This window comes from Pteropus medius, unplaced genomic scaffold, assembly GCF_902729225.1.
Source record: "Pteropus medius unplaced genomic scaffold, Ma_sr-lr_union100, whole genome shotgun sequence".
Taxonomy (NCBI): Eukaryota; Metazoa; Chordata; class Mammalia; order Chiroptera; family Pteropodidae; genus Pteropus; species Pteropus medius.
In genome coordinates, this window is record NW_024349796.1 from 6,422,281 (window position 1) to 6,560,369 (window position 138,089).

Below are 138,089 nucleotides of genomic sequence, written 5' to 3' on the forward strand. Positions count from 1 at the left end.
TAAAATTAAAAAGGCTGACCATACTAAGTGTTGGCGAGAATGTGGAGCAAATAGACCTTTCATATACTGCTGGTAGATTGTAAAACGATACTACATTTGTTTTGGAAACCAGCTTGGCAGTTTTCTATAAAGTTAAATATATACTAACCATATGATCCAGCCATTCCGAATCTAATTATTTACCTGAGAGAAATGAAAATGTATGTCCACACAAAGACTCGTACATGAATGTTACTATCAGTTATATGCATAATAGCCTAAAAACTGGAAACAACCCAAATGTCTATCAATAAAAAGGAATTATACTGGTACATATGACAACACAGAGGCATCACAAATACATTATGCTGAGTGAAGGAAGTGACACAATAATACATGCTGCATGATCACCTTTACCTGAAATTCTATAATGACATAACGTAGACCAGTAGTTGCCTGGGGCTGAGGGTGAGGGAAGGATTGACTAGGAAGAGTTACCAGGGAACTTCCGGGGATGATGGAGATGCTCTATGCCTCGATTCTGATGGTAGTTACACGGGTATAAAACTCATTGAAATAATGTGCACTTAATGTGGACATATTTTATTACATGTAAATTACACCACAATAAATTTCATTTAAAAATGATAAATTGAACTCCGATGGTAAATTTATAAAATCAACTAAAAACATGGTAGTCGATCTGATTTTATAAGCTTTGTATATCTGATTTAATTATGAGTTAATACCTTAATACAATTCAAGAAGACACAGGTAGAAGCAAATACTTCCTACTCCATCCATCCAGCCAAAGGGAGAGACTTATACAGTAAAAGTCAGTAACCAGTGTAATACGGAGCCTCAGTTCCACTCATTAGTGAAAAGCAACTGGATGTTAATGTGGTATTAATAAACTCCACTAGAACTGGAAATAATTTAAGGATTTATGTGCCACTTTTCACCTATTCGAAAAGTTATTTTTCTATTTTTCTATGTTTTAAATGTATCTCTGCATTTAGATAGGCTTAATAAAATAGGTTATCTTTAATACTGCTGGTTTTAAAGAATTTCTTTATTCCTTTGTATTTTTATTTTTATTCTCATGTCACAACTTTGATTATACATCCAAGGGGAAAGAAAGGAAGAAAAGTAAAATATAGAGGTAGAGTGAAAAAATAAAAAATAATAAAGCCAGAGAGACATTGCCCAGAACTTAATCTAAAACCACTACACCATTATTTAGATTTTGCTCTATTTTTCATCTTACTCCTTAAGGGAACGATCTACTAGGAAGCAGCAGAACTTGGTAAGGAAGCCAGAGAATTTGGAACTGTTTTATCTCTATCTTCAGGGAAAATTTCCTCCCTTCTTTTGAGAAGCCTCTCTCCCTTCTTCCATGGTTCTAGGAGAGCCCGCGGACTGGGCATGGAACTCAAGTTAGATCAACTAAAGTACTTCATCCCCTGGCCAGTGTTTGGGTCAGGTCACATGACCCAAGCTCAATTCCTTTTCCCCATTTACAGTTTATTGGGATAGAGCACACCTCTCTCTGGGGGCCAAGTAAGAGGTGAGCCAGCGGCTGCTGGTAGCTGTGGTTACAGCTTTGTGAAGAAGCCTGAGAGAAAGAAGCTAATACTCAGAGAGAAGTAAAAATGAAAGTCAGAGAGAGTGTTGCCAGTCATCCTTGCCTTTCCTGAGGTTTCGTTACATGAGAATTAATTCCCTTATTTTAGGGAAGTGAGCTTTCTGTTCATTACGATCTTTTAAAAGAGAGCGATTAATAGGTCTCTCGTCCTCTGGCAATGACCACAATACAGTCAATCTTTCCAGGGTAGCAGAGAGTGGTTTGGGACCCTAATGAAAAAGAAAATGGCGTGGTCCTTCAGGGAGGGCATATGTATATTGATTCGCGATCTAGCTGGTTTCCGGACCCCTTCCAGACCACTGACCCCCAGACATTTGTAAAGGGCTCCCCACCCCTCCCATCTGCCCTGATTCTTCCCTCTTCCTGACCCAAAGGTCCACTTCTGTCCAGACCTAAATGTCTTGAGCTCTAAGTTTCCTTCTTCCAGCCTTCCAGTCAGATCTCGCAGTTATTCCATTGGCTGGCTGCCTCGTTGGCCTGGAGGCCAAGATCCAAAATATTGCTCTGAGACCTCCAGGAAAGTCTGCTTCCTGCCCTCTTCCCTCCTCTGAGAGAAACGGCCTTCTTGAACTTTTCTGAGGGATGACCTCAGTGTTTTCTTCGAATTGGAGAGAAATATGGATTTATCTCAACTCACGCCTGGTTCCTTAGCCATGACATATAGTCCTTCGCTGAGAACTTTGCCGAGCGCAGTGGAATAGAAGCTGATTCCTACGAGCATGGTGGGTTAGGAAGAGGATCTTCCTCATAGTCACCTCTGCCACCAACCTGACAGCCTCAGAGAGTGCTCTCTCTCCCTCCCCCCAGAAACTTGAACTTGCACAAGAACAAAGACCTTTCTTTTAATATCTTGTGGTCCCACTGAGAGCACTTTGGAACATTCAAACAAGACTTCCCTAAAGGTTTGTGGATAACAAGAATAAATAAGCAAAGAGAAAAACAAGAAGCTAGATCATCGGGCATACAAGTTGACGGTTATTGCTGATGACCACAAAAGCTCCTGTCCTGTCTGCATGTAATTTGGTACCCTAAGAGGTCCTGCCTTTTTATCATTAGGCTCATCCTTCCCCATCTTGTATTTCTTGACCTATTCTGGAGGAAGGACTCCAAAGTATAGCAACCAACCAATCAGTGAGGAGTTGTGGTACATCAAGGCACACAGACTCCGATAAATCTTCAGAGCATCCCTTGACGTGAGAATCTGGGCAAAGGAGCTTCCACCACAATTTTCTCCTCTGTACAGAAGCCATTGCTCTACTCAGAGACCGTGGCAACCTCTTGAAGACGAGAATTGGCATACCAGTTAATTTTGCCATCTAACGAACTACCCCATATCTTTAGTGGCCTTAAAATGGTCACTAAAATTTCATGATTCTATGGATTGCCTGGGCAGTTATTTTGGTCTGGATCAGCTCAGCTGAAGTTGGATGGTCTAGAGCCTTCATTTGCCATCAGCAGGTTGACAAGCAATTGGTCTAGGACCTCAACCTGGACAATTCTCTTTTATCCATATGGGCTCTCATTCTTCAGCAAGCCAGCACAGGCTTCTTTACATGTCCATCTGATTTTTGGTTTTCAAAGAGCAGTAAGCAAGGACAGGCCACAGGCACAAGCTTTTACAAGTCTCTGCTTGTGTCACAATTGCTATCATCTCATTGGCCAAAACAGGTCACGCAACCAAGCTCAGAGTCAGTGTGAGAGAGTCTAACCCAAAAGCATGGATATTGAGAGAGTATTTATTATGATCATTTTTGTAAAAAATCTGACTATAGGATGGGCCCATGACTTGTTCTCAGCCAATTAGAGAACCTCTTCACCCTGACCTCAGTGATTGGTTCATCAGGATGGTCATGTGGCTTAAGCTGGTCCAATCCTTGCTGATTGGACGGATTGTTCAATCCGTCCAATCCGCTTTGAGATCACAGTGCTGGTAGAATGTGAAATTGGAACTCTGCACAGTAGGAGAGAATAGGTCAAAACACAAAGACAAAGGTAACCAGAGCTGTGAGATGGAGATGGTGACGTTGCTTGAGCCCCCGGATCTAGCTAGCCTGAAGATCGTACTTAAAATATACAAAGACATGCCCCAGCCTTTTTTTTCTTAAGCTTTCAATTGGGTTTCCATTACTTGCAACCAAAATCCTAACAAAAGATCTGACCAGAAGGTCAAAGCTGAGAAGCTCCTTTTCTTTGATCGGCTGATGGTAATGCTGAGAGTAGTTATATTAGATTTAGCATCAGGGCTCCTTGTAACTATACTCCATTTAGTATCCTCTCACTAAAAACCCTGACATTAGGAGAGGGTTAAATGCCTTATATTCTATGGGTTGATGCCAAATGAGCAGAAGTTAGCCAAGAGATCAAATTGCACCGTGTCAATAACTCTTATGTATTTACGCTCACCACCTAGATTGCTTTCATTCTTCCTTCTCTATTTGTATTCCTTCAAACAATCTTAGAACAGAGTTACTCTGGAAAACACCCGTTGAATCAAATTTGACATTAAGTATGAACTTAGCTAGTTACATCCACTCTCAAAATTAAACAGACTGTCCAGTGTTTGGGATACCAAATGAACATGAAAAATCACAGGCCAGTGTTCTCAGGAATTGTTCCTTAATTTGGGCATCATTCAGTAGGAAAAGAATGCCAAACCAGACTTGATAATAAACAGAGGCCTGAAGATATAAATAACTCAAATAAAGAAATTCAGTATCACCATCTTATTAGTAATAGGAGACAAAGTAAAGTGAAAAATAAGAAGGAAAAGACCAGACTGTGAATTTCTGAAGGGAAATATCATTTGCAAGTGAGAAACGCAGAATAAAATCAAGTACAATGAGATGCTTCATAAAGGCGATGTTATAAAAAACACACAAAACAAGAAGTATTTAAGGAAAAATTAATTATGAGATGCTTGACAGATATAAGATGCCACTTGAGTTAGTTAGACAAGAAAGCCCGAATGGGAAGCTAAAATGAGGATTCCATTCAAGGCCTTTTCCTTAAATACTATAACCATGTGCATTGGTGATAGATTTTCAATGAGTACCTAAGTCCTAAAAATGTCTTTCACAAGATAAATGAAGAAATAGATAACACCTTTTCAAAGATTTTGTCAAGTTTCATCCTAGACTACGACTTTTATGTCCAATTCCTTTGCAAACAACCGAAGCCTAAGATAGCAATGGGGTCACCTAAGAGGTATGGTATTCCCATCTAGTCTCTCTGATACTAATTAGAATATTAATAAAGAAAATGTAGACACTTCTCTAAACACCTTTAAAAATACACTTGGGCTTGGCTTAAGTTCTGCTTATTTCCCTGTATTCAACACGAAATGTTAACCAATACACTCCCAGCATTTCTATGAGTTTTTGGTTCACTGAGTTGGTTTAAGAAATTTTACCCCTATAAGCTCTATAAAACTCTGCTGGTTGTATACCAGAGCTATCTAAGGTGAAGGACTAGTGAATGAGTTAATTATCATTGCTAGCTTCTCAGTGGCATTATTATTCTGGGGAAAAAACCATTAACTTGGAGTTGTCTAATTCGGAGATTCATTTAAGTCATTAACTTAGCCTCTACATTACACAAGGTACATTGCACTGGGATACAAGTCTCTGCCTAAAGGAGAGGTTTGTTTATAGCTTGGGTGATCAGAATGTCACGATTTACTGAACGTGGCAGAATCAGGAGTTAAGTGACTTGAGAGTGTTTTGTTCGTTTTGTTTTTAACTCTTCTAGTTCCGTATCCAAAGTGGGCCTCGACTTTTTTTTCTTCTTATTTTCTCTCTTCTTTTAATCAGAGGAAGTAAAGTGACATAGAAGAGGCCACCTGGTGCAGAGGTTAACAGCGTGACATGTGAAACAACTGGCCTTTCTGGCTTTCTCATTTACTAGCCCTGTGGCTTCAGGCAAGTGTCTTAACCTTTTTGTGCCTCCCCTGCATGAGCTACACATATAGCAAGGATGACCGTAACGGTACTCACTTCCTAGGAATCTTGTGAGGATTAATTGAAGTGCCCAGCAGGTTAGCAAATGTCATTACTGGCTAGCCAGTCACTTAGCTACATTAATCTCTTATATCCTTGTGACTCAGAGAATACTACTTTACTCAAATGCAAAGCCTATCTATGTTGGCTTCTATCTATAGCAGGAATGCAAACTGTACAGAGAGGAGATGGGAATAAGACTAAATTCTGCCCTTCATTGTCTTAATTTCTGATTTGTAATTGAATTCATTTATGACTAAATAGAGAATTTCCCCGCTGGCTACTTTGATCAAAGCACTCAACCTTTTCATATACAAAATGAGTACTCTATCATCATTTTACTTCATCGTAAATCAGTATGAATGATGAACGAGTTAAGGGTGTTAAAATGTTTGGAGGCCAAAGGAAACCATTGTGACCAATGACACATAAGGAAATTATTTTTTTCTGATAATTGCTACTCTTTCAACTTTACTAAGACTTGACTAGAGATCGAATTTTGACATTAAATCTAGAAAATAAAGGTTCAAAGATAACTTCTCCAGCTAGAACTTGGCCATGTCACCCTGCGTAGTGAGAGTTTCGAAGAGAAAGAAAACTAGGATTTTTAAATGAGCTTTGAAACTTACCTGAAAGATGGGATAAAAGCTACAAAAGATGTGGTGTTAAGTAACGTGAGTTAATTTTAAACAGTTTGTTCAGAATACATCCTAGTAATAACAACTTTCTTCTCTACTGAGATTACCCAGAAAATAATCTTTATTAACTCTTCGGATCTCCTTTGAGAAACTACTCCGAGGCCAGCTGTCACTTGATCGTAATGTCCATAAAATAATTGACTAGTATTCTCAAGTTTAATTACAGTTAATGGGACAAGTAAATCAATTCAAAGAAAGAAAGAAAGCTACCCCTTGTTTTACTTCCCAGGTTATCAGTTAGATTTTATAAGAGATAGGAGTTCAGAATTAGATTACGGAGGTGCTACTTATCAATCCAATTTCTAAAGCACCATATTTAATTGTTATCTAGAAACAAAGCCCACCTGCCATATTCTTTAAATGGCAGCCATGGCTGAATCGTGTGGAAACAAAGCATTGCATTTTATAGACTATAACCTCTATCAATTCATGTTACTCCAATACCATTCCTGCCCTAAAGCAGATTCCTAAAAATCATCTGCAAGATTTAAACAGTGTAAGCACTAAGAAAGAGACTCTGGGGAAGAGGAAATGAAATTAACTGGGTAAATCTTAATTTAGAAAAGAGAGAAATGACAAATGGAAGAACAATGCAAATGGCAGAGAGTGAAATAGTTTCCTTTAATGCCTATATCTCCCGATAATATTTTAGAACTCAGATTATAGATGGGCATCTAAAGCTAGAAGACGAGTAATAAAAATATCTCGAATCCTACTGGACTATCACATTCTACATTATTTTTTCCCCATTCTCAGGGTAATGAACAAAAATTGCACTAATTGCCAACAAAGAAAACAATACTGTTACATATAGGTGGAAAATGTACAATCACGTTCACTTCAAACTGTCTTCTCTTCCTCACTCATCCTTCAGTAATTCCTAATTTTTCAAGACAGAACCCTTTTTTGGGTGATGAGGGAGACCGTGCCTACAATCCTTAGCAATGATTTTCTGACTGCTGGGTACCATTAGTCATACATCCTCCTCATGCCCATAAATGGAGGCCAAGCCCACACTGATGCCATCAGACAGATTTAAACAAGGCATGTTCTAAGAGAGCCCTCAGAGCCAGACTGACAACACCCCTGCAGCAGAATCCTCTTCAACATAAGCATGTTTTGTTTCATCTTACGCCGGGGTGCACACTGCTAACAGCTTTGTAGGCAACTTGCGATGGCTGTGTACACTTGGGACTTAGAGCGGTCTCCCCACTGGAATATTAAGCTGGGATGTTGTTCTGTGAGGGAAAGTTGAGATCCACATACTTAAGGTTAAGAAGAGAGTCTATTGCTGTTGACATATAGTTTCCTTTTCATCTTAGATTGGAGCAGTCATTCATTCACTCATTCATTTATCCATTTCTTCACCTTTCAAACAGCCAGATGCCTACACGAGGCCCAGGCATTGGGCTTCAGGCTGGGCAACTTCTATGAGAGAAAAATTCAAGTGATATTCACGAAGCTAACACAATCTCATTCAACAAGATTTATGAGAAGAAAATCAACTTTAATTTTTACTGCTTTAATCCACTCTTACTTATGCCATGGGAAAGTAGTATGAAATAATAGAAAGAGCAATGGACCAATAATTGGAAATCCTGGGTTTAGGTTCTAGTTCTACCACAAAGAGACTGCATGACTCCGGGTAATTTACTCAATCTCTCTGGGCCTCGCTTTTTTGAAAAACGAGTGGGTTGGACCTAAGATTCCTCTCATCGCTAAAATTCTTTTATTCTATATGGTACCACATTCCACAAAATTTCCTTTGCGGCCAGAATTAGTCTGTGATTTCCTCGCACAAGTTTCCCCTTCGCCTTCTCTGATTGTTAAACCAAATATGAACAAGAAGCAATAACATTTTGTCACAGCCAACAAATTGCCCTTCCACAGAAAGAACTTTGGAGGTCAGGCCACCCGTCGCAATAACTAAATCCAAAGGCAAGGGCATGACCAACTTGTGAGCTGGAGAGCTGCCATCCCAAAAGATGGAAATGGTCGTAGGCAGCCAAAATTCTTGGCTGGTACATTTTTAATAAACATAGAAAATAAGAACAGCATTTTCCAATTGGATTGCTTAATTTGGTACCCATACCACTGGAACATTTGCTGTTAGGATAAAGATGATGTGATATATCACTTATTTAGCGCAGGATGGATTAACTTTCACAAATGAGAAGTAGGTTATGGAGTCATCTGTAAGGAATTTTTATCCTTGCCTCTTGTCTCTGGCAGGAGATAGTTGGAGTCATTACAGCAAAATCTCCACCCCTTTTGGCCCTTTGTAAGACTTTTCCCTGAAACATAAGCTCTGCTGGATTTACTGTATTGCTATGAATGGACTAAGGCAAATTGGTGCGAATTCTTTGTGGTTGAATATGTCTTATTAATACTTTTCCAAGATGGTTCAATATGTCTTATTATTACTTTTCCAAGGGGGGATAAAAAGTCTCCACAGCAAACGTTCTTTGGTTAATTGGAGAATAATATTTGAGGTGCATGTGTTTTAATTACATCAATTATAGTGAGTATTTATGAGAAGACAATGAACCTCAGAGTTAGTAGCTATGATTTTTAATTGCACCTATTGCATGAACTCATCCAGTTCTTGAGTTCTGTATTTCCTTGTCTCTACTTGTAATATGCCAACAAGGATATTTGACTGGCAAGCGTGTTTTCTCCCCAGTGCTTGGAGATCCTTGAATAAAATACTCTCTGTGATGGTAAGCTGTAATTAGGTATGTGGGTGGAAATTAGTGTTCTTCAAGTACACCATGTTTAAGCAGAGGCACTGTGCTTTTTAGTACTTGAGGCCACTCTGTTCCTGAGCCATAGCTGCAGGTCACTGCTTCTATAGGACTGTTGGTTTGAGGCTGCAGGTTCCAAAAAGACAATAACTTGGTATTGAGTCTAAAACCAGGAAGCTTTTTATAGTTAAAACTGGGCCACGCAGTTCTATTATAGACAAGTCAGGCATTGACCAAGTCTGACTATAACTTGCTCACTTTTCTTTTGGATGTATAAATGATCTCAACTGTCATAACTATAATTTGAATTGTACCTCCATCTTAAAATAAAGCACTCAAACTTTTGCCTAGATTTCTTGGAGTCAGGGTAAGGCCTCCATTTTGGGTTAGATCCTCCAGTAATACGAATCAAGCAGCAAACAGACCTTTCCCGTTCTAGTCATCTTTTTATTGAAAATACTGTTCCTTCTTTCCTCGGGACTACAAGAGGACTGCAATTTGTCCAGTTTAAATTTTTATTTGATTGGCTTTCGGATACCAAAAAACTCCCACAACTATACATTCTGGCTCCCTAGACGACACCCCCCCGCCCCCCCCTCCGCCGTCCCGTCTCCATCAGCTTTAAGAGTTCGCTTTGCGAGCATTTTACAGCTACCTTTTAAAAAAGGTGATTTTAACACATAACGTGAATGACGGAAAATTTAAAACGGTCGTTGGTTCTCATCCCCCATCCCCCACGCCGGGCTGGAATTCCCTTTCTGCTAATGACGAGAGAAAGAGGTTTCACTGGCTGCCTTTCTTCCACTCCCGCCGCTGCGCACGGTGCGGAGCGCGTCTCCCGGCGACTGCGTTTCCCCGAGAGTTGGCTGCGTTCGTTTGGGGATGAAGTCATCCCTATACATAGTGTGCATATCAGCTCGTTAAATCGGTACGGCACGCAGGGATTCCTCGGGAAGAAAAGGAGCGAACAATGATGACCATATTTTACGTTTATGTGCCCCCCCCCACCTCCACCCCGGAGGAATGGCTGGCAGCAGCGGCGCGGCGGGGCTGGTCGGGATCGCCCACCGACTCGCCGGCCGGGGTCCTGAGACTGCAACAGGGCGAGCTGAGGACAAGCCCCGCGCGAGCGCCCCCGGCCGCGAGCAGATCGGAGTCCCCGGCCCGGCCCGGCGCCCAGTCACGCATCTCGGGCGCTGCTTCCCGGCTCCCCACGCGGGTGCCCAGAGGTCCTGCGCCCGGGAGGTCCCGGCGCCTCGGTCTCCGTACCCCGGCCGCAGGGGGGCTCCGGGGCTCCCCCAGCCTCAGGGGATCGCGAGGCGGCCGGGAGGGGGCCGACGGCCAAGGACAACCCGGGACAAGGAACCCTCGGTGGAGGCGGGGGGGTGGTGACAGACGCAATCCCGGGGGGCAGAGGGGGCGGGGTGGGGAAGCAACAAAGAGCCTTTGCGGCCCCGCCGTCGCCGGGCCCGCTCCCGCCCCTCCCGCTCCCCGCAGTCCGGCGGGGGCCCGGGGCGCGCGCGGGGCGGGGGGAGCGCGGGGCCCCCCGCCCCCTCCCCCCTCCCCCCGCACCGCCCCCTCGCCCCGGGAGGGCGGGGAGGAGGGCGGCGCCTGCGTGTTCCTCCGCCGCGCGCCCCGCCTCCCCTCGGGCTCCCGGCGGCGGCGCTCCACACTCTCCTCCCGCGGCTGCCGCAGCTGCCGGTTGCACACGGCCTGGGCGGCGGGCGCGGGCCTGGGGAGCGGCGGCCGGGCGCGCGGGCCCCGGCGGGCACCCCTGGGAGGGCGGCGGACGAAGCTCGCGGAGGCGGAGGCGGCGGCGGCGGCGGAGGAGGAGGAGGAGGAGGAGGAGGAGGAGGGCGGCTGCGGCGGCCGCGGGACCCGCTCGGCCTCTCCGCCCCCTCCCACCCTTTCTTTCGCCCTCTTCCCTCACTCTCCGGGCCGGCGCCGCGGCTTTGTGCGCGGAGATGGTGTAGCCCCCCGGCCGCCCGAAGGAGCCGCCGGCCACTTGTCTCCCGTCGCCCAGCTGCGTCCCCGCCCCTGGAGGACGGACCCCCCTGGGCTCGGCGCCTCCCGCGTCTCCCGGCTGCTGGGGAAGCCTCGGCGCCGCCGGCACCATGAGGTGAGGGGCGCGCGGGGCGCGCGGGGCGGGGGCCGGGCCGGCCATTGTGCCGCGGGAGCCGCGACCCCGCCGTCCGCGGACCCCGCCTTCCCTTCGCTTCCCAGCCCGGCGCGGCTCCCCGGGTCTCCGGTCTCCTTCTCCCCCTCCCCCTTTGTCCCTTCTCATTTCTTTTTCGATCTTGTAACCCCCCGAACACCCTTTATTGGGGGTGAGGGCGTCTCATTCGACGGTCTCCCATTTTTTTTTTTTTCCTCAAATGCTCATCTTTCGCCCAGGATTTCCCTTCCTAAATTTAATTTGCGCCTGGCTCCCTCCCCCCAGCCTTCGCCTGCCAAACCTGGGAGATGGGGAGGGGTTCGGGAGTCGCGGAGTGCGTGTTGCTCGGAAACAGGTATTTACCCGTATATATGTAAAAATCTCGTACACTTTTATTACAGAACTCTAGTGTTTAATTAAAAAAGGAGGAAAAGTTGGAAAGATCGCAAATCTCTGCGGGTAATAAAGTGCTCTCGTAGTGGTAGGTGAAAGAGGAGCTCTGAAAGGTGAAATTTCCCCATGGGGGGGGCAAGAATTGATTAGATTTATATGGGGGGACAGCGAAAGACTGGGATAACTAACTTGTTCGGGGTGTGTAAACGGGGGAGGGGAGGGAATCGTTTGCAAAACCCCTTTCTCTCCTCCGTCTGTAGCAGCCTGTGTTGCATTGCAGCAGCCGCCTTCCCCGTCCTCTGTAATCAATAAAACAGAAGCTAAATTATTTTTTCAGCCCCAAAGAAGAATTGAACGTACTGTTGTAATCTGTTTTTTTTTTTTTAATTGCTACGATGAAACATATGGTGTGACATTTTTCTTTCCTGTTTCTCCAATTGTGTAAGAGAATAAACCATGGTGTGGTGTGTCATTCATTGGAGATTTTTTTTTTTCCAGCCTTTCCTAAGCCTGTTTTGTGTCCATAACCTTCTCTTTCGGATTGGTGCAAGACTTCGTGAGAAAGGGGACTTGGTAGACTGAAGGCAGATCTTTTCTGCGTTATCATCCTTATGGGCCTTCCTTTTGGGTTAAACAATTGTGGATAAAGTAAATTACTTCATTTCTGTGTCCTGGAAGAGATAGTCTTACAGTTCGTTTGGATTTGAATCTCCTTTGTGTTAAAGATTAATGGCCAACCGTTGCCAAGACCTTTATGATGTGATACAATGAGATATGAATGATATAATCTCCAAATTCCTTTGTTTTGGCAAGAAAATGTCATGTCATTGGAATTCTTTCTCAATTTAAGTAGTTTCCACTTTAAACTTTAGTTTTCTTCTTTTTCCCTATCACAGTTGAACACTTGCCCATTTTTTATGCCTTTTTTTGGTGATATAACTTGTACTTCAGTTTACTGTGAATTTGAATGAATGTTTTTCTCTGGTTCCTAGTTACAGACCTTTACTGTGATGGCCTTAAAAATGGTTTAACACTGTATCTGTTTAATGCTGTATCTGTTTAACACTGTCTGTAAGTGACCCCTTTTCCTTTATGATTTCACGCGAGTTACTTTCAAATGTAATGAATCAGTTTAAGATATGATGGCATGCAAACCAAAAGACCTAATCTTCGTAAGAGTGACTTGAAAAAAACTCGAGCCATGGGGTGAGCTTTTTTTTTTTTTTAATCAAGTTCCTAATGTCCTTGTAAACTCAGGAACTATAATCAAATATATGTAATGTTGTATCTTGTAATACTATATATTATTGATTTCTCCTTTAAAGATTTAATACTGTAGGGGTCTTATAGACCAGAAATTATCATTTTTCCCCCAAAACTTTGGGTAAACTTATCTTAACGTAGAGCAATGTAAAACAGTGAAACTGAGAAATTTTTAAATGATCATAGTTTTCTGATTCAGAGGTTGTGAACCAATTAAAAAAAAGTTAACATTTTGGATATTCAGCAAAGTTTGATCCCTCATGTATTGTTGTCAGTCTGTCACAGGTAAATGATGTCTTCACTTAAAAGTTCCTTTTCTGATGAAAAGTATTTTGTACTTTTAAAAGCTCTTTTCCTGCTCTGTTACTTATTAAATGTAGAGAGGGGGGAATCACATGATGCTTTCCAGTAGCATAAATATAGAATGTGGTACACAGATCTGAAAAGTTTGTTCAGGCAGCCTACAAAGTAGTTCTTTGTAGGCTAATTTTGAATAATTTAAGAGCAGAAAGGAGGATCAGCTTTTCACTTTGGAAGGCATTGGATTATTAGGTGGTTTGTGCATCTCGTGTATACACATTTCCTTAGATACCTGTAAAAGTAGGATGTCTGATTTGGGGGGTAAAAGGTTCTTGTGCTAGTTGCAAAAAGCTTTGGAATATTTTGGTGCTTAAGATAGGGCTTTTCGGGTTATATTAATATTTGACTTAGTCTCAATGATGCTTTCAAGTACTGTAGGACAAAAATGTTATACTATTAAGTCAGGTTTTTTTTTTTTTTTAGTTTTATTTTAAGGAGCCGTTCTGATGTTTTAAAGGCCATCCAGAAATAGGAATGCCTGGGTAGAAATTTCCACTTAAATTGGTCAGAATTCTGGAGAGGATATGATAAATATGTTGCTGTTTAAGAATTTGTGGTAAGATATCTCAGATGACTTTAATTTTAGGAATAGCATGCCTACTGTGATATAATGTAATAATCCCTATATAAAAGAGAACTGAGTAATACTTTACATTCCCGAAACAATCTTAAAGGCATTCTACATGCGTTAAAAGCTGTATATAGAATTACTTTATTTAAAGTAATACTTAATACTTTAATACTTTATTTAAAGATGAGAATTTAAAAAATGAGGTGTATTTCTTACACAAAACAGTGAGAGGGTTGAGACCCCCGCAAACTGATACTTTTACTGTAACATCCAACTTTTTGGTTCTAATTTTTCATTTTTGTAATGTTTCAGAAGTATAAGATGGTTTGTAATTGAGGTAGGTCTATATATGTAATATTAATATAGTGTATGCCTTTTAAATGATTACTTTTTTTATTAAGTGGTTAGTTCCTCAAGGTTTTTTTTTTTTTTTAATGGAGGAGGAGCTTGTCTGATCTAAAATAGTTGCATGTAGCCTAGTGGCTAAGAAGAGCTCAGAAGATTTTGAATTGACATTTTTGGATCCATATTAAATAGTTCAGGCTTCCACTCACTACTCTGACTTTCTCATGTAAAAAAGTGTAGTAGAATTGTGAAGATTCATCCAAGACGGTTACTGGTTGGATGACCTTGAGCTAATCACATTATTTCACTGATTCATATTTCAAAATAGATAATGGGGATAATTCTTTACTGGGTAGTGAGGGTCAGATAATAATAATAGAAGAGAAAATTCTTTGTATATTTCTAAGCATTATATAATTATGTCACTTCTCTTGTTTTGATGCCTAATTATATAAAACTTTTGAGTAGTTTACTTCACCTTTCTGAGCCTTATCTAGTTCAGGGATGGCGAGTAGGTTACATTTTGTTTACCTTTTCCAGTTGGTAGTGGCTTCCTGTGTTGATGGACATAATAGATACATTTCTGGGCTTGGTGGGAAAGAGTGCCATGATTAGTAGTGTTTAACTGGCACATGGGTCCCAGAGAGTGACAGTGGAGAGTGTTTCCTGGAATGGTACTTATTTACCCATCCGTGGTCTAGTCCAGCCTTCTCATTTTATAGGTGAGGAAATTGATCATTACTGGTTCCTTCCTTGTGTCTACTTAGAATCTTTGGAATACTTCTTGTGATTTTGTTACCTTTATTTATGGTAGTGATAAATGTAATTTACACTTTAGAGTGTGGTACAATCAAGGTTCAGAAGATCCAGCTTTTATATGCTGACTTTTGTTAATTGAGCAAACTGGTAAAAATGGGGATAATTCTGTTATTTCACAGGATGGTTGTGTTAAGTGAGATATAGTAGTCTTTCTGTTCCCATGTTTTCTTTTATACTTATAGCTGTTGGATGTGTGACTTTCCCACAAGGTTTATTTTAGGGGCAAGAGCCAAGTTTGTATTTTTTAAAGAATATCATTGCCTTGTACGTAGGCATTGTTTTGCATTGTAGGTATTTATTAAATGAGTAAGTATTAAGTGAATGTGGATTAATGGAGACAATTTAGTGAAGTTTATATATTATTCAAGGTTTAGGATACCTCAGTCCAGTTGGAATAAGCAAAATAACTAGGCAGGTCCCATTTGGCTGGTGTAGAAAAATTACATACTGGACTGATAGTTTTGGTTACATATTCTACACACAGCTTAAATTTGGGGTGATTGTATAAGTTGTAGAACACCCAGTCTTTATCATAAGTGTAGGGATTTGGAAAAATGCAATTTCAATTTGTATGTGCTTGCAGGGAGGAAAAGGATATTTAAACTCTTCCGATGCCACCTTTCCTTTCTTTGAAATTGATGGACGGAATTGAGTGGAAGTAAAAGTCAAAAGAATCTGAGCTGAGGCTGTACTCTGTGGGTACTGCCCTAAATGAGGGCTTACGAAGTTTTCTGGAATACAAAGCAAGAAAGGAATTCCTTGTCAGACCTTCTGGGAAGAAGTAGTCTCTGAGTTATCTACCTCCCAGCTATTCCTGTGTGTTCCTGTGCATGCCGCATATTTTTGGCTATAGTATTTTTTACATTTGTTTTTCTAATTACCCGGATCTGTCTGTCCCTCTTTATTTGCAAGCTCCTTGAGGGCAGGGACTGCATTTTTATATTCATTGTACCAGCAGAGTATTTGGCACATAGTGGGTGCTCATATAATTTTTGACTTTGACTGGAGTGTTCTTTTTTAGAATCTACTAACAATAGCACCCACCGTTTTTAGAGCACCTGTAAGGTTCTGGAAGCTGTATTATGTACTGTGGGGTGTAACATAGTATTTGGCCTATAGTAAATGTGAATAAAGTTATCTAATTCAACCATACAGACAAAAACCAGCATCCCGACCACAAGAATAGGTATAGAATTTGTTTCTAACTCAAACACAAAGCTCAGAGGTGACCAAAAAGAGTCACATTCAGGTTTGCGTGACTCCAAATTCCTTTGAAGGATACCACGTTTCCTTGACTTTCTCATTAAACCCTGAATTAATAGAAGGGCCATCCAGTGTTTTAGTCTCTCTGATCATGAGACTTGTGAATACATTTGAGCGGTAAGTATATACGTGTCTATTGCTTTAGCTTATTTCTACTCCATTTAATTCTTGCTTTGTTTTGAGTCTTATCGGTGCTTAAAATGCCAATACTTTCCCCCCTGTGTTTTGCTGCTATAAGTAAAGCTGCTATAAATGTTTAAAAATATTGGATAGTGTGTGATATTTATGAAGGAAAATGTCTTAGTCAGCTCCGGGAGCCATAACAAAATACCATAGATCGGGTGGCTTAAACCACAGAAATATACTTTCTTAAAGTTTGGGAGGCTGGCAGTCCGAGGTTATGGTGCCAGTGTGGTTCAGCTTGGGCTCGCTTTACTGGCTTGCGGACTGCCATCTTCTTGGCTTCCTCCTTGTGTCTGCTAGTGGCAGAGAGGGACAGACAAACAGATTTCTCTTCCTCTTCTGATAAGGTCACCAGTTCTGTCAGATTAGCGTCCCTCTTTATGACTTCCTTTAGCCTTCATTGCCTCCTATAAGCTCTGTCTCCAAATGAAATCACATTGAGAGGGAATAGGCTTCAACTTGAATTTGGGGAGAGGGGTACAATTCTGTCGTTAGCGTAAGATACCCAGATTTTTTTTTTTTTTATCAGTGCATACAACTTTGATAGAAGAAGCTAATCTGTGGAACGCTTAGGTGACATAGGTAGATCTTATTTTAAGTAATTACACGTAGAAATCATTACAGAAGAAAAATGAGGTGGATTTATGCAAGAGACCTCATATTTTCTGGAAATTTCTATACCTTGGGAAGCTTGTGTTTTAGGATGATTCTAATAACTTTAATTAACGTGTAACTTATCCAAAGAATGCTTGTGGCGTGAACCTGTATGTGGCATGAAGTGGTGTGTGGTGTGAAGTGGTGTGTGGTGTGAAGCGGTATGTGGTGTGAAGCGGTGTGCATGTATTTAAGTGCAGAGGTCGCATGGTGGAGGGTGGAGTCCAGGCTTTGACGTCAACTCGACGAATGCTGTTTTGACATTTCCTAACTAACTGATTTTTCTAACTAATTGAATTTCTTCTGGAAAATGGTGGTAATTTTTGCATTACAGAGTCGTTAGGAAGGTTGTATCAGAAACTGTACCAAAGCCTGGCATAACACTCGGCACACGAGATGGGCTTGATGAGAGTAAATCACTTCACTGCTACGAAGTTCGACATCTCCAAAGTTTATGTTAAGAATGTGAACAACCATGGAAAATGGCGTAGCTGCTTTAGAAAATAGTTTGGCAGCTCCTCAGAAAGTTAAATACAGAGTTCCATTATGACCCAGCAGTTCCACTCCCAGATACAGACCCAGGAGAAATGAAAACATAAGTCCACGTCAAAACTTGTTCGCACATGTTTATAGCAGCATTAACCGTAATAGCGAAAAAGTGGAAACAACCCGAGTGTCCATCCACTGATCAGTGGAGATTCTCTCCATACATTGGAATGAGGTTTGACCATGAGGAGTTAAGTGCTGATACGTGCCCCAGCACGATGGAAACACGCTAAGTGGAGGAAGTCGGACACAAAGGGCCACGTGTCGTGTGATTCCATTAATGTGAACTGTCCAGCACAGGCACATCCATGGAGACAGAAGGGGGATGGGCGGTTGCCAGGGCCTGGGGAAGAGGACAGGAGGGATGCGAAGGGGATGTTTTTATGAAGGATGTGTGTGGGGTTTCTTTCTGGGGTGATGACAATGTTCAGAAATTAAACAGTGATGATGGTTGCACAACCTTGGGAATGTACTAAAAACTACTGAACCTCGACACTTGGTGAATGGTGAATTTTATGGAACGTGAATTCTGTTTCAACTCCCACTCCCCTATCCTTGGATTATGATGGTCACTTTTTCACTAGAATGTATAGTATCAGCAGGGGATCTCATTTACTTTATATTGTTTCTGACATTTTTATTACTTTGGACGAGTATGTTAAATGGACGTCTTCATGTTTTCTAAGGAGGAGAGACCGAGGATGGAGCTGCCTGGCTTTTCCCTGTAGGGGGCCAGGCAGGTGGGAGTGCTGGAGTGGGAATGTCATATTGCTGCCTTGGAGAGGCCCAGATGAATTTTGGAGCCCCGTGTGCATGCTGAGGTAGCGGCCATCTCTCTGGTAGCCTGTCACAAGTAAAGATGACAAGGTCACCGATGAAATCAGTGAGGCAGGTCCAGCAGAACCTTCAGAAAACTGTTTAATCTGGGTGCTGATTTTTCTTGAGTCTCTTTACAACAATGTTAGATACCAAAGCAGGTTTTATCTTTGGAGAACGAAGTAGCCTGGATGACAGTTTTAAAAGAACTGAGTGACTTTCCCAGTGGTAACAGCCTTCTAGAACATTTGGTCTTGGCAACCAGTCCATCGTATGAGATGAAGCCACAATGGCGACCTTTCCCAGTGTTTCTCAGGTCGGCAGTCTCCTGTGTTTTTTGGTATCTGCGTTATATGTGTCAGCTCGGTAGGGAAGAAGCTTTATAAAGAGCCTCAGAACATAAGTGAAATAAAAGGAATGGCTCTTTAGGTCAAATCTCAAGGGAGTCCAAATTGCTCGTTTTATAGTTCAGCGAAGGGATCTTTCCGTGAAGGTTTTATAATGATTAAATATTGGTTTTATTTGAGTGTTTACTTTGTTCTGCAGTCTGAGATGTCCCCTTCTCCTCTCCCAGATCCCATCTCATATTAGACTAGTATTACAAGCAAAATTGTGACTTCAGTTTTTAACAATTTAAGATTTATAGGTTTTCATTTAAAACTTAAGAGTTGTTTTTCTTTGTGGTATCTTTAATTGTATTTGCATTATTTTAAGAAAATGAACCAATTGCTATTGTCCAAATGTCTGATCAGTTTTTAAAGTTTTTTAATGACTTTTTTCTTTCATTATAAAGCAGGAAGGATTTTGCATAGGTTTTAGAAAGTATGGAAAGTATAACGATGGTAAAAACTCAGTTCCAAACCATCTAGAATTTTAATATTTTGGTGACATAGATAGGTCTTATAGCTTTTAGACTTTTTGTAATACATACATGCAGCCATAAATGTTGTGTGTTTGAGTATGTTTTAAATAAAAGTGAGATGATACTATGCAAAGATAGAATTGTACTGTTATATGTTTTGTAACTGGCTCTTTTCTACCTAATTCTTGTCGCTAAGTACAGGTCTATATTTTTAAGTCACTGCATAGTATTTTCACTATGGTTTGGATGACTTTAATTTTAATCTCTTAGGGATAGACTTTTAGATATTTTTCCTTCATTTTTGTTACAAAAAACACTGCTGTGAACATCTTCGGATATATGTCTTTGTGCACATATGTGATATTTCATATTTGTACATATACTTATATTTTAGGATCAATTCCTGGAAGAAAAGTCAATTAGTATTTATTTTCCTTCTCTTAACTTGTCTCTGTCAGTAGGCCCTGTCCAGTTGACCTCCATTTGCTTCTTTCCATCTCATGGCCGCCACGCCGGTCCAGGTCACTGTTACTCTCACCTGGACTATTAGCTTCTCCTCATTTCCATTAGTGTCTGCCATTTTTATGCATCAGTTAATGATCTTTAAGTGGAAATCAGATACTGCTAGTCCCTTGCTGAATCCTTCAGTGGCATCTTAGTGCTCTTAGAAGAAAACCCAAATTAATAATAAAACCCAAATTATTAAGGTCCTACCTGGTTTGGCTCTATTCCTAGTTCTTGGTATGCAGTAGTATTTGAGTGAATAATGAAATGAAATTACCAGACCGAAAGGAATTTTATCAGATAGGCAAAAGGTGTTATCTCATTTTAATTTGTAGTTTTTGATTACGAAGAGTGGAACATTTCTTCACGTGTTTATTGGCTATCTCTTTTATGTGAATCACCTGTTCATGTGCTTTGTTTATTTTCCCAATAGGTTGTTTAGTTTTTCTTATAATGATTTATAATATATTTAATCAGTAACTCTGTATGGTGCAGATAAATCGTGTCAGTCATCTAATGTGGTTTAACGAACCACCTCGGAACCTCGTAAAACGTGTATGAGTTGGTTGGGCAGTCCTGCTGGTCTTACCTGGACTCGTGTGTTTTTATTCCTTGGCTGAGTTCATGCGGTTTGTCTGTTTGTCTCTCAGTAATAGCAGCCTACTATGAGATCAGCCCCACTGCACAAGCTGTTATCAGCCCCCTGCTTGAGTTCTGTCCTTTTATGTCGTCTTGGCCAAAGCAAGTCACATGGTTGAGCCCGGATCAGTGTGGGAGGAGACTACACAAGGATATATCAAGAGGTGTGATTCATTGAGGCATGATGTAAAATTACCACATGTATCTTCTAAATTTGCCACTTGGTTTTTGTTTGTTTTGGTGTAGAAGTTTTAAAATTTCCTGTCAAATCTGTCAGTCTACCTTTATAGCTTCTGCCTTTAGTGGCTTTCTCCAACCTAAAATATACATACTTACATTTTTTCTATTATATTTATGGTTTCGTTTATATTTAAATTTAAACCACATGAAATTTATTTTGTTGTAAATAAATAAATAGTATCCCAGTTGATACTAACTAAATATCCAGTAATCAGTTATCAGCATCATTTGTTCAACAGTCCATCCTTTACCATTGATTTGCAGTGTTATTCATTGTATACTGAATTCCCATAAATACTTAGTTCTGTTGTTGTACTCATTAATTATCTGTTTAAATCTGTGCTAGTACCTCACTATTTTAATTACTCGAACTTTATAATTTTTTAACATCTAGTAAGGGAAGTTACTGTTGGTTTTACTTTTCAAAACTTTATTTGCTCTTTCATTTAACAAATTCTTTAAGATTAGTTTTAGAGTCATTGTATCAACTACAGATGATATAAAAAAGAGAAGTGACATCTCCGAACCTTTTGGAGTGTTTTTAGAATTGTGTTAAACTAATGGATGAATATGGGCGGAGAAAAAAATCGACCCTTTAATAAACCGAGTTTTCTATTTTTTTCTGTCCATATATTCAGATTTTTTATTTCATCTTTAGTTAAGTGCAGCAACATATTGGTTTCTAGTTTAATAGATTTGATGTGGTACTTTTAAATACAGACTTAGAAATTAAACTTTTAGCTCATTTTACTATAAGCACATCTGTTCTCACTTCGTATTAATTTTACTTAAAATGTATTGCTGTGTTTTTTAAAAAGTTTTCCTTTGCTAATTCATTCCAGTGTTGTTGGCGTTATAATCCTCAGCGTTCTTAGATTTTGAAATATAACTAATAGCTATTGAGTACTTAACTGCCTGAAATACTTCACATATTAACCATTTGATACTCCTCTAACAACTTGTAAAGTAGGAACTGTTGTCATCCTTATTTTACATAGGAGGAAACTGAGTCACAGAGGGTTGAGTGACGTGCCCGAGGGTCACCAGCTAGTAAGCAGTGGAACGGGGATTCCCTCCCAGGCAGTCTGGTTCTTGAGCCCCTGCTTTTAATCAGTACTCTCTCGGGCCTCTCTAGGATGGATAACTTTGAATCTTCTAAAGGTCGACGTATGAGCAAATAATTTATTTTCCTTTGTAATTTCATCATGTAAAGGTTCTTTATTTTCTGAAAATATTTAGTACAAGAACAAAGCTGTGTAGAATGCATTGACCTAGAAGAGGAGCAACATTTCAGAGATAGCAGGGAGAGGGAGAAAAGGCTTTATTAGGGTTTAATCTTGAAAAACGAAACAAAATTATAAACACATTCATGTTATTGTTGCAACTATGTGTTAAATTCTTAGAATGGGAAAACATGAATCAAGTATTGGGTGGTTTTTTGCATAATTTTTCTTTAAAAATTGCAAGATGACACGAAGCTATGTCTTTCGTGTTATGATGGACTTTCCCGGATGATCCTAAAGAAAGTCTTTTTTGCCGAAATGTTCACGGCTTCCTTAGTACAGCGCAGGGGCTTTACTTAGATGTTCAGATTATTTTCTTTTGAGCCTTCTCCAAGTCTTAGCTGATGGTATTCTGTTTTCAGCTGCAACTAACAGAAATAAAGTGCTTAAACATTAAGAATATTTCCTATCTCGTACAATTGGAAGTCCCGAGGAGACGTGGGCTCCTGCAACTCGTGGCTCACTGACGTCTTCTGCCATCTTTAGTGTCCACTCGTCTTCATGCTGGTAGCAGGTGGGCCGTGGGATTTCCAGGCTTTCCTTGCAGACCCAGTGATTCTTTGAGGAAGAAGGACCATCTCTTCGTGTGCGCCTTTTCTTTCCCCCTTACGTGTAATTTACATACAGCTAAATGCATAATTCATAAGTGTACGTACAGCTTGATGACTTTTTACTATATGTACACACCTGTGTAGCCACCAACCAGGTCAGGGCACACAGCATACTTATTACCCCCCATTACGTTCCCTCCCAGTCAGTGTCCCTTTCAAACCTTCATTTTTGTCAGCGGCTTTGCCAGTGGTTGGAAATAGTTCTCATCATTTTCAGTGACTTCATAAAGGCCTGCAACTTTTGGAATGTTTACACGTTCACTTCGTAGATGGTTTGCGCTGTGTTGCTTTGTAGTCGAAATAGCTGCCAGTCATTGAGAGACTGGCAGGGCAAAGGTGAAATGGACTGACAGACTAATGTACCCTTGGGATGGATGTCTGGTAGGGACTGATTTTATAAATGGTTAATTTGCAAGTGGATATTTTGGTGTTAAGATTACTTTTGCTTTCCAGGGCAATCTGGCAATGTATGGGAGTCTGGCAGTGAATCGTATTAAGACCCTTGGCCCATTTGGTCCTCTTACATTTTTACGGATCTTTTGGATTCTCTGATTTAATGCTTTGGTCTATTACCTCATCCACTCTTTCATCTATGGAACAGTCAGATCTTTCTGAAATTCAGATTTGATCAGCTCAGTTTCATGTCTAAAACATTTCAGTGGCTTCCCATTTCTTTAAAAATTAAGACCACACTTCTTATCATGGACTACTTCTGGCATGATTCTTTTTGTTCTGTGATTCCAAAGTTAATAAAATGGCCCAATAAGGTAAATCCTTAAAACCACTTATTAAAATGTAAAGACATGCATAGACATGACCCATTCCTTTATAGTTTAGTAGGGGAGGGAGCATTAATCAATTTTCACGCGCTGTGAAGAGCTGTACCATGGTATCGTGAAGGTGGAGACTTTCATCTATTTTTATTGGACTCCTTGCTAAATAATGTCTCCTGTAAATAATACTTTAAAAATTTCTCTAGTATGAGTGCTTATTAATTATGGTAGATTGCCTACGTTATTTTGTATTGCTTTAGAAAAGGATTTTGTTCTGTCCATCTATTATTTCGTTCAAATCATCTAAAGGACATCTCTCTTAATGTCATCTTTTTCTGTTACTCTGGATATGGAAGTTTTTCAAGGTGTTTTTGATTTTGGGTGGAGATGGTCAAGTTTAATAGCTGCCTCATTGGTTTAAAAGTTGTTCTGCTATTTATTGGCTGTGAGTCCTTGGCTGTCCCAGATCTCAATTGCTTTCTCTGCAAAATGGGATTAACTAACAATCCATCGGCTTGTTTTCCGGTTTGCCATGAGGCATGTAGAGGATTTATGGACTCGGTGTATTCCATTTATTGTTTTCTTTGGGTTGCACCATAACTTTTAAAAAAAAAATGTAGTTCAAGCTCCTAATGTTCTTTTTTCTTGAACTCATAATATGAAAGACTTTTTTTCTGTTTTTAGGCATTCTAAAAGAATAAAATATATAGGAATAAATTTAACCAGGGAGGTGAGACTCGTACACTGAAAATTATAAAATATTGCTGAAAGAAATTAAAGAAGACCTAAATAAATAAAAAGACGTTCGTAGTCATGGATTGGAAGCCTTGATATTGTTAAGATGATAGAACTACCCAAAGTGATGTGGAGAATCAGTATAATCTCTTGTCAAAATCCCAATCACTTTTTTGTTTCAGAAATAGAAAAAACAATTCTAAAATTCATATGGAATTTCAAGGGACCCCAAATAGCCATAACATTCTTGAAAAGAGCGAAGTTGGAAGATTCATGTTTATTGATTGCAAAACTTATTACGAAGCTACAGTAATCAAGAGTGTGGTTCTAGCATAAGTGTAGCCCTACACACCATTGGAACAGAATAGAGACCCAGAGTAAACTCTCACATATATAGTCACTCGATTTTTGGCAAGGATGCCAAGACCATTCAATGGGGAAAGGATAATCTTTTCAACAAATGGTGTTGGGAAAGCTGGATATTCCTAGTTCTTTTGAAAGAGTTTTCAGTAGTGATCCCCCCGCCCCCCCGTAATATGAATGTCTGCCTCTAAATCAGGGTTTCTCAACCTTGGCACTTGATATTTGGGGCCAGATAATTCTGTGTTGTGGGGACTGTCCTGTTCATTGTAGGATGTTTAGTGCTCTAGCCTCTACTCATTAGATGCTATTAGCTCATTCTGGTGACAACCAGATGTCTTTTGACATTGCCACATGTTGCATGGGGGGAAAATCACCCCAGTTTAGAACTGCTATAAATTGTGTAATGTCAGGAATTACTGTATAATTTTTATAAATTTAAAAATGTTTTAAATAACTTAAATAAGTTTTAAATAATTTAACATGCTTAAAACATTTAAATGTTTTTTAAATGAAAAAAGGTGACACGTGCGGTTTCCTACTTTTATTACAAAAGATTTATATCTGTTTGGTTACTTAGACTTTAATCTGGTAACCCAACCACAATTTCTAAACAGTTTTTCAAAAGAGAAAATCTCCTGAAATCAGTGGATATAAGCCCATTTGTAAATTAGGAACTACCTAAAGATGAAAAATAACAACTTTTGAATTTTAACATAAGTGAAATGAAAAAAAAAAACACTCTCAAAGAAATTGTATTTCATTGTTAGTTCAATGCAAGCATTTAAAATAAATTGAACACATTGTCTTTAAAGATAGTTTCCTGATTAACTTTTGTTTCAAAGACCTGATAAATTTTCCTCACTGATCCAGAGGGTCCAGGACCTGAAGATCCAACACACGCCTGATACAGGGCACAGTCCCTGGCTGTCAGCTCTGAGGCTAACCTTTGGGTAACCTTTGCTCACACTGAGTAAGTACCAAGTGGGCTAGCCTATTACATTCGACAACTTTTAATTTTATTTATGCAAAAGAAGTAGATATTTGGTAAATAATAGCTCTTGTTGGATCACTTAAAGACAGGCCAGGCAACTTGCTTAGTGCTCTGCATGAGTCATTTCATTTAATGGATTAGAATAAGGATGAGATTGGTGTCATTGTTGTCATTTTATAGTGGAGGAAACCAAGGCCTAGAATGCTTAAGATGACTTGGCTAAAGTCACATGCTTGGTCAGTGACAGCTGAAGTTCAAGTCCAGTCCTGGGGGATTCCAAAGACCTTGCTCTTAATACTTTATGTGCATCTAATTGTCTTACTTTTCAGTGCTGCTTCTCAAATTTCATTTTCCATCCTTAAGATCACACCCAGTTGCATCTCACTTCTCATCTTGGAGTTTGTGCAGGAAGTGATGGGAAATGCTGTGGGCTGGGCTGGACTGGGTGAGGCTTGGAATGACAGGCAGAGGAATGGACCTTTGTAAGGTGCTGCATACTTCATACCTTGCTCTTGAATCCTTCCAGCTACTCTGCAGGGTGGGTCTGATCCTTTTTAATGCCCTTGCTGGAGAGTATGTCGCTAGTGAGTGATGGAACCCGGACCTGAATCCAGTATTGTCTCCCTCGCATACCTGTGTGCACTTTATTCTGCATCTTCAAAATGATTTGAACTTTTCCCATAGATTAATGACTTCCAATTTGTAGGCTCCAGGGCCAGCTGTGGGATTATTTTAAAGAGCACTTGAACTTCTGTGTTCACTAAGCTTTGTCTATAATCCACAGATGCTGACCTTAACATGCATTATATTTCAAGTGTATGCAGATGCTGTTATAATGTACAGATTAATTTAAAGCTAGTAAACTCAAAGTACTTTTAAATCACATTTTTTCAGACAACATATATTAAAAGTAGAATGAGGGAATTTAAAGGACCTTCCCATCTTCTATAAAAGGTTGAGAACCACTGTTGTAAATTTATCTTTTTTAGTATATTTCTTAGGTGGGGCTTGGCAACCATTTAACTTTCTCAGGAGAGAGGGAGAATCCCAAAACAATGAAAGTTTTTAAAGCCATGGTAAGAATCACTGCAACTTTTACTTTTTGTTCTTTAGACGAAGTAGATTTCTGTTAAAAAAGTTTTACGAAATGTTATGAGTTGCCTATATAGGCAGTCCACAAAAATAGTTCAAAATAATTTTTAGTAGGAGAAAATTTTGTTAGGAAATTATAACCCTTGCTTATAAATTATGATCTTTAGAAAACAAACCAGAAGGATCAAATTACTTCATTTGAAATTATGAAACAAAAGATGTGTGGGTATGCTATTATGTAGGATTTAAAAAAAAAAACAACTCTTGCAGATGATGCTTTTAGAAGAAATGTGTCCAGAATTGAGTAGCAGGTTTTTTTTGCTAGTACCCAGAGAAACATCAAGCGTGAAGGCCTAATGGATAGATTCAAATTGTAAATAGGCTGGAATTTGGGCTGTGATTTTATAGTTTTAGAATTTATGTCTTTAGACTTCTGATGTTGGGAGTAGTCTGCACAAATTTGTTTTTGCGTACTTTCTCAACCTTGATGGGGTTAATTGTGGCCTGGCAAATCAAGAAAAGGAGTTTTGTGCTGTTTCAGACTGCAGAATCTTGTTGCTATGCAACAAACATTGTCAGTTAGTACAGGGTGTAGTAAATTGGTATTCTGTCCTTTTTCACCGCATGCTCATTTTGTAATCTGAGAAGTGGTTTTGAGCTGTTTTGCAAGGTTTTATTTTAAAACGGGCATTTAAAGATTTTTGTTGCTTTTTAAAATTGGTCCATGAAGACTTTCTTATGTAGAAATTAGAAAGTATAATAAAATGCTTGTGTTCAAAGAAAGGGTTTTATAGATCTGTTTCTAAGTTGTTTCAGGTTGGAGCACTAATTTTGTTTTATTGTAAGAGGTGGTACTGCCAACTTCCAGTGAGTAAATTTTTGCTTGAAAATTCAAGTTAAATAATTTGAACATCAGAGTTTTACCATAGCAAAACATACTATTTTGAAATTTATTTTGAAAAGTACAGACCCAGTATCCCTTAATCGATGAAGATTATTTTTATAGGAATCCTAAACTTTTATAGAATCTCAGGTAAAATCTGATAGTTTATTTTCATCCTGGAAAAATTAAAATGTTTTAATAACGAATGGGTGATGGGTAATAGATTTTTTTCCAGAAAATTGTGTTAAATAATACCTACCATAAAATTTACCTTTTCAGTTGTTTTTAAGTGTCCATTTATGTGGCATTAAGTACGTTCACACTGTTGTGCAACTCTCATCTCTGTCCAGAAATGAATAAACAGCCTTTTGCATTCATTTAGTAACTTAGTCCAGGCTGTCTTCTCAGTGCTTTAGGTAAATTAGCTCATTTAACTTTTATAAGGACCTTATAAGGTAAGAACTTCCGTTATGTTCCCTGAGGCAGGAGAGGAACACACACTACACCTAAGTGGAGCCAGAATTCAGACCCCGGCAGCCTGGCTCTTCTGTGCGCTCAGCCACTGTGTTGCATCGTTACCATAGCATATGGTAATTTCTTTTTTGTTTAGCGGTAAGGGCGATGATTTAAAAAAAAAAAAATTTTTTTTTTTTTTTTGTAGCTTTTTGAAGTGAAGTTAATATACTTCAACAGCGTTTTGAACTTTTAATGCATTTAGTTTGGCCATAAATCCTTGTACTATTTTAGACATGTTTTTCTCTAATTTTTAAAGGATACAGTTTGCATTATTTTATATTATGGTTAATTGCATGTGAAATGATACATATTATGTATGGTTAATCATATAAAAAGGATTTGATTCCCTTTTTCGGTTTGATTCCCTTTTTCGGTTTGTTTCTGGGCCATTTTCCAGTGCTTTCCAGTGGAGTAGACAGAGAATACAAATTATTTTCTGTTAGTTTAATACAGCCATCTAGGAAGGTACATTGTTATTAGAGAATTCTAATGGGGTGCCATCGAAAGGCTAAAGCCAGTTGGCATTGGAACATCTGCTGAATATTTTCTGAAGTTATGCTCTTTTTCATGGATAATCTGGAGTTAATCGTCGTATTGGCAATCTAGAATAAAGAGAAGCACGCAAGAATGAAAGGGGGACAAAAGCAGTGCAGGTGTCATTTGAACTTGCAGTTGATGGCTTTTTGTGAACTCCGCTTTCCTTTCGCTGGGTCCTTTAACTAAAGGACTTAACTTTTCCCTTAACCCTCCTGCCCCTTAATGTACTGGAGCCTCTTCGGCCTTGAGAATCCTGGACCCTGATCCTCCCTGAATTTACCTGTTCCCAGGCTGCTCGGCCAGATTAACGTTCTAGTCAGTTTGCTTTTTCATTTGTCTTCGCAGTTGCACTAACCTCCAAAAAAAAAAAAAAAAAAGTCCTTTTGTTTTTGTGCATTTATATACATGCTTGATTATACTGTGCACATTTTTTGCTTTGTTCACTTAATATGTTTTGCATTTTCTATGCTTTTAAAAACTGCTCAGAATTTTATTAGTTGCAATATTTCACTGTAATTTACCTATTTCCTTTTAAATGGCTATTTACATGGTTTAAAGTGATTTTGTATAATGAGTAATGCTTTCATGAACCCAAAGGGTTTTTTTTCCCTCCTAATTGCAGACTAATTCCTTAAGATAGATTTCCAGAAATAGTATTAGATCTCTGAAGAAATAGAAACAGCTTTAGAAGCTCTTGAATCATATTGCCAAATGCTTTCCAAAAGCGTCGCACCAGTTTTTATGCCAGCTAGCAAATACACGGAGTGTCCATTTCACCACAGCCAGCAGCAGCAAGACTGTTTCGACGTTGATCTTTCAGTCTAAGGAGAATTGACTTATGGCTCTGCTGGACTTTTATACTGAATGATACCTAGAGTTGTAATTGCGGTTGGGGCCAGGTTTGAGAGAAGGAAGGCCTGTCTACTAGTTTCTGCTCCTTGAACTGCTTAAGTTCTGTTTTGATGCAGTCACTGCCCAGGAAAGGTTTCATTTAATGCTATTTAACTAACATCTTTTCGACACACAAAATGACTGACCTTTTTCTGCTCTTCAGTACTCTTAATTATTTTGATAACTTGGGTGGTATGGGACAAAGTAATGTGTGTTTCAAATGACATCTTCGAAAGCTGGAGCAGGATGGGCTTGGCTCTCTCCTTCACCCTGCCAGTGGGCTCTGTGTGCTGGGCGGAGCATCTGAAATCAGCTTTGGTCACCACCTTGTCCAATGGGTGCTCGTCAGATGTACCCTTGGTCACTGTTACTTCTCTAGTTAGAAAACCATGAACAACTCAAGAGATAAAATGGCTTTTCCCTGGACCATGAACAACTCAGGAGATAAAATGGCTTTTCCCTGGAAACGGGTCATAGAATTCAACATAGTAAGTACTGATAGAACGTTTTCTCCCTGAGTAATGACAGGCCCGGGGAGAGCGTTCCTGAAAGTTGATAAAGTGACATCCTACTGGCCGCCTCTGGCATCCAGCACAGTTGACCATCCTGGCCTTGAACCGCTTTGACTTAGGCAGTTTTAAGCTCTCTCGATCCTCTGCTTATCTCATGGTCTGCGTCTCTTGGTCCTCTCCTCCCCACCCCACGTGATTCCCAGTCTCATGCAGTCCCTGGGCTATGCTCACTGTGCTGCTGATTTCCAGATATAAACTTCTGGCTACCTTTCTCTTGTGAGCTCCAGATAATAAATAAGCTGACAGTTTAATTCATTTCGTATAACTAAAGAAGGCACCTTAAATATCGTGTTTCCAAACCAGAGCATGTGATATGTTGATATAAACTTATACTTACTGATAAATAGGTATTTCAGTGACAATTTTCATTCATTTTTTTAACCGTAAACATAACATGAGACTAAATTATAAATAATATCAATGTAAGAATTGTAATATTAAACAAATATTGTACTCTCATTTTGTAAGCTTTAGACCTCATAATTTTTCTTCTAATAGGCTAGAAAAAAGTTCACCTGTTTCCTTCTGTATGACTGAGTATAAAAATTCTTGTTAAAGGATTTTCCTTATATGAGCTTTATACACTACATACTTATACCATTGAATACCATTCCTTTCTCTGTAGTATTTCACGTCTCAGCAGACAGACAATAATTTGAACTATTGCGTGGTGGTACAACTTTCTCTTCAACTGTTCAATTTCGTCAGTATCATTGCCTTCATACAGCATTGTATGCATTTACTTATCATTGTGTTTTTGCTGTTATAAAAATAAGGGGAAAGTAGGAGAAACGAAGTGTGTTAGTAACAATTGAGATAAATGTGAAAGTCACTAGGTTTTCCAAAAGTGGTAATTCTTCAGTCTCAGTGGGACTGGACCCTGTCTGTACTTAGGCAGTTGTCTGTGTATCAGTCGAGATAATTTTGTTGACACTCACATAATCTCAGGGTAGCTAAAGGACGACTCTGGTGTAGCTTATAGAATCAAGTTGAGAGCTGCTGGAACCAGGGCAGCCGCTGGCTGGCTCGTAGGATCTCGGGGACCAGAACGGAGCTAGTGATTTTGGTTGACTAGGAGTTTCTCTCTCATCTCTGCTTGGCTCTTTTCTTAGTCACTGCTGGCTGTCTTCACGTGGTTTCTCAGATCCCCATTCTTCCAGCATTTGTCAGTTAAAGTCAAAGAATGTTTCCTGTAATCTTCAGGTAGAAAAATCCTGGATTAAGATTGGGGACAAAGCCTGCTCTGGTCATTGTTCGTTCTTCTCCAGTGGGGGATGGGATACTGCGATGAGCACCAATGAGAATGAACACCATTTTTTGTTTTTGTTTTTATTTTTAAAGTGAGAGAAGGAATGCTGGCCGCAGATGTTCATTATGATAGTCAGCTCTGAAGGACAGTAGCAAAATTATGTTGTATGTAACAAATACAGGAAACGTCTAAAAAGGTGAAGCTTATGGTGGGAGAAAGTGCAGATGAATATTTTAGTGATCCGTTGGATTTACAGGGTCGTGGAGCTGTACCACTCCTTTCCTTTGCAATAATAGGCTGGAGTTCAGTTTTATCCTAAGAAAATTTTTAAAGAAAATTGGTAAGACAGCATCTCATTTCTTGTAAAGTCCGAGCAATTAAAAAAAAAAAAATCACTTCCACTAAATATTGCTTTAGGTAATCCGAGAAAACTAGAATTTGAGGGTGAGATTAAGAAAATTGATTTCCTCTGTATTTTGCATTTTAGTGCTTGCTTGTACCTTAGTTTTTAACACTCAGGATTCATCCCCTAACTAGGGATTTTGTATCTTTTCGATCCTTGGAATGGAAACTCATTTTTAAATTATGGACACTGCTTTCGCATGCTTTCCAGGAGGGGCCCCCGGCTGAACGTTGGGTGCTGGGACTCCTCGTCTAGGGGTCCCACACTGCTGGCCACGGTGCTGCACCGTCACGTGCACACGAGGGGAGAGCCATTCACACCCCGCCAGGTCAGGGGACACATTCCTTAGCTTTCCCGCGTTTTAAGTGGTGCAGTGATGTACAGACCAGGGAGGACCGTGGCCTGGGAGGAACAGACCCTTTGATCAGTGTCACAGGCATCGGGGTCCTGGGCATTTCCCTCTTGGGGAGCCCTTAATCCTGGCCTCGTCAAGCCCTGCAGTTGCCATGTTGAGGAAATGTCTCGGGAGCTGTTGAGAAAAACAGCGTCCTTTCATGGTTTAGGGCAGATTGTCTAACCTCCACTGAATTGTGACGCTTTTAACATTTAAAGTTTCTGTATTTTCCGAGAGATTTATTAATGGAAGTATCATTGTGCTTTGGATTTCCAGGTGAAATGGGTTTGTGATTGCTGATGAAGAGACTTCTTAATCATTTCCTTTCTTCTCTTCTCAGTCATTAGGTTAACATAGGTGGTTTTTTTTGTTTGTTTGTTTGTTTTTAGAATAGCTAACCAACACAAAAGCGTTAACCCCTACTCTCAGAGCCTTTGGGGAATTATTTTACTCATGTTAAGCAAAACAAAGAAAAATGGGGAAAAATAGTTTAGAAAACAAATGAAAGAGAATAACTTGGCTAATGATAGATAAAATACAAAAAAAAAATAGGGCAACAGAATGTAAAAGCTAAACACAAGAAACATCTCTAAAAGCAAATAGAAAAACAGTCTTTGTTTTATCTTGTTCCTTTCTCTAAGCCTGTTTTTTCAGAGATCTCTTAAATCCATGGTAAGAATTCTAGTGTCTTGAAAGTTCTTAAGTTTGTTCACTTCAAGTAGAGGAGGCTTCTGCAAACTGGGTGTGTGTGGGGTGATGTCTCTCTACCAGCTTATCTTTTTCTTTTTTCTCTTTTGACGGTCTGGTCTCCCTTTGAGCGACATTAAGGAGCAGTCTCCTACTCTGTTAGCTGTCCTTACCGGTTCAAGGTTTGTAGTTATGTCGTTCTGCCATAGTTTCGCAGACATTTAATACCACTTAGACATTTTAACAGTTTCATTGAGGTATAATTGATACGTAGTATATCCCATAGTTAAAGGGTACATTTGGATGTACTCATGAAACCACCACAATCAAGTTAGCGAACATATCCATCCCCCCCATTTAAAATTAAAAAGCATGTCAACAAACATTTGGAATATAGGGATCAAAGGAAGTCAGCCATAAACCCTGATACTTAATTTGCGTAACCTGTGATGTCCTTTTTCATTTAAAGAGGTTTCATGAACTCTTCCATGTTGTTACATGTCTTAATACCCTCTTTACACATCTCACATGATGGCACACAGAGTGTTTGGTGTTGGGGGTAGAAACAGATTTTCAGCTGATTTTGCAGTAAGAGATTTGAAGAGGGAGCCACGGAGAGAAATAAGGAGTGTAAGTGGTTCTGAATGGCCGCCTCTTCCAGAGCAGAGAAACACTCCAGCCTTCAAGGGCTTTGCGAGGCGGGGCAGGTACATGGCGTAGAGAGCTTTCTGCTCTAAGACAAAACAAAGCTGCGGGCTGAGGTACCTGGCCAAGGAGATGGCCTGGTTGGGTGTGTTCAGTAGTTAAAGGCCCACGTAGCCTATGGGAAGAGTTTGAATTTTTGGAAAAACCAATGAAGAATTTGGTGGTAGGTGGAGTGACAAGATCCTCCTGGTGTACATGTAAAATAATCTTAATGGTTAATGAAGAAGTAGGGTCATTTTTGCATTTCTATTTTTATTTTCTGTTTTCTAGCTTTATTGAGATATTGTTGGCATACAACACACGTAAGTTTAAAGTGTGTAACGTGATGATTTGATACATGTATTTATTATGAAATGACCATAATAAGGATAGTTAACACCTCCATCCCTTTTTGTGTATGTGTGGTGAGAATATTTGAGATCTATCCTTTCAAGTATATAATACAGTGCTGTAACTTGCAGTCACCAAGCTATACGTTAGATCTAAATCACCAGAACTTACTCATCTTATGGCTGGAAGTTGGACCCTTTGACCAGCATCTCCCCATTTCCCCCAATCCGCAGCCCCTGGCAACCACCATTAATTCTCTCTGTTTCTATGAGTTTGGCTTTTATAGGTTCTATAGTCTTTGTTCTTGTCTTTATGACCTGCTTCACTTAGCATGATGCCACGAGGTAGGTTCAAAGAGAGGATTCTCGTGGCCGTACCGTGTGGATTGGAAAGGCGAGGATGGGAATGGTTGCTGGGAGGTTGTCGGTAGGAATATGAAGAAACGTTCGGGGAGATTTTCTTATGGATAACGCAGCCCTGATAGAGTAGTGACTACAGAATGGTGAGATGGAAGAACGTCCTGGAATTTGGGACCGGGTAGGAAGACAACCTTGTCACTGTCAGGAGATTTGAGGTGGGTCGGAATGGGGCAGGGATTTTCTGGAGAAGTTTTGTTTTAATTTAGGACACATTTTATTGTTTGAGAGTACAAGACTCTGCAAAGACATGGATTTTCAAAGATTAAAAAGGATTGTCCCCACTGGTAAGGAGCTTAGGTCGGGTGGTTTGAACTGAGCATGCTTTCAGAAAATGAGATAGGGCTGATTGAAGTGGCGGGCACAGGTCCATCCAGGCCTCAGATCTGGTGATTGCGTGAAAACCAGAAGGAACCAGGTATCCCAGGTTGCATGGGAAAGGAAGTCATGGGCTTTGAGTGGAGGACGCCTGGGACTTCTCTGGTGGTTAAGAGAAATGGTCACATAGAGGAAGTGTTCAGAGATACTAGATCACACCACAGCTTCTTTTCAGACAGTCTCAGCTTTTGAAATCAGCCATTTGGTAGGTTAGCACATGGCTTTCTGTGGAAGCTGTATTTTTATAAGGGCTCATTATGTCCCCAAGCCTCAGGCCACAGAATGCATCTGTGTCCTTGAATTCGTATTAGACTATTAGGTTAAACTATATGAAATGTGCTAGTTTTGGAGGTCAAAACCCATCAGATTTGGAAATTTAATATGGCTCAACCCAGTACATTTAATTATCACCAGACATGTTTAATGTCTCTAATTTATGTTTCTTTGACAAACACTGGGACTGCAAAGTCAACCTGACAGACATGTCTTTAAAACATTTCTCAGGACCATCTGCTCAGAGCTGCAAAGTGGGATACCCAGGATTGGCGTTCCCCTTCCCTGATGCTGTCCTCTCATCTGCTTTGGGAACAGCGATTCTCCTTGGTCTCCAGGTTCTGATGGGTCTTGTCTCTAATAGTCATCCCCTCTTGCTCTGTCCCCAAAACCAGACTAGGGAGCGGGGCAAAGAGAAGTGTTTTAGAGTGGTGTTTTTCAAACGGGTTATTTTTTAACAGCGTTTATCAAGATCAAAGGAATGGAATAGAACATATAGCGGAGTACATTGCACATGGTTATGGCAAGTATCATACGTTCCATGAAACTTTTAGTTCTCTGTGTGTGCATGCATGTACGTAGTGGGTCGTAGCATGTCTGTACTGGGTCGTCGTGTGGACATTGTATTTATCACTGACCTCACAAATTTGACTACCGTTTGGAGAAATGAATCGATGCGGGTCGGGTGTCTCGGAGATCCGGGGTACGGCATGCAGGGGTCTGGGGACTTCCTTAACCTCCTGTCTTTGTGCTGTGGGCTGGGATGATAGGCTTTCTCTCCTTTCACTGGTCCACCAGGCTCCTCTAAACTCTGGCTCATGTTTTCTTCTGCCTGCTGTGTCATGAAATAGATTCTAGCACGAGAGCAGAAGCCTTTGGGGTCTACCCCAGGGAGGACTTCCTGATAGTTGCTGGTATAAAGGTAGTTAAAGCAGAAAACCTGAGCATGAGCGCCTTTCTCCTTTTTCATTTTTGTGTTGTAAGTAGATCGTCAAACCTCCTAAGCTGAGTTTTTGTATAGAAATCACTGAGGGATTCATCTGTGATTCAGAGGAAAAGAAGACAGAACAGTGCTTGACATTTAGAACTCACTCAATAAATATTTGTGGACCGAATGAATGAATGGAGAGAATCCCGAGCACTTATCTGTGATCTGTGAACTGCTTATTAGTGCATGATGAAGCAGAAGTGGGAACAGAGGCGATTATTGTTCCCTTGTTTCTGTGCTGTACTCTGTTGGAAGGAGCGAGATAAGGAGAAAGGAATCCCACATCGGCAGCTGGTTGATTAAAAGCAGTCCCTGTGGCTAGTTTTGTATCCGGACGGCCATTCTTTTTTAAGGGAGATGGATAGGCCATTTGTGAAAGAGCTGCTGGTGGTTTTAGTTTTTAGGGCCGTCGGGCCCATGATTCGCTTTTTGTCCCTCATTATTGGACAGGTTGACGGTTAGGGAGGCTGGGTTGCTCTCAGGGAGGCGTCGTTTTCCTCCAGGGGGCTGCGTGGACGAGATGGAAGACTACTTTGGCTAGGGCGACGGCGGCACAACAAACACTCTGTTTGAGGATTAGGTGCAAGTGGATCTGTAGTTGAAATCTGTCTCCTGGTTCCTGAAATTATGTTCCTTTGCCTCAAGGATAAATGTTTTCCTGCTCAGTCCAGTTACGTTCACTTAGTTCTGGCCGGTAATGTTTCTAACTAATCACCTTTCTTTTCAAGGGAGCTTTCTTGAAAGGGTATTTGATAGCTATTACGAGCAAATTAAAAATGTTGCTTCTGCCTTCCCTTAGTTTTTGCTCAGAATTTAATCACAAGTTGGTGGTGGCAAAATGTTTGAGTTAAAAAGTTAGTTGTATATTATCTAACTATTTTGGTAGAGTTTTAAGATGCCTTCCAGTTAGATGCCAGTATCAAATAGGATTTATCGATATTTTGTGTTGGAATTTAAATTCTCATAACCTTTAAAAGCACTAGTAGTAGAATTTACTTAGCTGGTTGGGCCCTAAGCTTGCTAGTTGGTTAGGGTTGCATTCATGGGTCATATATCTGACCATTTCTCATGGTACTGACGTAAACTCTTATATCGGGAGTTTACAGAAGAGCTTAAATTAATCGTTGGCCTACGACATACCTTGCCCACTTACCCTGTGCTGTTAAGATCCTTTTGATTATCTGAATGAATGCTTATTTAATACTACAGAAATAAGAACCTGCAGCGGGTGCTTTTAATGTGGGTGTGAGCTAACCTTTTTTATGTATCAGATAATGTGTTTAAATTCTGAGCCAGGATTTTAATAACCCCATTCTCTGTTTAGGCTTGGTCTACAAGCTGTCAATCAGTAGGTCTTCTGTGTTATCTAGACAGGTCTTTTTTATCTAGAAGGTCTTTTGTGGTATCTCTGAGCTTAGAAGGCTAAGGCACAAGATTTGGAGGTGCATTTGCATATTTGCATGTTTAATGTAGTTGTATCACTTCGAGTAGAACTTAAATTCACATTCAGAATTGATGGCACAGTTGTCAGTAGAGATAAATTTCATGTGACTAGAATGGCAGATGGGAATGTCCTTTTTTTTTCTGATGTCCAAGGTTAATTAGGTGGCCTGAGCTTAGCAGATTTTTAGTACTTAAGCTGGGCACCTTCAAACTTCGATTTGTAGATGGGTTCAGTTTTCTAACCACTAACTTAATGACAGTAAATTTTGAATGCTCGTATTTTCTTGGAGTCTGGACTTAGCTCCTCCAGAGGGTGGTATCACTTTTGATTCTCGAACATCTCAACTAGCTCTTCTCTTTAGGAAGGGATATTTTTCTCTTCAATATAATTATGTTCTTGTGAAATTGCATTTCATTTACAGATCAACAGAAAAGTAAGTGTACTTAGGCTACTTTTCTAGTGTATTTTAATTTGAATTTCACTTATATGAGTAAAATTTAATTTTTTCTCAACATTGTTTAATATTGATGTATTGTCTCCAGTGTGTTCTGAAATAATTATCATGCCTTAGATTTGATTCTTTTAAAATATTGCTCACAGGGTTCGCATGTGTGGAGAAGGGCATTGGGGTGGAATAAAGGTAGGGTTGGTGTTGGGGAAAACCTTACAGAATGAAATTTAAGACAGATCTCTGAGCTTCTGAAAATAGATAACATATGCTATCAAGTACACTAGAACATTATCCTGTATTAGGCAGCATTTATAATTAGTCATTTTTGTTGTCGTAACCGAAATTCAGACCCTAGTCTTGTCCTTAGGGAATATCCAGCAAAGTTATATGTTTTCTTTGGCTTAATAAGTGATATTGGCCTTTGACATAGTTTTATATTTTAAGTACAGATAAAGGTGTAAAAACATTATATGCTTATTTAAAAAATTGACAAAGTATGGAGAAATAGAAGGAACAAGTTAGTCAACTAATATTTAATAATACCTTCACACATATTTATTGTTAATGCCGAGCACAGTTCTCTGGTCTGGGGATAATGTAGCTACATCAGCTAAGAGTCCCTGTTCACAGGGGGCCTGCATGCTAGCAGGGCGTGGAGGAGAAAATGCACCAATTAACTAGTAAGTTGGTTATTCTCAGGTTGCAATAAATGCAAGGAAGAAGATAAAATGTGTGGTGGGAAAGGGCGGGGAGAGGGTGCCCCAAAGCCTGACCTGATTGGAGTGGTTGAAGTATGAGTTGAAGTATGAGTTGACCTAAAAGGTAAGAGTCACGTGGACAGCAGAAGGAAGAGCATTCGCAGTACAAGATGCAATAGATCCCAAGGCCTGAGATCAGGATGGGCTGCTTTGTTCCAGGGACAGGAAGCCGCCAGAAAGTGACCATAGCAAACCCACAGTAAATGTACTTTGAATCTTCTTTGTTGCATAGTTCGGTTTCTGTTTATAGGATTTATATTCTGCTGTGATCACATTTGCTTTATAATATAAACATTCCCCCATTTTATAATGAATGCCTTTAGTAAACATTTGGGTTTGGGTATAATTAATTTTGTAAATGTATCATAATTTACTTACCCATCCTCTGATAGTTTTGAATTTGATTCCTTCCTTCTTCCTTACTCCCTCCCTTCCTTCCTTCCTATTATAAATGTTACAATAAGCACTTTTGGATCCAAGGCTTTTTTGTTTCTTAGGGCTGGTTCTCTGAAGGAGAAATATGAACTGGGGCAAAGCTGTGAATTATTTATTATTTATTGCCAAGATACTTTGCATAATGGATTGTTAGTTTATGTTCCAGTTACCAGCGTATGGAGGGTGCTTCCTGTATCCTGGCCTGCATTTAGGTATCATAGTATATTTGTTTGAAAACATTTTATTATTGTAATAAAATACACATAACATAAAATTTAAAGTGTGCAATTCAGTGGGATGAGGTACACTCATAGTGTTGTATGGCCGTGACCACTGTTCAGTTCCAGAACTTTTCATCACTCAGATGGAAGCCCCCGTACCCATTAAGCAGTAACTTGCCCTCCCCCACCCCCAACTCCTGGCTTCTGTGAGTCTGCATTCTGACTTTGTGGGTTTGCCTATTCTGAACATTTCGTATAAATGGAATCGTAGAGTAGGAGGCTTTTTGTGTCTGGCTTCCTTTCGTTTAGCTAAGGTTTCAGGGTTCATCCACGTTACAGCAAGTGGTAGGACTTCGTTCCTTTTTATAGCTTCATTCTTTTTATTCCATTGTTTGGCATATGTTTGTATAATACATTTTTATTCTTTTTATTCCATTGTTTGGCATATGTTTGTATAATACATTTTTATTATCCATTCATCTATAGATGGGCATTTGAGTTCTTTCCACCTTTTGGCTCCTATGAATAGTAGAGTTGCTGTGAACATTTCTGCACGAGTGTTTGTTTTAGTGCCTGTTTTGATTTTCTTTGGGCGTATCGCTAGGGGTGGAATTGCAGGGTCACGTGGTAATTCTGTTTAACTTACCGAGGACCTTTCAGACTGGTTTCCACAGTGGCTGCGACATTTTACATTCCCATCAGTAACAAATGAAGGTGCGAGTTTCTCCACGTCCTCTGCCAACACTTGTTATTTTTGTTTTTTTTTTTGGGTTTTTATTATGGCCATCCTAGTGAGGGTGAAGTGGTACCTCATTGTGGTTCTTGATTTACAATACCTTAGTGACTAATGATGTCGAGCATTTTTCATGTGCTTGTTGGCCATTTGAGTATTACCTGTTTACCATTTTAATTTTTTACTTGAAAGTATAACATGAATTTAAAGTATAAGATGAATAATAGGTATAGGGAAGCCTGTATATCTTAAGTGTTCAACTCAGTTTTCACTGACTCAATAGACCCAGTAACCAGCATCCAGATGGAGAAGCAGCTCAGCCTCCCTCATGCGCTCTCACAGTCAGTCTCCCGGGAGGGTAACCGCTCTAGATTATAGAATCACACAATGTAATCTGGGTCTGGCTTCCTCGGCTTAACAGGTTTCTGCCATCCGTCCATGTCATTCATTTTATTCCATCATGTGAAAGGCTAGTTTGTTCATTCTACTGTGGATAAACATTTGGATTGTTTGTAGCTTTGGGGCATCATGTCGTGCACATCCCGGTGTTTGTTTTTCTGTGGGCTGCGTCCAGCTTTTGTGGTGATTGTACCAGCTTCAGTGTTAGTATTATTTTTGCAGTGTTACCGTTGGTATAAATATTTCCTCTATTTTTCGGTTGGCTTTTTTCCTTTTAATTTTAGTTCTTTTTTTGGATGTAGATAAGTTATACGTGGTTTTCTTTTCTCATCCCCTTGGTGACTTGTAAGTTTAGCAAGTGATTGCTCTATCTGGAGTTCTGAAATTGGAAGTCAGCTCTCTGAGCCAGGTAATCTTGATGTGAAGTTGAAGACTAATGACATAAGCATACTTGAAAAAAGTGAGAATATTTTCTGACTTGGGGACCTGGCATTTTTTTGTTTTCATACTGGATTTTAGGAGTGTCCCAGTGTTTTTATAGTCAGTATACAAGTTACAGATTTATTTTTAGTCCCACGATGGGGCCTAAGTGACTTATTGGGGCAGGAATCAGTATTACTTTAATTCCTTAGTCTTTGAGCTCCACTAACCTTCTCTTCCTTCTTACATTACTTTCTTTTAAACTTACACAATTATGCATGTGTATTATAGAAAATTCGAAAAATACAGAAGAGCTTATATAAGAAAATAAAAATGCCACTTAAGGAGAAACACTTTTGGTGTGTATACTTCCTATTTTTGTTTATGCAATATTGTTTATTGAACATAATGTTCTATAAATGTGATTTCCCTATTAATAATTTACTGTACTTTCCTCTGTAATTAGATATTATTCTAAAGCATGATTTTAAAAATTAAAGCATGATTTTAAAATATATTTTTTCTCTTTAATGTATATTTGTTTATTTTTAATTCTTTAATGTCACCACATATTTGATCCCTTTACACCCCCGCCCCCCGCAACCTCTGGTAACCACTAGATTTTAAAATATTTTTATTAAAGTAGTATGCGATTTATAAAGTCAAATCTACAAAGCCTAGAATTGAAAAAAAAAGTTATTTAGCCACTCTCTGTTCCTTTTCTCTCTCGAATCCAGCTCTCCAGAAGAACCACTGTCACCTTTAACTTGTTTCTTCTGCATTTTTCCCCCCCAGATATGTTTACACCAACATTTCTTGACTCGCTCCAATTTTAGAATTTATCTCTTGACTCCTCACTGTGGAAGACAGGGCTTTAGTTTTTAACCTTGCCTCCACTGTATTTTCTTTTCATCTTATGGATATGGTTATATAACATTTTGGTTTTTGCATTATTATGATTACATACAGAATATTTACATCTGAGCCATGTGTATTATGATTACATTTTTTTGAAAAGCCTTTTTGTTTTATCTAGATTTAATGACTGTTCCCTGTTGCAGCTTTCCACGCATTCATCACTTACTCAGCTCCAGACTCTCCCACTGACATTTAAACTCTCTTTTCGGTATAGTCACACACATCAGACACTCCTCAGTGTTTTTGAATTGTCTTCTTGGATACCTTCACCTGTTCTAATTCGGACTGGCTGCTTTCTTGGCCGGGTTTTTTGCAGCAGAATTTATTCCACCAATGGGAATTCTCTGCCTTTTTTCTGTATTGCTTACTACTTGTAGCTGCCTACGAAATGAATCGTGGAAGCCAATTCTTTTAGACCCAGAATATTTAAGAATATTTTTATTAGAGCCTCCACTTGATAACTTGTCTATGGTTAGAAGTCAAGATTATTATTTTTCCTCAGAAACGTGAAGGCATCGCTCCAGCGTCTTCTGGTTTTCAGTGTTGCTGTGAAAAGCTTGAGTCATTCTGATTGCCAGTCCTTTGGAAGAAACCCGAGTTATTTCTGGAAGTCTTGAGGATTTTCTCTTTATTCCTGATACTCTGAAATTTTATAGTGATGTGTCTTAGTGTGTCTGTAAAAAAAAAGAGTGTGCTGGGTCCTTGATGGACCCTTTAAATCTAGAAACATACTCTTCAAGGCTAAGAAATTTATTATTTCTTTGGTAATGGGCTCTCTGGAAAGAAAGAACTCTTGTTATGGGGTTTTGGGGCCTTCTGAACCAATTCTTCGATTGCCTTCTCTTTCCTTTCCCATTTTCTATATTTGTTGTTTTTCTTTATATTCCGTCTCTTTGATTGGATTTACAGTTTTTACTGTCTTTTTTTAATTTTGAGAGTTTTTTTTTAGAATATGCGCTTATTTCTCCCATGAATATCTTTATTTCCTTTGAGGATAGGAATTACATATAATTTGAATTTTTTTCTGTTCCCTGCATTTTCTGTTTTGTCTGTTTCAGAATATTTTTTTCCCCTCTGTTTTGCTTCTTTCAAGTTAAAGTGTTTCTCAAATGTTCGATCCTTGGCTGTCTATTCAGATTTAAGTGTGAGGCTTTTTCTTTTAAAGTGAATTGGAATGTGTATTTTAATGGGCAGAGCTTATAGGGTGGTGGTACTTCTATTTTAAGGGTGAACTGGTGGATTTGATTTTCTTTGAGAGACCTTCAGCTGTCAGTGTCTGTATGTAGGTCCTTTTTCTGTTAGGCATTTTGTTTTCCATACAGGGATTTTCCTGCCTAAGAAAATCAGCTTGACGGCCAAGATGCTGTGGCTGAGTTGGAAAAGAGGAGGGTGGTCGGTGGTTGGTAGTTACCGTTCAGTATTTGGACTTGCACTTAATTCTCCTTCTACCTGCCTTTGTTTGTCGTCTCTCTAGTATGAGCTTTCCAGAGGAGGGCTCTGTGGAGTGGCTCGGGTTATCGGACCTGGGCGTTTGACGAATGACTCCTTCTGTCATGTTTTAACCAGTTCTCTTTTGTCTGCTCTGCTCCTGATTCCTGACACTTTCTTGGCCTTCTTTTTGGTACTCCATGAGATAATTTCTGCTTTCTCTAGTCTGATGAGCTAGTTACCACTCATCCTTCTTCTTTCTAGACTTCTCAGATTGTGCTGGTATCTGTGATCTACTATAGCCCTCTTCTGTTTTGTTTGTGGTCTTTGCCTTTAAAAGAATCATTTAGTGTTGGACTTGTAAGAAGTACCCCTACATTGTGCCAGGAGTGGTGAGGTCTTTTCAGATCTTTGCTTGGCACTGCCAGCTGCATGATGCAGGCCCTTAGTGGGCTTAGTTATTTTATTGGATAAGTGGAAGGAGGGCTAATTTTGTGATTGGTTAAGGTTTTTAAAGTTTACTTATTTTGAATTGATGACAGTGCTTTTCAACTAATGTATTAAAATATGGTAATTCTAGTAGGTTAAATTTAGGTATATTTTTTAAATGATTGCATTAAAAGTACTTGTAAAAAGTTCTCTTTTGGTGCTTTATGAATAATCTTTCTAAAAGAACATGTTTTCTTTAAGGAGAATGTGAAGTTTAGGTTTTTAAGATGTTTGATATGTTTAGAGTAGAAGTATTTTATCAGTTAGCCAGGGTTGTCATACCACATAATAGTACCAACTGGCTGGTTAAACAACGGAAGTTTATTTTCTCACAGTTCTGGAGGCCAGGAGTCCAAGGGCCAGGTGCTGGCAGATTTCATTTCTTCTGAAGCCTCTCTCTTTGGCTTGCAGATGTCCAGGCTGTGCTCACCATGTGGTTTTTTGTGTCCTAATCTCTTCTTCTGATAAGGGGACTAGTCATATTGGATTGAAGCCAACTTACCTATACAACCTCATTTTAACTTAATCATCTCTTTAAAGATCCTGTCTTCAAATATAGTCACATTCTGAGATACTAGGATTTAGGACTTCAACACATAAATTGGAGGGGGGACGGGTTGATTCAGCCTTTAATAAGTAATTTCGTTATCTCTTATGCTTTGAAAGCAGTGTTATTTCTAATACACTTGCGAAAGAAATGTATTTGTGTGACCTGGTGTGAAAGGATAGGCTTTGTAGTCAGATATATAGTTTGAATCTTAGCCTTGCCTCTTAGTAGTTTCCAAAATTATTTAACCTAAGACTTGCTCCCATATCTATGAGCTGAGAGTAACAAACAGTACCTCACAGGGTGATTATAAGAAGTTAAAGTCTGTGTATGTTAAAGTGCCTGACATAGAGTTGTCTGTCAAATACTTTTATTGGTTTTTCCTTTTTTCTGAAATAGTCTGTTTTATATCCCCGCAATATAATATAAACATGTCAATTTCAAATATAGATGTGTTATTTTAAGAGTTACTGTATGATTTTCTATTCACAGGTAATTGAATATCGACAGTTTTGTAAGGTTCATCCTAAAAATGTACTTACCCAGTCAGAATCCCTTGGAATTTCCATCATCACAAGTAGTTGTCGGTTTAACATCCTTATATGTACATAATATACTTCCTGATTTCCTTAAGTGAACCTGCGGTAATCTGCTGAATCAGTGGATGTCTGCATTTCAAAGACTTGATGCTTAAGGACAAACAGCCCTTCAAAATGCTTAATCCTTCCGCTTTATCAATAAGGTACGCTGGTGCTGTTTTTATTTACTTATTTATTTATTTATTTATTTACTTGCTTACTCTGATATTATCAAAGTTTAAAAGGATATCTTGTTTTAACTTGCATTTCTTGACCATAGTGAGCTTCAGTATTTTTCTTACCTTTATTAGCCTTCTCTAAATGATTTTGTGAATTGTCCATTTTTATGTTGGGGTGTTTGTGTTTTTGTTATTGATTTTAAAGATCTCTTTTTCATTGCTTCTAGATCTGTCTTGTTTAAAAAGTTGAAAAAACTGTTGCTGTTTTCCCATTAACTAAAGAGAATAGAACCTCATAGATGAATAAATTGAAACTATAAAGACCAAATGCATACATACTTGGTAGTTAAAAGAAGGATTCTGGGCTCAGATTGCTCAGGTCTGAATTCTGGTTTTGCGGCTTAGTACCTCTATAACCTTAGGCAAGCTCTTTAAGTTCTAAGCGTCAGTTTCTTCCTCTGCAAGGTGGGAGTAACAGCAGTACCTATTGCAATGAAATGAAACAGTGGTTGTAAAGCTCCTACCTCGTGCATATCACATAGTATATCACATAGTAGGTTAGCTCTCAGTGATGATGAGATTAGTGAATGACTGGGAGTAGAAGCCTTGACTCAGTGCCCTTTGTTTTTTGGCATTTCTAATCTTTTCACTAGAAACTTGCTCAGCATTTAATAGAAAGTATTTGTTTTCAATAGTATTTATCACTTCATTTCAAGACAGAGTATGTGTTTTCAGCTAATTGTAATTAGTCTTAAAACAATTTTTTGAATACATCTATTCAGTCGCTTCTGCTTCTCTAATTATGCGATAACAGTTTAAAACTATGGGATATGATACTCCATATTTAAGAGGGACTCCTATTGTAAATCACCATTGGTTTTCAGGAGACATCAGTAACTGACTCGTGGTTACAGCAGTGCTGGAGTTTGCCTCGTACCTGGTTGTGTTACAGCACAAGCACACATGCACACTTATCTTGATTTTTGGGAGAGTTAAAGCTTGCACACAGAACTATTTGACCTGAGGGCTAATTTTAACTATTAGATCTTGCTTGGTTAAATACTAAGAAAGATTGGTGACTTTTTTTTTTTTTGCAATAAAATTTAAAAGCTAGATCTTTGTATCCGTTCTATTTCTAGTTAGATTATAATACATCCACTACTTGTTTAGCCATCATTAGAAATTGTGGGTATTGCAGGACTGTTTAAAGGGCTGATGTAGCATTCATGTAGCACTTCGTTTTACATGTTTTAAGCTTTATTTTGTCATGTTCTTATTGTCTTTTCAAAGTAATTATGCTATTTATGAGCTGTATGTGTGGTTTTAGATTTTAATTTGGTATTTCCTATTTGCATTTCAGAGATTAACGAGCAACTCGATAGTTCTAGGTTCATGTTTTTGGAAGTGTTTTTCTGTTGTGCAGATTTTCTTTCATAAGCCCCGTGAGAAATCAACACTGCATGTTGACATCACCCCTGTCGTGTATGGTTTAACCCCTCACAACCCCTACGTAATGTCTAATTAACGTTGACCAGAGTATGCTTGCAGCCATCTCGTAATCTTTCCCTTAGGGTTTATTTAATCTGCATTATGCTTTTTTCAGATGTTGTTTTTTTCCCCTCCATTTACAAATATTTGCTGCTTTTTTGGTGATATTTTAGCTGAATGAAAAAGGAAGATTTTTACTGTTTGATCTTTTAGATACTGTTATTAATATATACTCAGTGTTTCATGTTTAACATATGTAATTTTTAAACATTGATTTTTATTTCCAGTGGATAAATCACCCAGCGTGTAGTCCTTCTTTATTTAATAGCCATTTGGCACGTATTTTACCACCTACTTATTTACCCCTTTTTGTATTAAGCCCTTGTTTTCCCCTTTAGCTCTGTTTGTCCATTCTCTCTCAATTCACTTGACATTATCCAAAGAAAAAAGAAATAGTAGTAACTTCACCGGCCAAAAATTGGTAAAAGAACCTGGAGTGCCCCCTCCCCCCCGGCCCAAGTTGGGTGTTTTCAAAGGAAAGAGACAAGGAATTCCGGTTTTTATGTCTACCACAAAAAATGACCCCTTTAAGTTTCTCCGTTTATTTATCAGAATAACAGTGTTATTATTTTACTCATAATGTGTATTGTTACTGAGGATTTTTTGGCTTACATACAAGTTTTTGCTTATTAGAAGTTTTTAGCAGAAATTAACAGTACTTACAAAATGTGTTACTTACTCACAAAATGTTTTTACTTTTCATAGTAGTTGAATAAATACGATTTAAGATCGACCCATTAAAACCTGATATGTGAAAGGCTATTGGGTGGTATTTTCATCTATTTTATATAACACACTTCTCATTTCACCATAGTCTATTTTTTTTCTTTGCAATCCTAAGTGATGAACAATTTTTATTTTGACCATTTAATCTCATAGCCATATGCTACTTAAATTTGTGAAATTTTATATAAAGAGATTTCAATTTTATCATCTTATGTACTGGCAGATGCTCTGATTTTTAAAACCATCAGTTTGGTAAAGACTAATGTGTTTCTTAATGTACTTTTTCACAGTCCTCCTGATTGATACTCCCTAAGTGTTGTCTTTGAAAATAAACGTGACTCATAGCACTTAGGTAGCCAGAGCATGTATGCAGTGGATGTCTCTGTACATTTTGAGGCTGAGGCAGAATAAACATAGCAATTCCTTTCCTTTTTTGAAACCGAAGCTTCATACTAGTGTTAAATTTAAAGATTAATAGGACATTCTAAAGTGTAATGTTTATATTGAATTCTTGGAGAAAGAGAAGCAAGGTTATATTTGAAAGTATACTTTTCCCAATTTTCTTTAGAGTATTAATATGTAAATAAAAATAATTTAAAAGAGACTGCAAATTACCACATCTTAAATAATATTGGGTTGTTTTAATAATAAACTAGCTTTTAAACATGTACCTTGAACTGTAATGAAGAACTGTGTATTAGTTTTAAAAGTTTTTTAACTACACATATAAAATTTCAGGAAGTCCCACATGTAATTTTAAATGTTGGTTAAAGTATTTAGTGACTTTTACTTAGGGAAAATGATTGTTGTGATGTGGAGTTCTCATTTTGAACGGTCAACAGCCATTGGTATGTGTCCTACATGTAGGAATGGTGTCTAGTACTTGACTGGAGAGATTTTATTGTCTTTCTCAAGAGTATGGGAGAAAGGAGGGAGAGATGAGAGAAGGGACTTTAACTAGGTCTTTTGTCCTCGACCTGTCATCAGAATGACAGAACTGTGTACCTAACAGCTGTGGCCACTTGTTCAGCTTATTTACCATTTTTATCTCACTGGTCAGATGTTTTAATTTTCATTTGAGCATCAAGAGAAAGATTGAAGTCTTCAGGTGGCAGCTGTGTGTGGGGAACGTCCTGTCCAACTGCAAGACGACCAGTAATTTTTTAACCCTTCACTGCCCAAGTTGCATCGTTATCACTTGGTTATGATGTTTTTATTTCGTGGCTTTTGAAATGAAATGGCTAATCCATACAGTTTTCAACTGTATTCCTAGATGAAATAAGGAAAAATTTCTAGAAACAGTTACAACTGATTTAGAGCAATATATATAAGCTAAATCACTCCTTTCAGGCTTAATATTAGAGAATATTCATAGTCTTTTGACTGTTGTATAATTTAAGTACTAGTCGATGAATATAAATAAAGTTTTTGAAAAAGTGCTTTGTAAAGCCAGTTCCCACCCAACTCCTTGGCTTAACATGAAGCTGTATAGCTTCATCAAGGCAATATGTGGCCTTTGTAGTTTTGTCATATGGCTTACGTAGTATTGGGAACCCTTTTATTTTAGAGATCAGGCAATTACAGACCTAAGAGGGCTGAACTCAACTAGAGCCCTCTGGATGCTTGGCTGATCAAGTGCCAGGTCTGACTGGCAGAGGGATCGGTCAGGCGGGTTTGCCTGGTGGGCTTTGCCCAAGTGAAATATAAGTCCTTATTGTGATTGTCACTAGGGGAGAAAAGTATCTGAAAATTGGGTTTCTCAGTGAAGAGTGCTTTGTGTTAGACATAGCTGTCTGTCTCACTAGCCTGTGGGACTTCTGGGGTAGTGTATTAAAAGATAGCATAAGCTTTCTGCAGCTAAGTGGCTTATGAGGTCAGTCATAGAAAGACAAAATAAGCCAGCTTCAGAAAAGTCTTCAATTAAAGTTGTGGGAGGGCATAGAACTATGTCAAGATATTGAGAAAACTAGAGTTTCTAAATTTTTAGCCAAAAAGAATATTCTCTTTAGCAGCAGGGAACTTTAAGTACAGTTGCAGGTATTACATATCTTGAGGGAAAAAAGAGGACACTTCTAAAATTAAAATATAGCCCATAAACATTTTTATTTTTTTTTATGAATTGGATTACTCATCATTTTGAATGTTGCCTTCTGCTAAATTACTCCTTTAACATGAATGGAGTTGACTGTATTTTGTTCAGTCATATTCCTAACTGTTAGACGAAATTCATTTAATGCTTTGAACTTTATATTTTTAGATATACTATAAAAATTACGCAGCTGTTGCTTGGAGATGTATGTGAAGTACTTTGAGAGATAGGATCATGATTTAGATCCTATGCCAACTGATAGTCAGCTGCTACAAAAACAAAAGATTAAGCTAACACATGGGAGTATCGGTATAAACATTGTGCTTTAGAATGTTCTGAGTAGTTCCTGCCTTGTTTCAGAGACCTCTTTTTCATGACAAAGCACATTTCATGATTAAGAGAGACTAGCTTTAGGTTTTCCATCTGAAAGCTGGGAGTATTTTCCCCTCATTTTGTTAGGAGTTAGAATGAATGTGACCAACTACTCATACCAAGATATATTTCAGTAAATCAAAGTCAGTTTCAGATTTCGTCTGATTAAAATCAGTTGGCTAGTGGAAATACTTAGTTCGAATCTTTATGCCATGATTAATTTGGTAGTTTTGAGATTGAGTTCCTCCTAAGCTTCGTTCAAATAGATTGACATTGTATGTGTTGAGGTTGATTTGCGTTTTCTATATGCATATTTTTCCTTAATTGTATCAACTCCGTATGTTTATTTAGCACATGTATAGTTCCTAACCTTCAATGATTATGCTTTTAGCAAAGATGTCTATAAAAGAATGAGAGATTTTCCCACTGACTTCAAATACAAAATTGCATATTCCGTAGGAGGTGATCTCTAATAAAAAAAAAAGTTTAAAAAGATGAAAATAGTGGTTGTCCACATTTCACGCTGGGCATTGTAATCCATTTGCTCATTTGACATTCAGCAAATACTTGAATATGCTTCAAATAGGAACACTGTGGGTAGAGGTGGTACAGTTCTCTACACTAGGACGTGCACTGCCTAAGAAACAAGTTGTCGGAATACAGTGAGAGCCAGTCTGGGGTAGGAGGACACCTGCAGTTCTGTGGCGCTTGCAGACCATCCTGGGGGAGTGGCGTGGGGAGAGGCCAGTTCGAAGGATGGCTTGGATGTGAACTGTGTGAGATACAGATTGAACAGTAACAGTTATGACCTCAGGACAGAGAACGCTTTCTGGATGGACATTCGGGAATAGCATGAATAAAGGAGTGAAGAGAAGAGAGACCGTTGGCCCAGTGGGAACAGCAAGATTTAGTAGATTGTAGTGTTGTGATTTCATTGACGCAGTCCCAGAAATGGAGACTTTGTGCAGTGCTTGAAGATGTCCTCCCTCAAAACAAAACGATCGCATTTGCTTACTTTTACAACCATTTAACTTAAACTTCGAATCTAGCAATGGGCCAGAGAAGCAACGTAATATTTCTGCATTTCTGGCCTCACCTCAACTTCTGTAGCGTGCACGCTCATTTCAGCTTTTTAAAGTAGATTGAGAAGAGAATTTTTGCGGCTGATACCGTGTGAGAATAGTAGGTGTACTCACTCAAGGCCCGTTAATTTGGTTTCTTCTTCAGCACGTTCTAGCAAACAGTTTTTTCTCTGCCAGCAACCATTGATTGCTAATAACCACTCTGTTGACATTATTATAAAAATTATAGCACTAAGGCCTTCTAGTCAAGCAGCTTTTAAAAAATGTCATAATTACCATTATACCTTGTTTGAACATATTGTAGAGCTACAGGACAAGAAATTCCAAAATTTCTTGAATGTCATGCAGTTCGTATTTGGCTGAGGATGAATGATAAAAGTAGGCCGCTGTTTTTCAGATTATGGCCCGTAAGTCCCTTTGATTATGCTGTGCTATAATTACTTCCTGAACACACTGCCTGAGTGTGTGAACAAAACATCGTATGCTCGTGATTCCTAAATCACTCTTCGCTTTCATCACATTTATTCTCTCGTCAGTGACACTCGACTGCTGACTTTCCGTCCGTACATACGCGTTCTTCCACCCGCCAGTGCCTGCGTTAGGTTTGGTGTTCACGGTGAAATTCGGGCCTCCTCTTATAGCACTTACAGCACTCGTTGGTACTTCCCTCTTCTCAAACTGGGGTGCCTGTACCCCTCTGCGGGACATGCTGTGGCACATATCTAATGTGGAGCATCAATTTTACTGAAAGACGTTTGGGAAGAGCATTGTATTAAAACAGCATGTGTCATGGAGTGAATTGCAAAATACTCATTGCATTTTAATATGAAACGTGATGCTGCTAAGAAATTTGTTTTCTGTAGGCTCCGCAGGGCTCCTGGACTTCTTTAGGGTGTGTGTGCCATCTCATACAATCTTTAGATACTTTTCCTGGATTTTTGTTTCATGATAGTCGTCGTAGTCCAGTCCTCGGACCTAAATAAAGTATGCTGACCTCATTTGATTTAGCTAATTTGCGCTAAGGGGAATCTGGTATGTCATATTTAGGGGCTGAATTCCCGGTCTGTGTGGAAGAACTATATATGGAGAAAGAGGAGAGAAATATGCTTTCCCAGCTGTAGTGGACAGACTGTCAGGACAGAATTTCACAACTCATGAAGTAGTTTTGAGCAGGAGTTGGCAACTGGTGAATGTTGACTGTCGTTGCCAAGCTATATAAATATCTGGTCTGGAACCACTAATGTCCAAGAAATACTCTTGGAAAATTAAGGGTTTCATTAGGATAATAGGAAAACCAGGCTTTCCTCAAGTGGCTATTTTTAAGCATGAGAAGCATCAGTTTATAATCAATTTAGTTTGACTGAGTATCCAACATACCTGAATATCTTATTCATATATATTTTACTTTAAGTTGACTTTTAATTCAGTTATTAAAAATGAACAAAAAGCAACTTCTTAGGACTTGAAAGGTCCATGATCCTTTTAAGTCACATGGAGTCATTTGAAACAAGAAGTTAGAATTGTTTTCCAGTCCCGTGGAGATGTGCTAAGCAACAGCCATTTGTAGCAGTGTACCTTCCAAGGCCATTTCAAGGCCATTGTGAATTCCCAGACCCATAAATAACCACCGTGGCCTGTGACAGCCACCAGATTAAATGGGTACCCAGGGGCGAGTGGGAATGCAGAAAGCCCCATCGGCATGCAGGTGATAGGGAGGCGGTCAAGCTCGCTGTCACACACCGGGCAGGCGGAGTAGGCACTTCGGCCCTTGTGCCCGCTCTGCCAGCCTGGTGAGTGAGAGTCAGGTGACACCACCCATGCCGTGGATCTTCAGGTTTGTTGTCAGCTCCTCAGGTGTTATGGATGCACCGTAGTTGTTTGGTAGTGTTGTTCCCATTTGTGATTCTGGAACCCCATTTATCTGCTGTCCTCATTTACCAAAATGTTAGCGAAATCAGTGGAAATCTTAAGTCTGTGTTGTAAAAGGTCCCCATTAATATTTACTGGAGTCTCCTCTATAGAAATAGGAGGTTGTTATATTTTCTAGGTAATAGGATGCCATCTCTGTTCAGGAAGTGCTGGTTATGGGGCTTCTAGCTGGAGAAGGTGGGGGTAGGAAGGCTGCTTCGGAGGCCCCTATAGAAATGCAGGAAACAGTGCGTTAATGCAGTGGCTGGCGGTGGGCAGATGGAGGGGGTAGCTGTGGGGACTTGGGTGATGGAATTGCCACGGCTTGATGACTGACTGGGGATGACTGCAGAGGAGCAGGCTAATGAGCCATGCTCAGGTTTCTAGCTGGGGCCAAACAGTAGGGATTTCAGTATCCTTCACCTGGGATGGGAACTAGGGAGGGAGGAGCAGATGAGGTGACGGAGGGAAATAGGTTGCATTATGAGGTAGATTTGTGATGTTTAGGTAGAAATACATATCGAGGCAGTTGTCTAAGTGGGTTTGGAGCTTAGGGGAGAGGTATGGGCAGTAACTCTAAGCTTGGGTGGTGGCAGTGGTGTGTGTTTTGAGTGGCGGAGGGAGGGGATTAGTCACTACACTGCTTGGCAAACTGATTGTTTTCATGTGCACATTGTTTCTCAGCCTATTCAGTTGAAATTTTTAGAGTTCTTGTTCGAGTGAATGTGGAGCAATAAAACATGTCAGTCTTTTATCTTTCCTTTTTGTTAATGAGGATATAAAAAAAGTATGATATTACATAATTTTTATTATGGATATGAAGTCTGTGCTTAATTAGCTCCTTTATAGAGAAGGCTGCACAGGAATGAACACTTGTTAACGCACCCCGCCCCCCAACCCAGCAGTTCATTATTAAAAATTTCAAACTACAGAAGAGTTGCAAGAATTATTCAGTGAAAACCCATAAACCCACAGTCTCGAGTCCCCATTCACGTTTTACTGTACTCGCTTTGTCACATGTTAACCATATATATTTTTCATTTATTTTGATTGCATTTCAAAAAAATAAGTTATAGTTTTCAGCCTATTTCCTAGGCATTTCAGTATGTATATCATTAACCGGGGCTCAGTATATAATTTTTTTTCTTTTGTGGTAAAATATGTAGAGTGAAAGACACAGATCTTTGGGTGAGCTTCGGAAGACGCACACACCCATGTAAGCCAAACATCTTTCAAGACGGAACAGTCCAGGGCAACGGTAAAGTTTTCAGAAGCCCCTTCCCATGGCATCCTCACTTCCCCATGGACAACCACTGTTCCGATTTATATCCTCCATCAGTTAGTATTTCCTGTTTCAGAACTTTATCAGATAGGAATCCTAAAGTACCTACTCTCAGGTGTGCCTCCCTCACAGAATAGAGTTTTTGCACAGGTCCCTGAGCCAGTGTTCAGGTCCCCCCACCAGAGTGTCTTTTTCTTTCTCATCTTCAGATTGGATCATTTCTATTGATAATGTCGTCAAGTTTATAAATTCATTCCTCTGCTACCTCCATTCTTCTGTTAAGCTCATCCAAAGGATTTTTCATCTTAATAATAAAGAAAAATATGTTTTTCAATAGTAGACTTCACAAAAGGCATTTAAAATTTTTCTCTGCTATTTCCATTACGAGCATATTTTTTTTATATGATTGATCACAGTTACAGTAGCTGCTTTCAAGTCCAACATTGCATCATCTTTATGTTGTGGTCGGGCTCCATTAACTTTCTTTTCTCTTGAGAATGCTGAGTAATTTTCAGTTGTATTCTGGACATTGTAAATATGGTGGTGGAGCCTTTGAATTCTGTTATGGTGCTCTGAAGAGTGTCGATGCTTTCGTTATAGCAGGCAAATAACTCGGGTGTACTTACACTGCAAAATCTGTCTCTTGGGCACAGGTCAAATTTTAGTTCAGTTCTTTTAGCCTTTTAGTTAGGTTGCTTAGAAAGTACCCTACACATGCAGAGTTCAGGGGTCATCAAGAGATTTAGGCAGTTTATACAGAGAATTTAACCTCTATCCCTAAAATGCTTCCCACATATTTTGCTTTCATGTAATTCTTTGAAGAAAGTTGAGATTCTATTTGAAGGAAACTTTTCTCTGAAATACTAATTTTATCCATGTATTTTGTACTGCCACCTTCAGAAAAAGGTGTGATAGTCTAGACAGGGTTTTGTTAATAGTGTATGATATTTTCTCTAGTGAAAGCTTCAGAAGAACCCTTGCTTATTTCTATAAGAACATCAATTTCAGCAAATACACAACTTCCCTTCTCTTAGCTTCAAATTAAATATAACAAAGTATAATGTGGGAATAATAGACAACTTAGGAGGAGGTAGTTTTGTGGAATTAATAGAATTGTTCGGCAGATTCTGACTCTCTTTTTCAAACGGTGGTCACGAGTCCAGGCTCTGAAGCAGATTGGCTGCTTGGGATCCCATTTCTGCCACTTTCCATAGGATGTTCTTGGTCAGATTAATTCACTGTGTCTCAATTTCCTGTCTATAAAATGGGAATATTAACAAGTATCTACCAAATAAGATTGTTGAATAAATGAGTTAATAAAGGCAAAGCATATGGAACAGTGTATTATATTTGTATTAGTACTTATTTTTATTATTAACGTCATTATTGCCATCACAGCACTAGCTCGGTAATTACCTATGCCACTTAATTGTCTCTGGGTTTTAGGTCTTTCATAATATAAAGAGATTTGGATTCTTTATGGCTATGACTAACTGGGTATATATCTGTCTGTACTAGTTACTCTAGATCGTACTCCATTAATACATTTTCCCTCATTGATTTTGTTATGACTTTTGTTAAGCAATACTTGGAAAAGATAGGCTCCAGAGATATTTATGGATAGTTCTAGAGTGGAGTCTTCTGAAACCGTTGATTTTAATTTTCAAAAAAATAACGTCGGCTTTATTTTTGTTAACTAGTCTGTATCATGGGCAGGGCAGGAGAGCCTGAGTTCATCTGTGCTCCTTAGCAGCAAGCCCGGCCTCCTTCCGAGGGTGCCCAGCCCGAGCTGCACCGGCGAGGCCAGTGCCCATCCTCGGTGTTTTCAGTCTCACTAGTTTCTTAATATCTCTTTTTACTTTCTGCCCAATATTTGACTTTCTTTTCTCTCTACAAACTCTTGTAAATTCCACCCGTTCTTTTTTTTTTTTTCCCCCCTCTTTTGTGGCTCTAAGAACACTGAAGTGGTACGTTTTCATTTTCTTTATTATTTCTCTCCGGGTATATCGTTGGCAGAGGCAGGTTCTTTTCGTTGGCCAAGTCACGTTTATAGAATGTGCACATTCTATTCTTATTCAAGTAAGAGGTATTCATAATTGAAGTCAAATAGTACCATAAAGATTTTTTTAAAAAAGATTTCTCTCATTTTTCATATACACACATGACTGTATGTAGTAAGTACCTCCTTTAAGGTACTTTTTCTACTTATTATTTAACCTAATGATTTAAGAGACTTTTTTCAATTTACAGGATAACCCAACAGATTTGCTGAAATGTTTTCTGAAACGTATTATCTTCTTTAGATACACTGATGATTTTCTTTGGTGACTGTGCATCAGTTGCTATACTAGATTGCATTTGTACTTTGCACATGAATACAGACGCTGTGGGATAAAGAGTTTAGTAGTGACATCAATACTTCTACTATTTTTACCTTTTTTTTTTTTTTAAAATACCTTTAAGTATTTCTTAGAGAGATGAATGATACGTAACTGTGTGGTCTTTACAGGAAATTTTGCCTTTTTACATATTTGGAGCTGCTGCCTCCCAGATGGTCTTCTTGCCGTGCTGAAAATAAGTTTGTTCGCTGCCGTTATTTGTGTCTGCTGTTCGTCAGTGGCATTCACAGAGTTTTTTTTTGTATCCCTCAATCAGCAAGCCATGTCAGCGCCTGATTGTTATTAGCAAACAGCTTCCCCCCACCCCGATTCTTAGCAAGTTTTTTTGTTTTTTGTTTCGGTAGAATATAAAAGGAGAAAAGCTATGTCATAGTTCATAAATGTGCCCTATAGGAGAAGCCCTGGGATCTAATGTGATCTGTACCGATGCTAATGGTTGGTTAATTGAACTAGTTAAAGTTTGGTGTCCATGACGTATACCTTTAAATATTTTAGTTTACTCTATAACATATGTGTTCATTCTGTAGCCTTTTTCTGTAAAGTTTTTAGTGTTAGTCTGGTGATGAGGATTCTGCATTATTTTTCTTTCTTAAAGAATGCCTATCTTTTATCTTCAGAGTTTCAGTTTTCATTTCTTTAAAGTGAAGAGAGAACTTAGACACAGGCAAAGCATTCTGAGTGTAGTATAGCATTCTGCTTGACTCGTTTGTGCCCCCCACCCCATTTTTTGTATACGTCTCAGTTTTTTAGTGACTCACCTTGATAAAACTTCCCAGAACGTTCAACTTAGTATCATAGAATTGCTATATAGTCACATTGTATCAGTTTATATAATATTTTAAAAATCCAGTGCAAGTACAATTGAATGAATATTTGCGGTCACAGACACAGCTGACTCTGGGTCAGTGCTGGGTGCAGAGGAGCGGAGGGCGATTGGACTAGGTTACTAGCTCTGGGCATCTGTGTGCTCATGGTACGTTTTATAGACAGAGGAGAGGATTTGATGGATAGTCCATTTGGGCATTAGAAGTCAGAAAAGGGAGCTTTCACTGGCATGTGTTGGGGCTCTTACAGTTTACAGATTTTTACCTTTTACAGTTAATCTCTCACTACCTTTCAAGTCACTAACAAATCTTAATTAGGAGAAACGAAAAGATACAATGCTAACCCTTCAGGGGCTTAACTTCTGATGTTGGTGGAGAGATGATATGCATAGTGTATTGTGAGAACACAGAATGAGTCCCAGTTTGGGGCGGGGAGGGGAAAAGCTTTCAAGAGGATGTGACACTTGTGTCTGTATTTTGAAGGACAGTCAATGTTAGGCAGAAGGTATTTGGGACGGAGATGTGCGGTTGGGTCAGGTAGCGGAGAGGCACGTGCAAAGGTGTGGGTGGATGGATACCTGGGCAGGTATGGCATCACCGTGACTGCTGTCGTGTTGGAGTTCTAAACCATTTGGAACATTGATGTGCCCCCAGCAATAGGATGGTGGAATGGCGTCTGGCACACATTACATGCTGCACATATGTGAAAGGAAGACAGAATGAATGTCAGAGACAGAGGCCAGATCATGGTGACCTTGGATGCCAAGCTTCGAAGCCAGAGTTTGCTCTCTAGAAGCATGGGGAGGAGGAAGCAACGTCAGAATTTCCAGCTGGAAGACTGTTGACACAATCCGGTTGAGGAACTGGGGAGGGTCCACGTGAAGCTTTTGAACGCTGTGAGCAGAGAGTGCTCATGAGTTAGAAAGCTTTAGGAAGTAGAGTTGGCAGGCCTGGTGGCCGAGTCATGGCCGCTTCAAGGCTGGGTGGACTCTGAGAGTGACTCTCTCACCCTCTGAGAGTCACCCTCTGAAAAAGACTGTGACTTTTCTAGTATTTAACACAATGCAGGATATGATATTTATTGTTTGCTTTCCTATTTGAGGAAAATACATGTTGATTATTCCTGATCAAATGCACAATCTTTCATAACTGAAATGGCCTAGTTCAGTTTTTCTAGAAGCTGTGGAGTATAGGTACGAGCAATACTTGTGGAATTGAGTTGAAATTGAACATTGTGTTTACTTGCAGCCTCTTTAATGATTCAAATGTGATAAAATTGTAGGCTTAAGCAAAAAAATTGACATCAGAATAAGATGGAAATCCTCTCTTTAAAGTTCTCAACTTTTTTGTGTAATTTCTTAATATTTTATCCTCTGAATAACTGACATGTTAGTTTGCGGAATGACTCAGTGTCATAACAGACAAGGTACTAATTCTCTGCTTTGGGTAAACTCTGAGGGGTTGGTCGTAGAGTGGAGGTGATTGTATGGACCCTGATAACTAACCACAGACTAGGCTCCATGTTGCATGTTGAGGACTCGAAGATGAAACGACACCTTTCTCTTTATATGTATATAAAAATACGTTTATATGTATATAAAAATAAGTGACTTGAGACCATGACTTTCGGCAGCGCTATATACTTTACAGCACGTCACAGACTGCTTTAGGAGTATCCAGAAAATGTGAGGTGACATCTGTAAATTTTCTCCTGCCTTTGCTGTCCCCCCATTCCGCTCCCCTTCCACCTGGGTACTGGCAGTCCCGTCTGCTGTGCTTCCCGCGTGCACCCCGTATGCGCCCCTCTCCTGTTTCTAGTCAGATTCAAGTCTCACCATATGCACATCTCACACGTCATGCTTCCATCCTCGATTCCCACGCCTCTTTCCCGAGTCCCTTCTCCACGTGGTACCTGGAGTCATGTTCCCTTAGAGCCCTCGAGTGGCGTCCCAGTGCACTCGGAGTTCAATCCCAGCTCCTACCTGTGGCTCAGATGTTAGCTCCTCAGACAGCCATCCCGGCCTAAAGGGTCATGAATGCTGTGGGGACTCGGGGGAGCAATCGGTTCTGGCCTTGGGGAAAGAGAAATTTAACAGAGATCTGGTTCTTTGTAAGTAGGGTTTTGTTAGACAAAATTATGGACTGAACAAGCGTTTAAAGAGTGCCTACTACGTGCTAGGTAGTCATATTTGTGCTTTCTTTGGCAAGTAATGATGACTGTGAGTGGTTATCTTTGAAAGGAAGTTGCTATATTCAGAAATGAATTCCTTGACAAAGTCACAAAGTTATGAAGTGGTGTCATGGTTTCTATACTTAAAAAAATCCCACCTGTCTCTAGCCATCCAATGACATCTTTTATTTTAAAATACCAAAGTGAACATCAGGAAGATTAACTGTGTTGTCTGTGTATACCAACTGCAGTTGATAAAGTGAAATTTTTGTTTGTAACTAATTTAGTGCCTGATCTTCACAAAACTATAATTTAGCGATTTACTAATTTCATCTTTTGTGTAGTTCTTCAGAATGTTGAAGGCTTTGACCAGGTTTTCATTTTGAGTCTTTTTGTAATGCAGGTAGAATGATAGTGTAAAGATTATAACATTTTTGTCTTTTTTTGCCGTGCTTCTTTAGATCCCTTTGTTTTTTGACTCCGTAACTGTGGTTCTTAAGTCTTGCCTTCCTTCCACGTTCTTTTCTCTGAAAAACTGTGCATATGTGTACAATTTCACATAATAAATAGCATTTCAGAAATTTACTCGTCGATTTTTCTCAGCTAAAAATCCTCTTAGAGAAAGCTGGAGATTCCTCTCAGAAGAACCTCCGAGCCGAACCTGCCAATGCTCTCTATTGCTCGTCTGTACTCAGGTGTATAGGCAGTCGTGTTGTGACTCAGGCCGGTCGTGCGTTAAAGCAGACCTTTGTGTTTCACTGGACCAGGGAGAAATGGGGGGGAAAAAGCCAGTGTAGAGAACTGTATAGAAAGCTAGTTATTACATTTACAGTCTATTATGTTGTCCTTACTTTGAGATTTTGAAGTTCCAAAATATCCTTATTTTAATAAGTTATGGCGATCCCTCCTCCAGCCCCAATAGCCTACCTAACAAGTAGGCCAAAATATTGTCAACCAATTCTATATTGATTCATGCAATCTGTGTTTGAAGTTCATGGGTCTGTGAAATCCAAAACCGGGTACCACCGGCTGCTTTTGTGCACGCTCGTGATTGGAGTTGGTGTCTTGAATAGTTTTCTCCTCACATCAACATCCAGTTCTATTTTTCCACACCAACTGGGTGTCCAACAGTTCAATTCGGTTGTGACACTGTCTGGAGTTAGCACAGACCCCACAGGTTAAGGACTCAGTCCCACCAGACTGCCCCCACTTTAGATGCCAGCTGCCGGTGGGGTACCTCACCTACACTGATGCCTGGCTGGCTATAGATTCAGGGGTTCCCACGACACCCCTTCAGGTTTGATAATTTACTGGAACGACTCCTAGAACTTCGGAAAGTACTTTATTTACCATTACTGGTTTATTATAAAGGGAACAGCCAGATGAAGAGGTGCGTAGGGCAAGGTCTGGGACAGGCGCAGAGCTTCCGTGCCCTCTTCGGGTATGCCACCCCACCAGCACCCCCATGTGAGCTTGTTTGAGTGTTCTTATGGAGGTTTCACATTACGCAGACGTGATTGATGAAATCATTGGCCATTGGTGAGTGAATCAATTTCTGGCCCTTCTTCCCTCCCCAGAGCTGGGGGATGGGGTGGGACAGAACATTTCAGCCTTCTGATCCTGGCTTGGTATTTCCAGCAACCAGCCCCCATCCTGAAGCCTGGCGTCATTACCACAGAATGTCTGTTTCTGATAAGGAAGGGTCCTCAGATGTGGGAAGGAATGGAAGGACTTGACTTGAATTTGTCACTCAGAACCCCAGCAGGCAGTGCCATCTCTTCCTGGCATGGCCTTGATGTGGCTTCTCTGAGTGCCTGATGTCATCTAGGACTGCGAGGTCATTCAGGCTTAACCTGTCTGCCCCTTCACAGCTTCCCACATAACCCGCATGGCTGTTGCTGCTTCTCCAGCAGCAGCTCAGCTCTTCCCACATCTTAGTTTTCTTCAACCTTGGCTTTTCCAGATGCTTCTTTGCTTTGTTTAGAGTTGGATTTGTATCCTTAAGATCTCATTTTGAGGATTTCTTTTCATCTTCGTTAGAAAACTAATTAACTTAATTTTTTTTTTTTTCGCATTTTTGATCTTTCTTGGCTACTTTGATTTGTTCATTTGGCGATGTCTGTTTCTGTGGTTATAGCTTTCCCAGGGAAAGTGAAGTGACCAGGCATTTGATTGTTTACTAAGTGATTTGTATATTAATCACTAACTAGTCAAAGCTGTTTGGTTAACTGTGCTTCCTTATTCAGAACGCTTCTAGGAACCCACTGTATAGCAACAGGGAGAAAAAAGGCGGGAGAAGAAGGTGGGACATTCTAACTCCTGGTTTTAGATTTTCTGTATATTTTTTTTAACTTTTTTTTTAAGCGTGGAATGGCCTGATGTACAAAATAGGAGTTCAACTATCGCTTTAGCTTGTATGATCTCACTGGGGCTTTCTTGAAGAGACATTATTTCCTGAACCACGAGAATCATATTGTATGTTCAAAAATATTAATTTTTGAAAATGGAAAATACTGTTCCGTAGTGATTTATAAATTTGTTTATTGAATTACTTACAATTAGTGGTAAATTTGTTTCTTGGATTGTGGGCTGTAAGAGGCACTTTGCTTTAGCTCGTTTCATGTAATCTGCCTATAGGGTTATGTAAATGTTGTCACTCAAGTATTTCTGTTGTGAGTGATGAAGAGATTTCAACTGCTATGCTGACAAATGTTCTGTAATCAAGCTTTTAAAAATAATTCAAGCTTTAATCATTGGCTTGTTTCCCGCGGCGCCCCCCCCCCCGCCCCGAACTATGCTACTAAAAAATTTCTGTGCAGCATCAAAATTTAGGCTATCGCTGGGTTTATTTTACTGTTTATGCTGCTCAAATATGTTACAAGTTAGGGTTTGTACACTTTCTCTCATGGAGAATTATAAATCTTTGTAGCCTCAGTGTTCTGAAGCCATGTTACTGCTCCTCAGCACTGTCACCTCTTAGGTCTCCCATGGATCTTCTGTCATCAAGTCGCATGACGGGTCAAGTAAAACACATACGTACACTGTTGAGAGATGGGGCAGAAGCATTTTAAATGGGAAGCATGAAAGTGACTTTTTGTTTCTGAGGCTATTGGAAAAGAACCTGCATAATTTACTGTTTAAAATCTTCGAGGCTAAAGTTGGTGGGGGAGAGCAGGGCTTTCGGTAACGATGAGGCTGGGTACTGGCTACTGGGCAGCATCTCCATTAACTGCGGCTCCCACGTCAGATGGGTCTTTTCTGTGGGGATTGGGTTCTTTCAGTTGGGTTAATGGTCAGCATCGAGTTGATGTACCTGTTTTCTTCTGTCCACTTTTGGTACTTGATTTTTTAGAAATAAAATATGGTATGAAATAAAGTAAAATTCAAATCAGTCTTTTTTTCCCCCCAGTAGTATTATAGAATTTTTGAAAGATGAAACTAGTACTTAATATGAAATTAATATCATCTTTCCTCATTTTATGTATTTGCGTATCTCAGTCTTGGTAATAAATAATTTGAGATGAAGCTGAAATTTAAAGATATCCTGGAGTTGCTCTTTTCTTTAATATTTGTCTGTGCAGATTAGCGTTAAAATCTAGAAGAATCCCTAGGAAGCATCTCATTTTACTTTTCCATTTTTAAATGAAGAAATCTGAAATATAGGGTGGGACCTTGCCCCAGTGGAATCTGAAGCTGAGTCATATTGCTATCCATCGATGGTTAGTGACCACTCCCTGTCTCAGGGGCAGATAGAGTTAGCAGAGTTTAGCATATAGACCTTGAAGTAAGCCTGATGATAAAAATAATTTTATCGGTAGAGAAGGGAATCACAAACGGGTCACCAGTATTATAAACACATTTATCATTAACCAAGTAGTGATTAATTTATACTTGTAGTTTTATTCAGTTTAATGAATGTATTAGATACTCAAATTTAAAAGAATACATTTTTCGTGTTGCTCATGTCAGTGTTCTTCATGCGTCCTGAGCTCTTTCGGGCCCCTTGTCACACTTCATTTTTTTATCCATCTTTCCCATGCAGCTGTACCCATAAGGGCAGGAAGCTTATGTCTGGTTCACTGTTGTTTCCAGGAAAGCATTAATTGTTGACTGCTGGGTTGGCTAACTGAGTTATGTGGCTCTGTGGGAAACAGCATGTTTTAAATATCTTAAGCTTGCTTGCTTGCTTGCTTGCTTATTTGTTATTTATTTATTTATTTATTTATTTATTTCTTTAAACAGCGAACAGAGTATCTGTCAGGCAAGAGCTGCTGTGATGGTTTATGATGATGCCAATAAGAAGTGGGTGCCAGCTGGTGGCTCAACTGGGTTCAGCCGAGTTCACATATATCACCACACAGGCAACAACACCTTCAGAGTGGTGGGCAGGAAGATTCAGGACCATCAGGTAAGGGTCTGCTCAGTTCTTAAAGTCATCTTGTATTACAGAAAGGCTTGGCATATGCAGTAAAATACAGTAGTGCTTTAAAACTATAGCCAAAATAGTATCCATGGGGGAAAACAGTACTGATGCATAGTCCTAAAAGTATCTAAATATTGGCAAAAAAGAAGACAAATATTTAAAAATAATTAGAAAACTGTACAAGTCAGGAAGTTTCCTTATGAAACACTGAAATTTTTATTCATGAGTAAACTATCCTATGATTTCTAGTTTTTGACAAATGGAGCAGTCTTAAAATGTTTGGAAATTTGAAAACGTTTCTAAATAAATCATGACACTAAGATGAAATTATGAAGATTTAGAAAAAAAGTACTTAGATCTGAATGACAAGGTACTACATATAGAAACTGTCGGACATCTAAGCTGTGGACAAATCTTAATGGCATATAATGAGCTTAACCCAAAGAAAGCAGAAGGAAATAAAAAATAAAAGAAGAAAATAATTAAATAAAAATAAATAGAAGTTTTTAACACGTGTTTGCCCTACTGAATATAAAAATTGGCAGAATCAAGCAAAAAAAATTACAAATAAACACTACTAGCATTGGAAAAGAGATATCACTGTGTTATAAGGAAATAAATTTTGTAAGATAATATGAATAGCTTTATGCCAATAAATGGACCATTTTGTAGAAAAATATAACTTACCAAAACTGGTAGAATAGAAAAACGCAGACCTGCAATCATAAAATATATCAATAGTTAATAATCTACCCCCAAATTTTTAAAAATGGAGAGAATCCAGAGCATTTACAAACGAAATCTAAAAATCTTCAAGATACTACCTGTTTTATGCAAACCGTTGTAAAGAATAATATTTTATGAGACTGGTCTAATTTTGATATCTAAAACATAGAACAGTTTGAGAGAGGAAAATTATAACCAGTCTCAGTTATGAACATGGACACATCCAGAAGTCCTCAGTAAGAGATTAGTGACCGCTGCAGGGACGTATACGAAAAAGAAAACGACCACCTCTTGACCAAATTCGGTTTATCTCCCTCTATCTCAGTCACTAAAGATAGTTTAACATTAGATAACCTGGTAATGTAACTTACCAGAAGAAAACCTACACGAAACGAGATTCGGGAAAAGCATTTAATAAAATTAAAATCCGCACGTAATAATTTTCATCACGTTTGGCATCAAAATAAATCATCTTAAGCTGATAAAGATTAGTAATATAAACAATACAGTAAACATCTTACAGGACAGGGCAATGGTGAGTTTCCATTCAACTCGGGAATAAGTAAGTTGAGATTTCAGCTTTCATCACTTTTAGCATCACAATTTAGCATTGCGAAGGAGGTAACCGGGTGATGTGAAGATGAAGAAAATAGGAGCTTTCAGGATCAAAAAAGAAGAAACAGCAGATTTTATACACCAGTGATGTAATTGTCTGCATAAAAATCCCTAGAGTATCTGCAAATGAAATATTAGAACTAACAAGATTGTTCAGCAAGGTTGCTGGATCAGTATAGAAAAGTTAATAGCAGTTTTGTATATCCCCCAGGCCATGACTTGGGACCCAGACGTCCCAGGAAGAGGTTCGACTCAGAATTAGACTGGCCTTTGTAGGAACTGAAACCTAGCCTTTTCAATCACTTTTGGATTCAGGTTATTTGAGATTCTTAGTTTCCCTAGCTGTTTGCCAGAAGCAAATGTAAATTTTTCCTGGAAAAATACAGCATCACTGTAGGCCTCAAAGTTTTTATACAGTTGTTCATACACAGTGCCTGGCACTCAATCGAAGTACCCGGGCACACAAGGACATGACAGGAACTGCTATTGGAGATAAGTATTTGTAAAATCCTTGTATTGTTGAGGGAAAGGTAGAAATATCAGTTTTTGTCTTGGATCTGTTTAAGATGCCTGTCATAATCTCATGGCAACCGCTAAAACAATAGTAAAAATATTTAACTAGCAAGCTAATAGAAGGGATAATTATAGTAAACTCTAAAAGAAGGTATGGTAGATTTAGATCCGCATTTATATATAATTTACATTAAATGTAAGTGAACACTCCAATAAACCCATTTCCCGTTTGCCCCGAGAATACTCGCCAGCAGAGCTTCGGCTGCAGTGTTTACCCCGAGATAACTCGCGGATTACAGTCCGAACCTCACCGTCAGAGTTTACCGTGCAAGAGTTTCCTTTTATTGTTATTTTTGCATTGCTCTAGTATATCGATAATCTTTGGAAACAAATGACATCATTCTGTTTATAGTGTTCTGTTTTTAGAAGTGGTATTTTCGTTTACAAAATATTGTAATTCTCGATCACTAAAAATGTCAAATCGTAGAAAACGTAGTGTTCTTACATGTGATGTTAACATTGTTCTTGAACAGTTATTAGCCAAAGATTTATTTGATGAATCCAGTTTATGTATACATTTCTGTTACATTAGGATTAGAGACAAGTTCGCTTTAGAAATAACTTCAAGAACAGTTTTTATATTTTATTTTCACATTGAAAACCAGTCAGATTTGCTTCAGCCTCAGATAGTGTGTTTATGTAAAATAAAATTAATGCTGGCAACTTGTATTTTCTAAATGGGAAATGATTTAAGAGCAGTAACTGGCAGTTTGGATCCATGACACAAAATTGATAATCTTAATATAAAATTGTAGCCACACACAAAGGACTTTTGTTGAATAACAAAGTAGGAGGACATATTTTAGGCCATCAAGACTTAGTATAAAGCTACAATAATAAAGAGACACTGTGACGTTGGCTCAAAGACAGGCATATTGACTAGTAGAACAAAACAGAGCCATTTATAGACTCTTGATTTATGGTAAACTGGCAGCACAGTTAATAGGTAGGATTGGATCCGTTGGAGAGCCCTATTGAAACAAAAAGGAAACTTGAACTGGGTTTTACACCACAAGGCATAAGTCAGTTCTTTTTGATTTGGGATAAAAGTATGAAAGTTAAAACTATTAAGTCTCTGTAAAATGATATGGGATAGTATTTTTATGACCTTGAGCTGGAGAAACATTTCTTAATCAGGTTATGAAAAGCATTAACTATAAAGGAAAAGATTGCTAATTTGGACTGAATTTGGAATGAATAAAGGTGAAGAATGTCTGTTGATCAAAAGACACCACTAAGAGGGTGAAAAGACAAGCCACAAAATGGGAGAAGATATTTACAACATAGATAACCACCAGTAAGATTGGATTCGGAATATATAAAAGACTCTTACAAAGTAAAAAGATGGACAATTCAGTAGAAAAATGGGCAAGAGGTTTAACTTAAGCAGTTACTCATAAAAGAAGTTATCCAGATAGCCATAAACATGAGGAAGTACTAAATCTGAGTGTTCAGGGAAGTGCAAACTAGAACCACGATGATGTAGTATTGATATGCACCAGCATTGCTAAATTGAAGACCGACAATACCAATTGTACTGTTGCATCGTATGTGTAGTTGTGCGTGCTGATGGGTCCTGCTGCGACAGTGAAAGTTGACGGACCAGGTTTGGAAAGCTACTCGGAGTTTTCTACTGTAGTTGAACCTGTGTGGCCTGTGACAGTTCCACTCCTGGGCGTATGCCCAACAGAAATGTGTGCTCGTGTGTACAAAAAGACGTTTAGTAGGATGTTCATAACATCACTATTTTTGATATCTCCAAACTTCAGACAATTCACAGACTCTCCTAAACATGTTTAAGAGGAAAGGGCAGATGCATTACAATACTTATGTGTGAAGTTTGGCTTGTACTTTCTGGGAGGTGGGGGCAGGTAAGAAGGATGTCCTATATCCTGATCAGGGTTGGCTGCACGAGAATGTTTACTGAGGTATGTGCTTACGTTTTATATACTTAGTGAATTTATCATGCTTTAATAAGCATGGTAAAATATATTTAACAGGGGATATAGATTTTCTTTTATTTTGCTGATTTACTGTTTTAAGGCCAGACCTTTGTAACCACCAGACAGCTTCGCTTCCATCAGACTATTATTTCTAGAGTGATTTTACCCTAGGTCATTGTTTTAACCATTTTTTGCCAAGGTCTATCTGGAAAAGGTTTGAATGAATGAATATCTATCCGATCAGAATTTGTCGACTTTGCCAGTTATTACCTTGACTTTATAAAGAATTACTGTCTTTTAGGTCGTGATAAATTGTGCCATTCCTAAAGGGCTGAAGTACAATCAAGCCACGCAGACCTTCCACCAGTGGCGGGATGCTAGACAGGTGTATGGTCTCAACTTTGGCAGCAAAGAGGATGCCAATGTCTTTGCAAGTGCCATGATGCATGCCTTAGAAGTGCTGAATTCACAGGAAACGGGTAAGGTGCCCCTCGTTGACGAGCTCTCTTGAACTGAAGTGTCACGTATCTGTTAAAACATCTTTTCTGACCAGCTTTTAAATCGTATGTGTATTTGAAGTAATTCCTGAATTTCTGTTATTCTCTACAGAAATGTGAACTTTTATTTGAGGGCGATAAGCATGTAGTCTAGAGGGATAATCGTATGAGATTAGTTATCATTTTTTAATGCTCTCATTTGAAGTTATTTCGTTCTGTTGATCCTGCTCTCGAACCTCAACTTTTGTTGCAAAGATGTGAGGCCCGGAGAATGTGCAGCGAATAGAATTATGCACATTTATCATTATCTCAGTTTTTATGAAGAAACATGTTTTCTGAAGCATGTTTCTTAAGGCACCACTGAGCCCTTAAACTTCAAGTAGGACTAGTTCTTCATCCTAGTAAATAAAAATTTGGTTCTAAAAGTTGTTTCAAGATTTTCGGAGTGCCCTCATGTGGTGTAAGCTCTGAATTGCAGCTCCCCTGGCGCTGCGTGGTGCTTAGACAGCTAGCTATGTAGAAACAATTCACTTTAAAAAACCCCACTATTTAAGACTGTGTATGTGCCAGAAGTGAGCTCTGTTTTTGTTTTTGTTTAAAAAATAGAAAAATAACTATACCAATGTATTGTTATTTCTTTGGAGAGCTAGATTTTATAATTAAAATAAATGTTATATATATAAAAATTCAAATGTAATTATTCTTGCCTTCGTGGTTTATTTAGCAGTGATCTTAATGATGTAAATGTGCTATGAACAAAGTTTATTTCTATATTTCTATATTTTAAGACTTATAGTCAAATTAAAATTTGGTATTTTGTTGAAGGTATAGAATTTTAAACCTATTGTTGATACATTAAATTTCATTTATTCCTTGCCTCATTCTAAAAAGGATTGAAACATCTAGCTCATGTGTTAGTCTCTTTCAAGTATGAATTTCAGAGCAAGAAGTCATTTTGGAATGTTGCCAGAAACCATGATATTATGCCTATAGATGGTTTAGATTAGATCTCTTTTGAGGAAATTAATATCTCTATATATAATTGTACCCAGCTCTCGTGTCTTATCTATTTTGAGAGAATAAACCACAGGAACTTCTCCTGGTTGTCAGTAAGTCCAGAAAATAGCATAGGAAAGTCTGCATGTATATATAGTCTTGGTTGTAGATTATCTCTCTAAGTCACTGTACCTTTCTTGCAGGCATCAGTATTTTATTGGCATGCTATTGTAGGTGTAGAATTGCTTTTTTTTTTGTCACCATAGATTTACCATGCGAAAGAAACTAGAATTGTGGTTCTTAATATCTTATTACATAGGTCAGCTACATAATAAAATAATTAAAGGACCAAAGTTTAGACAGCATATGTATGACAATAATTTTTGGCTTCCTCATGTTTGGAACAAACTAGCATTTTAGTTTCTAAACCTTCAAAAGATTAACCACTGATATTAGGAACTAAATGTTACTAATATAAAGTAGTTAAAACTATTGTTCATATTGTCATCGGTTTTTTTTTAACCAAATGGAAAGGATTGTTTTTATCAGTGTGTAGTCACACAGTTCGCTTTCAAAATGCAAATGATAATTAATGTTTTTTTCCTTCTGATCTTGATCTTTTGAAATTAATGAGTCTTAATGTGGAGAGACTCAATTACATTCTCTGTTGTAATTTCCACATTTGGCAATGGGAAAATCGCCCATCTCATCTCACTAGCTACACAAGCATTTTGGAATGGGCAAAAAATTTAATAGCTTTTTCTTACATGATTTTGAAACTTTATTCTGTTCTCTGTCACAATCCCAAACCTGTAATCCCATGGGCTGAGGAAAGAAAGAGAAAGGTGGAAGAAGCCGGCCCATCCTAGCCATCTTCTTATATCATGGCCCAAGCCGTAGGCAAAGAGGCTTTTGGTTCTGTAGCTTTTTCATCAGGAAAAAAACAAAGCATATAAAGTGGACGATGTTTTTTATAGTCTGATTTATTTAGAAAATAACATTTCATAAATTACTGCAAACCCTAATTTCTGATTTTTGATGGCATTAATTTGCTTAGATGTGGAGGAGGTAGGCGCTAAGAATCAGAAGTGTCTTTGGGAACGTATATAATCTTTCTGTAAGTCTCCACCAAAGTAGGATAAGTGTGTACCCCACCCCAGTATCATTTTGCGAGTCCCCTCCCTCCCACCTAAACAAACATACCCAATAATGTCTGCCTCTCATCTCAAACACACCTTCCCCCTCTGCAGCTGTTTTGTTTTGGGTTCACAGCCAGGTCCTTGCTGAAACCATCCATTGTCCTTCTGCCAAAACCAAGTTGAAAAAGTTTAACTTACAAGTCTCCTCTCTAAGCAAAAAATATGCTCGAGAAATCTCTAATCAGAAGCAAAAAGAAAGCGGAAAAACCCACAAATATGTGGAAATTAAACAGTCTGGGTCGAAGAAATAAAAGGAGAGATCAAGGGATGCATAGAAACAAACGAGAATGAAAATCAAACATAACAAACTTTTGGAATACAGTAAAAGCGGTAATAAGAGGGAAGTTCATATCATTACAGGCCTATCTCAAGAAACAAGAAAAATTCCAAATTAATAACCTAACATTATATCTTAAAGAACTAGAAGAATAAATGAAGCCTAAAGTCAGTAGAAGGAAGAAAATAATAAAAATTAGAGCAGAATTAAATGAAATGGAGAACAAAAAGACAATAGAAAAAATTAATGCAACAAAGAAGTGGTTCTTTGAAAAGATCAATAAAATTGACAAAACCCCTAGCTACACTAAGAAAGAGAGAAAAGACACAAATTAACAAAATCAGAAACGAAAGAGAAGTTATGATGGACACCACAAAAATACGAAGGGTCATACAGGAATACTATAAAAGACCGTATGCCATCAAATTCAGTAACGTATGAGAAATGGATAAGTTCTAAGAAAGATACAACCTTCCTAGACTGAATCATGAAGAACTGGAAAATCTAAAAAGACTGATCAACAGTAAGGAAATTGAAATAATCATAAAAACCCTCCCAAAAAGTAAAAGTCCAGGACCAGTTGGCTTCACTAGTGAATTCTACCCAACATTCAAAGAACATTTAATACCAGTCCTTCTCAAACTCTCCCCCCAAATTGAAGAAGAGTCACTACTTCCTAACACGTTTTATGAGACTTGCATTACCCTGATACCAAAGCCTGACAAGAATAACACACAAAAAAGAAAACTACAGACTAATATATTTGATGAATGCAGATGCAAAAATCCTAAACAAGATACTAGCAAATCATTACAGGCCTAGCTCAAGAAACGAGAAAAATCCCAAACAAACAACCTAACATTACATCTTAAAGAACTAGAAGAAGAACAAATGAAGCCCAAAGTCAGTAGAAGGAAGAAAATAATAAAAATTAGAGCAGAATTACACGAAATAGAGGACAAAAAGACAATAGAAAAAAATCAATGCAACAGAGCAATACATTAAAAAAATTATATATCATGATCAAGTAGAGGTTTATTTCAGAGGCACAAGAATAGTTCAACATATACAAATTGATCAATATGGTATATCACATAAACAAAATAAAGGATGAAAATCATATGATCATACTAATAAATGCAGAATAAGCATTTGATAAGATTTAGCACCCATTTATGACTAAACTACTTAATAAAATGGGTATAGGAGTACCTCAACATAATAAAGGCCATATGTGAGAAACCCTCTGCTGATATTGTATTTATTGATGGAAAACTGAAAGCTTTTCTTCTAAGATCAGGAAAAAGAAAGATGCCCACTCCTGCCACTCTTAGTCAGTACAGTATTGGAAGTTCTAGCTAGAGCAGTCGGGCAAGAGAAAGAAAGAAATAGCTTCCACACTGGGAATGAGGAAGTCAACTTGTCACTTTTTGCAGACCGCATGAATCTTTATGTAGAAATCCCTAAAGACTCCAAAAAAAACCTATTAGAAACAATAAACAAATACAGTAAAGTTGCAGGATGCAAAATCAATGTGTAGAAATTTATTGCATTCCTATATACTAACAATGAAATTTCAGAAAAATGAAAAATAATCCCTTTTGCCATTGCAACAAAAAGAATAAAATACCGAGGGGAAACTTAACAAGGCATGTGAAGGACGTATACACTGCAAACTACAAGGCATTATTAAAAGATATTGAAGAAGACATAAAGAAATAGAAAGATATTTCATGTTCATGGGTTGGAGGAATTCACATAGTTAAAGTGGGCATATTACCCAAAGCAATATAGAGATTTAATGGAAATCCTATCAAAATCCCAGTGGCATTTTTTAAAGAAACAGAACAAAAAAATTATCAGATTTGTATGGAATCACAAAATACCCCAAATAGCCAAAGCCATCTTGAGAAAAAAGAACGAAGCCAGAGGCATCATACACACTTCCTGACTTCAAATTATACTACAAAGTGACAGTAGTCAAAACAGCATGGTATTGGGCAGAGAAACAGACACAGAGATCCGTGGAACAGAATCGGGCGCCCCAAAATAAGTCTACATATATATGGGCATGTAATTTTCGACAAAGGAGCCAAAAACATACAGTGGAGAAAAGAAAGCCTCTTCAATAAATGGTGCTGGGCAAATGGGAAAGCCACCTGCAAAAGAATGAAACTGGTCTGCTCTTTTTAATATTAACTCAAAATGGATCGAAGACCTAAATATAAGACCTGAAACAATAAATTGCATAGAAGAAAATATAGGTACTAAACTCATGGACCTTGTTCTTAGAGAGGATTTTATGAATTTGACCTCAGAGGCAAGGGAAGTAAAAGCAAAAATAAATGAATGGGACTCTATCAAACTGAAAAGCTTCTGCAACAGCAAAAGAAACTGTCCAGAAAACAAAGAGACAGCCAATCGAATGGGAGAAGATATTTGCAAGCAACCCCTCTGATGAGGGGCTAATATTCAGAATATATAAAGAATTCATGCAACTCAACAACAACAAAACACAATCCAGTTAAAAAATGGGCAGAGGACCTGAACAGACACTTCTTCCAAGAAGACATGCAAATGGCCAACAGACATATGAAAAGATGCTCAGCTTCACTAGCTATTAGGGAAATGCAAATCAAAACCACAGCGAGATATCACCTCACACCTGTTGGAATGGCCGCTGTCAACAAGACAAGTAATAACACGTGTTGGAGGAGTTTTAGGGGAAAGGGAACCCTCACACACTGCTGCTGGGAATGTAAATTAGTACAGTCACTGTGGAAAACAGTGTGGAGGTTCCTCAAAAAATTGAGAATAGAATTGCCATATGACCCAGCAGTCCCTCTTCTGGGTATCTAACTTCAAAATTCGAAAACATATAGCTGTAAAGAAAATGTACACCCTGATATTCATTTCAGCATTATTCACAGTGGCCAAGACATGGAAACAACTGGTGTTCTTCGATAGGTGATTGGATAAAGATGTGGTACATGTATACAATGAAATATTACCCATCCATAAGAAAAGATGAAATATTGCCATTTGTGACAACACGGATGGATCTTGAGATTATCATGCTAAGTGAAATAAGTCAGAAAAAGTTGAGAATCATATGATTTCAGTCATATGTGGAATAGAAAACTGAAAGCAACAAGCGAACAAGACAATCAGAAACTCATAGACAGACAGTTTAGTTGTTACCAGAGGGAAAGTGGGGAGGGGGAGAGGTAGATGAGGGTAAAGGGGTCAAGTACATGGTGAAGGAGATGTGACTGTGGTGAATGCACAATTCAATATACAGATGATATATTATTGAATTGCACACTTGAAACCGATATAGTTTTCTTAACCAATGCCACCCCAATAAATTTAATTTTAAAAATCACAGCTGTTCTCATTTTGTTACCTATTCTGTCATACAAAAAAGCCAGAGTAAAAATATTTTTTGAAGAATGGCTTCCTTTGGGGCTTGTTGTGCTGAACTTCACAGGGTGCTCTGTATGTGTTTAGTTTTCCCATTTCTTGTGAAAAGGGTGAGTGGCAGAAGCGTTTTCCTTTCTTTTTCGCTTGGCGTGCAGTTATCCAGTGTACTGGAAAGTACAGGAGGTGCTCATTACGGAGATTATGTTTGGAATTTGAAAAACAAAATCACAGGTAACATTTTTGAAAAAGAATTGAAATAGCGTTCTCCTTTTTATAACAAATGCTACAGTTTATATGTTTCTATTGTTTAATGGAAATGGACTTTAAACAGTACATTCAAAACTCATTATCCAGACCGATATTGTGGAATTCTGTATTATTTATCAAGTACCTTTATAGAAGTTTTGCAGATAATGGTTATGGCTTGTATGAAATTTAAGTCAGTCCTTGTGATGATTGGTGGAGGTTAATTTGTACAATCTATTTCATTTAGAAAAAGGTTTAAGTCATTTGAAAATAGGAAAAAAGTTTTAAATTCATTTTTTACTAGGAAAATCGTATACATAGCCAAGAAGGTGATTCTGCTGCTTTTATTCACTCAACCAAGATTAACTGATCTCCAAACTTGATCAGTTAAGTGAGAGGAAAACCTTAAACTATTTTGGCACTAACACTGCTTTTGCTAGATTTATATATATATATATATATATATATATATATATATATATATATATATATATATATATAAATATACATATACACACACACACACACACACACGTATATGTATATGTATATATGTGTATATACATGTGTGTGTGTGTATATATGTATATATGTGTATATATACATATATACATATATATGTGTGTGTATACACACACACACACACACACACACGTAATTTGGCCTGGTATACCTTCTAATATGAGCATTTGTATGAATTTTACCTTGTCAAATTTTAATCTTTTTGAGATGTTTTTAAATTAATTGGATTTGAAGAAATCTCAGCAAGTTTCTAGAAGTATTTGTGTGTAGTGACATGACACTTTTATTTTCCAGACTGCCAGTATTAAGGTTATGTCACAAAACCACCAAACATGTTTTGAGCACAGGTACTGCACTAGGTGCCGGAAGTAATACTAACATGATAAAGTCTTCCAGAATTTTAGAGTTGGACTGGAGATGCTAGAAACAAGGTCGGCAGCCTGGGAGTACAGTGTGTGAAACGTTGCCAGTGGAGCGTGCAGGAAGGCCTGGGGAATACCAACGGAAGCTCCGGGTCAAGGGAGCTTCTGAAGGGGCGATGACGCTCGATCTGTGTTTTGAGGACTGAGTCAGCCTTGGCAGTGAGAGGGGCGCCCTGGATAGATGTGGGGACCATGAGCGCCTGGGCACTTGGGGAACAGCAGCTGGGCTGTGCAGTGGCTTGGGCAGGAGACTGTGGAGCGGGAGGGGGGAAGGAAATGCAAAGAGACCAGACTGGGCAGGGGGCCTGCGTGTAGCGGTGCCTGTTGTCCGTGGAACAGGCACTGACGGTGCTGAGTAAGTGTGGATAGCGTCGGGTTTGTGCTTTAGAGCAAAAGTAAAGGATCGGTGAGCAGGTGCAAGCTTGGAGGTCAGTTTAGGGACACTGTGTGATAACGTCAGTGCGAATGATGAGGCCTGAAGTGGTACAGTATAAAGGGGAGAGGGACTGAGTGAGGAGGACGTGGCAGGCTTGTTTAGTGCCACTATTCCTGCCAGGGCCTCGTTCTAGGCCGTCTGCTCATGGCCTCATTTAGTCGCTAAAGCGGTTCTGAGGCAGGAATGATGACCTGTCTGTTGGGTGTCTGTTGGGTGCCAGATCCTAATTGGGTCAGCTATGTTCCTGATCATCTTTACAATAACCTTGCAGTATTGATGGTAGATGTCTTTGTTTAAGAGATGAGATTGGGACTTACAGAAGAAGGCCACTGGACCAGCCCAGAAGCCCACAACTGTCAGACAGAGGCATAACTGGCATTTGTACCCAGATCTAGTTTCAACAATTATCTTCTTTCTACTACGTCAGTGAAATGTAATGGACAGGCCAGCAAGGGGAGAATGAGATGTGTCCTTTCGGGCTGGTGGTGGAGATGGCAGTACTAACCAGAGGTGGGGAGGGAGGGAACGGGGATACCGGACAGCACATAACGAATTTGATTCTAGACATACTGCATTTGGGGTACTTTATTGATGTTTCCATAAAATCATATAAAACTGTATCACGAAGAACCCAAAGGTAGCCTTGGACAGTGTTTTTCACATTTAGCTTTCCTACCTCAGCTGATCTTCCTGGGGAAGTAACATTTAGGTCAGACAGGTTCGGGGTCGGGCGGGTGGGACAGGCTTGTCGTGAGTGCTGTCAGTGCTGCTGCCCTCACGCGTCCCTCTTCCACGGTCTTCCCCATTGATAAATTCACGGTCTTCACAGTAACAGGTTGTTCATCTTCCCCATAAAGATGACTTCACGGAGGGCCAGGCATTTAAAATGGGGACTCTGCCAGTCATAGAAGTAGGTGGTGATTATTATTACTAATTCCTATCATCATCATCTGTCCATGAAAAGGGAAACGCAGGTCCAATGGCTTATTTCATGCGGAATGTATGAAAACTGCCCGGTGAGTAGATGTGCGTCCATCATCTGTCCAGCAGTTAGTAATCATCGTGGCTGTTTCTGGCTCTGGCTCTGAAAATGTCAGGTTCTTCTGGTTTCTAGTTACTTGGTATATTTATGACTTTTCTTTTTGTGATTTCTACAGTTACGTGAATTGTATATTCACATAACATGTGAATTATCATTTATCGTAAACAAATTTAAACATATTTACTTTTATGACTTAACTTCCTGATCCACCAGCGTTTGGGAAAGATGCGTTAGCTTGTCTCTAACTCCAGTCCAACCTTGCGCTTCTCAGGAGCACAGCTTCCATCTGACGTTGTGGGAGTTAGGCTACCGTGTCCTGCTCCAAAGTGGAAATGATCAAATGAGTAAAAGAGACAGATACAATTTTTCTGATAAATCTGTTTCATAATCTTATAGAAAGTTATTTTATCCTGAAGTTTGTTGTCAAACAGTGTATTCTGTCTGCCTCTCATTCTTATTTCTCCCTTCTCTGCCGGTGGGGCATCTTATAATGTGTTGTCAGATTCAGACTTACTCTTTAGGCTCATTTTAGAGTAAGCTTGAAATTTAGTTAATGGTACTGCTGAGGATGTCATTCATAGTTACTTCCATGTTTTCCTGCATGAGAATAGTAATTTGTATATAATTACTTCCCCTTGTATTCCCGAATTTTAATCATATTTGTCGCCCATAAATTAGAGAAGCATTTGCTGGATGTTTGTCTAAATTCTGATGCCTTTCCATAAGACTTTTTCATCTTTAAACAAGAATTCAGAGGGTAAAGAGAGGCTTTAATATGATAGAGTCTATCTTGTTGTCTATCGATGATAAGAAACAAATTTCAGGAACCACTTCCACTCCGGTGAGACCAGTCCCAGCAACGGCGGCCAACAAACCTGCTCCACGGTTTTTACAACTTGGTTTCAGACATGCTTTCGTCAGTCTGTAGGTGGGATGGTGAACCACTGAGGTGTGTCTGTTAGAATTCAGCAAAGAGCGTGTGCACGTTGGTGCGTTCTTGTATAATCTAGGCAAGATAGGACATTTCTAATCAAACTTTCGAAGATGGTATTAAACAGTGGTATCTTTGAAGTCAGTATTTTGTATATAAAGAATATTGTGACATTGTTTAATAAATTCATAAAAAATTCCTAAGAAGAAGATGGTCTCATAATCTAAAAGGAGAAAAGCCACAGTGAACTGAACTATTTGTACTCCTAATAAGATAATATATTACATGCTATGAGAGAAACAAAAATGAATAATTCAAAATTGTTGACCTCAAGGGTCAGTTAATTGTATAGAGAAAATTAAAACATGGTCAAAAATATACGCACGGCAGTGTAAGTACCATAAGTGGCACAGAGCGGAAATTTGGAAGTAAAATAAGCAAGAAAGCATGCTACTCATATGAAGATACCAGAAATAATTCTTACAGGGTAGACTTGCTGTTTCTATGGACTTTTGAAATTTCTGAGATAATTCATGCTGGAAAACAAACGACCTCTGTTTTCTGGAATTTTTCAGGGGCATTTGGCTATGATAGTGCTGTTCATTCAGGAAAAAAATACATTTTTTTATTGAGGCATTTCCTTTACAAATACTTTCCTGATCTTTACTGTGGTCATACTATATCAAACACAAAATTACTTTTCTTATTCAGATTTAGAGTCTCCGGTCCCATGGATTTAAAATTTTCCTAAGCCTTAGAATCATACATTCCCAGTTTGAAGAAGTTGACTAGATGAGTGACATTAATTCCCCAGAAATGAGTCTCTGGTCTCTTCTGCAGATGACACCTGGGATCGACCTCATATTGTAGGAGGCCGGGTGGAATTTTGCGTACCTTCTGTTGTCTGTACCAGATAATCTGGCCCTGGCACTCCCTTGCTTAGAATAAAGTGCCGACTCCTCCACGTGGCCGTCGGCTCCTTCTCGAGCTCGCCCAGGTCCTCGCACCGTTTCTTCCTTCTTTCCCCACTGTGGGACTTAACTGTTCTCACTTCACACTGTTAATTTCTGGACCGTATAATAAAATTGGCAGAACCAAAGTTTAGCGACCATGCTAACACAGTAACGCTTAGTAACATTTTATTTGCACATAAAAATCAAATATTTAAGTATATAAATTTAATGTAGCATACACTCTTACAAACTGGACCGAGATGTGATATATAAACAGCTCTCAAGTCTGTTTAATACAATAATAGTAATTTATAGTATTATTTACATGAACAGATGTTTGAGTCTCTAAAATTTTGTTCTTAAGAAGCCATAGTGTTTTACTTATTGTTTCCCAATAAATTGGGAAGATCTTAGGCTCTACCAGTTGGTTTTGGGATTTTATAACGGGTTCTTGAGGATGCTGAGGTTTTCTTTTTTCTTTTCCCCTTTAGTTTTTATGTTTGGATGATCTGTACCGTTTAGTTTTTAAATAGCAGTGAATTGCTGCTGCTTTTGTATCTTTTATTCTTAGAGGGTGAGTAGTGAAAAAACTGAGATTTAACATGGAAAATGTCTAATGAAGAAAGTAGAATAATATAAGCCTACAGATTGAGCTAAACTACTAAAAATATCATTTAAAATATGGCAGTAAGCCTTTCGTGCAGTTTTCCTGAAAGTAAAAGTGCTTTATTGAGTAATGTTTATTGAGTCTTAAGAGTGGGAACATGACAATGCTAATTTAAAGTTTCCTTAATTTTTATAAGTTTTCCATTTTCTTTGTCTGAATACACTGACATTTCATCTAAACAACATCCCATCGTGTTTGAATTGGCATTCCAAATTTATGGCCTACTTAATTCTGAGACAGTATATTTTTTGAAGAGTAGTAAAATAAAGATACATATATTGTTAGGGATATAATGACATTTCAGAGACTGAAATTAATGACCTTTTTTGGTAGAACAAGTTTATTTTTTTGTCCTTACCGATAGCTCAAACCAATAACTTATATTTAATAAACTCCATGTGAGGTAAACAGGCCCAGTTTACTTAGCTTTTAATCTATTCAACAAAAATATTTTTAAATTATTATACATTTTCGAATCTGAAAAGATAAATTTGGACACCTTTGGTCATGTAGGTGTTCGTTTTAGATAGAAGTTGCTTCTTGGTCTCACCGGTGGAGGATCACGAATTCCTGTGCAGAGAAGGGAGACAGGCGAGGGCAGTGGGCTCCCGGGGAAGCCGACAGCTGAGCTGGGGTAACTGGGACAGCGCTGGTTTCCATGCACCGTCCTGAACAGATGTGCCTTTGGTTTCGATGGCAGAGGAGCTGCTGTGTGCCTTCTCAGACCAGCGCCAGCGTTTGCAAGGTCACCGCGGCCGGGCCCGGCAGCCCTTCCAGACACTTGGGTCACGTTGGTATTATCAGAGGGGTCACGTCCTTCACTGTTCACAGCCTTCACTGTTCATTGGACGCTAGAGCCAGCTAGAGCCCCATCTGACAAGAACTCAAATTCCCGGCACAGCATCTTTTGTTTTTCAAGGGAGAATAAGGTTTTTTTTTTTTCTGATTAAAAAGTCATATACTTAGTATAAAAATTTAAGCAGTACAGAAAAACATAAAGAAGAAAGTAAAAATACCTAAAATCCCACCACCCAGAGATAATCGCCTTTAATATTTTCCGTAATGGAAAAGCAGTAGGCTCTGAGATACTTTTCAGCGTTGTGTTGTAAACAGCTCTGAAATGAGCAGCACAACCCAGTACTTTTTTTTGCCTCAACAGCTTTTTTTTTTATGGAGCTTGACTTCACTTACCATGCATTTACCCACTTAAAGTGTACAGTTCAGTGGGTTTTAGTATCTTCTTAGTATTTTCAGTGGGTTTTAGTATATTCACGATCTCCTGGGTGAAAAAAGAATTAATAGCATCAATATACTAAGGGTTGTGCAGTTATCACCGCAGTCACTTCCGACCACTTTCGTCATATCAAGACCCCCGTGCCCTAAGCCATCATCGGCACCCTCACCTCACCCACCTCCGTAGCTCCCAGCTCTTGGCAGCCGCTGATCTCCTTTCTGTCTCTACGGAGCTGCCCAGGCTGGACAGACAGGTCACGTCATTGGGATCACACACCATGTGGTCTTTTCTGACGACTTTTACTTAACATGATGTTTTCAAGATTCCCCCGTCCTGTAGCACGCATCACGCGTGGTAGTGTGAAAAGTAAATCATAATAAAAAGCATGCATTCGCATATCTAGGCATGCTAAGTTTTAACAATTGACGTCTACATTTTAACAGTTTTTTGGTTTGCTTTAAAGTCGTATGGAAATGGTGTACAGAGAAAATAATGACAAAATCTTAACATTAAAAAAATAGATTAAAAGCAAATCGTTCTCAATTCTTTATTTTGAAAAAAAGTCAACATTTTTAAACTTGGTACCTTGTCTAAAGCAGAGTCGTGCAGTAGTTGTCTACGTGCGTTATATTCTGCATTTCTTTTTCCATGCATCCGCTGACAGACGCTCGTGTTGTTTCTGTATCTCGACTATTATGAACAATGCTGCAGTGCCCAGGAGAGCGCAGATATTTCTTCGATATCCTGTTGTCATTTCTTTGGACACAGACCCAGAAATGGGACATAGCTGGATCATTTGGTAGTTCCATTGCTGATTTTTTGAGGAACCTCCATATGGTTTTCCATAGCGGCCACCCCAGTTTACGTTTCTAAGTACCTGTTTTTTTTTTGAACGCAGACAACCATACCACTGCAGTGTCCTTCTGCAGTATACTCTAGATACCTTAGAGCAAACGAACACATTTGCTTTCATTCCCTCTCAAAAAAGTACATCGTGGAACTTTGCAATCAGGAGGGTAATACCTGGGGGCCTTATTGATGGGGACAAAGTGGGGATGCTGCTAATTTGCATGCTGAGTGTGCTCACTCAGCAGACTAGCTTTCCGAGGTGCGATCAAATTAAAGTCAGCTTCGAGCAAACATTATCTCATTTAGTCCTCAGAAAAAAACGCTGAGATGGGTACCATCCCCATTGTAAATCGCTAGGGACTGACGGCTTCTAGTGGAAACCTCTCATGTAAAAACATGAGCGCCAGGGTCTGCTGTGATAATTACATCCCAGTAAAATAGGGTAACGCCGACCAAATCTAAACAGCCTGCCTGCCGTTTCCTGCTACTAATAAGCCAAACCCAAGGTTTCTACATTTCCCTGCTCATCCACAATACCTCGTGGCACAGAATGTGAAAAGGCAGCAGGGAGAGCCTGAGGAATAGCAGTTTCACAGACTACGTTAGAAATAAATGAGCCACCAGGATGAGACTGTTTTAAGGTCAGAGTAGCTGATAGAGATGGCCATTTTTCTTCTCCGTAAATCTTAATGTTAAATTTTGCTTTTTGATACACAAACTTCCTCAATTCATGTTTTTCTTTAGGGTCCATCCTAATTTCTCTTAGCTCTAAGCCTATTTGAATATGACTAACTTAAAGAGAATTGTCCTTTTACAGGCAAAATGTAAGATATATGGAATATTGATGCTACTCCTAAAACTGCTGTAATCATCATATCGGTGGATTTACTCAATCTGGACAGGGAATGTTCTTTCTCATATTCTGCCCTCCTCCCCCAACTGAGTGAAAAAAAGAACTAACAGCATCAGTACTAAGCAGGAAGTGCTATGAGCCTTCTGCGTATGATGGAATGAATAATTTAGTATCCTTGGGAAATGCAGGCTGCAGCAGAATTCAAGCAGCCGTATCAGAATTTAGATCAGTATTTTATGTGATGGTAAGAAGTAGAAGTAAGTAGAAGGAAGATGCTTAATGATCACATGCAAGAATGGTGCTAAAATAGTTTAAACTGTGACAAGCTTGGGAGTTCTGGCTTGAAAGTGTTTTGTCTTACGCAGTAATAATGGTTTACCTGCATTCTGACAATTGTCACATGACTTTTTGCCAAAATGATTGGTAATGGACTGTGGCAGTTTCTTTGCTGTCAGAGACGAGATAATTTCTCAAGTTTTTCTTGTAAGTTTTTATATTTGCCTCCACCCCCCTCCCCAAATATGAATTAAAGGAACTGAAGGGTAAAACCTGAAGACTAGGCATGTTTATTTAATAAAGACTTTATAGAAGTAGTCATTTACAAATATTGGTAAGAGTTTTTTAAAGTTTAAACTTAAAATATTATTGAAAATTTTCTAAATTGTTTATCTTCTTTAGAATGATCTAATTAGATTGGTAGACATGTCATATGTATGCCTGTGGTCTTTTTTATGTCATTACTGTAAATATTGTGCATGCGACTTTAATAATAGATTGGGTGGTTGGAAATTCTTGGCGGAGGTGACATTTATCAATCTTACTTTGTTTGTATTTGAAAATATCTGCTGTATATATTTAAAACAAAATTTATACTTCATTGAATTATATTAAATCTAATTTCTAAACATGATTAAAAAATCCTTGATTATTTAAGATTTATTACCATTTTCAGATGTACATTCTTTATGAATTGGTTTGGTTCTGATTCTGTGCAAACTGTTTAGTTAGCATAAATTATATTCTTTAAAGAATACGGTTCTAAGGGAAATCTAAAATACCATCTTGCTTGCCTTTATGTAGTCTTTCTTAAGTCAATATATTTTTAACCTGTTCACTGTTTCTGGTTACTACCAATGGAAAAAGAAAATTTTTCCCATGCTGAAAAGAACTTTAGGATTTTATGGAAAATTACTGATGTTAAGTTTTGAATGTCACTAATATAATACTAAAAAAATCTTATTTGTTTTTTTCCACCCTAATTTTGAGTGTCACCTTTCTCTTTTCATAAATGATCACCTTCTCGTTGAGTTTGGTCTCTTAAAGAGAATTTACATTAAAGCTTAAGGTAAATGTTAATGGCAATAGCCTAAATATTAAAGGACTATTTTATATGGCCATACATTTTAATAGGATAAATTGTCAAATATGTGTACATATACACATATTTAGGAAAAAAAGGAACATTACTATATGGCTTGGTAAAACAACAAATACTTTGTTGTTTTTCAAAGTCCAAAGCAAATAAAGATATTCTTATTTTACATCAATGACTATAAAACACTCTAATTGCTGTAGGCTGTTTAAAATGGTTTTGTTTTTTTTTTTTCAACTAATAGAAATGAGTTTATCTCATGTTGTTAGTCTTAAACATTTTTCCTAAATTTTTGTTTCAGCTGCAAATTATTCTAAATGAGCAATACTAAAAGAGGGTAGATATGAAATTTAATGGCCATAGATCTTGACTTCCTGTACCTCAGCTTCATTTACTTTTTAAAATATAATTGGAAAACATAAATCAATTGCACTCTCTAATTGTCTAACTCAGGAAATAATTAAGCTATACGTGCCTCATTTGATCTGTGGCTTATTATAGGGTTTTTCCACAAATAAGATTATACATAAAACAATGTTTAAGCTAATATTAAGGAGGATACGTTTTTATTAAATTACAGAGCTTCCAGAAGGGGGGTCTAGATAGGAAATATGTCTAAATACATTTTGAACCTTTCAAAGCACCTTTTAGTTAATGTGAAATTCTTCAGATGGCCCCGGTATCCTCGAAGCTTCTAACACCAAGGTGTCTGTTGCAGCTCAGAGCAAGGTTGCTGCTCCCCAGGACAGCACTAATTTGCGATGTATTTTCTGTGGTAAGCAACATTATGTTTACATTACTTTTTCAAGCTGTACTACATACTCCTTGCACATTTTCATAACTTTTGTTTCCTTAGGCCATAGTCTGGTTTGTGGTTTTGGGGATATACAGCAAGCTCTTGTTTTATGTCGTGATATTTGTTGTGGTTCATGTAGGTGATTTGGTCAGCGTTTGGATTGGCTGCTTAGGGAGGAGTTAGTTAGACTTAGGATCTTAAGACTCGTTCTTGTTCACTTCTAACATGAATGGGAGAGGTTTTTGTTTTTAACTATTTTGTTTGAAAGCAATCTTTTAATTTGGAATTTAAGGGAAAAAGTTATATTCATCTTACTATGGTTTGGGGAATGTTTATATGACTTATTGGAAGGGAGTTTTGCTTAACTTGAATTAATTTTTAGGTGTACACTTTGCCAGGCAAATGTTAACTATTACTTGCTTTAATAGGTTTACTTCTGACCAAAAGCCTCATTATTCAGTAGTTTAGATATCTGTGGCTTATAAGTGAATTTAGGCCTATAGAGTGTTTTCTTTCACTGTCTCTCTCTCACACACACACACACACACACACACACACACACACACACTCACACACGTAAGTTTGAATGGACAAACCAGTTATGGCACTTAGCCCCCCAAATTCCAGTTAATCAGATGTATGTATATCCTTATCCTTACGCAAGGATAAATCAATATTTCTGTGTACACACACACACACACACACACACGTACACCCTTGTCTGAATTCTTTTTTATGCTCATTTGATTCTAAAACTTCCTCTTTTGAAAATCCGAGTTTAGAAAGTGACTTTTAAATCATAGAATCTTTTTTTTTTTTTAACACATATAACTTTTTGGATTCCTATATACCTCGACTTGCTAGATTTTTAAATGAGAGATAAACATATAACATGATTACTGCTAAAATTTTACATAAACAGTTCAGCTGCATGTATGTACTTTCCATGTGACTCTTCAGTATTAATGGTACTGTTTCTTTACCGATAAAGAAAATTATTTTTAAATTTATGTACTTGCTGGTTTAGGCCAAGAAGCATGCATTATAAATTTCCAAAAATGAAAATTCTAGTGTATTTCTTGTTATATTTTACAGTTGCTCCAGGTTTCACAGTTACAGTAGTGAGCCTCTTGTTTGGCTCTTTATAAATCCCTCCTCCCCAGATTCCATAATTAATCATTGCAGATGTTTTATTAGTAACTTTTAATTCCGATTTTTCTGCCTCCTCCTGGGGATTCTTCCAGGTCCTCTTTTGAACTAGCCATGACCGATTATTTGTGTTTGTGTTACTAGGACTTTTTAGTTCATTTCGAAAACCTGCTTGATGTTCTATACTTGCTACTTAATACGTGGAGTTTCGCATGCAGAATAATAGATACAGTTTACCCAATTGCAGAGAAAAGGTTGATTTGGCCTTAATAAAAGTGAATTTTTTAAGTCGTAAAATAATGTGTTAAAAAGTACATTTCCCCCATTATTACCTTGAATTGTATAAACAATATAATTACCACGTTGTTAAGTTTCAACTTGATTGTATTGTGTATAATAGCACCTATTTGTGTTTTGGTCCTGTGTGATTAAGTAGTCTGTGCCTAAGTGTGAAACTATAGTTGTGAAAATAAAAATGTTACAGTAAGTGAAATAGGCTTCGGCCAAAACTCAGCATTGAACCCAAGACTGAATTGCTATTCGTCCCCGGTTCAGAGATACTCTGTTCCGATTTCCATCACTTGTAGGACACCATGTCATTGACATGGACACACTTTCTTTATTAGAAACTGAGGTCACATGCTTCGCTATGTGAATTCTAGCCAGGACAAATTAAGATCAACCATTGTCTTTGGCTGTGGTAATAAAACAGAGAAAACTAACCAAACTAACCCCCAAGTAGCTACTGTTCTTTATGATAATATAGTTGGAACAAAGCAGGCTTACTTGTTTCTTCTATTTTTTCCAAAAAAGAATTGTTAATCACCACATGGCGCTCGTAAAATATATTGTCATTTGCCCGCTGCTTTAGGAAAGGACCTTTTTTTTTTTTTTATTCAACGAGAACACAAATACTCATTTAGGAATATGACCTCTGTGAAGTAAGTCATAGTTATATTCCAGAAAATACGGTGGCAGCTGACAGCTTTGCCTGATCTTAGTTGCTGCTTCATGCTTTGTGTGGTCTAATTTACCAACTGTATAACCCAAAAGAATGTTTGACAAGAAGACAAAACGCAACCGTGTACCTGCAATTCATAACTTACCTAGAACTCTTATTTAATGCTTACAGTATATTTATATTTTTTAAATACACATGAATTTCACTGTGCTTGTTATTGTGACTTGTTGATGAAGAAGAAACGAACAAAAAAGAAACAATCAGATGAAATACAGATGTGAGAAAATGCCAAGGGGGAGGCTTCTCCTCTCCTGCTTCCCATTTATAGAATGACTGTCTGTGGAAAGACAAAATAGCCCATTATCACAAAGAACTATATAGAAAAGAATTTTAAGAGTTGTTCTTGGATCAAAATTTCCCTCATTTTAAAAGATCTTTCTTGAATCTTTGCTTTCAGCCACATGAATAAAACTGTAGCAAAATTAGTTTTATAGTAATAAGTATTGCCCACAGTTTAAAAACTTCTAAAACTTTCTTTCAAAACAAGTTTATTGAGTAAATCTTTAACTTAAAAAAATACAAAACAGTTTCAGACACTTTTTTTTGGTGAGTTATATCAACTTTTGTTAGTTTTTTTTTTAAAACCTGTTTAATTAGTAGGATTGAGTTGAAATTTTGATATCTTTTTCTTGAATTTATATATTTGAATTAAAAATTACTTTGATAGATTTTAATTCGTAAATTTAATCTATTAATATTAAGTATTTAAACCAAAATGGTCTTGTGAGTTGCCCATGCTAAATGCTTATTTAATGTTTTTGGATAACTATAACTTTGGATATATAAAATACTTCCCCCAAATAATTTATATTTTCTCAAATTTACCCTCCCACTCTGTAGGTACCCCTTCTGCCAAAAGAAACGAGATGTCTTTCCTTGTAAAGTAATTAATGTAGGGCTTAATGTGACAGTATTTTTACTTCATTATGTTAATTTTCAAAAGAAGGAAAGAATTCCAGTCTATTCACGAGACAGTTATATATTTTAATTTACGCAAACATTTAAGTGTGTATTTAATTTTAACTTAAAAGGCTTTTGATTTTTTTTGTTGTTGATGATTATATGGAATGTATTTTTATATTTATGTGGTTCTCAAAATAGCAGACTCAGGAAATCTAATGAAAAATATCCTGCAGGGGTCATCTAATTTGTCTTTAGAGTACAAATTAGATTATTAGATGATTAATGTAAGAAATATGTGTAAGGAGATCAGGAAAAAAATTAGTAGGTAAGTTCAGATCAAATTGTTTTTTTACACTTGCGATATACCAAGACTGTATTATATTCTAACGGACCTTATCCTTCTAGTTGTGAAGTGTATTCCACTAGTATAAAATACTTTGTGCTGTTAATTCATAGATTACAAGAATTTGCTTTAGAAGCGTTTATTTACTAACTTTTTTTTTATACTAGTGGTCTACAAAACACTTATTAAAATATCTGCTAGGGGCATTTGCTGGCACGCTAGAATTCACAAATATGTACAGCATATCATTACTCATTAATTTCTCTCCAAGAGTGGAAGATGGCTATTTATATATTATCTTGTTTATTGGATTAGATTTCAAGACTGTTACATTGTAACCCTAGGCGTTGTATATTAGATCTAGTGTTTATTAATCTCATTTTTTGACACATTTAAGTTTTACATCCAGTGACATTAAAATGCCCTATAATTTAGTGGCATTCTTTATAAGATGCTAAAAATGGGTCTCCTTTGTACATGACATGTGGGAATGGATGGCCGTTAGTCTCTCATGACAAAACCATGTTGGTTTGAATGCAGGTTTTTTGTTTTTGTTTTTGTTTTACTCCAAATGAAAAGTTATTAAGATTACCTCCGTTATATTAAAAATTCAGTTAAGAAGGTTAATTATACATGGAAGTTTAGCAAATGTTTGTTCTCTCCAGTGCTGGAAATGCCAGGCCATTAAATAAGAATGGCAGCTTAAATTGGGCAAATTTGATAAATGCATTAGCGTACATCAGTCTAGTAATAAGGTTCTCATGCTCTCTCTCTCCTGTTTTTCATTTCCAGTGTTCTATTTAGGTGAGTTTTTGAATTCTGATTTTTCATTTAAGTTCTCCCTCTCCACTTCATGAATAAGTACCCCAAAGAGAATGTCTCATTGTCTTAGAAAATGTCAAGCTTAGGTGCCTATCCAGATGCTCATTGAACACTTGTTTTACTCAAGCTCTTCATATATAAATGTTTATTTTTCCTTTATTGTTGATGTTTTCCATTTGTTTCAAGTAAGCCTTTGGAGATGATGACAGTATTATGTTGCAGTCTTTCATTTGCTGTGTGTTATGAAAAGCTTATATTTTATTTTGCTAAACGAAAAGAAGATACATTTGTAAATATGTGATGGTTTTACGTTATTCTCATGATTTTCTCTCTGTCCAGCCAAATATCAAGATAATGTTCATCTATAATGTTTTCTCTTTTTAGGGCCAACATTGCCTAGACAAAATTCACAACTACCTACCCAAGTTCAAAATGGCCCATCGCAAGAAGAATTGGAAATTCAAAGAAGGTAAATTTACAAGTTATTTTGTATACTTTTTTATTCTTCCACAGAAGACCAAACTATGAACAAACACCCTGATATTGAAAGCAGATTATGTCTCATCAGCCATTTGAGAGCCAGAACTTTTGTTGTTATATTGTTAACTTTTGGAATCACCATTAATAAATGAGCAAATTCTTGTTATGCTGGGTAAAAGATGTTATAAAATTTCATATCTACTTTTTTTTTTGTTAAAAATACGTAAGTTTAAAATAGTTTAAAGACACTTAACAGCATACAAAATGTCTTGTACTTCAAGGAGTCTTATTTTTATAGTAGTTATAAATTAATTTATGATCATTATAGCTTTCACATGACTGACTTATAGAAAATTTAAACAGTGTTGGCAGTTTGTATAAGGCATTGATTTTGAGATATTACCATTGGGTTTAGTAATGGAATACAAAATCATTCTGTTTATGACCAAACTGCTGACCGAAGGAGATCAATAACATCTTCATTATTTCAGCGCAGTTTAGGAACACATTTGAAATTTTGATACAGCCTCGTGGAGGGGTAGTTGTTCTGAATTAGTAAGGAGTCTCTGACTTAGAAGCTGCTTGGTACATTTGGTAACTAAAATAGAGCTAGTCATACCAGGTGTCCCATTTTATTATTTATTTAGTTATTATAAAGCCATGTTTAACATTTTATTTATTATTTAAAAATTTTTTTATAGTGGCGTTGGTTAACAAAATTGAGTAAGTTTCAGGCGTACAATTTAACAGTAAGGCATATGTATATATATTGCATTGTGTGTTCACTGCCCATAGTTAGATTTCTTTCTGTCACTACATATTTGACCCCTTTTACTCCCATCTAGCGCCCCCTCTCTGCTCCCCGCTCCCCCCTGGTAACCACTAGTCTGTTGTCCATGTCCATGAGTCTCTGTTTGTCCTGTTCGTTTGTTGCTTTTAGGTTTATATCCTACATATAAGTGATATCGTGTGATTTTCAATTTTTTCTGTCTGGCTTATTTTGCTTAGCGTGATTATCTCAAAGTCCATCCACGCTGTCGCAAATGGCAATATTGCATCTCTTCTTATGGCTGAGTGATATTCCATTGTATATATGTAATACAGCTTCTTTAGCCAATCGCCAGGCGTCCGTCCCATTTTAAACAAAGGAGCACTTTTCAGCGATGTTTTAGACTGAGTAGGTTGCCTCTATTTTGTTTTGGAGAGTTGACAGCTGTTGTATAGATGAATTTTTCCAGTTGAGAAGTGTTTGCTTCATGACAAACTAGCATTTCTGCTTGTGACCTTTGATTTGGATCTCACGTTTGAAACACTTCACATTCTCACTGTTGTCTTAATATGTGTGTCACGTTCCCCTGACAAAGGGATGTCTTGCCACGTTCTGTGTCAGCTGCTTTGGTACCGGACCACTTCGGTCCAGCCATATTAGCAAAAGTAAAAGGATTAACTTTAATAATGTATTTTACTTAACCCACCATATACAAAACATTATCATTTCAACATGAAGTAAGTATAAAAATTAAGCTATCTTACATTCTATTTTTCATACAGAACGTTTAAAGTTTGGTATGTGATTTTACACCCACAACATGTTTCTAGTCAGACTCTCCGCATTATGAGTGCTCAAGAGCCACTCACGGCCACCTAACTGGATAGCACAGTAGATGTTCTGTTGAAAATTTAGTTTTTATCTCTAACAACTTTTTCTTTTTTGATAATGGCAAGTTCCTTTTTTCTAACGGCCAGTTCTAAATTCCTGATTGTGTTTTAAGTCTCTCTTGTTTCTTTTTTTTTGCTCAGCTTATCTCCCCCTGTAGAGTTGTATTTGTTTGTCTTATTGGTTTTACTGGAAAATCTGCTCATCCTTAGTGGTCCATTTATTTAAAACAGAATTCGTGGTGGTATCAGTACTGGCTTGGGTTTCTCGTCTATCCAGGAGTGTAGATCTCTGCTGGCAGCCTTCCTCCCTGACTGAGAGGCCGGCCAGGGAGGTCTGTGGAGGTGGGCCTGGAAGAGCAGGTAGGCTGGTGGGCTCGCCGGCAGGTAGAGGGTACAAGAGTGGGGAGCAGACAGGCCTCAGGACCCCCCAGATACCGAGCTACCGTTAGTTCCACCAGGTGCCCTGGCTCATACTTTGGAAAACAGTCTCCCATGGTAAATGCCATTCCGTCCATTGAGCTAAGGTTGGGAGGACAGGGGTGGCCGGTGCAGCTGTTCTTCAGACAACATGTGTGCTTATGAATCAGCTTGATTGGTGTTGCGTAGCTCATTCCCATTCTCTCTGCGTGCCAGTCTCATTAGGTCTTTCCCAGATTCCTCCTCTCTTGCCTGCTTCAGGCATTTTCAGATTGTATTCTGGACCGTGGATGCCTCCACTGTTCAATTGTGTTCCAGGCACTGTTCATGTTCGTTCTAAGTGCTTAGGATCCTTGGGACAGGGATTGGGGTACGGGCAAAAAAACCTTACCCTAATCAGACAATAAACTATAAACATGACGTAGCATAGTAGAAGGTGATAAATGGCATGGGAAGAAATAGAGCCACGCGAAGGGGAGCAGGTGTTGCAGAAGGGCCAGGGGAAGTGCAGCTGTCTCTCTGAATAGGTTGGTCAGGGTAGATCTTATTGAGAGGAAAGGAAGGAATTAGCCAAGTGGATGTCTGGGTAGGTGCATTGCATGCAGAGGGAACAAAACATTATCATTTCAACATGAAGTAAGTATAAAAATTAAGCTATCTTACATTCTATTTTTCATACAGAACGTTTAAAGTTTGGTATGTGATTTTACACCCACAACACGTTTCTAGTCAGACTATCCGCATTATGAGTGCTCAAGAGCCACTCACGGCCTTGAGCAAATCCTTTAAGGCACGATAATGCAAATCCTTTAAGGCACGATAATGCTTGTGTGTACAGGAAAAATGAAGGCCACTGAGCCTGTAGTAGAGAGAACAAGAGTAGAAAAGGAGAGTAGCTGATGAGTTTGAAGGCAGTGGGGAGTCATATCATGTAGGACCTTGAAGAAAATTATAAAGAATTTAGCTTCTACTCAGAGAAACGAGGAGCCATGGATTATTTCGATACGAATTATCTGGCTTCACATGGTACCGGAATCAGTCTGGCTGCTCTGTTGGCACTAAACTATAGAGAAACATGAATGGAGAGAGGTTCAAGATTGTGACAGCAGCCCACGCCATTGCAGTAAACTAAGCAGGAAATAATGGTGGCTCTCCCCAAGTAATAGAGGAGGTGAGAAGTCAGATTCTACATAATAATAATTATTATCTAAGGACTTCTGATCAAGCTTTAGTGACACTTATAAATATGAATGGACAGCCAAAGATAATCAAACCTTTAAGGACAACGTCTATAAGGTGAAGACAGATCAAGACAAACAGAAAAACAATGAAATAAGAGGAAATAAATGTACAAGGAACAGAAGAAAACCTAAACATATACTATAATAGCTTCAGAGAATGAAGAGAATATTTCATTCATAAAGCAAAATTTGTAGGTACTTAAAAAGAGTCATTCCGATCATAAGAAAATGTACTTAGAAATTAAAAAAACAACAACATTAACAATAGGAGGTTTAAGAACTAAGGTTGAGGAAATTTCCCTGAAAATAGCTGTAAAAGATAGAAGTAGTATACGAAGCAGAAAATCAGATCAGATCGGGAGGACCAACATCCGAATAATAGGCGTTCTAAGGCAGAAAAGAGCAAAACCGTGAGGAAACAGAATCTGCAAATAATCTAAGAAAATTTCTGGGAACTCAGTGACTTGATTGTGTAGATCAGGGGCTGCAGACTTTTTCTGAAGAGCCACATAGTAAACATGTTAGACCGTGGGCCGGAAGACCTCTGTGGCAGCCGTTCAGCTCTTGCCTCGTAGCTTGCCGTAGACTATACGTGCAGGAATGGGCATGGCCAGGCTCGGGCCCTGGACTCTAGTTTTCCAGGCCCCCTGGTCTAGACTGAAAAGGTCCACCAAGTGTGCGGCCCAATAAGCAGAGAAAAAAACCCTACCACTAAGGCATAGCACTGTGAATGAAAAGTGAGGTACTACAATAGAGAGAAGCTTCAGATTTCTGAGAGGTTGTCCCAGTCTAAACCTGAAACTTTCTCCTTCACACAGTTTCTTAGGAAGCTCCTGGAAGGGAGCTAGGAAGGGAGCTATTAAAGTGAGAGGGCACCAAGCATGAGGAGACCATGAGAGGAGCCAGCAAACAAGGGGTCCAGCTGAGGGAGGAGAGGAGGGGAGTCCAGGTCTGATCCAGGCGAAAGCAGAACCAAGGGCCCGTTGTCAGAACGGAACCCGGAGGCCCGAGAGCTTCTGGTCGGGGCGTTTCTGGGAGCAGGAAAGACAAAATGAGCCAACAAAGGAACAGAATCGATCACCCGATATGTTTGACCATTTCGAAAGGGTTTATATTTCTCATAGGAGGGTTTGGGGTCAAATATCGATAGGGATGTAGAAAATGAAGCCGATGTTAAAAAAAGAAAATAGCAATTTTTAACACCAGAGAAAGAGAGAAATTGTTCTAAAATCTAAAGGTGGTCAGCCACCAATAATACAAGTGAATGTTTCGAGGTACCCAAAGTGGCGTTTTGATTTTATTGGGAGGATGAGGAAGGAAAGGTTGCGGGGGCCAGAGGTTGTAGGAATTAAATCATTTGTGTGGTAGGAAGTCAGCAGAAAACATCTAAATCTGAAGAACCAAGAAATATTAGTTGTAAACAAATTACTGTTTTTAGAAACATGAGAAAAATACCGAAGGGTTGAAAGTAGTTGCTTCTGAGGAGCGAAATCAGAAGCGGTGAGGGCGGGGAGAGCATTTCCGTTTTGTTATAAGCTTTGCAATCCAGCTTATCTTTTTATCTATTTTATAAGTTTAATTTTTAAATTTTTAATGAGGGTGAAATTGAGTTGAAAAACGAGTATTTACTTTAGGTGTTTAACTCCTATTGGTCTAGTACCTTTACGGTAGTAACATGATGAAAGTATCGTTTAGTTTTCTATGCGTATGTGTCTCTCTTGTTCATACTGGTTTTTGATTTGGCTTCCTGGGCTGACTGATGAAAAAACGTATTCTGAGAAGCATGAGTCAGTCCTGTGTTAGTCTCAGCGTAGAACTTAATTTAGTTAATATCTATAAATAGTTTGCAAATCACTACTACTACCTGAAAGTTATAAAAGAGGAATGAGAAGCCCAGCGTAGCCACGGGGAGCTGGAGCAATGAGGGTGTACAGACCTGCGGTTGGCCTCCAGGGGCGGGATGGGCCGAGGGTCGACCGCCTCCTCTTGTAAGTATTGTCCCTTGTCCCAGGAGCCTTCTCATCCTAAGACTCAATTACCTTGTTTAGTTTTATCCATTTTCTTTTGTTTACTAATAGAGAAGTGAAATGCCCTTATTGTATGATGAAAACATACTTATGTAGTTTTATTTTCTGACAAATATCAGGAATATTAGAGTGTTACTGAATGATGTCAGCCCAGAATGTTCTCCTCCTTCATTATTTCAAAATTTAAATCACTTTTTATTTCCCTAACCCTTTATTATAAGTAAGGCTGAATGAAATGTATTTTTAATTTTATTATTTATATTTGGCTTAAAAAAAATAAGTCCGAGTGAGCATAAACTGAAGTATGTGTTTCACTATATAAAAAAGCAGTCTCATCAGCCAGTGCTTGGTACATCCCTTTTACATTTGGGGAGAAATTTTGTGGGCCAGGGGAGCTATTTCTGTTATTATTTTTTTTAGATGTTTGTATTGGCTATAATATTGGACATTTACACTATAACTGTTTCTGAGAAAATAAACATTTAAAAAATTATTTAAAAATGCATATCCTAACGTCAAAGAAAATTTACTCTGCCAGAATTTTTCCATAGTTTAGAATTAGGGCCCTTACACTTCGAAAAAGTCTTCAGGTGATTCCGTTAATGAGTGAAGGGAACAGCAGTTGTGGGTGGAACTCGGGGTGGAGGTGCGTGCGTTTGCATCCAGTATGTGAGTCGACAGCGATATTTCTAAGAAAAGCGGAGTTTCTAAATTTGGAAACTGTCCCCATCGAAATTTATACAAAGTCCTGCTTTAGAAGACAAAGTCAGAAGATTTACATCTCATCCACTTTAGGAGGGAATTACGTCATTAAAGGTTGCAAACCTTTCTCTTTGACATACTGTTTTGGGAAATATAGTCAGATGTGCCTCTTGTCAGTGAGCAGGTTGAAAATCAGCTGGGACTTTTAATGCTTTCCTTTCTTACCTTCAAATCAAGAAGGCGCACATGCGCGGTCCGCGGAATCTCCCGCCGCCGTGTGAGCTGCGCGTTTCAGTCGCCTGTTGGTGAACTTGGGAGGTCTCTGGCTTGTGCTCTTTTTCTCCATCAGTACCTGCTCTTTATCTTTCTAGGTGAGAAACCCTAGACTATTATGGGACGGGGAACAGTCTTAACTCAGGACGCCATAAATGCCATTGTTCAGTAATTATTTTCAGATTCACTTCCTTCATACCTGGCCTTCTGCCTGTGATTTAAGCTCCCTTTTTTTTGGTGTAAAAAGCGTTGTATTGGTTAGAGAAGCAGCTGTTAACTTGGGAGTAAGAAAAAGTAAAAACTCGAATAAGAAATGAAATGTAGTCTTAGAATACTGTGCGGCTCAACTGCGGACAGTATTTACATTAACGTAAACTCCGAATGTTGATTTAATCAGCAGAACTTCATATTCTCCCATGACTATATTGGGAGAAGTGTGTGGGTGCGGAGGACGTTGTTACAAGAGTCATCTTTTTATTAAAAGGTCAGTAAATAGTATCTAAAGTTAAAACATGAAACATCCAGAAGAGCCGACGGTGATTTTTTCTGACGTGTTGGACACAGGTTGGGAGAGTTGGAGCAGCAGCTCTTGGTTTTGTTATAAGCTTTAAAAACCGTGTGCTTTTGTATTATTTTGATAAAATGAAATGAAAGAGGTGACATAGAAATGGGAAGGGACTTAGTAATTTGGCTTTTCATTGATTTCTTGCTATAGCTGCTGTACTCTAGAATTAAGTAATTACCTTGGCTTCTGTGTTTAAATATATTCTCATTAGAATAATGTGGGTGTATCTTTTGCCTTTTGGACCCAATAGATGGCTTAGAGTATTATGTTCAGAATCTCCTCGTGTTTTTTTTTTTAAACACATGTTGTATGTTTTAAATTTAACATAAGCCCCAGCTGAATTTATTCATTAGATGCAGGTTATTTAAAAAATAACCGACTTTCTCTGCCTAGTTTATTGTTAAAAACATTCTTCTGAATACACCTAATGTCTCGTCCTCAGCCTGCAGAAACGTGGGCAGCTCGTGGTTTGTCAGATAGCACGGTGAAGTCAGGACTGTATCCTAAAAACCTGATTTTCTTATTTAGGTTTTTTCTGGTTTCTTCTGGTTTTCTCTGGCAGTTATTGTTCATGTATGTGATATGTCCAGAGAGAGGCTTTGCGTTTTTGTGAGAGAAGTGGGATTGATTTTCTCATCAAGTGGGCTTTTCCTTTTGTTTTGTAGTCAGTTGAGGAAACAGGAAGGGGAGAGATTTCTGGAAAGGTCTTCATGTTTATTGGTTTATTGATACTTCTGAGAGGAACAAAGGAAGGTAGTGTCCCTTTCTGTCATTTAGCTTTACCTGGAATCAGAACCCAGCCAGTTTATCTGCCAGTCCTGGGAAAGGCCCCGTTTGAAATTTCTAAATAATTAGTAATATAGCTCCCATGTATTGAATGGTCTTATGTTCCAGGTACTTTTTAAAGGGACTGACGGCATTACGTCACTTACTCTTCGCCACAGTACTATGAAATACGTGTAAGATGAAGGTAACATTTTGGGGGGGGTGGAGGTTAATATTTATAGCAAGACTGTCATTTAGGTCCAGGTGGGGACTTGGGGACATTTTCTTGCTCTTCTACATATGTGTGTGGAAGGTAGTATGCAAACTGTATTTTAGAGCCACATGCACGTAGGCTTTCATAAAGAGATTCAGGAACATAATCAGCATTTGAAGTCTGGAGTTAAAGATTTTTTAAATTAATTAATTTTTTATTGAGGTAACATTGGCTAATAACATTTTATTTCAGGTGTACAACATTATAATTTGATATCTTCATGCTCATGACTGAAAGTCTGGTTTCCATCCATCATCATCCATTCGACCCCCGTGACCCGTTTCGCCCCACCCCTACTCCCCTCCCCCTGGCAAACCAGCAGTTAGGTGGCCCTTGAGGGTATTGTGCTGCGTAAAATAAGTCATGTGGAAAAGGACAGAAACTGTATGATTTCACTCATGTGGAATATAAAACAAGAAACATGAACAAACAAAACAAAAACGCATAAGTATAGACAAGATTCTGAATTGAATTCAATGACTAATGAGACAGTTCATACATTCTTAGATATGTAGATTTAAAAACGTGAATATTTTCCTAGTCGATCTTCTAGTTGAACAAAACATCTTTTTACGTAGAAAATCTGTTGGTACTGATCCTTAAGATGCAGTCACAAAGGGGTTCTTAGGTTAAATGAAGATGGATGTTTATTGCAGTGTTAGTAACAGTAGTCGGCTAATGTAATAAATACTACAGGTGACGGCTTAAACCGTGGACAGGTAAGTAATGGGAGACCACGCACTCACGGAAAATAAAGATGCAAAACTACTTCGTGCCTTAGAACACTTTTCACTATGTATTAAATGTCAGAGAAGAAAATGGATTTCAGAGCGGTAGGGGGCTACTCTTTTATTTTTAAAGTTTATATGTATATTTTTACACAGGAGAAGTCTGGAAGTTTGAATGCCAAATGTTAATTATAGTTACCTTTGGATATGAGACTTCAGATGATTTAAAGTTTATTTTTTTCTTATGTTTTTTTTTCATTCAGGAAACTTTCATTGAGCCATTCCTCTGAACCGCCACCCCCGCCCCCATTGTATTTTCTAGAACGATAATGTGTTACTTGTACAATGAATATTTGATGTCGTATTTTAGAAAGGAATTTACAGGTTAGAATTTTTTATTAAGTGATTAAATAATACCTTGGTCATTAAAGTGGTAAGTTCAGTTATTTGGAAAATCCATTTATTCGCAACACTTTATTCATGAAAAATACAGAATAAAATGAGACAGTGTAATGTTGAAGCCAAATATGGTCCTATGAAGAGAAAGTATTTTCATTGATATGAAACCGATAAGTCATCTCTGTCCGAAGCAGCCTTTCTTCACGTGGAGGGAGACGTCAGTCATACGCTCTGCACCGCTTTTGTAATTGAACCGGAAATGAAGTGTACGTAGGAATACGTTTTTCATAATGAGTAGCCATGGATGCATATTTTTAATTTTTTTTTTTCTTTTAATTTCAGGCAACTCCAAGAGCAGCGACAGAAGGAGCTGGAGAGGGAAAGACTGGAGCGGGAGAGGCTGGAGAGGGAGAGGCTGGAGCGGGAGCGCCTGGAACAGGAGCAGCTGGAGAGGGACAGACAGGAACGGGAACGGCAGGACCGCCTGGACCGCCTGGAGCGGGAGAGGCAGGAGCGGGAGCGACTGGAGAGGCTCGACCGAGAGCGGCAGGAGCGCGAGCGGCAGGAGCAGCTGGAAAGGGAGCAGCTGGAATGGGAGCGAGAGCGGAGGATGTCCAACGCCGGTAAGTTCGCGCGTCATGCCGCGGCCCTGAGTAGCTGGGCTTGGATGGTGGGCGAAGTTTGGCGGAGCCGTGGGTTAGAATATTTCACACTTGAGATGCTTGGGATTAAGCAGTACGATAGGGAACGATTAAAATATGCGGCAATTGCTACTTCAACATTTTCTTATTTCTCTCTATTGCTTTTATTGCTCGGAGACTTAAAGAAAGCTCTTGGAAACTCTTATTCTGGCATTCTAATTCTTCTAGCTCCCTAGAAATTGTCTACCAAGTATAAGTATGTTTTTATGGGAAATTTGTTATATTGGAGGAAATTTGACTATATTTCCCTGCTGAGATATCTTAAATTGTCTTGCATACTGTACTATCCTAGTACCGTTCAGCAAGTCATTTGCTTGATTGCGTTCCTAAGTTTTTGAAAGAGGAATTAAAAACAAGTTTAAAATATCTTCTCTAAAACTGACTAGTTATTCCAATGTTTGTTTTTTAGTATTGCAGAAAATTACTGATAGTTACTAAATCAGATGGAATTTATTCAAAAACCTAAAGGTTTAGATATGACAGCATTTGAGGCCTTTTGACATTCATTAAAATTAACATACATTGTAAGATTTAAGAATTTTTTTTAATGCCATGTGGCCCATGTGAAGTATCTCAATGTGGGTTGATTAAATATCGGTTGATTGGCTTGTTTTTAACTTCCTAATTATTTTCTGGGGTTATAGCCAACAAAACAAAACTTTTCTACAAGTAAGCATTGAATAGGGGGTTCCTAGCCCTTTATCACAATTGTTTGCCAGTTTTGCTGTTTTTGTTTTAAAAAACAATTGAACTTCTGTTTGTAGACCCATTTGTATAACCTTAATGTTTTTTTAGTGGACTAAATAATGAAAATTTAAGACTACAGGTGCTACTTTTTTTTTGGTAAAGGATAAGCTAATCAATTTATTTGATCAACCTGCTTATTAGCTGAAAAGAAAACTTATTTCATCCTCTTCTGGGTCTCAAAATGCATTTATGAGTTACAACGTTCTCGGGTGAAGTCAGTTATTTGCACATGTGCCTGATTCTCTGTACTAACTGTAGTCTACATTTATACATTTTGTCTATGCTGGTTTTGTGGCTTTACTAGCTCCCTTTTTCTCTCTCCTTTTTTATCCTGTCTTTTGCTGCCGCTTTCCACCTCTGTCCAGCTCCATCTTCCGACAGCTCCCCGTATAGTGCTCCACTTCCGGAGTATGCCAGTTGCCAGCCTCCTTCAGCACCTCCTCCATCATATGCTAAAGTCATCTCAGCTCCAGTGTCAGATGCCACTCCTGACTATACCGTAGTGACCGCTTTGCCACCTCCTTCCACACCCCCTACACCACCACTTCGACACTCAGCGACACGTTTTGCCACCTCCTTAGGGTCAGCCTTCCACCCCGTTCTTCCTCATTACGCTCCAGTTCCTCGTCCTCTGAACAGAAACTCTCGGCCTTCTTCTCCTGTGAACGCTCCCTCTTGTCAGCCTCCAGCTGCGAAGCCCGGGGCCTGGTCCACGTCCAGTGTCTCGCCCCTCCCTCCATCTCCTCCAGTAATGATTAGCAGCCCCCCAGGCAAGGCTACTGGTCCGAGGCCTGTCCTCCCCGTTTGCGTTTCTTCTCCTGTGCCCCAAATGCCTCCATCACCAACTGCACCCAACGGGCTGCCTGACTCTGTCCCATACCCAGTGTCTCCGCCGCCTACCTCAGGGCCAGCTCCGCCGCCGCCGCCGCCTCCGCTGCCGTCCCTGGCACCACTGTCACACTGTGGATCTCGAGCTTCTCCTCCTCCAGGCGCCCCTGTTGCCTCAACTCCCTCATCCAAGCCTAGTGTTCTCCCTTCTCCCTCTGCAGCTGCCCCCGCCGCTGTGGAGACTCCTCTAAACTCTGTGCTGGGAGACTCCTCTGCTTCTGAGCCAGGCTTGCAGGCAGCCTCTCAGCCGGCCGAGACGCCAGCCCCGCCGGGTAAGGCTTCCGTCGTCGCCACTAACAGCTCGTCGTAGCAATGACCGCTTCGGTCGGCCGGAAGAGTGGGGAGGGTGGTTTTGAGAGCCGGACATCTTTATGCCATGGTCCCGTTTTTTTTCTTCTTTTTTTGTAATTTAAAACATTAGAAAATAAGTGTGCTTTTCTTGTCTGTCGGATTCATTACGTTTGGAGGAGCAATTTGAGGAATTTGCATATGGAACTAGATTTTGGGATCTTCGGCAGTATCGTATTTGGAGGTGCATTGCAATATTTAAGGGCCTCCTTGATACGTTTCTTTTAAATTTCAGTAGGAAAACATTACTTGACACATTTGACCTGTACAATCACTATATGTTCCAACTTGTCTTCCTCGAATTTCCAGAAAACTTAGAAATATGTTTAGGGCCCAGTTGTAGTCGTTACATACATAATCCTGGAGTTTCCTGTGCAACAGTTCTCCTCGGGGGCCCTGTTTCATTTGGGCCTTTCCTATGTTTGGCTCTCCATATTGGATTTCCAGGGCTGGGTGCCCCCTGAAACCCTTTGGAGCCCCTGACTTTGCAGGAGCAGGTGGAGTGGATGGCAGGCTTGGTAGCTGTGCCAAACCAGTTCCATGGTCCAGAATTATAAGGAGCAGCAGGCCAAAGGGACGATTGAGGGAGACTGGCATCTCCTACAGTTGTTCCCTACCCCCGCTATCCCACCCCCATGCCTGAACCCTGCCGCCCTGGTGACAGGGAAGGGAGGACGTACTCTAAGTGTGGTTATTTATTTGTAGGTAGAGAGGGACCTGGCTCCGTAAATAAGATGCACAACAACTCCTCCGCCTTCTTTCTTTCGTTCTTTCTTTTTAGGGAGAATTAACAGGAAAGACTATGACAACAGATTTGTACTTACAAAGAAACAGTGTTATAGTCAGATTTAAACATACCTCTTTTTAAAAATCTTAGTTCTCAAAGTAAAGTAATAAAGCTTGTTGTGGCCGTATATACATTTTTCTTGTTGACTTACCAGATTTGCATAAACACAAGTCAAAATTCTAGTTTGAGTGTCATCATGACAGTGATGCTGGACAGGAGAGCCGCAGTTAGCCCAGTAGGGTCAAGCGGCCCCCCACCCTGTCCTGAGAGCCCCGGTAACCCCCGGCAGACGGACAGCTCATTACTTTGTACTCGTCTTCAAGCAGTTGATGGTCTCAGCTTGTGCAACTCCTCAGAGTTAGGCAGTTTCAAAAGACGGACTGCCCAGTGTGCGAATAGCATTTCATTTGTTCCCAAACAGCCCTTTTTAAGCCTTAAGGAAGGAAGTACCTACTAGTTCAGTTTTCCGATGTTAAGTAAGGTCTCTTTCACTTCTTTTGTGATCTTAAAAGAGTTGGACGTTTTTCTCTTACGCCTGTCTTCTAGGCTAAAAGAATTCACTTTTATTTCATTTAATGATTTCTGATAGTTATGTTGAGGATTTACTTTGTACTAGTAAATTGAGGTTTCTTTACTTCAGCGATTCTTGATTTCGCTACACATTGGAACTAGATGTGGAATAATTTAAGATTTTGAAGCCTGGGACCCACCTTTCCTCACGTTCTCGGTCCAGCCACTTTATTGGTTCACAGATTGTTTTGGGTCATATACACTATTTTGTTTTTTCAGGGATGTTACCTCTCTTCCAAGTTTTATAAGCATTTATTTTATTTACTAAATCCCCACAAACAAAAAAAGAAATTCTGATTAGATGATCTGTTGGCACAGTTCTATCGATAAAGCCTGACATTGAAGTAAGTAGTTCCACCCTTTGGCTTTACATTTTAGTATCTTTTTAATACCAATGTAGACTTTAAACATTCTGACATGTCGAACGCATTAGTATGCAGTACATGTGCGAGTCCTCGGTCTTATTTGGGATGGCATCCTGGGTACCGTTCCAGGTAAGGCAGTGTCGGTTAGCTCTGTCGCTGACGGTCTCCTTTGACATTTCTTTCTCAGGCATCGTCTTGGGACCGCCTGCACCTCCGCCCCCTCCTCCACTGCCACCGGGTCCTGCCCAGGCTTTAGCCTCACTTCCTCCTCCCCAGGACCCCTCCACCTCCTCCACTGCCATCCTCAGGGCCCCTCTTGCCTTGCTCTCCCCACCCCAGCTTCCGAACCAAGCACCCCCCTCCTCCCGCCTCCGCTCCTCCCCTCCCTGCATCTGGATTTTTTGCGGGATCCATGTCAGACGACAATCGCCCATTAACTGGACTGGCAGCTGCAATTGCTGGAGCGAAACTTAGGAAAGTGTCACGGGTAAACGCATTTCCAAATTTCTGTATTTTTTATGTATGTCTTGTTCTTTCTCAATGTATAAAATACTAAATTTATTGTAATCTAATTTTTTGAACCCTATGTTATTATCTTCATCGATTTTAAAAAATTATGGAAAAATTGCAAGAATAATGCAGTTTTTGCGAACCCATCGGTCAGACGCACCAGTTAACATGTTACCAGTTTCCTTTATTCCTCTTTCCCTGTATCTGTTCTCTTCGGCATAAACACACGTACACGCACACTTTCTGTTTTTGTCTCAGCCGAGAGAGAGACACCATGCCCCTATTTCCCTGTGTGCTTCCTTCCGTACGCTCACTCACACGACCGCAGTGTAACCATCAGAATCAGGAAATCTAATCGATAGAATGCTATAATCTTTAAATCTGTTCAAATTTTTTATGTTTTTTTCTAGTCTAAGATGACCCATTATCATGTAGTTGTAATATCTACAGCTTAATCTGTAACAATTCCTCAGTCTTTCATTACAGTGACATTTTTGAAGACTATAAAACAATTTTTTGTAGCTCATCCTTCAGTTTGGTTCATCTAATGTTTCCTCAACATTAGAGTTATGCATTTCAGGGGCAGGTTATACGTTGCTTTTTTTTTTACCACCAAAGTAATATGTCCTTTTCAATATATCACACAAGGGGACATATGACAGTTTTTTCCATTATTGGTGATATTAGTTTTGATAATACTTCCTTTGATACATAAAGTCAGTGCTATTCACCTTATCGGTTCTTAAGATTTAAAAAATACATGTTTTTATTGAAATTAATGCTGCTATATCCTTCTGTTTTGACTTGCATATAGTCTAACCTTGGAGTTTATTATGTGTGTGTTCTCATTAAGATGGAGGATGCCCCCTTCCCAGGTGGGGGGAATGCCACTGGTGTGAATTCAACCTCATCCAAAACAGACACAGGTCGTGGAAATGGACCCCTTCCTTTAGGGGGCAGTGGTTTAATGGAAGAAATGAGTGCCCTGCTGGCCAGGAGGTGAGTGAGAAGTTACGTCAATTCTGCTCAGAATTGAACACCCTGTTCAGAGTTATAACAACCTGTTCTGTTACTTTTATTCTGAATATAATTTAATTAGATGCATTTCTTTCCTTTTGGAGTAGTTTTTATACTAAGAGTTTGGTCATCTTTTTAAAAAAATCCAATTTACCTTCTTCGTAGGAGAAGAATTGCTGAAAAGGGATCAACAATAGAAACAGAACAAAAAGAGGACAAAAATGTAAGTTAATAAAGGTGTAGCGTGCTGGACCTGAAAAGGTGAAATTCAAGCATAGCTTATTCAGGAAATCGTGGCAAAGATTAGTTTGAACTTAATATGAACTTGCAATTTCTTACTTTTTACTCTTCAGGTATTCAAAATAGCTTGTTTTGAGCATTTTTATAAATGTGACATTCTTAGTGAAGCAGGTTGAATACATGGACATGGGGGAGCACGGGAGTGCACGCCTGGAGAGTGTACTTCTGTACTGAGCCCGCCGTGCAGGGAGCGAATGACCTTCTACTAGTGTTTAGTTTTTGTTTTTTCCTCTTGGGGTCTGTTTCCTTGCACGTACAATGAAGGAATAAGACTAAATCAGCGGTTTTCGCATGTTTCCCGGGGGCGAGCGGGGAGGTGCGCCCTGTGATTCTCAGCTATGCAGCCTCTCCAGTTCAGTTGGGCAAACTCTGATGTATCTGTTTCATATGTTGGTGTTTAATAAATAATAAGATTGTTTTTCCTGCTACACTTGGCCTTCTTTGATGGCGTTCCTCAAGTCTGTCTCTCCTGCCTGGCCTCGTACCGTTGGCCAGTGCATTTCTTAGAACAATGAGGACAGGAGCTGTGAGGATACAGGAAGGGGAGGTGCTAGGAAGATGAGAAAGGAAAGCGATCTGAAATCGAAGGGAGAAAAGACTGACGAAGGAGAACGTGGGAAATGGCAGAAAGAATGCCGGAAGTGGAAGTATAAAACACTAAATACACGTGCGACAGGTTTCTGCCGGATGTGATATTAGTAACATGCGTCTCTGTATTTAGGAAGATTCAGAGCCTGTAATTTCTAAGGCCTCTTCAACAACTACACCTGGTAAGTTCAAGAGAGAAATACTTTGACTTTTGCAAACCTACTCTAAATGTGAATAAAATTCCCTGTTAAAATTCTCTGGTTAAAAATTCCCTGTTTGGATCAAGTGACTGCTTGGTCACTAAAATGTTCAAGTTTTTTGTTCACACTTGAGAGCACTGGCTTTTTTTCCTCTGCCTTTTGTTAGCTCAGAAGCAGTGGTTAATTTCTTTCTGATATTGAGAAAGCCATTAAAACCTAGAGTTTTTTTTATCTGATGACTCTTCCTTCGAAAATCATAATTTTTACACGTTCCATGTGTGTTATTGTTAATGGTTTGAGGTTACTCACTAAAAGAAGGAAAAATACATTATCAAGTGAAAGTATCTTTTTAAATAATTGATTCTTAAAGGTAAAGATTAAGTGAGTGTGTTCGTTAGCATTGTCTGTTGTGCCTTGAAGACCGTTTAGTTTGGCTGAAAGCAGAGGGAGGGCCACGTGATATTTCCAGAGGTGGGAATCCCCGAGCACAGATAGGGAGCTGGAGACCCAGGAAGCAGTTGCCTCGCTTGACTAGAATGGAGAATTCTTTTTGAGGAATATTGAGGAAGGAGGTTGGGAAAGTGAGTTAGGACCAAAATGCTGAAAGCTTTTCACGAAAAGATCAGGAGTTTAGTCCTGATCCTGCAAGCAGTGAGCTGACAACCAACTGACCCGGCCGTAGGAACATTAAAATGGCATCTGTGAGCAGTGTGCCGGAGAAAGTGACCGAGATGGGGAGCTCGTACCAGTAAGGAACCGTGTGCATCCAAAGACCTGATGCAGGTAGCCCAGCCTCCGTGCTTCCTCCGGACATCGACCTGGAGCATCTCAGGCAGCAGCCTCCCTGCCTGCAGAGCTGAACCGCACTGCTTGTCCTCAGAACGAGAGGAGCCCTTTTAAGGTTGAGAGACGGCTCTGCTGATGGAGAAGGAACCTCAGCCAGCTGTTAAACACTAGCACTCGCTACACCTGAGCACATTTCCTCAGCTCTCCACCTGCCTCTGTTTCGGCGACAACGTCCTGATGACCATTCCTCTGCCTGTCCAGTCGTCCTTCAGTTTCGTTCAGGACTCGGAACTCTTTGCCTGCTCTAGCAGGTGTCTCTTAGATGTGTTTCTGATTCTCTTCATCCTGGACCTCTTCACTCGATTATTGATGTCCCCGGGTCAGCTCTGTGGTGGTCGGTGACAGAATGTCTTAGCCGTTAGAATACAGAAGAAGGAATAACAAAGTATAATTAAAACGAGAGAAATCGATGACTGGTTGGCTTTAGATTTTAAAAGATGAATGGTGACTTTTAAGGTTTCACACCTGGACGAGTGAATGCAGCAGAAATCCAGAACAAAAGTGGCGTTTCAGGAGAGAGTTTGGGTTTAGTTTTGCATGTGTGTAGTTGGAAGAGAGGACAGGCTGCTGCCTAAGTAAGAAGCCAGTCGAAGGGCTGCATTGGAACTCGGAGCACAATTTCCTACTAAACCTGCAGCGAGATCACAGCTCAGACATAGACTTAATTAATTCCCATGTGACCTGAACACTTTCTTCCATGACAAGATTCCACTCCGATTTCACCCAGTCATCTAGTGAGGCCAGTGATGAGTCAGTGAGTTAGCCCAGGAGAAAAGCAATTTAAAGCACAGTAGACTGCTCAGTGAGTCACTGCGTAATGTCTTCTGTAGTACGAGCTTAGAGTAAACTTATTTATATAACTGGAATTATCTTCTAAGTCGCAAGAATTGGTTTCTTTGAGAATCAAGAAAGTACGGTAGACTTACATGATCCTGAAATTTATTTTGAGGTGTTTGAATTTTTTTCCCCAAGAGGACTATTTGATTTTAGATTAAATTTCAAAGGTTACAAACACATTAAAGATTCTGCTTTTTATTTGTTTTACAATTAGCACTAGAAGTAGTTTAAAATAGTATATTTTAAACTGTCCCATTCTAATAAATTTATGCTATCTCTTTAAAACAATTTATGCTATTTCATTCAAACTAATTTAAAAAATCCTACTCTTATTTGATTATCCTATCGTTATTAGAGAAACATCGTTCCATCTGGTGTATAGAATTATAGTATTACATTTAAAAATCTAAGTATATCTGAGGGAAACTTGTCATAGTCGCTTATTAACTTCTTATTTTAAGGTCTGAAATTACACAAATTAGAATCCTTATAGATTTTAATTAAAGTTCCGAATTGAGTTTTGTTTTTTTTTTAATTTCTAATACTATATAAACCTGTATAATGGTATTTAATGTTTTGTTTGTTTTACAATAACTTTGGGAGCATATAGGCTATTTAATAACTTATGTTCTTTATTTTTAAAGAACCAACAAGAAAACCTTGGGAAAGAACAAATACAATGAATGGCAGCAAGTCACCTGTTATTTCCAGGTATCAGTATTTTTTCTGAGTGTTACAGTCGTATCTGAAAAGAAATTGACATCTACATTTTTACTGTAGAAAAACTGGAATAATCGATTTGAAAATGTGCAGTGGAGCAAATAAAACACCTGTGATCCTCCGCGCGTGGACAGCCTCCGAGCCCTATTGCATGTTCGCTAGTGATTGTCTGCTTTCTGCCCTCTGCTGATTATCATCGGCCGGGCTGTCTGAAATTTTAAGATGGCTTTTATTCCTCCCAATTTTTTTATTTTGAAAAACTCAAAACCGCAGAAAAGTTTAAAGAAAACAGTACAGTGCGAACACCCACATATCCGTCACCTAAATACAACACTTACTAACGTTCTGCCACAGTTAATTGAATTCTCTATACAGACACATTTTTTTCCCTCTGAATAGTTGGAAAGAAATTTGCAAAAACTTGCTGCTTCACCCTGAATACTTTCCCGTTTTTTTCTAAGAACCAGGTCATTTTCGTGCGTAACCCCAATACTGGTTTTCCTCTCAAGAAATTTAACCCTGAACAATATTACGTAATATATTGAAATTTTACCATTAGACCCAAGACATCTTGTATTTTGTAAATGTAATTTGTAAAAGAAACTTTATGTTTTAAAGTGAAAAGCAGCTGGAGAGGAAAAACTGCAGTATTTAAGAGCAAAATAAAACCTAAAATTTTTAATTCATAAGATAGAAAAGATTTATTGCCCTTTCAGTTGAAATCTGTAATTATAATCGAGTTAGAAAAGATAATGTCCAGGAAAAAGACGAGTTATGTTTCTACAAGTGGCCATCTGGCCATGGTCCAGGAAATTCAGTAAGTCTTATTTAGCTGAGCATACTTTATTATCATAACTAAATTTACGTCACAGGCCTTGAACAGGGGTGAAACTTTTTTTTGGTTTATAAGGCAGTTTAAAGGACTCATTTTTTTCTCAGAAATGAAACATGTTTTTCCTAGAGACTAATAAGTTTTTGCCTTTTTTGGAGCTGTTTGCCCTATTTTTTTGCCTCATAAGAAGCAAACTTTAGTTATAGAAACCTTATAAAGAAAAATAAAAGGATTTACCTTATATTATCACAAATCTGTATTAGCCTAAATCTAAATTTGTGTTTAATGAGGACATGATTTAAGCTCCACAAAAAAATTGGGCCTTTTGGAACATATAGACGCTTTTAGTTTCTAAATGACTGAAAGATGGATGTATTGATTTTAGAGGAAGATGCAGGGCTTGCTTTTGGTGAATGCATTTTTTCAGTAGAGTGTAAAATGGCACCTTTCAAATGTCTCTCAGACACCTAACTGACGTGGCCTGCTAATGCATCTCTAGTAGTTGTTACAGATTTTCTTCAGTAGCACATCACGAAGCTTGATTTATCAAGCACATGTCTGAGAACAGACTGGGATATACCATTTGTCCTTTGAAGGCGTAAATTGTGATGGGAAAGATTCTTTCTCCTCTTTGCCTCGACTGTGTGTCCTCCCCTCATTGATAGGGTTCCGTAGTGGGCTTGCCTGCAGCCAAACACAGTCCCTGGCAAAAGCCACATGTACCTTAGAAGGGACATGGATGAGGCTCTTCAGATGGAATATGTTCCTTGATGCGTTTGGGTTCATTTAGTGAAGGAAAAAATTCTCTTTGAAAGATTTTTTAGACGTCTAAAGGAAGGTTAGTAAGTGTTCTAAAGGTCACCATTTTAAAAGACTTTTTATATAGATTAGTCAAATATTGGTTCTTCTTATCCAGTAGTGCATTGTAACCATGTTCTGATTCTGATAAATAGTTTTCTTCTCTCTTCCCCAAATAAGAATTCTGAAATGTCTGATTATTTCCTAATCACTCATATACATTTTGATAGATTTGATTCAGTCACTGATGTGAGTCATACGTGTCCCGAAATTTCACTACAAACACTTTAAAACCATAAATGATTTAAAAAATATGTTTAAAAGGCTAAGAACTGTATTGCTTTTCTTTCTGAGCTATCTCCCCGTTCCTTCCGAAAACAAGTACATTGGCCACTTTGTGTTCTTACTTAAGTGTGCCTCACGCTTGCACACTCGAAATGGGTAGCGAAAGTGACCATTTTTCTTCTGAATATCTACGTCAAAATTATGTTAGTGGCAAGATGGAGTAATATCCTGTAATATACATGAGATAGTGCATTATGCTATATTAAGTGAAGAAGTCAGATAGAGTAAAAGCAAGAATGTTGTAGTTAAAAATGCTTTAAACTGCCTGGAATGTAACATTGGAAAGTTTGTGAATTCTTCCTATGGTTTATATTAAGAGCTTACAGATATTGTATTCAAGATAGAAAAATGTTCTTTACATGCCTCCTGAGAAGAGTTAGTTTTGTATACTTCAGGCCACAATGGGTTTTTATGCTTTTTATTTGCGAGTATAGCTTTGTATTCACTCTCATATAAATGTCTTTGTCTTGTACAAAGTGTCTTTGATACTTATTGAATCTTTGTGTAGGTAGGTTTTACTATGACCACCGTCTATAAAAGTAATGATTTTTAAAATTCTCTATTGAAGTAAAGAATATCCTCACATAACTAGAATTAGTCTTCAAATGCCTTTTTTATTGAAAAAGAAAACCAATTATTTTAAGGTTAATGGACTCCTTTAGTTCTCATTTTTTTTTTGTTGGCTATGACTAAAAACCTATAAACAATAACATAATGAGAGTTATTTTTAAAAGTTCTATCGTATACCCTTTAAATGGCTTTTCCCCTTCATAGACGGGATTCTCCAAGGAAAAATCAGATTGTTTTTGACAACAGGTCCTATGATTCATTACACAGGTATCATCCTGATGTGACTTTGTGATTTGAGACTTCTAAATAACATGTTGAGGATAGGGCTGAGCTTTTTCTACATGGATTGGTAATCACCACGAGAGAGATATTTAGGAAGATTGAACCTGTCATGTTTAGCTCTTTTTAGAATACTTTTTAAAAAAATTTATGAGAGATTTTAATGAGAAAAGTTAATAGTATTTATTTCTCTTCCATTGCTTTACAGTTGAGTTAGGATAAATATAAATGGTAAACATCTCAGAAATACTAGAATGGGAGTCTAATGCCACATATTTTATAGCGAAGCTGGTCATAGCATTTGCATTTTCTGTTAAAGGCTGTTCTCTTTGTAAGTGTGGGAGGGGCTTTCAAAAAGTGGAATAGAAGACCCTAGACTGTTTGATACTCTACCATGGACAGTATTTTAGCCATAATTGTGGGTAGTTTATTCTTTGAGGAGAAGCTCCATTTCCTGGCATCCAACCTAGCTAGCATCTAACATCCTGAGCAGATTATTTGTGTTTTTTTTTTTTAGGATGAGTCCTATTATACCATTTTCTTAATTAAGAAAACTTAACATGCGAAACATACACTTCTTTTTTAATTAAAAAATTGACAACTTTTTAAATTCCTCAAATGCTTAAGCTATATTTAGAGTTAATTTGGCAGAATAGGGATGTAAGTTTTGTACAGTTATTTTATAGGTAGGTATCTAGAGGTAACAGTCACATTATGAAGTAATGAAAACCTCTGAGAAACCTTTATATTTCATTATCAATTGTAGTAAACACCCATAGGTTAGGAACGATTGGGATCTACCCATGTTACTGTATACATCTGTTTTTGAAAATACACATGAAGTCTACTGGGAACATGAATTACATAGTATTTAGAGGGAGTGTTTATGACAGTGTAAGGAGTTCTATAATCAGGCTCTATTTGGCCAAATTGTTATTAGCTAAAATTATTTTCATGCCATTGATGATTGAAATATTTGGTAAGTTTATCGGCCAATTCAGTCTGCATAAAATTATATTACAATTGTAAAATAGTTTTTTTCTGTTTTTTAGGGGGTGATTTAATTTTTAGGACCAAAAGACCTATTTAGGAAATTTGCTAGTACATAGAAAAATAACATTTAACAATGAGATTTTTTTTGTTGTAAATCTTCTCAGTTACTTTGCTGTTTTCACACATAGTGCCTCCTGGGACAGTGTTGACAAACCTTTTTTTAAAAAGTGGTGATTACTTCTTTCCTTCAGTATGAAAAGTTCCCCCCTTTAGTTAATTATGGTGGTGGTGGTGGTGGTGATGGATTGCATGTCAGCATGAACTCAATTTTTTAAAAATTGCATGTTTCTACAGTTGTTTATTATATAACAATAATTTTTTGCATCGTTTAGTAAATATGAATATATTCATAACATATAGCCCAGTTAAGTAGCTGGCTCTAGTTATTCACACGAATTTCAGGGCTGTTCGTCGTAACATGGGAGAAAATAATTCGCTAATTGTACCACTTAAATGTGAAAAGTAAAATAAAAGCAGGATAATAAATGATTTAGTTTTGGAGATCAGGAAGAGACAGCACGGTTGAAAGAAACGCACACCGTGAGGGCCTTTAAGAATCTTTGAGGAGACCAGACTCGATACAGAGCACCATGACTTGCAAACTGTGGCCCTCAACGTATCTTAGGTGATTGTGGAATTAAGTGGTCTCAGCAAAGTAAAAAGGTGTATCATCACAAGAGGAAAGGAAATGTGTCATACACATCTTCCTGTCCCCTGCAGTGCCTCCCCAGTGCGAGTGGCTGACTTGCCTCTCGACCACCTCTGAAGTGGTTGCGTATTTGATATTAAAGCAAATTAACCGAGGCCTCATCTTCACAAATACCACCTGTGGGTTTGAGGGTTAATGTGCCTCATAAGATCTGTGCAGTTATAACTTGGGGAAAGTTATTAAACCTATTAAGTCTTGGTTCAGATTTCTTAATGTTGATACTCTAAAAATTGAAAATATGTTATTTGACTGATGGTTTTGATTTTCATTGATTTGTGGCCCTGAAGGAGTGGCCACTTGGGATTCTAAGCCAGGACGTGGACCCAACTGAAACTCTAGATTTCCACTGAGGATTTTCTCTTATTGCCGGAATTGGAGAGGGAGCCACGAAAGATTTATTCTGTATCAAAACCTTTGCTTAAAATATTCCTAATTCCTAAGACTTAATTCATGTAACATTTTTCATAGAAACTAAACTTTTGAAAGTGCAGTAATTACAGTAATCACTTCTGTGTGGCATTTCCTTTTTTTTTTTTTTTTTTAAATAAAATAAGTTTATGGAAGAAGCCAGAAACACACCATTCAAATGACAGCTCCATAAAAACTTCATTGGTAAACAGCCACATAGCCAACTGGATATGAATATACTTTTAATCATTTCCCCACCATTCTTTCTTATTTTGATGTTTGAAATGGAATAAAACATACACACACACCCCAAAAAAATCATGCTTACTAAAATGTTTTTTTCCTGCAAACCAAGGCATGGAATTCGTAAACTGATTCATATTAGGGTAAAATATTTGTCCTTATATTTTCCCTTCTACTGATTTGTCAGATATTTAGCAGATGATGTACGATTTCAAAAGAAGGCGAAATCGAGATCGTGTCACTTGGGCCTCGGATGTCAGAGCCAGCCCTTTGTCTCTGTCTTGATGATTAACCTGGTTACCTGCTTCATGCCCAAGGAATGCTGTCTTCTACTCTTTACTGAAACAGTTGTCATCACCTTTTTTCTAATTTCTTTACAAATAACTGAAAATACTGAGAAAAGTGAAAAAATGATTTCTGTTTTATGTTCTAATCAGTCCTACACCTTTGACAATTAACTTTTAACACCATGTGTTTTAAGAAATGTACTTAAAAAATCTGGTGTTGGGTCGGTAAATTTACAATTTTTTATGAACTCATTAAATAGCCTACGTGTTATTTACCTGTTCTGGAAATTTCATTTGCACAGACCAAAATCTGCACCCTCATCCCAGCCCAGTGCCAACGGAGTCCAGACAGAGATACTAGACTACGACAGATTGAAGCAGGTGGGCACTCAGTGGCAGCTGTCCTTTATTTGTACTTGAAAAAGTATCTCGTGTGCATGTATTTGACAGATCGTAAATATACTTGAAAAGAATATAGAGTTAAGATATTTTTCTACAAATTAAACAATGGCATTAGTACCATATTATTTTTTTTAATCTTCATTTTTTGGGTTTGCATACAGTTCCAGCAGTGATGGTGGGTGGGGTAATGGTTTAATGGTATGTTATAAACTTGAAATGTAAGTGCATGGTGCACAGTTGTTAGAATTTGCGGGGTGGGGTTCCTACTTTTCACTTACATTGGCAAAAATAGACCCAGTAAATCTGGTTTTAGAAAGAATGTGAGGAAAATGGGCACTCTTGTATACTTCTGCTTTCTAGGAAACAGTTTGGGAAAACAAATCAAAAGCTTTAAAAATAACTGTCTTACCTTTGAACCCAGCAATTTCACTTCTAAGCTTAAGCTAAGAAAATATTGGAGAAGTATATCAACATACAGCATAGGGGCAGCTCTGCAGCATCAAGGAATCGTAATTGAGAATATTTAACAATGGATTGTGAACACTTGCCCGTGTTAGGTGAAACGGACAGGTGGCCAAACAATATGAACAGTTATATCAACTCTACAAAAAAGAAAACAATATGGTTCATATTTTGGATACATACGTAGAATATGTAGTACTGTGTACTCAAAAAAAAAAAAAAGTGGTAGGAGTGATAGGTGATGAGATTATGGAGCTTTAAAATAGTTTATTCCTAGAAGAGGTAAAATAATTAAAAAAAAAAATTAGTGGAAAGTGAGTGTCAGTTTCGCACACCTGAGTGCAGATGGCCCCGAAGTGGAGAATCTGATCTTCGTCTCCTTGGCCCGGGCTGCGGGGGAGCCTCTGGGGCTAATGGTGAGGCCAATTGCCGTAATAGCGTTGACTGACTTCCTGGTTGACATGCTGCTAGGTGTTTGCTGGGTTCTCAGCGTGACCCTGTCTCCTAGTCCTCATAGTAATCTCTCATGTAGTGTTTACGTGCAGATTCTGCTCATCTGAGGCTCAGAGAAGTTAAATCTACTCGGTCCCACAGCTAAGTACATAGTTGAGTCAGGATTAGAACCCAAGTATTTTTTCCAAGGCCATTTTCCCCGTTCTCTCACTCATTTTTTAAAATGCTAGCAGATGTTTGGGGATCCAAAAGGGACCGTTAATGTTGCAATAATATGAGTTCGAAATAACAGTTAAATAGGAATTAAAGAGAAATACTACAAATTTCATGTCAACCTAATTTCTGTACGGCAAAGCTATTTGAAAAGTTAAATTGGGTTATATAATTTGAAAGGGAAGCCTATATGCAGCCACAGGTAATGAAGCCTTTGTTTTCCTGTGTATTTGATATGCTTTCTTGAAAACCGTTTTAAAATAGAGCACGTACACATACTTTAAAATACGGAAGAACCTTGGTTATCCAAAGTAGCAGAGCAGAAGAGAGGTTGTAATTTGAATAAGGATATCCGTGAGCTCGTATAATAACTTTTGTGCCTCTGCTTCCTCATTAGTAAAATGGAGGAATTAAACTAATGGATCGTTTCCAACCTTATTTTAAACATGAGAAAAGCGTTTTAAAAAAATAAACCTTAAACAGAGCAATTGAATTTTACCCGAGATGTGCGCAGTTAATAAAGAAAGGCTCCTAACTCAAAAGCGATCCTCTCCAAGGGTAGCTGTTATTGTTCACCCTTAAAATTGTGTCACCTTGTCATGGCCCTTTTAGTGCTTGATGATTCTTTAACTTGGGGGTGGGGGTGAACTTAATTGGACTTAATAAATAGAGATTCTGCAAAATATAGAAAGATGGAGTGGTTTTCATGGAGGCGGGAGGATCCAGAGCATCACTATTAAACAGAAATAGAACATGGGCCACATAAGTACTTAAAATTCCTAGTAGCCTTGTTAAATAAGTACAGAGAAACAGGTGAAATATCAAAATAATATTTCAATAGGTAATCGATATTTTAAAAGTACTAATGAGTTACTGTACATTATTTTCTTAGTACTAAGTTTTTGGGATCCGGTTGATGTGTTACACTTACACATTGCATTTCAGACCGGGCACATTGCTGGTGCTCAGTAGCTGCATGTGGCCGGTGCCTGCCGAATGGGATAGGACGGGTCCCAAGGGGTCCCATCCACCTCCATTTCCACAGTAGGGGGCAGCCTTGGAGGGACCTCCGGGGAATTCCTTGAAATGTAGTGGCAGTTGCTATGGCTCCTAAGGAATCCCTTCAAACCAGAAGAGCCGAATGTCTAGTTTATCTCTCTTCTTCCTTGAAACGTTGTAGGCGTCACTCCTCAGACCGCTCCTAGAAGTCGAGATTGAAAGCAGAGCCATTGTTTTTTTCTAAAAATTATCTGATTCGTACCTTTCACTAGACGACGGAATAACCATTTTAGTCTTAGAAAGCATTCTGTTTCAGATCTTGCTAGGCTAGAATAAACAAACCTTGGGAAAGGAAAACTATTAAAAACAAAATTTATCGAGATTAAGCTTCTAAGACATACGTCGTGACTCCGGGAACAAAAACCATATGTCACGTGTCATACATTCTTAACATTTTGTATTAGCGGGAATCTTTTTAGTAGTAATTTTTTTCTGTATTCCTGATGTTTTTCTCTAATTTTAGGACATTTTAGATGAAATGAGAAAAGAATTAACAAAGCTAAAAGAAGAGCTCATTGACGGTGAGTGTCCAAACAGATTTGCTGCTCCTACAGAGTAATGTTTAAGAATGGCCATTTTTAAGAGAATGCAAATAAAGAAAGATGCAGTTTATTACTTGAGGGCATAAAACACTTATCCTTTGCTTGGCTTACGATGTGTGGGAGGACTCTCGTTCCTTCATATAATGGAAATTATTGGTAAAAGTAGGGATAAACGAGATCCGTAAGTTTCAGGTGTCGAGTAGTAATTGATGGAGAACTAGGTGAGCAAGTCTTTCTTTAGGTGACCTCTCCTCATCCATCCATCCCACTGCCCTCTTGTGAGCCCACAGAATCAGTGTTTTCATTTGGTATACAAAAAGGAGAGAATAAATGAATATATGCATATGAAAATTAGCATCATCTTTGTAATAAGGAGACAAAGATCTCTGCAGTGAAAGATGCAAGATCAGGGTAGCTTTTTATTCCTGTGAGTTTGAACACAGTCATTGAAATTTCTTAAGATCAAATCACTCATTTATTTTATCTTGTCATTGTATTTACTTTCAACACTTTTCCTTTTCTTCTCCAGCAATCAGGCAGGAACTGAGCAAGTCAAATAGTGCATAGAGAAACAAACTAAGGAGAGATAGGACTTTAATGTGGAGAAAGAAAGAATAAAAAACATCTACAAACAACAACTGTTAACAACAAACCCCTACATTTTGTGAGCTGCGTAAGAAGATGGAGACAAACATTCAGAAGGAGGGAAAACCCAACGCACGTTAAAAGCCTTCAGACCTTGTCACTCTGGCGATAAGCTGTTTCCGTCCCAGTTTCAGGATGGAAGTGAGTCCTATAAGCGTTCCTGTCACAGTGATGCAGAAAATCCTGGACCCGTCAGGCAAGACCACAGTGCACTGAAATATTTTCATGGCAAGATGAAATCGCACGTTTCCCACAATCCATTGCTAAAATAAAGAGGAGAAAGGCTTAAGAAGTTTTTTTTTTTTTTTTTTTCCAGAGAGTGCTGATGAATTCAGCAAGTTACGCTATTGTATTGTAAACGTTTCTCTCAGGTTTGTCTTCCTATCATATTATTCCACGAATATTGAGATCAGCCCTATGCAGGTTAAGATCATCAGCTGTGGAACAAATGGAATTATATGTGCTTTCAAAGAGTGATATTTATGAGAAAGTGTCCTAAAAAGGGTTTGTCCAGCTTGAGGAATTTTAGAATGATAGGAAGTCTCTCGAGTTCGCCTTCATGCAATTTTGTAGATTAAAACATAAAATTCGTCCAGAATTTAAAGATTTAGATGCCTTCCTAAATTGTTACAATGCTTTACCAAATCTATGACTCCTACATCACACAAACCAGTGGTCAAATGTAAAACAGTATATTGTAGACTTACTGTAGGTTTTCAACCTTTTTTAGATTTATGCATGTGGACATTTTTATAATGTAATTACAACTACCACAGAAGTAGCTTTTTTAACTGCAGACAGTAATGCATGTCACAGTAATACGTAGTGGCCTTTTCAAGGCCTAGTCCCAGGGAAATAATTTTGTAACGTATAGGGGAGTGGGTGGAAGGGAAGGAATAATTTTTTATTTAAAGTTAATTACTGCACTATCATTTTTCTCAATTACCTGCATGAAAAATAATGAGGACTCTTTTGTGACTTTAATTGGTAAATATGTTAACAGAACCAACTACTTAATCTTCGACGTCATGTTGTCAGCTATTTGTATTTGGACTTCAGTAATTTCAGTGGTCTGAAACACGATTCTGAGCTTCACATGAATTGTAGCTTCCTGTGGAACTCAAAAGTCCGATCCCTGAATTTGGCTGTTACCTAGGTGCCCTGCTTACACAAGTGTTCAGGTACATGCTCCTGACTACAAAGCTGCTTTTGAACTTAGTTCTGTTGAATTACAGGAAGTAGCAGTGATCAGCAGTTAAGGTCACAGAAATCATTATAAGGGGAAACCCATGGTGGGGTTCTGCCTAGTTTTCTTTTAATGAATAAAGTGAGACTTAGGTGGTGGGAACAAGGAATTCGATGCTCTACTTATTACTGTGTATGTGTGTGCGTGTTTGTGCACACACACGTGTGTATGTAATCCACTCTTTTCTTTGAAATTTGTTAAGGTTAAAACGGGAGAAATCCTTTATGTCGCAATGATAGGTTTTTGGGGGGAAAATTTAGGAAATCGAAAATTCTCCCAGCTCTCCATCTTGACTTATGCTTGAGTTGTTATGTGCCATATTTGCTTTGAAACCTTTGATTATCAGAAGTTTTACTGAAATTTTGAAGAAATAATCCATTTTCATCTGCTCTCTAGATTTCTTACATCTCAGTTCGTAAAGACAGCTTGTTGATAGCATAGTTTTCTAAATGCTGCAAATTTGTAGCTATTAACCACTTCAGAGAGGTCTGAATGAGGGAATTTTTTTTCCTTGTTAAAATAGTTCCTGTTTCTGTAGAAACTTCATTTTTAGATTACTCTGTGATGGATGAGCTATCATAATTCAAGTATATAGTTCTTTTTTCTATCAACTATTTGTCATGCAAAGTAGTAAAGGCATTAAAGCTGCAACAAGCTTATAAAGTACTGTTTTCTAAAAGAAATAGGAGGCATTTTCATCTTTATTATTGTACTTTAGGTTATGTAAACACTTCGGTGATATAAACGTTTATGTCCCCTATAAATCTGGTCAGAAATAACTTTTTGATTTTGTTAGTTAAGTTAAATAGTCTATAGTAGGATAGAGTACTCTGGGTACAAGTGGTCCAAAGTAAGATAAGAGACTACAATAAAATGCTAGATCTTGAAAAAAAAAAAACTGGTTTATGCACTAAACGTTTTGTGCCTTGGTCTTCTATTAACATGATGTCTGTGTAAAATGACAGAAGGAACCAGTGTTGAATCATGTTATTTTCCATCATTTTGCATTATCCCAGATTACTAAATGTGTTCTTTCCAAGAAGTTTGATTGAATTACTGTATACATTTACTGTCGTACGTGACAGTTTTGTCATTGTTAGAGATTTCAGTAATTAAAACGGGCAACAGAAGCTTAAGTTATTTTCCTTATCAGAACTATGCTGGAGCCACGTTATTATGATGGTTTTCGTGCTGTCGTACATTGGATGTCTTAAGCAGTTAAGGGGACCCTTTGCAACGACAGGAAGGTAATTCTTTCCTCAACACTGTGATATGACCTGTGACAAATCTGTACTATACACTATGTAAATGGCTAACAAGTCAATTGCAAACCAACTGAATGTACAAATCTTAGTGCTGGTGCTGGAATCTCTTCAGAATAGTCATCCTGATTTCAAAGTTAGTTTCGAAATTTGCAGATATCAAGTGTCAATCAAAACTGAAGATGAAACCCTAATGAATGTTGACTCGTCATGCTTTAGGTGTACTTCCTTTTTAGAGTTTTCCATTCTCTGCTATTTTTACCATACTGTTTCATTTAAATTTCCTACACGCTAACTTCGTTTGTGCGATTGAAATAAAATTGCAGTATATACATGTTGCTTGTTTGTGACACTTAGATAATCTTCTTAAATAATCTGTTGGTTCTAAAATAAGTTATATGGAATGTGAAAAAAACACTTGAAAGTCCGTGACTTCACTACTTAAAGTTTACACATCGTCACTATTCCTAAAGATTTCATAAAAGTCATGAGTGCTAAGTCACGTATACAAAGGGAATAAGTGTAATGTATTTCCTTTTTGTCTGAAATAACTGTTGGCTGTTTCCTGTTTGTTCTGATTTTCTCACAGCCCTGCTTGACACTGTGTTCTTGCTCTTACAGTCAAGAGAACGATCGATGTTTGAGTTTATTCCGCTTAGTCCTACAACATAGTCAGATACTTAAACTCATTTCGCAGTTAAAATTTTCCCGCATACAGGGTTCAGGGCAAAGGACGTTGTGTGGTAACAGGGCCTTATCAAGTACCGGACGTTAAACATGGTGAGTCCGTGAACTCTCGTGTTCGTTTATACGTTATGCCATCATCTCGACACCTGCAGAGAAGCAGCAGTACTTGTTACTGACGCTTATGAAGTGCTGATTTTGAATTCCATTTTAAACTTCTAATGTTTTTGTTAGAAATACAACAATTTTGTCTTTTTTTTTTTTTTTCTTTTACCGGACAGCAATCATCTTTTCCACTTCCCATGGAATGCAGATTTATTCGTTGATATTCGCAGCCATTACACAGCCCACAGTTCTAAAAATATCAACTGATTTTTCTCTCCATCCTGTCTCAGGTTCTTGATTCCCTTTATGTATCAATCACAATATTTGTCTACAGACTAAAAGTCACTTCCCATTCAAGAATGAGTTAAGTAGCAGATGGTATCCTTTTAAATCTGCCTAGCAACAACTTTGATAAGCTTCCTAAATTCCTATATCCTTTCAGCACCATTGTGAGGGACCGGCCTTTAAATTCTAAGTAGTATGGTCCTGTGAAGCATGGTTTACAAAGATAAGCTACCAGATCTCTGTAATTCCTTTTCGTAGCCATCGTAACTTTATAACCCTTTTAGCTTTAAATTCTAATGATTAAAAGCATAAAAATGACATCACATAAAGCATGGTGAGTGAAAGAACTCTCCAGGAGCTCCTAATTCCTTTATGTAGCTATTATAAAACCCACTTACTTAAAGACATTTACTCCAGCGTTCACTTCAAAACTCTGGACCTGATCCTAGTAGAACTGTTTTTTTTTTGGTGGTTTTTTGTTTGTTTGTTTGTTTGTTTAATAGATGGATTTGTGTCTGTCTGTCTCCTCAAAGCTCTAAGAATATGTGAAAGGTAACTCAAGTATATTGCGACTAGCGATGCATAATACCTCTGACTTTTCACTGAAAAGCCATTTAATATTTACACTTAGGTGTTTTTGAAGTCGAAACTTGAAGTATGTGTAAGGAAACTTGGCGGGTGTTCTGGCACCTTCGGCCACATAATGACATTCACTTTTAAGAATAGTTTTCCCCGAGTATGAGCACATTTGAGAAGCTAAAGTTTGTAGCTCCCCAAGAAAGCCCATTTACACGAGTCAGTACTGCTGGGAGTCCACGTTGAAGGTTGTCTGTGTACCCAACATCCAAACAGGCGGTGGATTTTGTTCCCTATGTTGTCATTAGATCATTTTTCAGAATCAAGAGATTGCTATATCTTTATAATACTGGAAGTGAAACCTTCAAATTACAAGTCTAAAGCTGATTAGAAAACTATTAATACAGTAAATTGAGGATGGTTACGGATATTCAGCATCAATAAAAGTGGCATTGTAGGATAAATCCTTTGTTGCACACCAATGGTAAATTCTCATAAGAGGCAAATTGGGTCTTTCGGTAAGATGTTACATTTGAAAACTGCTTAGGTCTGAACTATGTAATTTGTCTTTCTAAATAGTTTTTCTTTATAGGGTAATAGTCCTTGTGAGAGGGTCAATGAATGACTTGGTCATAATAACTTAGGATGTGAAAAGAAATACTGCCACACTTACTGGTTATTTCTGTTAAATCTGAAGAAATCGGTGTATGTGGAGACCTAGAAAGCGAAGTGGCTTCCGTCATTATAGATGTTGTCTGTTGCACATAAACTAAACTGAACTGTTAGTGTCGTTTAAGGCGTGTAGCAGGCCTCAAATACCTGCTGAGTAATTTAACACAGGATAAAGCTGAAACTTAAGTGAAGTGTTGGAGCCAAGAGATCATAGCTCCTGTGTACCCCACTTCTGTGAAGCGTTTTAAACACAGAGCGGTCCTTCTGGAAGCTTCTGGTGCAGGACCTTGGGATTCCCAGGGGAGGCAGGAAATCGGGGCTGTCGGTAGGTGGCTGATAGTAGAGAGGAAACCCTCTGAAAAGGCTCTTCTTTATCTCATTTGATAAAGGCACATAACCCCTAGTGTTTAGAACACTCAAATATACCAGTGAACTAATCACCAAATTCAAACTTTTCTCACCCAAAATTAAGTTCTGAGAAAATACAGCTTTTCATTTTAATAAAGCTTATTAGGAAAGCTTATGTATTTCATTAGAGACTATATTTGCATTTGTTTCGTTAAAAAGTCTGTATACAGATGACAGCCTCAGGAAACTTGGCGGGTGTTCTGGCACCTTCAGCCACATAATGACATTCAGGGTTTGTCGTGTAAATTTGATTTTTTCCCCCCTTTTCAGGAATGATTTCTTTAGTACCAGGGTAACTATTAAAACAGAAGAAATCACTGCTTAAGCTGGTGAGTAACGTGGATTGGTTTGGTTTTTACTAAATGGTGGTTCTTTCAAGAAGGCTTAGAATATGTAGAAAAGCATGCAGTTGGTCCTTTGGATGATACGGGAAAAGGCACTTAGAAGAAGAAAAGAAATGTACATTTATCGATGTTTACGCTGAACGATATTTAATTCTCCCATCAGGTCCAAAAGCTTCCATTTAAATCTGTAGAAATTGAGAAAACAGATCCTTGGTTACATTTAACTATATACACTGTTGTAATCGTATGAAAATGTACCACAGAGGCTTTTAAAACTGTGGCTCTCAAAAGTTCTAACATTCTGTGCCCTTAGTCACATCCATGGGACTTCCTAAGTTACTTTTTTTTAAAGACTAAAAACAATTGAAAATGTTTTTAATTGGCTTCATTTAAATTTTAGGGTTTTCATTGTCACCACCAGGTTGAACTCGGGCATGAACTTGGCTTGTCCTACCTGCTGTGGCATTAGTTCAGTGCTTCCGAGTTTCCCTGGACCCTCAGAAGCGGGCTCGAGTCTGAGGTTGGTTTGCCCTTGGCGGTGGGCTAGCTCGGTATGTCATTAATTGCAAGCCCCATCTGTCGGCCGTGAGCTGCAAGGCCACCCCAGCTGGTAAACCACTCCTGAGTGGAACATAAGACCTTAGCCAGTTCCTCCGAACAGCCACGGAAGGTGGGGGGCGGTAGCACTGACTTCGACCCTAAAATTTCCAGGAAGGAGAGTATCCTGAGAAAAGTGCTGGGAGGGTTTAGATACTCAGAAGGGTCATTAAACTCGGGATCATTTCATTTTCATTAGCCAGGGCGTGGGAGATTCAGGCCTGAGCCAGGAATTCACAACTGGATTCCCGTAGGAACCTCATCATTTTAAGTGTCAATTCCAGAAATCGAATTGAATTTTGGAGCAGAGTTTTAGGTCCTCACATTGTTAAAAATGTTCCTGCTTAATCCACCGTCTGCCCTTAGCTCCACTACCCTTCGCTGTCCTCGCTCCGGTCACGGGACTGGACGGGCCTCACCAGTCGCCAGACCGGAGAGCTGGTCAGTTGTCCTCCGGGTCCTTGTCTCTGAGGTCCTTCTACTTCTGACACTGAGTCCTGTGGTTCCTCATTCGGCATGTCCTCCGTGACGACTGGTTGGTTTAGTTAGTGTTTAGTCCGAGAGAAGGGAAAATAGTCCTGAGTTTTGCTCTCTGGTCTTAGGTATTTTAAAATCTTAGACGCCTTTCACTGAAAAAGTACATCCTAAGTGTGAACGCTAAAAGGTCAGCGCAATGGCGATTTAGAGGCCGTCAGTGACGTAGTGGGAGGTCGTGACCTCTCGCGCTGAGGCACCGCTTTCTGCATCGTCCGTGAGCTGTCACAGACGGCGTGGCGGTCTGCCCACGGGCCTCTCCGGTAGCCTCTCCCCTGTCCGCTGCCCTTGACCCAGAAGCACATTCTGCCACTCAGACCACATGGAACCGTGGGATGGGATCACCTGGGGCCTGAGACCCATGTTCCAATTCTGGAGGATAAGCGACAGGCAGTCCTCCAGACTCTTTCTGGTCCCGGAGCTGCTTTTAACTGAACAGACCCCCGAGAGCTGGGCAGAGTGAGGCAGCCTTATTTTCCCTGGCGAGGAAGACACTTGAGCGGTTTTCATATCCTCCAAACCTGCTACTGCTGTTTATTTTATCGCTGTCATCCTCGAGAGGGGAAAAAGACAGTGAGCCTCCCCTCTATGCCCTTCTTATTATATATAGTATAGGAGTCGTCATTCCCAGGTCCTTGTTCAGATCCAAAGACTGTCACAGCAACTTCTTGACAAACCAGGTGACCCTTCCATGCCATTTGAGTGACTTGCTCTGAGTCCTTGCTTGATCTTAAGACACACAGAATTTGCACAGAGTCTGAGGTTGAACTGGAAGGTTTGAGATTATAAAAGATGAGTTGCGTTTTATGGACGTTGTTTTACTCCCGTTCCCGGTAGCTGTGTGTGTGTGTGTGTGTTAGAATTCACTTTTTGCGAACAACAGGCAAGCCTTTCATTATGTGTGTGTGTGTTCTTTTTTGGGAAAATGAAGTGTTTCTAACAAAAGTGGGCCAGAAAGAGAATTCTATCTTCAGACATCTCTAGTTGATGCAACATATGATATTCAAGTATAGTATTTACACATTTTCATAGAAATTCTTTTTTTGGTTTGCTTGATAAGACCGAGGAAGCCTTCTGCAGTTTAATTATGGCAGCGCACTCGAGTCTCGAGTCTGTGGCTGGAGGATAGAGGCGGGGTGAGCTGGACCAGCCACGTCTCGCTGCGGACGGAGCAGGCAGAGCTGGACCTTTGAAAGTTCTGGTTTCAAGCTTTCTGTTGTTTACGTGACTGAAACCAGTTGGATGGTGCTTTCTGCTGACCCCCTAGTGGGGTTGGGGGGGGGTGGTCTGTGCATGTGTAAGTGAATACCAGGGGAGCTTTTGAGGGGTCGGGGAATCAGGGATGAACCCTTCTGGTTAGAAAGCGACACGAACCATTTCCACGATGAGATTTAGAAGGTTCAAGACATTTTCCTTTCAAGACCTACCACGTCGCTAGGCCAGCAGCGTACAGTAGAATAGCACAATGAATAAAATTTAAAGGCAAATTTCTTACGATCCAAATGGGTTCGTCTCTCACGTTAACTTGCTTTGCTGCAGATTTTAAAACTAGAAATGTACATTTGTGTCCTTAAAAGATGACGCCGCGCTGTCGTCTTTGCTAAAATGTAACAGTTTACAGACCACGAACCCAGGACTTTCTGATCCAACCCAGGGCTCTCTGATCGGGAGAGTGAGCTGCTTCAAGCTGCATGGGCTGAGGTCACGCTTTACAAGCTACGGGTCACGTAAACACATACAGGCTGCCTTTTAATCAGAGTTAGACACGATTCAACGTGCACACGGAATCTCGTGTCTCATGGCGTTTCTGAGTTACGGCCTCGCTGCATTTCAGGGCGGGAGGAAATGATAGCAACGTGTTTTAAAGCAACACGTTGTCAATTGTGGCTTGACTCCAATCATTCGCGAATCCAAATAAAGGGAATCTTACTGTCCAGGAACATTATCTTCTGGGCTTGGCATCTACCTAGAAAAAGGGGAAGTGGAAGAGAGGTTGAGACGTGAAACCAACATTGTTGGCAGGGCGGGTGGCGTTGGAGGCACCTGGGTTTGACACCAAAGTTTCAAATAGGAATAAATAAAAGGGGGACCACGTGCAAGACAGCACAGGAAGGGCTTGCCAGAAAGGCGCAGCTCCTGCTGCACAATACGGTGCCTTCAAGATGACCGTGCGAATTGCATGCAATTTCATGTAACTATCAAGTGTAACCTGTATGTGCATGACGCGTCCAGACTGTGTAAAGTTAAGGTTCGGCTTTTGGAAAGGGGCCTCGCCCTGTCCCTTTGATGGGTCCTTGGACTTGGTGTGAGAGGTGCGCAGCATCGGCCCCCGCGTTTGCGTTAAGCCGCCGTCAACCTGGTTGGTTCGTTCCTCCCTTTCTTTCTTCCCTGCTCTGCCGCTTTGCTGGTTTTAACCGCTTCACTCTCCCGCTTCCTGGCATCCTTTCTCCTTTTGAAATAAAACGCTGAAATACTTGATTCAGAGGAGACTCGTTTTCATTTTACCAGTTGCTCTTCGTTTACCAAAGATTTACGACGTGAGCGAGTTCTGTGTTCCTCACACTTGATCAAGATTCCGACCTTGCAATACACAAGGTTCTAAAACCTCGAAGAGCTTTCTACAGGCACCTTCTGCATTTCAGCCCGTGACGGAGGAGGGTGTCGAGCCAGCCGCTTCCGTGCCCTGCGTGCTGCTCGTCACCTCTGCGTAAGGGCCCACGGACAGCGTGGCCCGTCTTCGCTGGAGCTGTCCAAGGCCCCAGTCCAGCCTCTGTGAGGGGCCGGAGGGGGCACTCGAGGCTGTGGGCGCGTCGCGTGTCAGAGTCCCGAGACCTCGTGCAGGATTCCACGTCCTTGTGCTGTCACCGTCCTGTTCCTGCTGGGTTTTCCTTAGCGCTGGGGACCTGGCAGCTGAGAACGCCCACGAGTCTGCTTCTAAGACTCTGGCCATACGTTAGGGCGGTTGATGGCCTTGCTTTAATTCCTGCGGGGTGTCTTTGTTTTCAAACTCCGAAGCCAGAGAGGCAAAAAGAAAGCTGGGGTCTCTTTCACAGGCAAATAGAACAACTTGAGTGGTTTCCTTTCTCCAGCCTCAGTTCTAAATAGGCTGAATTTCTTTCCTGCCCTCCCCTCTTTCAAATATCTGAGAAACCCCAGGCTTGGAGGACAGTTCCTGTGGGGGAATGCACTTGGATGTCACAGTGGCCACCTCCCTTGGCCTCCCACATTCATGTCTTCCGTTCCAGGCTAACACCCATTATCTATAGCAAGAAGGTTACCTCTGAGAGACGGATACAAAGATGTGCCAGGCCCTTCACTTCCAAGTAAGACCCTCTTTGGGGTCTTATTATCATGAGATTTGACAGCCTAAGATGCTGCCTTAGCCATTGTGACATCAGGATATCCAGTGGCTGCTGGGTGGTGTGCCCAGGGGAGGACCGCCCGGCAGAGTGGGCCCTGGGCTTTGGCAGGTGTGTGTGTTCAGCGCTTCTGTGCTCAGCTGGAAAGTGTGGTGTTTGGGGGTTCGGGGATACCCGGCTGCAGGTGGCTGAAGGTCCCTGCCACAGACAGCCGGGCTGACGGTGACATTCAGTATCACAGAACTCTATAGACAGCCTCATTTGGCCCCCCCGGCAGCTGCAGACCTGGCATGGCAAAGTCACATAGGTGAAGTTCAAGGCTTTTCCTTGCAAACTGGGTGCAAAGATCCGCTTATCACCATTTCTCCATGGCCACAGCAGCTGTCCTGGCAAAGCCAGGGATGTAGCATTGAACCGATGTTCGTATTTGAAGAGTCCATTGCAGCTCTACAAAGCTTTAAACATCACCGGGCAGTGACTTCTGTCATTCTTGGCTAATTACACCACGTCATCACTCCCGACCCCAAAACAAAAGTTCGCGTGAGGAGCCTGGAGGCTGGTGTAACACAGCATTACGCCTGCTCCGGAGACAGTGGAGTCCCGGGGCCTGGCACACCTGTACCGTCACAGCCAGCCTGGGGATGGCACCCGACCCTGCAGCCGGGCCTGCCTGACCCCATGGCAGTGATGAACAGCAGCTGCCTCTCAGGGCAGATGGCGGCTGCTGCTGGGGCCACCCCAGCCCCACAAAAGGGCCGCCGTCGGTGTCTTCACAGCCAGGATTCCCTGCCACATTCTGGCCTTTAAAAAAAACCTTTAAAGATGTCAACCCAATGTACTGTATACTTGAAACTAATATTAAAATGCTTAAAACTGAACTGAAGTCAGTGACATAGAAAAGTGCACATACACGTACGGTTCACTGACGCCATACTAATATGCCCATGTGACCAGTACCCAGATCACAAAGTGACATCGCCGTGACCCCAGAAGCCCCTTTGTGTTCCCTTCCAGCCACTGTCCACACCCAGGACAAACACTCCGCTGACCTATAACCCCCCAGGTTAGTTTTGGCTGTTTTCGTGCTTTATGTGAACGGCATGGTGCCTTTCTGTACTTGGCCTCTGCCCCGCGGGAAGTCACCGTCGAGTGTGTGACGGGGCTGTCCGCTCTCCCTGCCGGGCCGCGGTGGTCAGCAGTGCCGTGACTATTTCAGCATGTCCTTGGGGAACACACGGATGCGTGTCTTCTGGGTACGCAAGTGGGAATCTAATCGCCTGTGTTCAGCTTCAGCAGAAGTGGCCCCACTTGTAAGCAGTGTGGGGTGTCAGCAGGGGGCGTCCGTGAGTCCCCATTCCACCGTGGCTCGTGTCTGCATGGTGAATAAAATCGCATTTGCTCTAACTGACCTGGGCCATGTGTCCAGCCCTGAGCCAGTCCCTGAGCCAGGAGACAGCCGCCCGACCAGGCAGCAGAGCCCCGAGGAACATGGTGGGCACTGGGCGGGGGGCGACCGTGATGTCCTCACGAACATTCTCGTGTGCACGGGACACCACACCACATGTGGCTGGCCCCCAAGGACAGGCTCCAAGAGGCCATGTCGACTCGACAGATGGGCTCATGCAGGATCGTCCTCCATGCCGTGGCCCCTTTGCTTTCTGCAGTTTATCTGTGGTGAACTGCGGGCCAAAAATATTAAATGGAAAGTTCTAGAAATAAGTAACTCATAACCTTTAAGTTGAGCACCCTTCTGAGTGGGTCGATGACGTCCCCCCGCCCCGTGGCCTGTCCTGCTCCGTCCGTCCTGGGAAGTGAGTCATCCCTTTGTCCAGTGTCCTCCTCGCTTCATCTCATCACATTGGGCTGTGTCCTCCCCCATCATCAAGAGCAGAAGGGCGAGTACAGCACAGTAAGATATTTTGAGACGGAGAGAGACACCATGTCCACATTATGGTGTCGTTATAATTATTCCATTTTATTCTTAATCTCTTACTGTGCCCAATTTATAAATTAAACTTTATCATACATATGTGTATAGGGGGGAAAAACAGTATAAATAGAGTTCAGTACTGTCTGGTATCCACTGGGGGTCTTGGAACCTATCCCGGAGGGTACGAGGGAAATACGGCACCCCATTTGTTATTCCCCAGACCCTTCTAATTTGTCTATCTGGGCCAGCCTGTCTGGGTGGGCCCCGGGGAGCTCCATGAAGCGACCCAGTCCTGGGAACTGGCGAGCTCCTGGAGGATGACACCCAAACACAGCAGTGTAGAGGGGCACAAGGGGGCGGGGCAGCCAGGAGGAGGGTGTAACGACCTGAGCCGGTGGCAGGCCTCAGGAGGAGGCTGTTGGAGAGCAGAGCCAGCCCCAGCCCCACAGCATGCGTGGATGTGGCCTGGCTCTGGGGGTGTGTTGTGCATCTCTGTGCGCTGTCATTTTCATCTTTCAAAGGCTTTGCTTCGCTCCTGGTTGCACCAGGCCCTCGCTCCCAGTCACACCTGCTCCTCGGCCACAGCACCTGGGGTCTGGATCTGTATCCAGGTGTAGGAGGTTTGTTGGACGCTACTCAGAGCCTTTCAGGAGGTCGCAGGGAAGGGACGGCCAGTCCCAACGGGCGGTGCGGCCAGCTTCCCTCCGCTCCGCAGGTGCCGGCGGGGGCCGGTGCGGCGTCTCCCTGGCCACGGCGCTCGGGCGACCCCTGGCGTTCGCACTCGGCAGCGCACGCCGCCCAACGCGGGTGTGCAGCGCCCTCTGGCGGTTGGGGGACGTTCTTTTTCCCCACGACCTGGCTTGGAATTGAGAGCTGCTGTCTGTTGTTATCTCCACTTTACAGTTAAGAAAACTGAGGTACAGGGAAGTTGTCATTTATCCCAGGTGAAACCGACGGAGAACAGATCCGCATCCGGGCATTTTGCCTGCAGAGTCTGCGTTTAGTCCAAAATAGTTAATGTGACCTAGAGTTATGTCAACAAAATGAGTCCACAGAGCCTTCTGCTGGGCCTGGCGGGTCTGAGCTCTCCAGGGAGCTGTGTTGAGTCCTGAGTGAAAAGGACTCAGGGAATACGAGGGGACCCCACACATCGAAGAGCTGCGTGGAGAAGGGCGTCCTGCATGCCCGCGGTCCATGATGGAGACTCCAGGCAGGCCAATTTCTGTATTCCAGAACATTCCATTGGCCAGAGCTGTCCTCCAAAGGAAGGGACAAGCCTCGTGAGGTCTCGCTCACTGAGGGCCTAGAGAAGGCCTCCCAGGCCACTTGCTAGCTGGTGTGGAGGGACTATGAATTTGGGGTCACATTCTGTCCCTAGCACCTCCATGCGGGTCCTCACCCCTTGAAACCCTGATAGGGTTACTGGTGTGTGTGTGTGTCGGCGGCGCGGGGCTGGGGGGGTGTCTTCCCTAATTCTTCACTCTGGCCTCTGAAAGCTATGACCTCTCAGGCTAGGTTAGTGGCCAACTAGAAAGTGGCCAACACAGCTGTGAGGTGCTGGGGGAGGCCCCTGGGAGAGCCGGGAGGGTGAGGGCGGCCTGGCTTCCTCCTTGCGGGCTCCCTGTTGCCAGCACCTCCCAATCGTCGGCTCTGGTGAGGCCTCTTAGTACCAGCGACCAATCCGCCTGGCCTGAACCCGGGAAGGATTCTCAGGGCTGGAGGCTGCCCCCCGCCCTCCCCCCACTTCCTAAAATAAATAACGTGCTGACGTTATTTATTTTAGGAAGTGCTTAGTACTCAGTGAGCACCTACTGTGTGCTAGGTGCTGTGCTGAGAACACAAAGAAAAATAAACAGAGTCGTTGCCACTGATGACCGTGCTGCCTCACTGGGGTTTGTCCTGAGCGCACAGACAAGGTCTGGAAACTGGAAAGTCGATCTCCATGTTGCTTTATGTGCCCACGGGTCCTCCTGTGACCTGGGCTGGTCTGAATTTCTCTCCTTCAGCTGCAAGACCCGACAATCTAATTTTCAGCTCCCAGTGAGCTTTCTGTAGCCAGTTCCCAAATGTCCTCAGCAAGGGTTATAAAAGCAAGCATTTTCTGCACGTACGTGGAGTTCGGTCACCGGAGCCGGGACCCCAAACCGGGTGGCATCAAGCAGCTTTCCTGAGTCAAGCCTGTTACTCAGGCGAGACTTAAGGGATCCAAGAAGCCCAGGGTGACCTGAGGCTTCATCGCAAACTGTCCTTGTGGAGACCCTCGCCTGGGTGAACAGAGGGATGGGAGGTGCCTGGGCAGAGAGGGCAGAGCCAGCCCCGGGCTCTGATCCAAGGTGCCCTGCGTCAGGTAGCTGGGCTGCAGTGACAAAGTACCCCAGGCTGCGTAGCTTAATCAGTAGAAATGTCTCAGCTCACAGTTCTGGAAGCGACAAGTCCAAGATTAAGGTGTTGGCCGATGGGTCCATTCTGAAGGCCGTGGGGGAGAACCTGCTCCAGGCCCCTCCCTGGCTTGGGGACGGCGTCTGCTCCCTGAGTCTTCCTATGGTCTCTCCTCTGCGCACGATGATGTCTGAAGTTCCCTTTCTTACACGGACACACCAGTGACCTCATCACCTCTCGATACCTCTGCAAAGACTATCTTCAAGAAAGTCATATTCCGGGATACTGAGGGTCAGGACATCAGCATATGAATCGGAGGGGGACACAATTCAACCCCTAACTCATCCCAACTCCAAGTTGCCATGGTTCCCCAGGTCATGGGCGGGGAGCTCATCTGAGCCTGCCCATGGTGCCTGTTCCCAATAGCAGGGGCTCCGTGTCCTGCACAGAGCTGTCACCTATATCTGTCCACTGCGCTGTCCGATCGCCTGGGGACTCGTTTGAGGCAGGACGCAGGGCAAAGGAGGAGAAGATGGGGAAGAAAGCACTTCATCTAGTTCCTGGCCCAGAAATCTCTACACTCACCTCCTCAGGGGTGCAGGGCTGTGTGTGTGTGCAGGGGGGGGGTGGGGGGGGTGGGGGTGGCCGCCTTGTCTCCAACTAGCAAACGGCTCCCCTGTCACTGAGCCAGGGGTGCCGAGTCTTCCTGCCTGGGGGTTGCCAGATTTAGCACAGAAAAATACAGGACACTCAGGAAAATTTCAGTTTCAGGTTGACGGCAATGCTTTTGTAGTGTTTAAGTATCCAGCAAACTTTGCATGGAACATGCCTGGGCTCGAGATGGCTTGTTTATCCGTGAGAGCAGGCGATGGGGAAAGACGTCCCTGAGGGACACTGGGACAGGGACCTACCTGAATGAAATCCAGGAGAGCGGCTCGACCTGGGAGAACAGTGGATGCAGACGGGACGGCTGGTGCGTGGGTGGTGGCCGAGGAAACGCACCAGGGCCAGCGCGATGCGGCCCCAGATTTTACGGTGAGCTGAGTGGTTAAAAGCCGGATTCTGGGCCCTGCCTCTGAGTTAGTAGGTGCGGGGCGGGCTTGAGACTCAGTTCTCAACAGGCCCTCGAGTCTGTTTTCATCGCTAGTCCTTCTGGCACTTTCTGCACACAGTCCAAGGGGTTCAACTCACCGTCTTGGGGGCAGAACTGGGAAGCCCCCGAAGGGTCCCCTCCTGCTACTGACGAGGAGACAGTTCAGGGGCTCCCAGAACCCCGTCCTCAGGCATGCAGAGGAGCGCGCGGGCGCCTGGCCTGCGGTTCCGCGTGCTTCTGGAAGGAACCCGAGGAGCAGGCGTGTGGCCCATGACTGGCTTTTCGGTTAGGGCCCCACCAGGACTTCTGGCCCAGGGTCCACACGGTCATCTCCACCGTTTCGCTGTCTGTCCCCGTAACCTTTGGGAAGTGCTTATAGGTCTAACTTGAGTCCCTTGCCAGAGCTCAAGCTCATTTCTTCTTGTTTAAACGAACAAAGAGGGCCGACTCCGAGCAACGGCCCCAGAGGGCTCCTTGTCCTCCTCTTCTCCACGTGGGATGCCGACCCCAGGCCTCTGACCCGCCCGAGAAGCCTCTCTCTGCAGAAGGGATAGCAGAGGACCCCAGTGGCCTCTGAGAGCCCGGGGCCCCACAGGCCTCTCTCTTCCAGCGCCTCCTCTGGGAGTGGAAGTGAAGGCCCCCCCACTCCCCACCCCCCACCTGTAGGAGCAAGAGGGCAGAGGGCGGAGGGAGCCCTCCTCCCCTTAAACCCCGCCACCCCTGCCAGCCCTGCCCACCTGGCCCTGCCTGCCTCTCCTGAAGGACCACAGCGGAAATGAGCTCAGTGGCCTCAGCTCCCCAGGGGGGGTCAGGGGGGGCAGCCCCCACAGGCTCCACAGGTGGGTCTGAGTTCCCGCAGCAGGAGGCCTTGCTCACAGCTCCCCGCTCCCCGTCCAGTGGCTTCCACAGTGTCAGGACTTGGGGAAGCGGAACACAGGACCTGAGCAGAGAGGCCTCGCGTGTAGTCATGGCTTATTTGGCTTTTGGGCACCGACTACCTGGGGCAGCTACAAATACCCATGGTTTGTCTTCGCTATACAAAGGGGCCAGCAGCCCCCTTGAGCTCGCCAAGGCCAAAGGGGTGAGAAACACCCCTGAGACCCCGGACACACCCCAGGCCTGTCACTTACTTGCTGGGTCTTGGTTTCCTAGGGGTCGTGGTGAGGTTAAGATGAGGAACCATCTGTGAAGTTGTCATAAACTGTAACCCACACAGGGACGTTAACAACCCATCTGCCTTCTTCCGGGCTATCCTCCCTGGTGACTTGTTAAATTATTGGGAGGAGACTTGCCAAGGATAAAAGATACATTTGGGGTGTCCGTCCAATTCGCGATGACCCCTGTTTCTCTGGAGGCAGCACAGTAGAGCGATGGAGAGAATCCTGGCTCTCCACGTACTGGCTGTGTGACTTTCAGCAAGTTATTCAGCCTCTCTGTGCCTCAGTCCCGCATCTGCAAGATGGGAGTGATGATGATAACACCTACCCCATGGGGTTGTCATGACGCTTAAACAGCACGTGTAAATTCCCGGTTCTGTGCCCGGCGCATAGCAAGTGCCAGCGGGATCAGCTCTGGTGCCACACGATAGTGTGAGAAGGAAGCGGAGACCAGTGAAGGGGACACTGCCGGATGGTTGCTGTTGTCCCAAGGCCCGGCCACCACGCTCTACATCCACCTGTAGGTTTTTTCTCCTTCCTCGTCCTCTTTCCAATGACTTTTTGTAAAAGTGAGGGTCTCTGTTGCTCACAGAACCTTGTAACCACTCCACGACACTGGGATGCAAGAGCCACGAGCAAACATCGCTTCCTAAGCAAAATTAATCTGACTTCAAGCCTGCACCTCCCTGTGGGGGGGGAGATGGTACTTTTTCAGTTTCTGGGGACTCCTCCCCACTCCGTGGGCTCTTCGGGAATCACGAGGCTTTTGGGGGACAGGAACAGGAAGGAGGCCTGGGCCGCCATCCCTGAGCACCGCCCCCACCTCCAGGGACTCTGAGATGGCCCTCACAGGCACACACAGGGATCCCCTCAAACTGCTCCTGAGGACGAAGAGCTCTGTGGACTCGTCCAGGGCCCACGCCACGGCCCCTGGGCAGGCTGACCTTTCTCATTGGGGGAGCCCCAAGGTCTAGGCTCCCTCCCTGTCAGGCCTCCAGCAACCCAGGTGTGTCCCTCTGGGGCCTGGCAGCCCCTAAAGCAAAGTTCAGTTCATGGCCGCCTCCCCCACCCTGCCTTCCCCCACTGAGAGTCTCGCTGGGGAACACAAAGGCCTGTTTGTCCTTCCAGAGTCGGGGAAGAGGGCATTGCTCCCATCCTGTTCCGTGCGTGCGGACAGTTCATTCCACAGCCATCTGCACACTTGCAGCCATGACGTCTCGAAGACGGCACCAGGTTCAGGGGCAGCGATGCCCACGTCTTGGTTGGTCCAGGCCGTAAACCCCGGGCCACAGCCCACTGCGGCCCCGCCTGCCCCTCCACATTGACGCTGGGACACGAGTCACCCCCCAAAAGATGGGGCTTTGTGTTTCCTTCCCTGAGCCTGAGCTGACTGAGCATTGTCACATCGTTTTTTTCAGATCTCACTTCCTGTCCCACCCAGGCCCACATGTTCCCAGAGCCACCCAGCTAACCTGCAGCACCTTCTCCACCCGGCTGCCTCTGTCTGCTCTCAGGGGGCTCTCAAGTCCCGGATTGCCCCTGGGACCAGCAAGGGGGACCAGCATTCCTTCTCCCCGTTTAAGCACTTAACGAGAGTTAACAGGGACCCTTGTCAAATGCCTGGTTTATGTCTGCCAGGCCTCCTCCCAGCCCCACTGGCCCGCCCTCCCCTGGCCCAGCGACCTCCTCCACGTGGCGTCTGCTGGTCCAGGCCCCGAGCTGGCTCCTGGCACTGGCAGCACAGGTACACTCCTGGCCCCCCCACCCACCCCTGCGTATTTCCTCCCTCAGGAGGCAGAACTGCTGATGGGCAGGGGCCTTGGGACAAACACCCTGACAAGCCTCCCAGGTCCTACCAGTAAGATGGAGAAAAAAGGGAATTCAGAGTTTTCACATGTGAGCAAATCCCAAGATGAATTATTTATTTTTAAGCATCTTCCAGCAAAGAAGGAATTCCTGTGGCCAAGCTTTAGTCTTCATTTTCAATGAAACAGAAACAGACATTGTAATTTAGGGGGATAAAACGTGGTCCATGTGCTCCAGTCCCTGCCCACGCTTCCCCCGCAGGACGCAATGACACAGTGAGATCTTTCTTGCTGAGCCGAGTCACATCCTAGGATCTTTCTCAGCCCAGAGCGTCAGGCAGCCAGCGCTGATCAAAGGACCTTACTTGCCATTCCGGTAACGCTAAACGCCCTGGCAGATAACCTTAGTTCAGGCGGGCATCAGCTCGCACCAGGACTACAGCCGTGCCCAGCCAGGTTTTCCTTCTGCTCGTTGGTGAAAATTGTCTACAGTGGGGGGCGGCAAACGTTCTCTGTGCAGGGTCAGACATGAATACTTTGGGGCTGCAATGTTGACTCTGCTATTACTGCAGTGTGGAAGCTGCCATAGACACTGTGTAGATGATGAGCGGGCCTGTGTTCCAATAAAACTTTATTTACAAAAATAGGCTGGATTTGGCCTATGGGCTATAGTTTGCCAACCCTGCTCTACAGAATCTGCAATGGACGTTTCTGCAAGCCATAGGCTGCCTCCCTGGGGATGGGGTGGGGGGAGGGTCCTTTCCGCCTCCCACAGTTCCTATCACCCCCTCCCCACACTGCAATCCCATACCTCCCGGTGTGACAGCCTGCTGAAATGTGAAAGGGTTAAAGGATAATTAAAACCTGAAACTGGACAAAGGAAGTCTATACCTTAGCCCTAGTTTCTGGAACCCCTAACTGCATTCTGTTACTCATGAAACTTGTAACAATGAGCTCATACGCTAACTGCCAATTTTAGCCTGTGTAACCCTGCTTGCTTGCATGGCATGAAAAATAATTCATTGTATATAAGCTGAAAATTACTGTTTGGCCATCGCCCACGGGAACACTGGCTGTTGCCCATGGGAACATAGGCGATCACCCATAGGAACATAACATCCTAACAACAAGCTTTCTGCTTCTGTACCCCCCGCTTGCACAACCGACCTGTGGGTTGACAGGTAGTGAATAGGAGAAAAATCGATAGAATGAAGAATGGGATTTAGGGCTTAGAAACCTTGTATCTTGGCATTTCGGGGCTGCTCCTTTGTACAGGACAGCCGCCGGCTAATCAGCAGCCTTTGAGAGCACACTCGGTTTGGTCTATTCTATACAGGCCACAACACCGGAGCTCCCCCAGGCATTGTGTTCCCTCTGCGGAGCTGCATAGGGATTCCTCACTCTGGACGCCCGGGCTCCCCCCTCGCCTGGAAACCTCCAGGGTGTCTCTGCAGATTCAGCATCACTCCTCGCGAGGGCCTTTCCCTGCACGCCCACCCCGAGGTGCTCACCTGCAGGCTTCGCCTTGCGGGACCTGAGGACACCGCCTGCCCCTCCTCCTCCCCTGGATTCTGTCCCGCCCCCTTTCCCGAGGTTCCCTCCTGGCTCCCTGGGGGCCCCTCCTCCGCTGCGTCCCTCGCTGCCCTTTCTCGGCCCTCCCGGCTCTCCCACGCTGGACATCTCCCTGCGCCCTCGCTTACCCCCCGGATGCCGACAGGCCCCGAGACACGCGCCTCCTGCTGGGCCCGTCTGCAGAGCAGCAGGTGCTCGACCTTATGGGACATCCATCAGCGTGTCCACGCCTCAGCTCGCGGTCTTTCTTCCCGTCACCGCAGTCCCTGCAGCGAGGTGGCGTCTGAGGTGGACATGCTCTGGGAGCATCTTCTCAGCCCAGAACAACCCCTTAGCGATCTGTCCACCTCCAGCCGTTTGACCCCGCTCCCTGCGTTGATCCTGGGTCACTGCCCTTGGCTCAGCAGGACACCTCCGCCCAGCAGAGTGTGCCCCCAGCTGGCCATTCAGCTTCTCCGCTGGGAGTTTGGAACCAGATAGTGATGGTGTTTCTTCAGGTGAATGGGCCTACACTGCGAGGGGAGGAGCGATGGGAGAGGTATTTCCAGCACCAGGGGGCAGGGGAGGCAGCGGAAGTTGGTGAGAGAGAGAGAGGGAGAGGGAGGGAGAGAGAGACAGAGAGACAGAGAGAGACAGAGAGAGAGAGACAGGAGAGAGACAGAGAGACAGAGAGACAGGGGAGAGACAGGAAAGAGGCAGAGACAGAGAGAGACACAGAGAGAGAGAGAGAGAGAGAGAGAAGCTGTGCAGCAGGTCAGAGGGAGGAGGCCATGAGACAACAGGCAGGTCATGCGCCCGCTGCACAGGTATGAGGGAGCCTCCAAAAGGGGAGCCGTGTCCCAGCTTCCAGCTCCCAGCCCCCGCGCTTCAGCTCTCCGCCAGCGAGGGCGGTCCCCTTCCCCCACCATGGGGACGCTCCCTCATGCTTTGCGTGGGGGTGCAGTGGGGGCACAGACTCGCCCTGCCCTCTCTGGCTTTGGGACAGAACTGTTTACCCTGTGGCCTCGTCTAGCCTGGTCTGGGAGCCCCGCTGGCCCGAGATGCTGCAGCTGGGACCGGCACGACAGGCAGAGCAGGGACCGCTGCTCAGTCTCAGGAGAGCAGCGGATGCTTGCCAGGGGTCTGCGGAGGCCATCCGCTCCTGGACAGCAGAGCGCGGCCTTGAGAGAGGAGGCAGGGGGGTTATTTTTAGGGGACGTTTTAATACATCTTCGATTCACTTGAGTTTTCACGTGTTTGAACGCAGCCCCTTGGGTCTCTCTGCCCCGCTGCCCTACGCCTGCCCTCCAGACCCCAGCAGACATCCTGAGAAGTGGCGGGGTGGTGGGCGGGGTTGGGGGGCGGGGACGAACAAAAAGAAGTGATTCCAGACGGAGGGGTGGGGGGGTCCTCCAGGTCCTTCAGCAGCAATCCCGTCCCCCCCAGTCAGCTCTGGGTGGGGCAGTGAGCC

At 40.4% G+C, this 138,089-nt stretch overlaps 1 protein-coding gene and 1 long non-coding RNA gene across 2 annotated transcripts; both read left to right on the forward strand.

Annotated features, from left to right (window-relative positions):
* Positions 1-10,896: 10,896 nt before the first annotated feature.
* Positions 10,897-119,473, forward strand: ENAH (ENAH actin regulator). Its single transcript, XM_039883302.1, is given in 17 exon segments — positions 10,897-11,180; positions 63,387-63,552; positions 67,726-67,903; positions 84,062-84,118; positions 88,762-88,846; positions 98,250-98,530; positions 100,405-100,515; positions 102,501-102,588; positions 102,590-102,800; positions 103,677-103,822; positions 104,006-104,063; positions 104,862-104,910; positions 107,256-107,322; positions 110,081-110,143; positions 113,158-113,236; positions 115,908-115,965; positions 116,516-119,473. Coding segments are annotated over 17 exon segments (1,740 nt in total). The 5' UTR covers positions 10,897-11,175; the 3' UTR covers positions 116,554-119,473.
* Positions 11,578-15,807, forward strand: LOC120619132 (uncharacterized). The gene is made up of 2 exons (XR_005657372.1): positions 11,578-12,815; positions 13,656-15,807. It is a non-coding gene; the product is annotated as an uncharacterized LOC120619132 (long non-coding RNA).
* Positions 119,474-138,089: the final 18,616 nt, after the last annotated feature.